Raw genomic sequence first — 113,776 nt, 5'->3', positions numbered from 1 at the left:
CATATACACACACACACACACACACACACACACACACACACACACACACACACACATATATATATATATATATATATATATATATATATATATATATATACACATATATACACATATTCCAATTGTTTTCACAAAGGAGGTCAAACAGTACATTGGTTCAATTCAATTTTCCTCTAATCCAAAGGCTGTAAAAACTATGAATGTCTGTTTTTTGTTTAAAATCTTTTTATGAACTGTAACTCCCCCTAGCTCAGTTTATCTGTTTTTGTTTTTTTACTTTTCTTCTGTAAAACAGAAGATCAATATATGATTTGCTGCATATGATCGTTTAGTGGAGGAGGAAATTGTAACTGGTTTTTATGTCAGTAAAGAAGTAAAAACAAAGTTGTAGTTTTTTTTAACTTATGACAAACAAGAAAAGTGTGCACACACTGATGTATTATGAAGAATCGTTTTCTGTGTCCCCTGATTGACTTTATGTTGTCCTTCATTGTTACTATTGTTTACTTATTGTATTTGAATATTATTTGATTATGATGTAAGATATTATGAGTGTTAAATATTACTATCACTTATAATTTATTTTATTTTATCTTATATTTTATTTACTTGACATATAATTATGTTTTGCGAAACAATACAAGAATGCACATTTCGATTTAAATGCTGAATGTCTGCATGTTCATGATGTTCAATAAAAGATATCTAGGTTGTAGTTTTGAGGATTTTAACTTTATTTACTTGTCAGGGACAAACAATACACACATAATAGATTAAACTGACTGATATAGTTGTGATGTGTTTCCAGACTGAGCCAAATTTTCATCTGCAGTTTGTGGACAGGTTGTTTTTAAGTTCAAAATACAGGCAAAAGGCAAATATTGTATATAATATGTATGAATAGAGAATAGCAATATTAGACATTTACATTTCAGAATCAGGTTTATTGGCCAAGTATGTTTACACATACAATGAATTTTACTCCGGTTTCTAGAGGCTCTCGGTGTTCTTATACACAACAATGTTCAGGACAATAACACAAAGACATACAGCCAAAACAAGAACAAAGTGAAACAAAGATAATTAAACATAAACGTGTCACTATTATGTACAAACAAGTAAGTGAAAAAAATTTTAAAAAAACATACATAGAAACAACAAATTGACAACAACATACAATGTCAATATACAGGTAAAATAAAGGTTTTTGTAGAGCAAAGGTGTTTAAGAATGTGAGGAGTGCTGGAATAAATATTGAATTGGGAAATGTGATAAGTTACTTTATATAAATACTGTGGGTGTATGTACATCATATAAAGTACAGCTATGCTTATAGACAGACAGATTCTTGTTTGTCCATAGTTGTCCAAGTACCATAACTTGCCAGGTGTCTCAGTTTCACTGTAAATGTACTTTGTCCGAGTGATGAATGTTTATTATTGGTATCACACATTAACTTTGATCACATTGACATTTCTATATAATCTAAAATTGGCCTAATTAAACTTTGTTGCATTTACTTTTTGTTTCTTAGGGAATATTTTGAGTCAGTTATGATAATCACATTTGCATTTACTGTATATTTAATTTTGCAAATGTGTTTTCAACTATATATTCATACTAAAGGTAATGCAAAAGCTTAAACCGGTTACTGTAATGGAATTTTCTTTCACTTTGGATTCATTATTTAATGAAATGTTACTGTGTATGTGTCTTAATATTTCTACAAAAAAATCAAGCCTTTTAATAAATGAAGTTATTCTTGGCACTGTACTTTTTATGTCATATTTAAACCGACCTTTTCTAAATAGCTTTAAGCAGACTCTTAAATGAAATTTAATTACCTGACTTGAGAGGATTAACTCTGACTGGGTCATGGAGAAGACGAGCTTAATTATCAGATACAAACCAAACAGTTTTTGAAGTTTTATTTTTCAGACGATGCAGACATTTCATCAACAAATCACATTAGTGGCAAGCAGAACAACAACACTTTACAGTTATTGGATGTAAATATACAGACAATACAATATAATTGTTTTGCATTTTTGCAAGTGCACGGCTCAGTGACTGAGGCAAAGTGATATTCATTGATCAGTGCACTTAAAGTAAGGGAAAGCAACAAGGGAAAGATTAAAGCATCAATAATAAGGTCGTGAGTGCTTAAATCGCTGTTACTTTTTCATCTCCAGGATTCCACTTCCTGGCCCACGCCTCTTTGCACTGCAGATGTTGCAAAACTGCACCCCGGGAATCTGAGACAGGAAGGAGGGAGAAGATGCAGGGATATCAAGAGGTTCATCTTTGGTAGATATGATAATGACAATTTAACATTACACAAAAAGAAATGATTAGATTTGTTGTGTAAAAGCTGACAAGGACTATAGAGAAGGTTCTTACTGTTCCTGCGGATGGTAAACATTCTTTGTGGAACATGTGTCTGCAGTGAAACACTACCACACTGAAGGGTTTGGCCATATCTGAAACACAAGCGTGAAGCATAAATGAGCAACTAATGGCTCTCGAATATAATTCAACTTTTGGATACAACTATACGTATCACCCACCTGATGGTAATATCGTAGCGTGACACGATTCACAAATGTTCTCGTCTGAAAAGAAAACCAGCAGCAACACGTTAATAAGTTCAGTTTAAAATGACTCCACTGCTTCTGACGTGACCGTCAAAAAAAAAAAAAGCGCACCCACCATCGACTCTGACTCCTCTCATCTGCGTTCGGTGCATCTTCTGAAGCAGAGAGAGCGAGTCGGCCACCAGGATCTTCTTACATCCCTCCCTCAACAGAATCTTACAGACGAGGAAACAAAAGCCGGTTAGTAATCAAAACCACATGCTGATTTGTCGGGCTAATAGATGAATTTTTAAAATTAAAAACACCTTGATTATTGCCACAGTGACACATTCATTCAAAATTATTGAGGTTATAATAATCACATGAAAGGTGAATTTTTGTTATTCTGTAATGTCAGAACTTAATTATAACTGTGCATAATGGAGCTTGGACTTGGATCTTCTTTTAAGCCGCCTCTGTAAGGCTTTCTTATAATCTTTATGTATTGATTTACTTACATTTGTATATCTATATATATATATTATGTCTGCCTTATAAAGCACTTTGTAATTTCTGGTTTTGATAAGTGCTATCAATACTAATCAATAAACTTTATTGTTATTATTATTATCATCATTAACACAGTAAGTAATCTCAATTTATTCAGTGAATAACCTGGCGCAAAATATGAAACTAGATCATCTTTTTCTTATGTTGATTTTGAAGTATTAACACCTGTACTGTACTTGCATTGGTGAATTTGAGTGATTATAGATATTTCAAGGTTTAATCAGTCTTTAAACTCTTGTATTTATATATTTATTGCCTGCTTAATGTCTCTTTTTTTTAAATCTTTTTTGTAATAATCTCTTCAGATACTGGCATCATCAAGATTTCAAGTGAGAAAAATGTAAGATAATAATTTCATTGATTTAAACATTTCTAACCTGCAGATTGTAGTCCTGGAGGATTTTCACTAGTGAATCTCTGAGGTTTGGGATCTCCATGCCCTCCTTTATGCGATGGATGAGCAGGATGGGATCCACATGGGTTCCAATGTTATTGAGGAGGCCAGTGATGAAAGCTGGAGATGACAACACAGAGAAAAATAAAGAAATATTATGAAAGAGAGCAAAAGAAAAGACAAGGCAGATGTGTACGATAACAGAGCGAACAGGAGAAGTTGTTTCATACGTGGTTTGTCAATAGAGTAAGAGATGAGATCTTCCCAGAGCTCTGCATCGTCCTGCTCTTTGGCAAACTCTATGGCCTTGTCCACGTCCTCCAGTTCCTCCATGATCATCTGCAGAGCTCGTCTGCAGTTCCCCATCCTGCCTGGGGACAACATGATGGATTAGTTTCCTTTTTAACAATTTCAAACACATTTAAAGTAGGAAAACGGACGTTAATTAAAACTTACTGAGCAGGAAGACGGTTTCCTCTACAAAGTTCCTCTGCTGGCAAATCTCGAGAGCCTGAAAGAGAAAAACAAAAGGCAAAATGATTCATATCTCATGGCTTATTGAAACCTGGGTGGATGGTGGATAAAATGTAAGAACTGTACCTTCTCAAGTGGGCAGTGGGTGCTGTCTCTCAGGAAAGGTAAAAGATTTGGTCGGTCATACTCGGCATACAGACCAATCTGTCTCTCGTGGTACTTTTGCCCTTTGTGGTGGTCCCGCTTGAACAGTTTGTGGAGGTACTGTGGGGGGGGAAATGTGCACAGGGTGTGATCAGATCAGTCTTTTTTTGTCAGCAAATGTGATTAGATGTAAATGTATAGAGATTTAAACTCACCACATGCAGAAGTTCGGGTCTGTCAGCTAGTTCTTCCACAACTCTGTCTGTCTGTTAGCAGAGAGAAAACAATCAGTGGGCAGCACATTTTCATTACATCCTTAATAAATGATCAAGGGAAGCCTGGTACACTTACAGATATCTTGTCCTCATTGTCTAGAAGCATGTCAACAGCTTTCTGGCAACGTAAATTGAGAAGGAATATTACTCAGCTGATATGTGTGCTGATTAAACACAATGCAACTGCCGGCAATGGCTGGCAAATGACGATAAAATGATTTCATCTTTTACCTCTTTATCAAAGTCCATGAGGAGAACGATCTTGTCCTCTATTGAAGAGAAAAGGTTGTGTTTGTGGATCAGCTGGTAGACGTCTTTGTGTCTCAGTCTCAGGTAGATTTCTAAGGCTCGGTCGTACCGCTGATCGTATGTGTACCTGCAGTAGCATCAAAGGCCAACAAGTTCATCTTTAAATGTTGATCATTTTGCGTCAATTTCTTCTGTCAGGAGTAATTTAAAAGCCGTTTCAGTCATGACTCCTTCAACCCTAAAGTCCTGTCAGTGAATACATCATTGCAGACACATTTTGCACATTTAAAACTCTAATCTAGAGCCTAGAGTTTAAAAAAAAATCAAATAAGTCATCATAAAAATGCCATTTTTCAGTGTAATGTAACTGATACCTTTCATTTGAATATTTCATGCAGTGTGTGTCCAAGTGTTAGAGTAATGCACGTGTTAAGATCACTCACAGTTCAGCCAACGTGGTGAGCAAAGTGCTGTTAGTGGGATCCCTCTTCAGGTGGTCGGTGACGGCTTGAACAATGGCCATGTTGTTATAAAGCTCTCCCGGCCATTCACGGATCAGTGTGGCAAAACCCTTTTGTGGAAAGCAAAGAAAAGTGAAGTGAGACAAACTGTCAGCTGACGTTTAAACCAACGGGATTAACACTGGATTTGTCACAGGACGTCAAGAATATTGAAGGACAAAGTACCTCATAATCAGTTTTGAGAAATTCATGCAAGATCATTTCGTAGATGGCCGGTCTAAGACGTAGATCACCTCTGGGCAAATACTGGCTGATGGCCTGGAATTGAAGAGAAATTTAGATAAGAGACTGATTATAGACAAAAACAAGAAAAACTTTCCAAACAGAATGCATCACATATCATATCTAATCCATAACCATCATCTGTTCAATAACTAAACTGAGGTACAGAAGTTGGTCTTGATTGAACTTACCTTTAACTGTCCAATAGTCTTGAACCTGTAGACTTCATTTTCCCATAGTTCCATATTTTTTCCAAGAACCTTTTGGCACTTCCTGCATCGGAAAAAACACTTAAATCATTCAGATGAAAAAAAAAAAAAAGATCCTGCTTTGTGACTTTGTTAGCAGAGGATGTGCTTGTTGCCGTAGACTCACATCAATTAATTAGGAAGATGAATATTATACATCTCTTTGAGCATATGAGTTCATACTTGACTCCGGAAATAGCAGTTTAACCAAAAAAAACGAACTCAAATTCCACTTCCTGCTTAAAGCTCTGGAAAAAGTTAGTGAGCGGACCTTCAGTTTACACTATTTAAATAAATGTTAGTTGTCCATCACCTAAAAATGGAAAATGTTCCCCTCTTGTGTCTGTATTACAGGAAGGCAAAACCTCATCTTGTTTGTTCCATAATCTTTAGTGGAAATAAATCAGATTAATTGTTTAGGAGTTATCCTATTTTCAACATTTATAAAGTGTATAAATCTTGTTACAGAGATGATCTGAATCTGAGTTTGTGTAATATGGACCCTGGACAAACATATGAGACATATACGATACAGTTTTTCAAATATTTTATACACAAACTCACTCACTCAATACAACTTATCGAACAGATCAGCTCATGATACACCTGCAGATCATGTACTATAACACCTACCTTGCAGCGCTGTCATAGTCTCCTTTCTCCACCAGGTGATTGATGTAGGCCATCCCGATTTTCTGAACATCGTGCCTCTTAATGTTTTTGAAACTGATCTCTGCAGCCATCAGCGCCTCCTGTCACAGTTAAACCACAGTTACAGGACACAACATTAAACTCGAGATTAAATTGTGCGCCGTAACCTTTTGCAACATTCATAAAAATTCTCCAACGCAAACCTCGTATTTCTTCTTTTCAAGGAGCCAATCGATATGGTCATCTTGGTCTCGCTCCTTGGCCACGACGATGTCTTTGGGACTGATGATGTAGAAGAGCGACTCTCCCTCCGAATGCTCTGTTAATGAAAATACATTTATGCCTCTGCGTGCTGTGCATTACCGCTGACATTTGATAGTCGATTGCATAATGAAATCAGAGTGCAGTAAAAGGCTGCGTGACATTTATAGTCTCACCGAGGCGGTAGTCTCTGCACTCGTTGTCTTGGAAGTTGCGCACAGTCAGCGCATCTGAAGAGATCTCCTCGCAGCTCTCGGGGAGAGGCTGGATGATGTCGAGACGAGGCCGAGCGCGGAACTCCTCATCCTGCAAAAACACACACGCAATATGAGTAAAAAGTTGTATATAATATTTAAGTCTTTAACACATATGTAAAATAAGTATCATTACCATGTGATCAGAGTTCTCCTTCACAAAGTACAGGGTGACCAGCTGATCTGCCAGCGGTGCCAAGCCACTGATGAAAAACTCCGTCTCAAATGCAGACACTGTTTGAAAGAGATGCAATCAGTTTATGGATTTGGTATCAATAATAAGAATACAGAAAGTGTTGATGCTGAATCTTCACAATAACAACTGGAACTGAGAAAAGCAGCCTTGTTCTGAGCGTGATCACAATGTCTGATGTGTTTGAAAGAGTTGTAGGAGTTAAACACTGTACTGACTTCTGCTAGCATGTTCCTGTAACATCATCACCAAGCTGCAGATTTATTATACTTGAAAGATAAAGTGACTGGCGTCCTGTTGTGTGTTGTATTTTATACCTATTTCCACATAGCGGCTGGGCAGATCTCTCATTTCAGTAGGATTTCGCTCTTTCACGACACAAATCTGAGGAGAAATTAGAAAAAATTAAGTTTGAAAGACTGGAATAACTAGTGCCTGTAATCAAAAAAGAAAGAAAAAAAAAGCGAACCTTAATGGAAGTTCCCCAGCCAACAATGAGAGTGGCGTTGTCTTTCCAACACAGGCTGCAAGGATACATGTCGGGCCTCAGGCTGACGTTGTCTCGCAGCACGTTTGTGATCCGCTGTTTTGTGCTGATGTCATATATTTTAACTCCCTAAGACAAACAAAGGAAGCCAAACTTTAACATTTTAACATTTCAATATTGTACATTATTATTTTTTATTGAGGTTCTGTGGCAAAACACTCACCACATTGTTGGCCCAGGCTATGAGGTTCGCTCTCCACTGGATATTAGTGATGGATCCCTCGCCTTCATGTAGAACAGAGGTCTTCCAGCGATTCAGCCAGTTTCTTTCATACAGAAGAAGCTTTAAGAAAGAAATCAAGAAAATATTTTATACTACATAGTGTGGTTATCAGTCAACACAGGGGTTGCAGTTATGCAGCACCGCCTACAGAGGGCAGTAGATGAACAGCACATTGTAGAGGAACAGACCGTTTGGTAAATGGGTGAAGCCGTCTCACAGATTTAACTTAAACTGTGGGGAACTTTCTTTTCTCACGCTGCAAATAATGAAGTAAAACCTGATTTCAGTCCATATGAGCAGATCTTAATTCCACTCCAAAAAGACAATCAAGACAGATTGTTCATTAGACTTCATCTCAATGAGAAAGCTTCACATTCAGTGGTGGATGAAGTAATTTTAAAGATTCACATGGCCGATGTGATTTGCAAGTAGAAGATGGTATATATAAAAAAAAAAAAACCATAAAGAGAGGGTTGAAAATGTGATGCATGATTTCATACATCATTCTCCCTTTCATCATAATGGTTATGGCTTCTCCAGGCTACACACCATTTATTGCACTCACTGTGGATGGTGTCAATTATAGAAAAAGTATTTCAACACGTATGTATTTACTGTCCTAGTAGTGAATGCTTATCTTGTCACAGACGCGTGGAAGCTCAGTGAGAGTGTTGTGCAAGGTTTGTTTGTTTTTTTTTTTAACCACAATGCAGCGTCCCATCAAGGCGGCTTCATCAATACAATTTAATGTTCAGGCCTTAGAGGACAAAGCCTTTCATTCACATTCCCTGTATTGTTACTGTCCTTACTACAATATATAAACTGATACCAAAAAACACCCCCCAAAAAAATGCATAATATTACCAAGGAGGCAGGGAGAAGGTTGTATAGCCTCTTTAATTCAGCAGTTGGGCTATGTTAATAAACAGTTTGCTCAACAAAGAGATGATATGACAAAAGAACTGTGGAGACAAAATTGAATTTCCTTTGACAGGATGTGACTCCTGTTGAGGCCTATTGATTTTCATCACAGGCACCTTGTGGAGGCCTTCACAATTTGGAACTGAGAGGAATCAGCGCCAATTGAAAGAAAATGGCAAAGTAACACTAACAATGGGGTTTCATAAAAAAAAAAGTTGTTTTTCCTCACCCCTGTTGTATAAATGTCAGTATACTTTATTAATGGATAGCAGTGCAATGACGCTACCGCAGTTTATAGCAGTACTGGCATTTAGTAACACCTAGTTTTACTTGAGAAGAAGAAATTGACAAACTTAATACCTGAAATACTTTTCACCTTCCGTAGTGACATACCTACCAGAGACAACTTTCAAGAAAGAGATCACTGTATGCGCCCGGAAATCCTAAGACTATGTACCCTCTTGATAATGACATCTATTTGCTGTGCTTGTGAAGCATTGCCTTTCAAACACTGTTGAGCGAACAGCACTTTGTGAAAATGGGCAGCTCTCCCGAGAGCACTCCAGCAAAGAGACAGAAAAGTAAGAGCCTTTCACACCAGACAAAGGCCTGTGCATCGCCTTCAGCCGAGCCAAAGCGAGAAGGTTTGCAGGATTCTGTTTCACCCGGACACAATCAGGATGAGTTATTGTAGCAGGAAATGCCTAAGAAATGGTGAAAACTGTAAATAATGACTACATGAGTAAAAAGTACTATTCAAACCTACCTTGTTGCCCCCAGTGACAAACTGTTTGTAGTTAGATCTGGTGAACTGAGGGTGTAGTGCCACCACCTACAAAACCATACAGGAAGGACAGATTATACCATAAAGATGTTAGGAAGGAGGAGTGAAATGTGATTTTCCTTTATGTCATATGCAGGAAATGGCAACAGATGCCTGCTAAGACACTCAAGTTTTCAAAAGTACTTACTTTGATGGGACAGTCGAAGTTCTCATGGAAGCCCTCTCTCGTATAGAGACCAAATACTTGAACCTGAAACAGGCGAGACAGCAGAATGACAAGCAAAGGTGAATAACTCAAAATCTCTCCTTTAATTGCTGCCTCTGCAACTATCCGAGGCCAGCAAGGGGAATTGTGGTCAGAAAAGACTTTGATTGGCTCCCTACTTCTCCGCTGGGTCACCAATTAGTGGACAAGTTGATTCTTTGAACCCTGAAGGGTTTAGAAACAGGAGTCCTAATCTTGGACTTGACCACAGCCTCAGCAAACTCTAATGTACCATTAGAGTACATGACACCCAGTTTTTCTTTATCCGAGGCCCCAAAAAAGAACATGATACTCTGATATGCAATGTTTTTTTTTTTTTTAAACTGCATCAGTGATTTAGGACTAAGTTAGATTTTAAAGGATTAACAGCCAACTGACTTGGTTGAGGGCAAACAATTGCTGTAGCATTGATTTTAATTGTCTGCTCCACTTTATGTGTGTGACAAGATCTTGTTTTTGCCACCAGAGTGCTAGAAGTGTATGTATGTGTATGTGTGTGTGTGTGTGTGTGGGGGGCGATATCAGAGAGCATATCTTGACTGCGAAATCCATGAAGGATGGTGGTAATGATGAGAAGAGACAAGATAACAGCAAGGTGGAGAACATGGAGAGGGTATCCATAGACGGCTGATGGCTGACTGACAGCTCATCGGATCTGAGTGCAATCCTTTCCCCCTATACTCTTCAAAATTGGTAGCTTTTTATAAATTCCTGCATCATGAAAAAAATATGGGTTTGTGTGTGTGTGTGTGTGTATATATGGTGAAGATAAACCTCCAGGTTAATGCTCTGACTGTGAAAGAAGTGGCTTCTAAAAAAAGTTCCACATCATTAGCATAAAGTTTGATAAGACGAGTTTTATATGAATCTGAGGATGAATTATGACAGATGAAAAACACTGATTGGTGATTCTTTGCTGCAGGCCCAAGGATCAGTAACCACCGGTGATGAGCAGAGAGATCTCACCTTCCCATCCTCGGAGCAGATGCCCACATGCTCTCCACTTTCATCCAGACTGATCTGGTTGATCTTCACTGAACTCTGAGGAGACAGAATATCACAGCATCTTTTTTTTTTTTTCTTTTTAGCGGCAGGAAAATATCTTTGTGGCTGACATTTTATCCCACAATGTGAAATGCTGGAAAAAGGCAAAAAAAATTAATGGTCCCGTACTGTACATTGAAAACAATGAGGAGAACTCGCACACACTGTCTCGCTAACTGCTGAAATATTTATTAGATAACAATGTTTCAGTCTGTCCGGCCTTCATCAGGTATATGGGCAGCATCACAACACTGTATAAATACACATAAGAGCTGCCTCAATCACCCAATCATCCAATCAGAGGACTACAAAGATTGGTTTGACTGATCAGTAAGAAAATAGTATTAAAAAGATACAAAATGACACAATATAACAGTGCCAATAAATCTTAAGCAACATCCATGTAACCTCAAAGCTCTTCAAAGGTCAAAAAATAGAAAAGAACAAGTGAATTAAGAGCAAACATACTGATATATCATGAATCTTACAGTGTTATCAAACATAAAAGTCAAAAGGAAGGTAAATTAGGGACAAAAGTCTCAATTTGTCCAATAATGTTTTCAGTGTCATCATACGTTAAACATATGTACCCCCAAATGGCATTACATAGTCACGAGTCAAGGATGTACAATCACATAAATAAATAGCATAATTAAGGGCATGAATGCCAATTCATCAGTGAATCTATACAGTAACATCAGTATAATTTAAATAGTAAAAGAATCATTATAGAGGCTACAGATAAAATGGTGCAGAGGACCAATAAACTTAATCAATGCATATATGTTATTAAAAAAAAACTGCAAGGGACATTAAAAAAACGTGAATCTAGACATATTGATGAAGGCGTTGCAGAACAGGGAAGGCTAATTTATGCTTTTTTTGTTAATACCCAGCTAGGTATTTGTCTTCTAATTATAGCATTGCACGTGACTGACCTTTCAGAAAAATATTCACATCAGAAAAAAGTTATAACATTAGATTAAGTAGAAGTTCAGGGTCTGAATATCCAGAACGCCTCCCTTCTTTTTAATAACAGGTCATGATCTCTACCCTCATGTGGCATTGAAATTTTTTCAATCCCACAAAAGCGGAGAGGTGGAAGCCACGTCATGTTTCATCTCATTGAAAACGGGCCGCTGTTGGATAACTTCTATCCTGTCGATTTGCTTATTCTTTGCTTTAATATTTTTCTGGTAGTTTTACCAATATAAGCAAAGCCACATGGGCAGCGTATCATATATATGACATGAATGGACACGCAGGTGATGACACTCTTGATAGGAAACTTTTTTTTTCCTGTGAGTGGGTGATAAAAATGTGCTGTTTTGACAGTGTTGTTCCCACAATGGTAACTGCCATTTGCAAGAGGACATAAAAGAGTTTGTTGCAACTGGCTGTTCTGAGTTTTCTTTATGGGAAGAATTTGCATCGAGTAAACGATCTCTTAAATTTCGCCCCCGTTTATATACAAACAAAGGTTTGGTGTAAAGATTCGGGATGGCTCAGGGTCAGATTTTAATATGTGCCAGTGTTTCATAAACACTGACCTTACAAAATGACTGAGGAGAGTCGGCGGTTGTACATGTAGCTGAAAATTGTTTCTCTTTTTTCTGGCTCTTGCTTAACAGATTTCTCTAGAGCTGAGTTATATGCTTGCTCTACCCAATCAAGGGGATATCCCCATGAGAGAAATTTTGATTTCATATCCACTGATTTTTTTCTACATAGTCCTGCGTGGTCTGACATAATCTCCTCAGCCTGTAAAACTGGCTCCTGGTCAGACCTTTCTTAAGTGGGATGTATGCTATTAGCCAAAAACAGGGTTATTTCTACCAGTTTCTTTACAGTATAGCGTAGTAGAGAGTCCCCCTATTGTTTATCGTGACCCACATGTCAAGAAAATGTATTTCCTCTTTGCTAAACTCACATGTAAACTGAAGATTGTTCTTAAAGCCATTTAGCAAATTCACAAAACCATTCAACTCCTCTGGATCACTTTGAAAGATGCAGAAATTGTCGTAAATGAATATTTTTGGTAAGATGCCTGTGTATGTGAGGGTTGATACAATTTCTTTCACAAAAAAACAACGTATAGATTGGCATAATTAGGAGTACAGATCAAGCGATCGAACAGATAGAAATCTGTTGAAAAAAAATCATTATCAAAACTGAAATAATTATACTTCATGACAAACATAGTGTACGTGTCAATGCATAGAGCGACTCACTAATACTGTGAAGGTTAGGGGGTCCCTTTACTGTTGATTCTTTTAAATTTTAGTCACTCATGACTCCATAGGGCTCTTTAGATAAAAGGATCAACCAAATGGCATAAATTACAGCAAATGTTACTTAAAAACCATCCCTAAAGGATTGCCGATGCATCTGTTTAGACTAAAGGAGAAAAAGTTGCTTGTTTCTCATATATTTAGAACTTCCTCCGGTGCATCAGAGGGTTGGTGCGTCAATAAATTTATGCTTTTCGACTCATTTTGAAAATACGTCACAAAATCCATTAGCACCGGGTCTCGTCTGCTCGGTGAAATAGCGTCCTTGTTTCTCTCAGGCTACGACTGATAAACTGGCAGTAAGTTGCTTTGGTGAGAAGCACTCGAATCAATGTTCTCAGTAGGAACACTGCAGTTACAAGCGCGAGTGCAGGTACAGTAATGTAAAACTGCCCCTTTGTGCCAAATCAGCCTTGATTACTTAAATTTTTTTTGACTTGCAAATTCAGTTATTGTTCATTATTGTAAAACAGTGGGACTAAATCAGATATGCAAAATCATTTCTGATTAGATATCCCACACATGCATTATTGTGTGAAATCTTCCTTCAAGGTAATACGGTATGTGAAACCCCCAAAATGTCTCCTCTCGCCTCCCTAAACTATATTAATCTGTCAGCAGGGCGTTAGCTTAGCTGCCCATTGAGGACACTGATGTTCTGTCCTTGGCATGTTTTCCGGGAATGTTTCAGGTATTTTATTGGCTGATTCCAGTATTTTTTTAGACACAGTATGTTTAAACTGGACTTCTTTTCTCCTGACCAAATGTTACAGCTCTGACATTTTCTGTTCCAATTTGAGAAAAATTTGACAATACATTGTTTTTGCAGGCATCAAGACTATTAATACTAATGATCACAGCAATCAAAACAGACAGGATCATTGATGAAGACTCTTAAGTCCCACTTAAGTCAAGATTATGTCAGTTTTAAAGGAGATATTTATAATGAAACATTTGCTTGTAGTAAAGCAACTGCTAATTATCAGGGATGTAAGGACTGAATCAATAGTTTTGGTTATTTAAGTCTTGGTTGAACACTGCAGATGAGTCAAAAACCATAATTCAAGAGGAGGGTCGTCATCTTTTCGTTGGATAATACAAAGACAACTAAAAGTACAGATCTGCACTATTTACTGCTCTGAATTGGAAAAAGTTCATCACATGCACCAGCAGGGCCAAAATACTTTCATCATTATAACCTGAAGGATTTTTATGTACTCACAATTTCAAACTTCTGAGTTACATTTCCTTGGATGTCCAGCAGGAACACCTTTCCAAAATGGGTACCTAAGGCAAGAAACTGAGAAAAGAGAATAAATGTGATGTAAATTAAACTAGAAGACACTTGAAAGCAATTCATGATTTTGGTTAAAAAAAAAAAAAAAAAAAAATCTTGTGCTGATGAAGGCTGTGGAAGAGGATAAAAAAAAAAAAATATTTCTTGGAGCTGGAGCGACATGGGCACATTGGGGATTGGGTGGGCTTGGAGGCAAAACTGTGAAATTGCAGGGGGTGGAAAAGCCCTATTTATTAAAGCAGACAGTGTGAAATGGCATATTTTTTTTTCTCAAATTAAAATGCTTAAGCATAATAAATGCACTGTACATCTGACTTATTCCCATGCTCTCCATGCAACCCAATCACCTCCCTGCCCAGCACAGAGCTATTATTTCTACTGAGCAGCAACTGGTTTCTGGTGTTCTGTGCTTCAGCAGAAATGCATGTGCGCATATGTGTGTGTGTGTATGTGTGTGTGTGTGAGTCCACTGGGACAAAAAAATTATAGAAACCGGGGGCTTTTGGCATTAGATTAAGTGTGTGTTCTTCCACCCCAGCCCCCTGCTCCTTTGCCCTCCTCCTAATCCCCCTCCCTTCTCGACCAGCATGTGGATGTGCGGCGAGCCCACCATGCTTCAGTGCAGTCTATAATGAAATGCTTATATTTACAGGCACAGCTGAGCATGTCAGACAGAGCCCCTGCAATCTCCCCAAATAAAATAACCAAAAATAAATAAATAAAGGGTTCAACCTTGTGAGGCGGAGCGACTTTTAAAGGGATTTATCAGAATGGAATTGTTCAAATGAAATTCCGATTCAGACACTTAAAATATGAGGCAACATAAGGCAATATGTGCTGTCGGTGGCTTTAAGGTTGTGGGAGGTTTTTTCGCCGCGGCGGTGGGGGCTGGTGTGACCAGACCGGTAGCTGGAGAAAACCTCAGGAAGAAAGACAGTCAGATCAAATTTAGAATTTCAGCAAAGCAACGTCTCTTCACTGTGGCAAGGTTGCTGTTTTAAAGTAAAAAAAAAAGAAAAAATGAAGGGGGGGGGGGGGGGCTGAATCCTCAAAGTAAAAATAAATAAATGAAAATCAATAGCGGTTAATAAAACATCAGGTGAAGAGACATAACTGGGTATGACTTTTGCTTTGCTCAGGTGTGCATGTGTGCCGCCGGTGCCACGACGATTAACCATCTCGCCGAGAGTGGCCCCCTCTTAAAAAAAATGTCTACATTCGACAAAAAAAAAAACGAGGAGAGGAGTGAAAAATATGTAAGAGAGGGAATAAAAAAGAGGAGGAGACAATGGCGCCTGGTGTCTTTTGATGTACCTCCCTGAGAGGAGAAGCAGAGGGAAGGTGAGAAAAGAATGGCCTGCCTTTACAGATTGAACAGAGGAGATGAAAAACAACTTTGAAGAGGACATCTCTCAAATGTGTACATAAACAATGTGGGATCTGTACTTGAGATGGGGTTGAGACTTGAAGCTGAAATGCCCTTGCGGGGTGGTGGATTATAACCTCTACCTTGTCATGGACGGTCATACAGCTGGCTGCATCCTTCTGGAGGATTTCTGTCACCCCATTGGAGAGTCTCTCGTACTTCAGCTTGGGCTCCTCCTCGCTGTCCTCCTCCTGGTTGAGAAAAGCAGTTTTGGGCTTTAATTATGACATTTTCTTAAAAAGGTTAAACAGCACAGTGTCTCCTCACTAATACAACAGCTTACAATATTATAAAATGTCCAGATGAAGTCATTTAAATCCTCTGTTTTGTCTTGAAATGTGATCTTTTGGAGAGCTGCAACAATTAATCAATTAATTGATCAACAGAAAAATTAATTGCCAACTATTTTATATTCAATTTATGTTTTGAGTCTTTTTTTTAGATGCCAAAATTCTTTGGTTCAAGCATCTTAAATGTGAATATTTTCTGTTTTCTTTAATCCTCTATGATAGTAAACCGAATATCTTTGGCGTGTGGACTGTTGCTTGAGACAAAACAAGACATTTGGGACACAATCATCAACATTTTTCACCATTTTCTGACATTTTATAGACCGAACAACTAATCGGTTAATCAAGAGATTAATTGATAATGAAAATAATCGTTAGTTGCAGCCCTACAATGAGAAGAAGTCTGAGAAGTGGATGAGATGACGTTGCCTGCTTCTAGTGCAACTCAACAGGAGTCGTTCACACTGTCTGTGTAGGAATAATCATATTTGTAGGGCTGGGTGATATGGATGAAATCTGTATCAGAATATTAATTAATTAAAATATTCAGATGTTCAATGCAGTTTATTTTTTTTTACTTTTGTACTTTACATCAAGCAAAACTCTTCACAAATACGAAACAAAAACTATTTTGTTGATTTTTTTGCTTAGATTTATTAATTTGTAAAACAATAATACAGTTTTATCACATTGTCACAGTATGATAACAGTAAAGTCCTATTTGGGGATTTTGTTGCGTACATGAAGTTATTTCTTAAATAGGTGAAATCATGTCAGCTATTATCTTTGCAAATATTTTTTTTTGTAAAATCTCAACAGAATACAGGATGTTGAACTGCATTCATCTTCTCTGAACACAACAAACTTGAAAAAAGATAAAACATCCATTTAGGGTTTAGGGTTGAAGTATTTTCATTATTGATTAATCTGTTGATTATTTTCTCGATTAATCGCTTTGTTTCTGAAAGTGTGAAGAAGTGAAAAACGTCCAGTATAATTTCCACGAGCCTATGTGACTTATTCAGATGTCTCATAATCTAGACCAACACCCCAAAACCCAAATACAATTAGTTTGCTATCTTATATCAAGAAAAGCATCACATCTGAGAACCTTGAACCAATTAATTTTCTGTTGATTGATTTATTATTTCAACATCCATTCGTATGTACACATACAATACTACTGTATAAAAAAAGAACTTTAACATGAGATCCTTCATAGTCTTCACTGCCTCAGTGTCTCTGAGCAAGACAGTAAACCCAGCAGGACGACACTAATGACCAACACCTGCATATATTCTAGTCTCTGGTCACGATACCAGAATTTTAAACTTACAATTACAGTACTAGTATAAAAAACGATACTCAATACCTCTTACAATACCACAGCAAAAAAAAAAAAAAGTTCTGGGCACACAAAATTAGATAATTTCTTTCTTTTTTTAATTAAATTTGCCATGAATAACTCAGTTAGCACCACGTTGGAGAGATTACTGTAACAGCCACAGGTTGAGGACCAGTTGATTTTGTTCTCTGTTGTTTCATCTGTGCAGTCTGGGTTTGATACTATCGAATGTATAATTAATGGAGATCATGTCGTTTTAAATACATGGTATTGAAAATGAATTGAAGTATCAATACTTTTGACAACCTTACTCTTCAAAGAAAATATGTCTGTATGTGTGTACATGAGGTCTGAGCATAAAGACAAATTTCCATTACCTTGCATGAAACGCAGGATAAAGTCTATTTTTCATGAGTGTTCATCCCCAATGAAATACATGAATATGGTCTTTTCATAAATCAAACTTAAGGTATTCTACTGTGTAAGACACTCCAGCGTGAGCCAACATTTGCGGCCAGTCACAGCCTGAATATTACTCATAATTCAGTTTATAACCAATGCTGCACAGTCTGTGGCTGCCCAGAGGGTGCATCAACTCAAAACATTGTCTGCCATTATGTGCTACTGGGTTGGAGGTGGGGGACAATAGCGTGGAAAAAATGTTATTTTCAAAAACAATCCTTTCCCACTCAACAATGCCATATCTAGGCTATTTCCTGTGTATTCTGGTTGTGAGATTTCTGATGCGAGGGCATTTGTCACGGGTTTCAAAGGCGTATCAAACAACAAAGGCAAACTTCATCCCTGGAGAGAAACTACTCATTTTCAAACTTTTGCCATCTCTTGTAAGTTGCCCTTTGTTTTGTCAACTACTGAGCTGGCCTTTGTGTTGTAACCATTTTTCTGCCATATTCTTTGCCTATTGGCAGCAGTTAAGATACAACAGGCTGAATCCTTCCTCGTATTCACATCTAGGATAAAATTCCCCAAACACACGAGGAAGATAACACTAGTTACAAATGTACATTGAAGGATATGGTCACAATTTTTCAAGTCTGATTTAAAACAATAGTCAGGTCCCCATATAAACAAACAGGTTTTGCTGTCTGTAATAATTCCTCCTGTTTATACTGATCATTAGAGGATCCCCTCCAAATGCACTTTCAATGTAAGTGATGGGAGGCAAAATCCACAGTCCTCGTTTTGAGCAAAAAATTCATTTCAAAGTTTATCTGAAGATAATATGAGGCTCCAGCAGTCTGAGCTAGTCAAATAAAGTGGATATTTTCCACAGTTACAGTCTTTTTAATAAAAAATTCCCTCTTTGTGTCTCGACGGACAGTGTTTTCCTGTTCAGCTGCAGTGGAAGGATCGTAACAAAAAGAGGGAATTTGGCACTAAAAAGACAGAAACTTTAAAAGATATTGACTTGATCTGACTCATTTGGACAGCTGAGGCCTCATATTATCTTCAAATAAACGTTTAAATACATTTTTGCACAGAAGAAAGGCTGAAGTCTCCCATCATTTACACTGAAAGTGCATTATGAAGGGATCCTCTAATGGTCAGTATGAACAGGAGGAATGATTATGACAAGAGCTGCGAGCTCAGGACAGTCTTTATTACATATTAAGAAACTAATTAATCCAAACCTCCACCCACCACCACGTTATTCTAACTTAAACACTTAAACTATGCATGTTTTTTGGGGGCACAGCTGTTATACAAAGCATATTTTGCAACTGAATTTGGACACAAGCTCATTCCCCTTAAAAAATGTAACCCTCTTCACTTAAAATAAAGTTGGGATTGAGAAGAAAACTCAGATTAGGGTTCGAATTATTGGTCAGTTACTACCTCACTGACCGAAGACTCTCCCAATTCTGCTTCTAAAGTGAGGAAGAGGATGTGCAATATGTCTGTTACTATAGTGTTATTATGTGTAATCGGCAACTCAGGATTTGATCCACTGTACTCCAAAGTTAAAATGAAAACTATTATTTTTAGGTGAGGCATCAGGCATCAAAAACAACACCAGGCAAAACTTCTCACAACAAGGCTTATTACTGTATCATGTCAGTAAAAAGTTGGACTAGTATGGTCAAATTACAAGGCTGGAGATGAGCAGGCCTCCGAGTTTCAAGATCCACAGTTGTTATCCCACTAATTTATTCTGTGAGTAGCTGAAAGAACACACACACACACACACAAACACACACACATCACCAGCCGACAGCAAGCACGAAACAGTATATTGCAGTATACAGTACATTAAGTACATTTCTAATTTTGAGGTACTTGTACTTTACTTGAGTATTTCCATTTGATGCTACTTTATACTTCCACTCCACTACATTTCAGAGGGAAATATTGTACTTTCTACTCCACTACATTTATTTGACAGCTTTAGTTACTTTCAGATGAAGATTTGACACAATGGATAATATAACAAGCTTTTAAAATACAACACATAGTTAAAGGTGAAACCAGTGGTTTCCAACCTTTTTGGCTTTTGACGTCTTACAAGAAGCAGTGTGTAGTTGGGGTCACATTTCAGATGTCTATGAGTTGTTAACAGCTCCACCAAAAAGTGATTTTTCCCTCTAAACTTCTCACATGGTTTTATTTCAATAAATGTTCAAATGATTCAATATTTCACCAAAAATCAAAGATTAGAGAAAAAGTCCAAACACTGAAAATACATTTGAGTATCCGAACATCTTTTCTTCTTTTTTCTTCTTTCCTCTCCCATTAATCATCTCACGACCCCTCAGATTTATCTGGTGACCCTTTGGAGGGGCCCGACCCCTAGGTTGGGAACCACTGGACTAAACTAGCTAACTGTATATAAAGTAGTTGAAACTAGCTCCACCTCCAGCAGCTACAACAGTAACATGCTGCTCTAACACTGATGCTTCAGTATTAATAATCTAATGATGTCATATATAATAATATATCAGTCAGATGAAACCACTACTTTTACTGTAATAGTTTAACTACATCAAGCTGATAATACTTATGTACTTTTACTTAAGTAGGATTTTTCATGCAGGACTTTTACTTGTAATGGAGTATTTTTACATTGCTGTATTGGTACTTTTACTAAACTAAAGGGTTTGAATACTTCTTCCACCACTGATCAGCTGCTTGCAGCCACTTGCAGGAGACATACAATGCCATAGTCGCAGATGTTTCTTTCCCTGTGAGTGTTCGTGTTCTACAGGACTGAACACACTGCACACAGATAGAAAAATTAAGGATTTTTCCTTTCGCTCACTTTTAACGGTTTTCTTAAGAGAGGTGCAAGCAGCCTTTCCCTTTCATTCTGCTCCCCGATTCCTTAAAAAAGACAAACTCCCTTTCCTGCCAGGCTGATGTGTGTAGAGCTATATTTTATTTAGCCAACTGTGATTCTCAGAAGCACAAGCGTACTGTAACATGCAGAAGCTCAGTCATAATATTGATGGATTTGGAAGGCTATCTGTAATTTATGAGTGTTTGACGCCTCTCAAAACCTGACAAACATCCTGCTGGGATCAAGCTGTGTTGATAAAGGCTGGCTATGTATTATGGTCCTTTCAGTAAGCAGCAAGCTTTATTTGAGTTCAGAAATCATCAACGCTTGACAGAACTAGGCACAACGCTGACATCGACATCATGTTGTTGATGATGGACATGCTGGTGCAACTGCAGGACACTTTCAGGAGCTGATTTTTCCCACCATACACAGTGAACTGCTCTCACCCTAATGCATACTGCTCTCACTTTGTCTTTTTGATGGACATTTTCAGATCAACACAAATTGATGTTAGTGAGTTTTCTTACCTCAGACTCATCCGTGAATTCCTCACTAGGATTTCTGCCCTGATAGAAGATTGAAAGGCTTTAAACAATCTAATAGGAGGTATTATTAATAACTTAAAACACCAATGATAGGAACTGTGAGACAACTGGATGTTGGTTGATGTATTTGAATATAATCTTAACTAAAACATTGTTTATATTGTAGGCAGTATCTACAATATCTATTTAGACATGTACACAAAGATATCACATATAACTATCATTATTCTATATTTCACGCTACATATGTAAAACATGTTAGATAACAGGCTTAATCAAAGCAAAAGTCAACAGACAAAATTCACCGACCACATTTCTCATTTATTTTGATGCAGCTACGTATTAAACATCATTAGTCAGCTAGCGTTAGCATGCTCTGCTTACCTGCTCCTCCACTTCCGCCATCATTATTAGCTGTATCCAAAAATAATTGTTAAACTATCTTACTGCGTGTGTAAGAAACACATGTTAAAGATCCGCAATAGCGCTGTTAGGTTTATTTAATGTCAAAAACATCCGTTAAACAACGATGTGATTGTTTGTTGTCGAAGCCTGCTGCCTGTCATAAGTTCAATCACATGACTGAGACAGAACCGTGAGGAATTATGGGTAGTGAAGTCTTTCGGACAAAGAGACGAAACCAACCGTCGAGACAGAAAAAGGTGAAGTTAATGACCCCTAATTGACGAAAAAAGGACAGGTGAAATCTAAAAATGTCTTTCAACTTTGTATTTATATTTTTCAAAAGCTTTTACGCATGTAAATCTAGTTTTTACCCGTTTTTAACTCCTGTATGGTCTATTTTTTACTAGTCTACGAACGTTAATGAAAAAGTAGCTTTGTGCATTAAGCGTTAGCTTATTTCTTCTCAGTGTTTAAGCTTGCTGTCTTAAATTGACAATGTCTGAAACTGCTTCAATGACAGGATCATATTCTCTAAACTACAAATCATATGTTCAGGAAAGGTTTTATTACAACTCCAATAACTTTGAACAGGTGCCAAATACAATAAATTAACTTCCCCTAAGTGGATAAATCAATTAATGGCTGCAGTGGAGGAAGTATTCAGATCCATTAACTAGGCTACTTAAGTAGAAGCCGCGGTTGAAAGTAACTAAATTTATTTCAGTACGGTTTTGAAGTACTTTTGAGGTACTACTTTACTGGAGTATTTTTATGCTACATTACATTTCTTTTCCACTATTTTTTATTCAATTATTGTACTTTCAACTCTTATTTTTCACCTGACAGCTATACATGCAGAAACATACTACTGTAGGTACTACTAGAGGTAATTTTGCTGCATAATGAGTACTTTTACTTATAATACTTACAAATAGGTACATTTTGCTAACAATTCTGTAATACTTTCACTAATGTAGGATTTTAAATGCAGCCCTTCTGAGTATTTTTACATTGTTGTGTAGCTACACTTACACCACTGAGTAAAAGTAGCAGCACCTAAATATAAAAGTCAATACATGTAAGTCCTGCATTAAAAGTCCAAAATTATTATAATTTTTTTAACAAAATATACCAAAAGTAAAAGTACTAAACTGTAGTGTAGCATTAAATGCAACTACTAAGTATGTTAAGTACTTGGTATTGTACACAAGTACCATAGTTGAGTAAATTACTTTCCACCAATGGCAATAATGTTGGGAAAAAATCCTCTGCATACTGTGATGACCAAAAAAAATGGATTTGTTTTAAACTCAGAGTGAAAGGTTTAAGTCTTAATGTTAAAATTACCCAGAAGGTTGTGTTAGTGCATGTTTTAAATACAGTTAATTATATTTCCAGACATTCCTGGACTCGGTTGCCAGATGAAACCCTCAGATATCAGTCAGCTCTCCTGGTCCTTCTTCACCCTGCTGACAGCTGCTTGCCAGAGTCCAGATGAATGCCAAAGGTATGATTTGCCTCTTCTTTATTGAGATTGTCTCACACCCCCATCTCCCCTCATCCATCCTCAGGAGAATCCTAATGCACTGATACCAAGAGGGAATAATTTTTTTTCCTTTACAATCTACTTAGCAATGATTTATTGATTGTGGCTTCCACCCTCACAGAGAATTACCGATCCTTTTTGGGAAATCAGATTTTCACACCTTTCATGAGTGTGTATGTGGCGCAGGTCTCCAGAGACAGTGTGAGGGGGAAACTGACTTTGAGGAGCAGCGGTGTGTGAATCTCTGCGGTGTCACTCCTCTGCTGCCAATGGTATGCCCAATGGATGGCCCTGTGATTCTCTGTTGCTCTCCCCGTCTCTCTCTATAGTTTTGCATTATTTATTGGTTGATAAATACAGCGTCCGGGCTTCATTTCAATATGTTTTCATCCCCCTTTCAAACCTTTAGAACACTTGGTTTGCCCACTCTCATATCATAAGCATGCAGGAGCCCCTCTGAGGTATAAGCATATCATAGAAAAAAAAAAGGAAAATAATAAAAAACAACCCTTGCCCTCATAGGAGGAGTCAGATTAGTGTGCTGAAAGCTTTGATGCTCCAGAATGTCAGCTTCGTGGATCGATCTGGCAAAAAACACACGCACAGCTGACCAATCAGAGGCGTCTATCTGTTGTGGACCTGCTGGGCACCGTGGTTTACAAGCTTCAAAGAGCTCCTTTTAATACACTGCTTTGATAGCCCTCAGCCTTCACTGACCCACCAACCATCCACTAGGGAGCATTTTAGCTTTAGTGGAATAGAGAGGGATAACTGTTGATCATATTAATGAGTATGGAAAAAAAAAAAAATCAACTCACATCTTGATTACTTATACACTGGCCTGCTATTCTAAGAGAGAGAGCGCAGAGATGCAGTGGAAGTAGATTTGATTTTATGTAATTTTACATATAGTATAATACAAACTGCATTTTTAATGAGTTATTCACATTTAATCATTAGCACTAGGTAGAAATTAGCATGGATAATGGTGCTTTGGTCATTGAACTACATCCATTTACAACGAGAGAGGGGAACACTATGGTTAATAACCCTAAGGGGGAGACAAATCATCATCTACCATACCACATTAGACGTTGAGGGTAGGAGGGTAACAAAGCTGAACAAATATACAAAATATACATTATTACTGTGCACACAAATGTAATAGTCAGTAAGTAGCTCTTGAAATAAAGAACCTTTGAGAAATTAATCCCCCTCCCCTCAAAACAACAGTATATTTGTCTTATTTTAACATATAGATGCTTTCAGCCATGATTTGTGTAAAATATGTGCATTATATACATGTTAGAACTCAATCAGCCTTCATTGTAACTTTTGCTCAAATTATTCCTGCAAAAACTAAATTTAAGACTTAAAAGGAGACATATTTTATTCCTGCTGTAGCACTTAAAACAAATTTCTGATGGCTAATATCAGACAATATTTTGTCTGTGTCCTTGCATTAGGCTACTTAAGTCCTACAAGGAATTCTAACTCATTAGGTTCCAGCAGAAAAACAAATCAGCTAATGACAGTATTCATTTATTTGCTTTTTTCAGCAGTAGGACATTTACAACAGTGATAACGGGTTTTAAATAAAGCTGTCATGGACTGATTGCAGATAACAGATGATCTAAGTAATGCTTAGAATACATTTGTTATCTCATAAAATCATGTAACCTGACAAAGCAAACATTATTTGACAATAATACATTACATTAATGTTTATAAGAGATGACAGGGCAGTCTGACACGTACTGTAATATTGTCAGGTGTCTTTTGTGTAGATGATAAATCTTATTTTTTCATAAATTGTTCAGTCTGGCTTATTGTAGTTCACATGTGTGCTGAGGCCTATCCCAGAAAAACACCCACGACAGGTCACCAATATGACAGAGAGCTGGTAAAAGCCATAGATTCTCAGCTGTACCAACTATCCATGTTGAATTCTGTTATATATTATGACAGTAATGTTGAGTATTGATCATTTTCTTTCTCCGTTCAATAACTAGAGGAGACTGAAACCCCTCACACTGGGACAGCACCTGTAAGACCACTAGCTATTAGCATGGGTATCTGATGACGCTGGGGGACTCTCTGCTAACCACTGATTCTCCAGCTATTGGGGGTGTTTGGTGAGCGGGAGGCAGAGGGGAGGCAAGTGCTTTTTCTTGTATCTGCAACCTGTTCCTGAGCTGTGGCCAGACTGAGTGAACAGAGAAGAAATGAGACAAACCTTCTCCCACATGTCTGCTCTTTCCAACACACACACACACACACACACACACACACACACACACACATAGACACAGGCACAACTCACAGTACTGCTTTAATCAGGGGTCTGAGGGTTACTTTAAAAAATGAAGCTAATCCGTTACACATCCCATGCTTAGACTCACTAATGTAATTTCTTATGGTGATTTAGTAAATATCCCTTTTTATTACGGATTTTTACAATAAGATTACAGTTATCCCATTACGTGTAATTACATTACTCCAGGAGCTTAAATTAATAAACACACCCAATTTGGTGGCATGATTGCAAATAGGCAAAGCTAGCTGTTTTGAAATGAAGTAATTAACGGCCGCGTAAGATGGTGAGAGATGTGTTGGCCCCTTATCCTCCAGCCTCAGAGGCCAGGGGAAGATTAGAGCTCTGATCTCATTCCCAGCACTTGTTTGGAGTCTGTCAGGAAGAGAAATGCCAGCATTAGTGAGGTACCGCCACACTCCTGATATGATGAAATAAGGAGAAAAGAGGAAAGGGAAAAAGATGGAGGGATGGACAGAAAGGACCCTGCCCTTCTCTGAAGTGTCACTAGCTTGTTTATTCTATTTTTATCGTAGCTGCCGGGGCAAAGATTCCCATTTTTCCTTTATTTTTTCCCCCCACCTCCTAACAAAAACCACTGCTCTCATTTTTTATAGGTCTTGCAAACTCTCATGCCCCAGTGAAAATTACATTGTGAAACGGTAGAAATTTCAGGGCTGCCTGTGCTCTCCGCTGTCCCTCTGAGCTTTCAAACAGTCAACAGACTGTGAAGAATAAATAATAAAAAACTATTGATTATTTTGATGACTGCAAGATTCAATTAGGTATTAATTTTGCCCTCCAGTGGACCTATCAAGCAACTCAAAAGAGAGGAGGTGGGAGGTGGGGGTGGACCCAAATGCATGCAGAGTGTGGCCAGGCTCAGACAGAGGGGAAAATGTGTTTACCTCGGCGGGCAGAGAGGTGCATTGATGCGCAGTGTCCCACATTTAAGTGCTCCACAAATGAAGCCCTGATGACTAGTGACATTGTTACCAGGGATATGAGTATTGACCAGCCGGCTCACGTTTTTAACGACAGCTTAAACTATTTCTATTGATTAACATTTTCATAGATTATCATGTGTCATATCAAAGAGGGCTGATTCTAGTGATGAGCACATTAAAAAGGCCCCTCTGGGGAGGAACGAATCGACCACCCTGATAAAAGTGAGGGAGGGGGGGGGGGGGGGGGGGGGTGTTGATGGGTGTAGGGGCAAGATAAGACTTACTACCCTTTTTCCTTTCTGTGGCTATATGCGATGGTAACCTTTCCTTTGCTCAGACATATTTAGGTTGGACCTGATTCATAAATAAGGAAGAGGGCCGTAGTCCTGCTGCTCTGTGTCTTAGAGCCTGAGGTGGGGTGAAAACTGTCTGAGGAGCTCTCCAGTCAGAAGACACAAGGGGGAAGAGACAGAGAGAGTGAAGGTGGGAGGGAGTGTGTGTGCGTGTGTGTGTGTGTGTGTGTATGTATGTATGTGTATGTCAGAGAGAGAGAGAGAGGGAGGAGGTGACATCTCCAGTGCTTGTTTTAGGAAGCAACCTCAGCCATAAACCTGTGGTGGCCATTCACATACACGAAGATTCAGGAGGCTGTTTCTGGTTCAGTAGCAAGCATGTACTAGCTGGTCCCTGTGCTGTGGTGGCATGTTATAGCTGCTGTTTGACTGACTTCAACATTTGGACATTGTGAAAATCTTTTATACTCTTTTTCTCTGGAGCTTCATTTAGGTAAGGACACTTTTTACTGGACGTCTTTTCTTGGAACTTGACTTTTAATATTTGTAAAAGTTAGAATTATATCTGTAAACTGTTCCTAGAGATGTCTAAAGGAAGCATTTTAACCTCTAATCACACTTGATAAAATGCTTTTAAACATGCTTTTTTGTATTTTTAACTCACAACATTTCTTTTTTTTTTTTTTTTTAAAGTTCTTAATTTTTCACTCTGCTGAATATATTCTACTCCAAGATGTTAAGACAGATATTACTCCTGTCATGTCATGTAGATGTTGTTCACTCTTGTTTCTAAGTGCTGACAAAAATGAAAATAATTGGGAGAAATTTGGGGAACATCAGTGGCTTCATCTCTTGTTTAAATCAGGCCTTAAGTTCATGTTGCCTCACTCTGCTGCAAGATGTCACCTTTGATCTCATTTTGTGTCCCCAACTACATGAAAATTGATGTAATCACTGGTGTGTATTTCGCTCATATCTCCCTTTTAAGATGTAGAATTAGATTTATTTCATTTATTTATCAGCACACAGCCCATGGACCTCTTTGTACGCTGCTGTCAGCTTAGTGTTTGCTGAAGATGAGGCACATGTCAGGTAGTAATGAGCCCTTGGAGATGGATGTATCACCGTTTTAGGACTGCAGGGTATAATGGTAAAGCCACGCGATCCGTAACAGTTCTTCACCAGGCAGCAGCCGGCAGTATCAGCGGGGTAGCACCAGCCAGATAAAAGAGAGAGCTGGAGAGGGAGGGAGCAGGAGAGAGAGGGAGAGTGATGAGTGAGCGATAGAAAGGAGAAGCTGGGTAGAGAGATAGTGAGTAGAGACATAGAGAAGGAGCTGGTTAGGGTGAGACGCTGAAGCAAATCTAACCAGGGGTGTTTTCTCTTTTTTTTTTTCTCCTTCCTGTCTCCCACCTGGGCTCCCAGCTCCCTCCAGGATCCGATGATTACAGGGCAGCTGAGCAAGCCGCTGCTCTCCCTGCGCAGCGACATGAGCGCGGCAGAACTCCGGGCGGACGACAAAGCGGCCACCCCAGACAGCGATCTCAACGACGAGCCCCTGCTCCTGCCCTCCGAGGCCACGGACAGGGAGGGCACTCCCAACAAGCTGTACGGTAAGTTGGCTCACGCCTCCCGTTCGTCCTTTCCTCTTCGCTGGCTGAAGTCTGGTTTAGGCAGCGGTGAGGTGAAAACAGAGCTTCCAGTGATGGGACAGGTGTCAGCAGTGTCAGGCAACAAACTTAAGTTTAAGTGCTATGAGCAAGTAAATATTTGGCTGGATATGTGAGTGGGGAAATTGTATTTTATGTCATGTTTGTGCAATTAGATGTTTCATGCACCTTCAGACTTCAAATTTTCTTGGAAAAGCAGTTAATTTGTGTGGGAGACAGTCTGGTCAGTTGAAAGTGTATTGCTATTACAGGTAATTGTATTGCAGAAATGTTTCTCTTGAAGATGCAGTATTTTTTTATTCTACTGTCCTTTAACAAAAGTATTACTGGATTATTTGATGCTTTATTAGTGTTGTATATGTTTGGCAGCAGCTGTGCATGACTCTCTATATAGAATCTATTTAAAAGTTGAACTGACGCATAAAAATCTAAGTTTTACCTGTCAGGATATTTCACTTTGACCCCACCTTCACAGTCCTGGCAGTGCTGAGTAATATTCAGTATTTATTCCTTAAAATGTTTAAGATAAATCCTAACTCAGTGCTAAGTAAAATTAAAACCTCTACTTTATGGCAAATATTGTGTTTATTCAACATTAAAATTATATTTGAAATGTAAATAATTTGATGATGAGTGCAGGATGTAATATTGTGTTTCCATATTACTTAGGCTTCTTTTCTTATGGTTACTTATTCCCTCTGTTATTTTTAACTTTTGTTATCCACAGTTGCAAATGATCTTCAAAATTAGCCAATTTCTATATCAGCATGCCTCATTATTTTTGCAGTTATCTCATTATTTGAGTGTTCACACTCTGCTTTGGTTGTGTGTAAATAAGTGTGTTTTTTTAAATTTTTTATTATGAGCTGTCTCAGTCATGTGGACTAATTCAATCACTGGGCCTCGTTATGAATCAATAAGCATAATGATATTAATTACAATTCAAATTATTTATTGTAATGGGGAATATATTCCTAACGTGTTTTTTTTTATTATTAGAGGATCTTTAATGATTATTATGATTAGAAATTATTACAAACTTAAAATTTGTTTTTGCATCATATCTGTCCAGTAACTGCAGATTTAATAGATTTATCGTTATAGAGAGACAACAAGAATTTATATATTTAAGTTCAAATAAATGATTAGAAGTGTTCTCCCAAGATCCTGTTTTTATCTTCTTAGTTTCAGTAGCACATTTGTTATAGGAGACCAGTTCAGATATTATGTAAAACACATTTAAGACGTCCTACAAAGAGCTGATTGTCTTGACACATCCTCATTGTTGATCCTTTTTGTCAAATTTTACTATTATTATTATAGTATTATCATATTTTTTGATGTGGATACAAGTGACAAAATCATTTTTTTGTGGCTTTAGATTTTGGTTTCTAATTTGAATATTTATACAAACTATCTTGTCTCCTCTGCTTCTGACTGTTTTTCCATTTGTGAGAGTTAAACTGTGTGTTTATTTGTGTTTGTGTGTGTATGTGTGAGACTATGTAATAGATTTTTTTGCCGGATATGAATTTACACTGCAGTAACCAGTGTTTATTTTTTATGTTTTTAAGATTTTAATGAGAGATGTTAATGGAATATCAGTATATGTAGATCTCTATCTGACCCTCTCAGTCTGTGTGTGTGTGTGTGTGTGTGTGTGTGTGTGTGTGTGTGTGTGTGTGTGTGTGTGTTTCCTGGGAAGTGGCAGAGAGTAAAGTGCCTATAGACTGAGGTTGCAAAACATTTGTGAATGAAACAAAATAAGAATTTGGAGGGATAGCCAAATATTACTCTCAAACCTAATCAGTTAGAGTTCAGCTGTCTTTTAAATCCTCATTTCAAGAATAACCCGAGGCTAGAGGCTTCTAAACAAGGACTGTGTGCTGCAGGATTTGTCTCAAAAGTGTTGCAATTTGGTCTAATAAGCATCAAGTCTCTCCTTTTTCTCTTTCTGATCAGTGTCTATCCGGCTCCTCTCCTGCTTCTCACTTTTTTCTTCTTCTTTTGTTCATACTTTGATGCCTGAAATGCATAAAATGTTGCTAAATGCTTTACTGTGTATTTTTATTTCAAGCTAATTTAAATTTTGCACATCAATGAGAAATAAACCCAGGAAAAGCACGTACCACTTTTTTTTTTTTTGGTATGTTGCTAATTCCTAGAACAGTAGGAATAAGGTTACAGCTATTTCTCTACTGTATGTTTACCTTCACGCCTTGGGTCCATTTTGTGCTTGGTGTTCGCTGACAGCCTATTGTCACACTGCATGTGGCTGGTCGGAGCCGCTCCAGTGTAACTTGTGAATTTTGAGGGGGGGGGGAATGGTTTCTCACTGCCCGGTGGCGGAGCCCTTGGCTGTGCCAGCGGCAAGTTTGGTTTGGGAGCCGCTGCCCACATGACCTGTCAGAGAGAAAGGCAGGGACTGATGAGGAGATGTAGCAGTCGTGTCTTCTGCTGGGAGGGGGTGGTGGTGGTGGTGGGGGTGGAGGGCTAGGAAGAGAGACGGTAGGGAGTTGAAGAAGAGAGACTCAGCATCTTTCTTTACATTTCCTTAAATGCCACCAGAATAAAGGGAAAGGTATGGTGATTGTGATAAGAGGCTCAAATGTGTTTACTCAGTCAAGAATGGTGACAGAATCCCATTTCTGGATAGACTGTTTTTCGGGGTATTCTTTCAGCTGAAATATGAGTTAATGTTTTGGTGTTTTTCATGTTTTTCACGGCAACTGATGGATTATATTACCTTGATTTAAGCATAATACGAACATTAAGGTAAAAGCCTGTTTATCTTAGTTCCTGAAAAGTTGACAGTTTGAGGATGTGTGATTTCCACATGATTGGAAGTATTGGCTTGTATTTGTGTTTGCAGTGAAATCTTATGATTGTAAGGAGGTTACATTAAGTTTGCAAATCTCAACGTTTTACTATCAGTATGAACGCTAATTCTGTGAGAACAACCCTGGACAGAGCCTTTAAACTACGCCTGACATTATTCAGTGTTCTCTTTATGTGCTGATGTGCTGTGCAGAAGCCACAATATTAAGATTGTTCCCCTTTACTTGCGTTGTGATGAAGAAGCAAGAGATGAGGATGTACTTTGGATTCCCATGTGAAATGAAAACTTTGCTGTGTTTTATATCTATTATTTTGCATAATCTCTCTGATAGAATGCTCCAATTTTATGATTGACAGCCTGACACAAACACTGTTATCACATGCACAGAAAACCTGCACACGCTAATAGTTTCAAGGAAATGCAAATCGCATCGAGAGTTAATTTGCTCTACTACGGTATCTATCATGCAGACAGAAAAAAAAAAAGATCTTGAGTTAGAATAGTAGTTAGAATAGTTTTACACACATGTACACGTAGTGTATCCGTAACACAGCTAGTTGAAAGTTTACATCTTTTGGTTCATGATTAAAACAGAGAATTTTCTTGAGGTCTTCTGCTGAGGACGACCTACAACTTAAGAGTTATAGACTCCCAGAAAATATCTTGTAGAGTTGTACAGTATCTCTTATCACTAGACCTTTTTAGGACAAAAGATGTGTTAAATGTGCAACTTTTTACTTTACTGTACCTTACTTTTATGGCACTATAGAGCCATAAAAATGTTTTAGACTGGCGATATTGAACAGTTTTGAGTCATTATTGCTGTAGTCTCGCATAGCCGGACCTATCTCCACAGCGCTGTGCCAGCAAATGATTGCTGTCACTCTGTGAAATGTTGATATCTTTGCGTGCCTGTATTGAGATGGATTACGTGGTATATATGTATATGTTTTCATATTTAGAGAGCCCAGCACAACTTTTCTTCCCTATAGAGTTGATGTGTGACTTTAGTTTTAGTGCTTTAATACAATGTATAGGAGTTTGTGCCAGTATGAGAAGAAGAAGAAGTCACTGGGAGACAATGACAGTAGCGGTCATGTTTGTCTACAGTAAATCGTCCATGTTCTACACCCACCACATGCTTACTGCGTTGGTGAAAGGGTCGTTCTCCTCCTAAAAGCTTGCCTGTGCAAATAGTCTTCCACTTCAGCTAACAGGGGCTACGAGGCACCACAAACATCCTGCCGCCTTGTATTTATTCCAAGTAGAAGTGGACATTAGGTGGGAAAGCTGTGGTTAGTAGGGCAAGCAATTTTTTTTTCAAAGGACGAGATGGTGTTGGATGCGTACAGTTTCTGTCTTCTCTTCTCAAGCAAATCTCCCCCTTTCAGACATCAACAGACAAGATAATAAGACACTCAGAGCACAATTCCGTATTATATTCAGCAACCAAAGGCTCATCTCTTGTCAGTTTGCATTTACTCTCCCAAGGATGTGACGCTTCTATCATCATGCTGTCAAAGAGAGCCAGGCTGGAACGACAGGAGCACTCATTTCATACACTTACTGTCTACATGAAATGGTCTGCACTTATACGGATTCTGCCAAAATGGTGGAACATTTTCACAAAGGTCACCTAGAGACCCCCCTCCCCAAAAGAGCAAAATGAATCTTCTACTGATTCCTGGCGTTGGAGGTCATTCAGAACAAAAAGTCCACACCGAATGCCATATTGATTGTAATGCTGCACCTTGCTTTTGTGTCTTTACAATCTTATTAGTCTTCACTTACAATAAGATTGTACACTTGATAGTGAAATTAATTTAATCCAGAGTATTCAACGTGCCACCCACACAGGACAGTCTTTGGTTTGGACAGTACGTGGAGATTTGTCATCAACAACGTTACTATACTTTTCTTTAAATGCGGCTTCGAACTGTTTTAAGTGTTTTTGTGTCCAGTGTTTTGATTGTTTTGTTGATGGACACTTTGTTTTCCCCACATACAAAAAGATGGAGCTGCTGAGAACTTGAAAAATAAAACTATTAGTGGATGTTGGTGAGATATTTCCAAGAACATCTCAAAAAACAACAACTAAAAACAAAGTATTTCACCTTTTGACAAACAGTTTGCTTTAAAGTTTTTACATTAGTTCTTTGATTGACGTCCTCTGGTGTAAGTCTTGTATTATGTCCAGGTGCAAAACAGTTAAGTACTTTAATTTCTTGTATATTAAAAGCTAAAGCAGTATGAAGGTAAGTGCTTAGTGCTTACTTTAAAATATTAGTATATAATATACACCTGGGACAAACCTTCTCTCTTTCGTTCAGAATTTTCTTTTGCCTTTTGCAAATTCATACACACGTAGACACGCAAAGAGACACGCACACACACACACTGCTGGAGGCACGAGTTCTTATTATTTTTGTGTAATCAGCTTAGTGAGCAGGATGCATGGTGGGATAGGCTGCTTGCTGATGCAAAGAGCCTTGTAATGTTGTGTGGTGAGGTTAAGTAATAAAGTGGCACAAACCCAGTGCTGAATGAGCCATGCTGAGTAAATAAGAGTGGATAAAGGAGACCGAAGGGGGAACAAGTCTCTCCCCAGGAGGTGGATCTCATTATGGGGATTTCAGCTGTCTGCGCACACTTGAAAACAAGCTTAATGCATGCCTATAAAGCAGGTGTAATACATTTGCTAATGTGCCCGCAGTGCCCATGGCTACAGCAACACAATCACTGCGTGGCATTGAGGACAGGGAGGGAGGATGAGCACAAGGCGGACTTCTTGTTTTTGATGCAAACAGCAGCAAAGGTCATCAGGTTTCACGGATGCTTGGTTATACAGAAATGACTTTGAGCAACACAGAGAACTTCAAAATAACTGACAATATAATTCTCCCCATTGTTTGTATATTAAGAAGATTATTTTTGTCTTGACTAGAAAGTATTCCAAACAAAAGCGTGTTTCAAGTTCTGTAGACGGACAGCTGTGGAGAAAATAAATTGAATTTCAATATGCGTTTTATTTTAGTCATACACTTCCTTTAAGTTGGGAAATCATTTTTTTTTAAAAAACGTACATGTTGTGTAGCATGCGCTCCATAACCAATATCAATAAGCCTTTCATGTAGAGCTAACAAAGAGGCATCACATCTCCTGGCACGGACACGGTTGGTGTTGTTGAGATGTAATTGAAGCTGCAAGGGTCACATTTTCGGGAATAGAAATTACAGTCTTGTCTTTGACTTGTGTGGCGTGAACCAGAGATGCATCCCACAGCCCTTGTGTCCTTCACAAGCCTTTATTATTTATAACGCTTGCTCTTTGAGCAATGACCAGTACTAATGCATAACCTTCTGTCCTTCTGGCTGATTCGCTTCCTTTGAAACCAAAGATTGAGGCAGGAGAAGTGGGTGTATGGTGGATGAGGCAGGGGTGTGGGCGGGCGAGGGGAGGGGGGGGGGGGGGGGGGGGTAGTATAGGGCAGTGGAGATATAGCTGAGGATGTGGAATAACACTGTGATGCTTCTTTTCTCCAGAATAGAGTTATGGGCTTCAAAGCAATACTATTTCCTGACATCCCTCCCTCCACTATTTGTCTGCTCCACCAGAATAATGTGCTGGGAGGGGAGAGGTGGGGTGGGGTACATGATTATTTGCTTGTTTCCACCTGTACCCACTCAGTTCTGTAAATATCACCGCAAGAGGGGAATACAGTTACAACTAATACAGGACTTTTTCCAGATAAACTCATTTCTAGATAAACTCCATTTAGCTCAGGTTCAGTGGAGGTAAGATATACTCTTGTGCAGCCTGTATCACCTGATGTTATCCTATAGTGATTGAGCCTGTGCTGCAGTGCCGGTGTGATTCATTGTTATTATACCTCTATGACAGAAGGAACGGGTGAGGGGGGGGGGGGGGGGGGGGGGGGGGGAGAGGAGGCTTTGAGGGGCAAGGGGTAGAAAGTGGGACATAGGCAGCATTAGTGCCGGATAGCCTGGGGGGCCCAGGCTGATGTGTCAGGCATGACATGTGGGTGTCTAGCCCACCACACACACACACACACACACACACACACACACACACACACACACACCACGATGGACTGCCCTCACACCCCACTGGCTTCTTCTGAATGTCCTGCACTTGGCCAACGCATGATGGACAAAAAAGGACACACATTTTTATTGTTGTTCCAGTTTGATGAGACTCATTGCTAATGATACAACATTATCATCAATTATATTCTGTCAATTCTGGTTTCTTAATTAATCAGTTAATTGTTCCTCCTATAAAATTGTGAAAAATGCCATTCACAACTTTACAGAGCCCCGGGTAATAACCTTCACATTGCTTGTTTTTATCTGAGTAACAGTCCAAAACTAAAAGATAATGCATTTACAATGACATAAAACAATCAGTAAATCATCCTGTTTGAGAAGCTGAAACCTGCAAATGTTTGGCATTTCTGCTTAATAAATAATTTGCAACCATTAAGCAATTGTCAAAATTGTTGTTGATTACTTTTCTTCTGATTGACTAATCCTTTCAGCACTAGTCATTTTCAGCTTATAACTTTGTGCAATTTGATTTTGTTCTTTTTGTCTTTTGTTAAAGTCTTAAATAGAGCGTAAACTTAAACTTATTTTCATCATCGATTCATCAAAACATTAGAAAATAGTGAAAATTCAATCACTGTTTCCGGGAGCCCAGGGTGACATCTTCAGTTGTCTTGTTTTGTCCGACCGTCCAAAACTCAAAAGATATTCAGTTGACAATGATAAAAAAAAAATCCTCACATCAGAGAAGCTGGTACCAGATAATGTTTGGCAATTTTGCTTGAAAATGAACTTGGTTATTTTTTTTTATCAGCTAATTGATTAATTCAGCTCTTGTCGTAAGAGCCTTGGGTTTATATACAGACAAAGTAGAGATGTATGACAGAGTGAGAGGCGCAGGGTTGTCGGCTGCAGGCAGCAGAATCCTATTTACAGCAAATATCATTTAAGTAATTCAGGAGGAGGAGCAATTGTGAAGCAGCCATCTCCTAAAAGGCTTACAGCTCTCTAAAGCTAGTCTTCATCTCACCGTCCCGCCTTCACTGATGGCCGTAAAAGGATGAAGAATAATTTGGATTGTTATTTGCCTCTTTCAACCCTGAGCTAATCAGGTTGATATTGCTTTGGGAATGAGGAGGGCGCTCCATAACAGATGTGCTCATGTGCAAAGTGTCCCAAGTCCCCCGTGAGGATGCAACACAAAAGCCCTCTTCTCCCCTCCCTCCTCCGTTCCTCTTCCCTTCTCCATCTTCCTCTCTCCATCACACCATCTCTCCTTCTTGACCTTTGAAATGGGCATTGCCTCTTCTCACCAATTTACCTCCCTCTGGTCCCTCTTGTGCGTGTTCTGCTTCCATCTCCACTACAGCATCAAGGGAGAGACAGGTAAGAGCTGGAGCAGAGCACTCTCATGTCAGAGAGCCTTTTGGTGAAGACCTGTGGCCACGAGTGAGAGCATAAGTGTTGGAGCACGGGCCCCTTACTGCTACGAGCATCGTTTACATGCAGATTCTCCGTCCGTTCATCAGAAACGGCTTACTTCTACAACCTGAAGTGTACTATTTTCAGTTGTTTACATTTAAAACCTCCTGTCAGTGAAGACATCTATTACCCCATCATAACCATGTCCTCTCTGCCTGTCCTTCCCCCCCCACCCCCCCACCCCCCCATCCCGTCCTCTGCTTGTGGCTTAACAATCACCTCAGAGGCAGTCACAGAACTGCTGAGGTGTAAAATCCTTTCTGTTCGGCACACTCCGCAGCACCACCTCCTATGTAATTCCTTAACTCCATAATTCCACTTTGTGCCAGAATAATGAATGAGTTAGATTTTTTTCTCCGCTGTAAGGTCTACGCCCTTGCGAGATGAGGAATCAGGCTTTAATGTTGGAGGCCCGGAGAGATTGCTGTGGCCTCTTCTCCCTCTTGCCCTGCACAGGGCTCTTAATTAAGGAAATGACAGCTCTCCTAGCAGTGGCAGTAGCCATAATGTAGCTAATAGTGTTACAGGCAGCCACTCAAAAGTCAGTCTCTGGTGATTTTCTATCCCCAGAAACACTATTGACCTATCCCTAGCAGCTTCCCCACCCCAGCCTCTAAACAGAGTATTACTTCCCGGCAGGTCCAGAGGGAGCCATCTGACTAAGAGCACCTGGAGTTATTGGCTGCAGATTATGCTCTGTGTTATTGTTGAGGGCTTTGGTGCGAGTAATGAAACACTGAGCTAAATCACAGGTGATTTTGGATCTCTTGCATTCTACAAGGAGTTAAGTAAATCGCTGTAAAGCTCACACTGCATATTATAGGCTGTACTCTTCTATACAGCAGTCCACCTCGTGTGTAACACTACTCTTTGGACTTTATTCCAAGCTGCTTTTGAGAGAAAAATGAAAGTGAAATCATCTGTCTCGCTGCGTTTGCTGTCTCTCATCTCTCTCCAGTGCTACATCAACTTTCCAAGTGGTATTACCAAAATCAATGGTCAAACAATTTGGGACAATTGGCTGTGTATTGATGGAATTAAACCTCGTGTATGACGTGTCTAGTTGTTTATCTGGGCCCATCCTTAACGCTTCAGCAGCACACATTTGATGATGAAAATCATATTGTTGTTGTGCGTTTTTTTTGTTTGTTTGTTTGTTTTTTTGCACTGTAATTATTACTACTGCAATAATTCCATTCATTATAACAGTTAAGAATGTGATTAACTTATAATCTTCAGTCTTTTTAAATGACTTCACATGTGAAATCATTTCACATGGATTAGATTTCATTGGGAAAATGATTGACAACATCTTAATAGCAAACACATGCACTCAGACAGACATTTTCAAAAGGACCATTATAAAAATGGGGCTTGGCTGTTCATTCTGAATAGCCTGAATCGTTACCAGGCCTCTCTCGTACATTTGACAACTTACATAATGCATTTCCACTAAAATAGCTTAAGTGTTACAGCTTCTTTTATGGGCAAAAATTGATTCATAAATGCACTGAGGCGAAAGCTAACATGAACACAAAGCTTTCAATAACACCCATTTTATTCAGACTGTCAATGTATGAAGCGGTTGCATTAGACAAGGTGGCATGCTGATTGCTTTATGAAATCCAGGCTAATTGTTTTGTGGTGTAGTCCTTGGGGCACCCTGCATTAAGACAGGCCGAATGAAGTCATATAAATATAGCTCTTTGCCCCCCTCAACCACCCCACACACACACGCACACACACACAGCACAGAGAGGCCTTCTGCCTTGTGTGGCATTGAAAGTCACTCTCCAGTGGCCACTTTGCTGATCAATGAAAAAAGAATTTATATAGCGGTGGATATTGGCAATATTTTCATGACATAAGTCCCGTCCAATTTTGCTCTGTGCTCTGTAATAAATGTAATTATTTCACTTCCATTAAAAACTATTTTCTCTGAAATTCTCACCAACTATGTCAGTATATGAATAATAAAAAAAAAAAGTATTGTTTCATGTAATTAAATTCATCACCTTACTTTCAATCAAGGCCATGAAATACCTTCATGTAGATTTATTGGCTGAAGAGTGTTTTTTGTTAGTCTGAATGTAGATGTGATGTAAGGGCACTTGTATTGTTACAACAGCAATTAAAGTGCTCCGGAAATTCACAAACAGAGATGTGTTCTTGAATGTCCCAGATAAATGTAAAGCCACGTTGAATGTGTGTCGCCTATTCTTTCATCCGTTTGGCCTCTTCTTTCATCTCTCCTCACTTCAATACATCCATTCATTCAATTTTATCCATTGTGTGACCTGCGTATAATCACGGCATCAAAGGACTTTCTTTTTAGTAAAGGTTTGATCAAGGTATTTTCTCTTTTTTTTCCTGTATGCAGTATTAATCTCCATCTGGAAATCTATTTAAGAATCATTCACATTGGATAAGTAGATTTTTTTTTTTTAAAAGAAAATAAACACAAAACATGTACAAAGATTCTAGTAATAAAAAAGAATTGAAGATTGACTCCCTGGGTATCGCTCCTGTCAGCTATTTAATTTAGTTAAAGAAATTACACAAATCCTTCGGGGAAAGATGTGCATGTGTATTTATTTATTATCGATTTTTTACCCTGCGATAAATGTGTTAACGTTACAGATATTTGCAAGGGGATGAAGCTTTATAAGTTATTGTGAAATGATGCATTGAAAGGCATCAAGGAATCGTTATTCAGTGAGTCTCCTACACTGTTTATCAGATAAAATGTATTATTCACAACCAATATCTTAACTGCAATCATGAGACATACTGTCTGAGGCTTATTGATGATGTTATAAAGCCTCACTCCTTCATTATAAGTTGAGTATCTTAATTTAGATAATTGGCTTTTGTTTTGATGATAATTAGATAATTCACTGACATAAAAGTTACCCAGTAGCACTGCTGGGTTTGTTATTGTTATTCCAGTGTGGCAGCTGCATGTGGAGAATTGCCTTTGAGCAGATGGGAAAGTTTGAGTTGTTATAAATGAAAATCAGGCTGTTTCAAGTCTGCAAGAAAGAAATTAATTTAATAACGACCAAAGTGAGAATTAACTGCTCAGAGACAATACTTCTAATGAAATCCAGTAAAAGAATTCATAGCCTCATAATATCTACTCTCCAGCTTCCCAAATGAAATTGAAATTATACAGCAGATTGTGATGATAGTGTACTTTATAAGTAGCTTTATATGGACCCTTATACAGCTACAAAGTCTTTGCTGTATGTTCAGATTGATCTTAATTCCAGATACTGAGCGCACAGGGTGGGGCTGTGCACAACGTGATCCATAATGGGTGAAATAATTGGTGAAAAGAGACTGGCTTGTCAAAATATCCAGTGCGTTGTGAGGTTGATAAGCGAGAGGATGTGGACCTTCATCGAGAAGCAGGCCCAGCCAGCCAGAGGTAGAAACCAGCTAGAAAAGCAGGCTTCCCCTTGGGCTTTCACATCAACCATCAAATGGTTGAGGTTCATTTGTTAGGTCATGCCATTCACCAATTATTTGGATTTTATGTAAAGATGAAATGATTTTAGTTGGCGGAGTGGAGTTTAAAATGTAATGCATAAATATACTTGACAGGCAATGAGATCTTGCTGGCAAGGCTATTCAATAGTGCGTTTTGTATGAAGCTTTTATAAAAGGGCTAGAAACCACTGCATGCCCTGTATGTTCAACAAAAAAACCTATTCATCTGTGAATAAAAAGACACAATGCATGAGGGCTTTATTCTTTATTTAAAAGCTGCAATATTCCATTTAAGATATTCGATCTTACAGTGGAAATGTGATTATATTTTTTTAATTCATTGCCAACATCGTGTGGTTTAACGAGGTTGCATGGCCTTCAAACGCATTTCCACATGGCTGGCTTGACTTTATGTACAAAATCCACTTTATTCAGGGAAAGAGGTGTTGTATGAAGAGGACAGTCCATTTAAAAAAGATATTTTATTCACTTTTTGTGAGTGGTTTTCAAAACAGAGTCATACTTATTAAATCAGAGATAACACATAACGTTTTTGTAAAATGATCCTATTTGTGTTAAATAAATAAGTCAGTTTATTTCTGCCTGTAAACTGACTTAATAACTATGGGTAATAGGAGTTCTAGGCATTCATCTGCACTTTAATTATCAGAGTTAACACATCATTATCAAAAAGTGGAAGTTTACTCATGCTTTTTTGAGTGAGCAGAAGAAAATAGCTTCTTGTAGCACATATGCAGTTTAACAACGCTACAGTACATTTAAAACTCATTTTTGCTTTTGTCTTGTTTAGATAATGAAGACACACATCACCAATCTTTGTTTTGCACTGCAGGAGCATAGCAAGAATCTTGCAAAGATTAAGGATTGAATTGGACCTTTTAAACTAATAATTTATAACATTATCAGAAACAAAACAACATTTTTTCAGCTCTCTGTCACCAAGTAATATAAGAGTATGATGATTCAGTTTTACACTCAGCTGCACACTACAGTGTGTAGAAATGATTTCTGTAAAGAGACCAGTTGTGATCAGCAATGACTGCTGGAATTACTGAACAGACATATAAAAACAGAAACTCTAGGCAAGAAGAACTGCAATTTAAAAAGAACAAACACCAAAAATATAACAGAATAAAGATGTCTCCAAAAACTTAAATACCTTGGATTACCATTTGATGGTTGATCAAAGTCAGCTACTTTCACCCAAGTTAAGGCTTATGTCGTAAAACATGGCAAGTTTGCATCAATAAAAGGCCTGAGGTTGTCATTGGCACACCTGAGTGAGCTGTGAGATGAATCAGTGAGCACATGTTACACGCTGTATTGACAGCCTGTCAGTAGGAGAACAGGGGTCCTTGTCGGTAATGCCACATAGTTTTGCAAGTTTTTGGTTTCTGCAGCACTACGCTCTCACCTTCACCAACTTATTCAAAAGACAATCATCCTCTGAACAACACACCCACTACAACCTCCTTTCAACTTGCTTTTTTGAAGTCTCTTCATGAAAATCAATTCAAGGTTCGCTTTGTGTATTGTGCCTTGTTTAGTTCTTTTCCATTTTGTTTAGAGGAAACAATTATAAAATTCACAAAATTCACATTTTTTTGTTGCAAAGTCATTGTGAAAGTTGCTGTAGTATCTTTTTATTTTTCAAGGTATTTGATTTGGTAGATTCTTGTTTTAGTGAGGTCTAAGTGCTCCCCACGTTAAATTACTTCAACTTGTAGTTTTCTGCTCTCTTAAACAAATACTCAGAAATAATGAAATAAAGAGATTTTTAGTCAGGTGGCTCTGTATTTTTCTTCATGACAGTCATTTTGGTGAAAGGCATCTATGAAACATTTAATTTTTCTGACAGTTCTTCCTGCGAGATTTGCTCGTCTTTGCACTCCGCAAGCCTTTGTGTCAACAGTGAGGCGTCATGCGACCTCAATATCATCGGGGTCAAAGTGTGAGGGTCAAAGCAGCCCTTCAGACCTTTTAGAGCAGTCCACACTCCGCGCGCTGCTGAGAGATTCTGTGAGATAGGGATTGCTATGATATCCAATCGTCGGTGTCCTTTATTTTCCCTGCAGCCATCAGCAAGCTTATTATCATGTCCCTGTCTGCTCTGCTCCACTCTGCCCTCATAGCAAACAGGTCTAATTGTGCCTCGTAGCTGCAGGCTCCGAATGGAGGGAGGGAGTGGGTTTAGATGAGTGATACTCAGTGATGTAAATGGCTGAATAATATGGCCCCAGCGTTTGTGGTTGAGCTCCATCTCTCAGCGGTAATCTAGGCCATCGGGGACCCGCCAGTATACATCATCCCCCATCAATGAGCCTCTCCGCTGGTTGGTAATTTATTCAGTGCTACAGCGGTTATTGATAAAGCACTTAAATACAAATTCCCTCCTTTCCCAACTGCCCTCCTCCGCTCCGTACGACGTTCTGTGTTGTGATATCACAGAGTGGTCTGTGTTGTGTGTTTATCTGCATAGATTGTTTGTGTTCTCACATCTTTTTTCTCTCTCCCTCTCTCTCTCTCTCTCTCTCTTTCTCTACTGTTGTACATGGATCTCTGCCTCTCGCTCTCTCAGGAGCCCGTGACGGTTCGGTCCAGTCTGACGTCAGCAGCAGTCCTGAGCAGAGTCAGCTGGGTCAGTCTCACCCAGGATACCCAATGGGTCCACAGGTGAGTGAAAGGATCTTTAACCCAAACTTAAAACATCTCGATTATGTTAATAGTTAGATGAACTCACCCAATAACCCGAATGTACGTGAGTTGGCATAATGAGCTGCATGAAACCGGCATAAGAAAAACATTACACCAAAAAAATACGAATCCTTGAATTGAGGCTTTTCAAGACGTGGAGTCAGATGCATCGCTCCCATTTCATAGGGAAAAAAATTCCTGCACACTGACAAAAAAGTAGAAGAGGCTCTTCAGATGCAAAAAGAATGTCGTTTTCCTCTTTATTTTCTCTCCGCCACTAGACATGCTGCTCTTTTTTTCAACCACACTGCTTTGCATCCAGTTCCCTCCCTGACCTTTGTGCCACATGTGCAGAATGAAAACACTGAAAGATACAGGACTCAATTGTGTATACCAGAAAGATTGACAAATAAACCAGCGCAGTTAAGGTTTGTGATCACGCATAATGAAAATAAGATCACTGCCTTCTCAGCTTATTATAAAATATCATCAGTATATGTTGTGCAATTCTTTTAGTGCATTTGAAACAAAACACAGAACACCCTCACTGAATGCTACATCGTGAATCATTTTTGAGCTAAAATGTGAAGTCGTAAGGTGTTTTGTCATCACAAATCATCTTCAAATGTAATTAAGCTGTGGCACTAATGAGGTGACAATACAGGCCTTGTCAAAACAAGCAGGGGAGTAAAGAGCTCGAGCCTGCAGCCGTGTTAATAGCTCAATCAGGCATTGTCCTATCTGATTGGATTTATCGGCCTGGTGGCTCGGCGATGTTTAATGAACATCTATCTCATTAGTGTTGCTCAATGTCACCGCTCAACACACACACACATACACACACGGACACAGTATCAGGTTTCGTCCACCCTCTTTAATAAGGCCATTCTCCCCTGCACTCAGTGTTACTCAATGACAGTCAATCCTCATCAGGATAAACAAAAGAGGAAACATGAGAGAAGGAGAGCCATTCAATTTTACTTGGGTAGGTTTGTGAGGTGAGAAATCCCCCAGTGAAAGAGTCAATCTGCTGCAGATGGAAATAAAGGATGATCTTAATTAAAACCACTTTTCTGATAATAGATACCCATGCTGGTCAAAGCCACTGTTCTGGTAATAGATAAGAAATAAACACAAAAAGGAAAGCATCTGAGGCAGGCAGCAGTTAGAGTCTAAGCCTCAGCAGGCGGCTCTCAACAGTCACCATCTAATATATTAATGCTGTCAGTACAGTCTCTGTGAAGCTAACACTTTTCAGAAACAAAGGCGCTCCACATGCCATACCCAATTCTCTTGTTCCAGGATCAATATGTTTTGATAGATTCTCGCTCCAGAGCCGGATATTGTTCGAACAACCATTATCCGATGGTAGTTTACCCAACATGAATCCACCTTCCTTCTGTTTCCCACTCACAGTTAGGATGACAAAAGTCTGCTATCTGGGTGATTATGGGCAATTTCTCAGTGCCAGAGCTGCCAAGCAGATAGAAGGGCCTATTCTCCCCTGATGGGCAGAGAGGCTGGGTACCACATCCAGTCCTGAGTGGGGCTGCTTCCCCATCTAGAGCCCAACACACACCCAGTCTATGCGTCAGTGTGGCCCCTAGGAGACCACTTCTCAACACTCAGCTGTCAGACCTGCCAAGCACTGTACAGCAGCTTTCCAACAGCACCTATGGAGAGGAAAGGCAGAAGGTGAACCGCTGCTGTAAATCTCGACGAGTGATGCCGGGGATCCTTGTAGCAAAACCGTGTTGTGTGGCTGTAGAGTTGAGCTAATTACGTTCACGCTAAATTTATTCTTATCTCAGATTTTGATGCACGCATGTACGGTGTTCTCACCTCAGATGAAGATCATAATCACTCTTTAACTGGCACAACAAACAGCCTAAAGACCAAGAGTTCTTGCATGCTTAAAAAAAAAAAAAAAAATCTCCAAAGTGCTTTCTCTTGTCAGCTGACTGTGTGCTTAACAGCTGCCTGCTTCTCCAAAGCTGCCTGTAATGATAAATAAATCAGGGCTACATCTGATAATTGTAGAATTGTCTTTTAATGTTATTCCCTTCTATGTGAGGCTGTCTTTGCTGTCAAGCCTGGCAATCTCATTTTGTTTGACTCAAAGATGAAATGTTCAAAGAGTGTCTTTGATTATGCGCTGCTTCGATTCGAGATTAAGTTGAGTTTAAAATGCAAGATTAAACATGTCACTAGCAGCTAACAAACGGGTCGCCTTTGTTATTGTCCTTTGAGGATTCTTTGAGCTCCAAAATTATTAATTCATTTTTTAAAGTTAATGGCAAATGTCATTTTGAATGCTCTCAGAAGCGTCAGATATTGTCATTTGTTATGCTCTGCTGTTGTGTATCAAAGCAAATGTTGAGAAAGAGGAATCCTATACAGTGTGTGTGATTACTCCTGCCAGCAGCAATCACCTCTCCATGTTTGTTATTCTTTTAACAGCTTAGAAACGCAAACAGGTATTCGTTTGTCTTTCACTGCAGATATTTCGCCCCTTGAGATCTCCCCGTGCGTTTTGTGGCTTTAAACCCATGTGACCTCGTACTTCTTAAACTGTGATCGCATGTATGTCGGAGCGGGTGCAGGCGTTCTGCACCATGCAGGGTTATCACAGTGACACGCCTGTCACCTAGAAGCACCAGGCTCGGGAGTATGGTGGGCTCTTCGCACCAGTCAGCCCGCTCTGCATCCTGTGCAAGCTGCAGACACACCATGCAAAACAGAAGCAGATAGCTGACAATTGGAGTTAAAGGCTTGTGAACTTAAGTCACAGTGGAGGAGTCAACACAGTGCAGCCAGGCTTACCTAGCAATGTCTAAAGGCTGGTTTACTGTGGACACAACACAAGCTGACAATGTACTTTTGTGATTTTATTTCAAACAATTCAATTTTATGTTTAAACGATAATTTTGTTGGATTTTGCAGCATCTTCAGTATCTCCTGTGTCCTTCCTCCTGTGTAAATTCAGTTTGACATGCTCAAACGCTGACATAATTTCAAAAAGGTTTTATCAGAATGAATGAAATTTAAGATGTCATTCCCTGTGTATTCATGGAGATTTCAGCCATGGTACAAACAGTCCCACTTCTGGCTCAAAGCTCTCAATGACAAATGTGTTGGTGTATTTCCGAACCCACTTCCTCGGAAAAAAACATTTGAAGAGATCTTCTACTGTGCAAAATATCTCAGAGCGATACCTCTGATAACATATCTTTTTCCTCTATGGGTATGACTGCACAGATTCCACTTTAACTAATATGAATGAATGGATACATGAACGAGACAAGAGTGATGTGTTATATCCCTCATCAAAAGAGTAAAGTATTGCTACTTTTTTTTTTTTTTTCCCCCCCAAAGCACTGTGTGTTTCAGGCACATTTCTGTGGTAGCAGGGATTTGTTCAATGGAATGAAACATAAATCACTCTGCATCTCTGTGAAAGAAAAATTCTTTGCTCTTTCACAAAGATTGGATTTGATCTCTGTCAGTACCAACGGCAGTGTGTTTTGACTGAAAGTCTGTGACACAGCAAAGCACAGAATTCAGCTGCAAAACAACTTCATCAAAACACACTGATTAGTGAAACAGTCACTTTGGTGACATCTGCTTTATTGTGTGTGTCTCAATTTAGTGTCCCAGGATATAAAATAATGTACATATTCATCGATTGAATGTGATTCCCTTACTCTGTGAAACAAGTATGCTGCAGCACATACAGGACTTTCTGAGGGATTCTGGTGTCCGAAGTAGTGATTTTGAGAAATCTGTTATTAAAAATTTAAAAAAAAAAAATGTTATTGAAGTTGTTATTTTACACATATCAAGAGTTTGGTCTCATGTAATGCTTAAAAGTGGAGCGCAGTTAATTGCTTTCAACATCAGTTTGATTATTTCATGTGATTTTTCATACTTGTGTCAAATTATGATATATGTACATATGTTGCTACTGGAAAATATCCCACTTAATATCAGTATAATATCAACAGCTCTTCACACAAGTTTGACATATACAGTAACTGGGTATTTGGCATTAATGGTCATGTATTGTAAATAGATAAAGATGTAACTGTAATCCACTACATTATCTATACATAAAAATATATTCAGATTAGTGATTCTTCTTAAACATTAGAGTATTACTTCAGAAATAAATTAAACATATTTTAGACTTTAAAAAGTGGTTTATGTATAAAACATGGGACACTTCAGAATTTGCTTTTATGTAATTTTCTTACATTGCAAATTTGGGTAACGCCTTGTATTACACTCATGATTCCATTTTTGATTATATGAAAACCATTAAAAAACTACCCCTCTGTGATTATATTGAAACTTAGATTCTCATAACTATGTGTGTGTGTGTGTGTGTGTGTGTGTGTGTATCTATGTTTTTGTGTGTGCACATGTGTCTCCCACAGTCTCTCCTGGTAGCCCAGCAGCTGGCCAACGCAGTAGGTGGCGTTATGTCCGGGGCAGCGCCGGGTATGAATCAGCCCATCCTCATCCCTTTTAACGCAGGCGGACATCTGGGTGGGCAGCAGGGCCTCGTCCTCTCCCTGCCCACGGCCAACCTCCAGAGCCTGGTGGCTGCTGCTACTGCAGGGGGCATCATGACACTCCCCCTCCAGAACCTGCAAGGTAAGAAAGAGGGCATTGTAGGAAAATACTATGATGAAACAGGGGCAACATGATGCACCAGTGCAGAATAGTAAAAAGATGCATGAACAAGAAGAAAGTAGAAATTCTAATACTCTTGGAAGCTGATGGATGTTCTAAAAACATCACAATCATTACAGAAAAAACACTACTTCTGCTACTATTAGTCACGAACACAACAAATATTGCTCTCAGCAAGAGTTTGTTATACGTTTATTGTATTACATGGAACCGTTTTTTGTTTTTCTTCAATAAAAATGCTTTACAAAGCTCCTGACCAGGTAAGAATCCTTCAGGGATTTGTATCCCAAAAAGCCGCTATCCTCAACTTGCCCAGAGGAACAACCATATTAATTACAGGTCAACGTTTTGCAGTGCAGCGCAAAAGCACTTTATGCCTCTTTCCTGTGCATAAGAGTGCACTGTACTTCACTTTTTTATCTCTTTTCCACCTCATCTGTCCATCCACATGGCTGTACTTATCTCTGCCTTTAAAACTTTAATGCCCAAGTGTTCTCTTTTGATCATAGTTGTAAATGGTTTTCATTTTAATGTTTAAAACATTGTCTCTTTTATACCATTAGGTTGAGGGATGGATGGGGAAACCGTCAGTCATGAATCTTGGATGAGAGAGCTGCACTAATGTAAAAAGATGCCAGGCTACATGTAAAGCAGTGTGTTTTTAGGGTGGAGATTACAATAATGCCAGTGCAGCACAAAGTGCAGGGAAGCCTCCCTTCATGTGGGGAAATGGATGGACAGATGCCCTGAGTGAGGAAATGTGGAGGTAGAAGCCTAATGGACACAAACATGCATAAATAACAGCAGCCATCGCTGTGGGCAGAGCTTTTAATAAACCTGCATCTATCCAGTGAAGTCCTTCAATGTATCCGTCAGTAGTGGACGATAATGGGCCCAGCAGGCCCGTCTGACTCACACTTCAACAGATCTTCCTCCCGGTGCGTGAGGGACAACCCAGAGGCTTCAGTGATCTGATGAACTGATCGACAAACACATTGTCAGGGTGTCAGAATGCCAAAACAAACACCTCTCAGTCATCCTTATTGTCCGCTGCCAAACAAGCCAACAGACAGTCTGGAATTCAATGTCCTGATAAAATTCCCTATCCATGAGAGATAGAGGGAAAAAAACTGTTGTGGAGAAATGCCTCTGTGGCAGATCTTTTTTTAAGCGTGTGGACTGACAGACTGCCTGTTCGCACGTCCTCTTATCTGAAGGGGATGCATTGAAGGGACCTCCGTGGAGAGAAAGTGACACAAGTCACGAGTGAAGCTAAATGTCTTGACTGTGTCCAGGCCCCTCTGGCCACGTGGCGCTCCTCCACTCTCCCCTGTCTGAGTTCATCACAGCTCCGCTGAATGAGGCCTGCTGGCACAGCACCTCTGTCAGACAACTGCAACTCTGGCCTCTGCCCCTGCGTCCCCCCCGCTTCCCCTCCCAGCCCCTCCGGGTCTCCAGGCCTGATTAATCACACATATAATACAGCACCGTGCTGTCGCCGGGGAGCAGTCAGATCATTTCACAACCTCACAAGCAAGTGTGCTTTACAGCACTCACGCTGCTAGCTAATTAGCGTCAGATCAGACACAAGACAACTGTGAGGCACAGTAATGAGACTCCAGGAGGAGCCCAGCCAATGGCTGTATTTAAATGTAATGAGGCGGCTAATGACCAACTAATAAGGCTGTTTGTCTTGGGGAATAGGCGTTTGAGGGTGAAGGAATAGTATACTTAACATGAGAGCTGGGATGTTTGTGGTCTCATAGTCTTCAGACTTTCACCCTTTGCAAGAATGCAGTATTTGTTATATATTATATATTATATATTATATTAGATCAGAACAAGGCATTTCATTCCAAAAGCATGTGAAAATGTGCAAAATGTGCATTTTGTATGTTTTCTTATTCCGCTTTAATGAATGAAATTAAATGAAAAGACAAAATTAGAACAAACACTGACAACAGCATCTTTGATCCCATGCTAATCAAAGCTCGCTCTCTAAGAATGAATGTTGACAGAAGGGAACTGGCTGGCCTGCTGTGAGCTTTAGGAGGGCAGCTCTCACAGACTGTGATGAATAACTATCACTGTAATGGGGTTGTGCTATGAAGTTGGAGCGGTTGCTTAAATAAAACCGAGCAGCATCTTGTGGCAGACTCAGTAAACACAGGCACCAGTGTAACTGGTTATTTGTCAGAATGATTTATGCCTGCAAACATGCAGTAAAAACAAATTCCCAATGAAACTAAACAAGGGAGAAAGTTATCTTTTGTGACAGAGTGCACACAATTCTAGCTGACTTCACAGAGGCAAAAACTAGGTTGGGTCATGCTAGAGGTCTGTAAATATGACGGCTCATATGAAAAGAAAAATCATGAAAATCATGAAAAAAGATGATTTTCACTATGTTAAATATAAGAATGCACGACTGATGCAGACAAAAATCCATAGTTTTTGTTAGGTATGATGCTAACTTTCTGCTGCATTTTTAATAGGTTTTCATTTCACATGATTTTATAACAAGCAAAGCATGATTACCATACTTGTAAAACTAGTTGTATCAAAGCACTGTACATGTAATGCTCAATGAGAGGAAGCAGAACAAAGTCTCATCTGTCTACTCCTCTTCTCTATGACTCACTCAAAGGTAATGCAAGAAGCTAGTTTACTGGAGCTCTTTCATATTAATAAGTATATCCCATCTTATTTGCTCTCAGCAGAAAGCCAGGCAGCGCATCACATCAGAGAGCCGAGTTCTAATGGTTAGGTGAGAGCATTGTTCCTCTGTACTCATCCACAGGAAACACAAAACAGCACTCAAGCTTCCTGATAAAGGTCGGCATCCCACTCACCTGCAGTAATGAGACCCGATGTCAGTGCCAATCAAAGGCATGTCTGCCGTTTTGATGAAAACGCTCAGCAGTGTCGTTCGCAGGTTGCGGGTGTTGGTATGATACAAATTAGGGAAATCACTCTGCTCATTACACCACCAAAGGGTGGGCTCCTGGGGGAAGAGCCAAATGTTTCCACACTAGTTAGACATGTCAGACTCTATCTCTTCTGCCTCAGCTGACTGCTGCTCCTTTAAGAGGTTAGCTCACCGGGCCGGGCCACTCACTGTCTGCTGTGGGAATGCCTCTGTGTACCTTTACCCATTACATTATACTACTACTGTAGCTACTGTAGAGAATCTCAAGCATCCTTTTCGAGCTTGTTAAAGCCACACTAGTTGCTCATCATGGGATTCTTTTTCTCATGTGTATATTTATCGAATCACTTTGGGATAAGGAAAGAAATAAGCTTTGTTTGTGTGCACATTGAGCCAGTAGAAGAGTACATTAAGTGCAAACAGTCCATATTTCCTCACATCACCATCTGCCATCTTAACACAATAGAGGCCAAACCCATCCCTTCTCCCTTATCGCTGTTTAATTTGAAGTGTTCTCAAGCAGTATGTATTCCACGTCGTCCTTTAATGATTAAACTTTGCTGTGGTTGTAAGATGACTCGCAGGGGAGAGAGCTGCATTAAATAAATAACAGTGATAAAATGTAGACCTCATACATTTCAAAGCTAATGCAACTAGCGGTGCAATAGGAGCAGCTGCACACAGTCCTGGAGCGGTAATTTGATTGATTTGTTGTGACAGCAGCCAAATAATTGAGAGTGAGAGGTGCTGCTGGAGATGAAGTGCAGGCAGAGGCAGGTTCGCCAGGCAGTCCCAGCAGATATGGCACCCAGGTTCTCATCTCTGCCATTGATATCTGCCAGTGGTTTATTGTTTATCTTCAATAAGCAGCTTGGAAACGTGCGGGGTTACTGCCTTTGTGACAGTACGGCGACGGAAAGAAGAAAAAAATCACCAATCAAAATGTACAGAAGAGCGATGAGAGGGTTAGAATCAAACACAGAAATTTACACTCGGGCTCATACGCAGCCTTACTGTACATGCACATATGAACACACAGACACACTCCCTTGAGACTCATGATTTATACTCTGATGTCTTTTTTTGAAGCTGAGACGCAAGTAAATTTTCCCCCCCGGTGTTTCACTTGTTGCAGACATGCTAATGATTTGTTCTGAATTCAAGTTACATATATTTCATAATTGCACAAAAATAACAGTATAAATAGAGCACAGTGCATTTGAATTTACAGCAGGATATTTTTTTTAATGTATGTATCCCCAGATATTTTTATGTTTTCTGTCTAGTAAGATCTAGTAGCGCTGTTTGTCTTTACCTTCTGGCTCTTGACTCGTGTTTTGTTTCTGTAGATGGTGGCAGTGTCACTCTGGCTCAGCCATGCCACAGGACAGCACGCTGCCAGAGCCTGAAATAGAAAGAAAAGAAAAGAAATGAGGGGGGGGTGGATGAGTCTTTATGGCGGTGTGGAGGAGGTCAATAATATTGTTAATCAGATGTGGCTGTGTCTGCTCCTCCACAGCAAACCCTGACATCTGCCCTCACTGGTAAACACTGAGGGAGGCTTTTTGCAAACCTCCTGCCATAAGCACATAGTCTACAAGACAGTCTCTTTACATTACACACTGTGTCTGTCTGCACTCTGTATGCAGGGAGTGTAATGTATTTATTTAAGTGGATTTTACTCAAGGTGGCAATAAAGCACTGTGCAGTAGAATTTCAACATGACGAATTTTCAAATTAGCTGCCAATGATATGAATAATTAGGAACATGTAATATTATTTAATATTAATGCAGCTGTTTTTTTTACTCCCACAGCTCCCGAGCTACATAAGATGAACCGCTCCCTGGTGTAATTAAGTTTTTAAATATAAAACATGCATACTGTTGAGTCCATTCAACCCAAAAATCAGTTTAACATAGCAAAATATTACAAGTTATGCAGGTATTTTGTCATAAAACGTTAACTGAGCTGGTCTCAGTAGAATAAAATCTTCTGCACGCTGATACATTTTATCAAGTATTCAGTATTTAAGATTGTTGCATATATTGATTAAGTATGCAACATAATTATCAATAGAATTCATCTTTTCATTATACTGTAATCCTGTAGATTGACCAGTCCATCACAAGTCTAAGGTTTCAATAAATGAGGGAGTATTGAATCTGATATAAATAACAATGCATAATAGCTTGTGTTACAACTGTATTGTTTTCATGATATTTCCACTCTTGTAAAATGCCTCCAGTAAATGCCTTGACCACTTGGCCCAGAGTTGTTTTGTAGAAATTACATCTCACTTTTTCCTCCTTTTTTCCAGCCAGATTGTTTCCGTAAGATTTGCTAAAGGTCTGCCATATTGCTGAGGCGCAATTCAGAAGCTTTCAGCAACAATCTGTAGTCAAGCATTTTAAATGAAAATTGATTTGTGATTTACATGGTCAGTGAGGGGAAAATGAACTTATGAAATGTTGTAAATGAAATATTAGACAAGGTGCAGTGGGAGAGAGCAGACAGAGATGGTAATCTTGTGGAACTGGAATTCCCGCCTGGCAGAACTGGGTGACATTTTACATTTATCTGTGTTCTGCATGAGTTGTAATGTTAATGGTAATTTTATGGGACTGAACTGGAATGAAAATGGTGTTATCACCGATTGCTTCAAATGTGGAATTGTGTAAAGTAGCACAGCTGCATCCTTTATTTCCCATTCCCCAGTAATGTGAGTTATTGCATGATCTGTCCTCTAAGGTTGAATGTGTGTATTCAGCCTATTTTTATCAGTATGTTCTACTCACAGCACCTTATATCACACACCTTTGCCACAGGATGAAATACACAAACTGCTGTGTTTTGATATTAGTATAAAAGCTACGATTTGTTTCTGAATGTTTATCACATTTGTTCAGCGGGTCTTTGCTTCTGTGCATGTTTTCATGTGAAATCACATATCACGGACATTATCAAAATAAAGATTTGATTGGATGTTAATGACAAAAGCCACAACTGTTTATGTCTAAGGGAATTTCCTGATAATAATAATCAACATACATCACAATAAGCATATTGTGTCTGTGAAAACTTTCACTCACTTTCATTATATCTGTATATAAGATTATAATGTAAACTAGCAGATTATCAATGCGGATCTATCACAGACTTAATAATACAAGCAAATCAATGTAGCATTACGCTCTGATCAATACTACTTACGCTCACGCCCAGATGTTCTAATTTTGATCGATACCTTGTGCAGTGAACGTTTCCTACTCCCACTATGGCCCTGAACAACATGTATGGATTTTCATAGAGCTTGCTCTCCCGTGTTTGAGAGAGAAAAGAACCAAAGAACTGAAAAGAACAAACAAAGTGATCCTGCAGCAGCAGAGAGGCTGTGGGAGTCTGGGAGCCAGCCTGGATCACACAGAGGTCATTTTTAAACACAGCTCTCCAGTTCCCAGTCTGTGAAACCAAAGAGTCCATGGTGACATTTGTCAGCAGATGGTATGGAACCAAACCCCTCACCAGCGGGGATGTCTTAGCCGCTGCTAAAAGCTATCTGTGGTTACTAATTGCTGACCAGGGCATAATTACCTTAATTAATGGCCTAGGTATCTGGGGGCCAGATTTGTGGGGGCTTTTATCAGTATCAGTGCAGCTTAAAAGGTCCCGTAGGAGGTCTGAGGAGTGTGTAAGTCTCCTGGGTGCTATTTCTGGACTAACTGCAGACCCATCACAGATGGATCCTGTGGCATCAGTACAGGACGGCATGTTTGGAAAGAGATATCTGTTACTTACAGATCCTACGAAAACCTCACTAAGTACATCTCAGGCTAGAGAGGAAAACGCGTTTTCTTGCCTTTCCTTCGGAACATATTTTCCACTCTTCTTCTTCTCCCTCATACACAGAAGCACGTTTCCCTGAATTACACTGCCGTAATTCACAATGACAAAGTAGACTTAGCACCTTTTCCACAGACCGTGGGGGGTTTTGTTCAGTGAGCTCTCACTGTGAAATTAGCCCTGGTACTTTCATTTTCCAGCTGCAGTGAAATGGTTAAAAGACACAGATCAGCCAGTATGAAAATAGAACTGATTCAACAAAATCTGCTGCTTCCCATTGCTTGCTCCTCACCCATCCAGCAAAAAACCCTCCCCCCTTTATTCTCCCACTTGCCCACCCCCCCTTTTTCCCCCCCTACTATCCCATCCCCCCCCCCCTCACCCCCCTTCCCCCCAGCCCCGTCAGGCACCTTGTCCGCATCTGAGGAAGGCTTGTAAGTTTCGGGTGCATACATTTCTTTTGATGATATATTGTCCCGGTGCGGAATTTCATTTACTGCCGCTGCCCTTTGCTGAACCTGTTGCTAGTCAGTGAGCACGATAAGCGTATAAGTAGCATGCTACTTCATTCATCATACATCGTTCTGGGCTCTCAAATATCTCATATGCGATTCAGGAAGAAACTACTAAACCGGTACAAAGGATCCCCACCAGGATCAGCTGAGGTTCCATTAAACGCTGTGTACAAAATAGAGCACACTTGGTACTTGTTATCAAATACACATTTTCATTGTTGCATGTACAAAACATTATCCTTCATTTCATGGTGTACACATTGTTTATGTAGCAAGGGGGGAATGTATCTCAAGTGCAGTGCTCATGTAGAACATAATTCCATTCACATTGCATTTTGAATGCATGCATTTTGAAATCTGTTTTTTCCCTCAATCATAGTGGCTCCTCTGTGTTGTATTAAACAGCATTAATAATCACAAGAGGCTCAGTGTCACTCAGAAGTCTCCACATCACTAAGGCAGACAGTGTTGTGCTGCTGGGCATGTTGTGCTGTGTGAAAGTGCTTACACGCTCCCTCAGACAACCAAAGGGAATAATTAAAGACAGAAGATGGAGGCAGAAGAATGGAAAGCAAATCCCATTGTTTGGGGTTATTTCATCCCACTGAATTTCTTTTTCTCACTTTCTTTCGCTCTCTTCTCACATTCCTCCCCAAATGCACTGTGGGTATGTGGCACGCTATCAAAAGCATATGTAAGCGAAGCAGCGCAGAACAAAAGCCCTATGATGTCCTCCTCATACCCACATTGTCTTTTGATTATTCTACAATCATTTTATATCTGTGTAAGTTGGAAAGGAAGGGAAGGCTTAATAACCCCATAATATCCAATACTGTAGCTGTTCAGAAACCACAAGATGTGTTTTAGATGATTTGAAAACAAGCTTGCTTATTCCTCGTTTGCTCCTTTTTTTTTTTTTTTTTCCTAATGGCGTAATTTCTTCAAACCACCAATATCCAAGTTGTTATCAAAATAATCCACAATGAAATTCAAATTTAAGGTGAACTAGACTATTAGGGCAACTCTACTCCACTCCATTTCTAGAGCAGTAAATGTAGCCCCTCAATCTCTCTCGGCTTTTACTGTCAGTCAGAGAGCACTCAGTCATCTCTGTGCATCAGGCCCGTAATATTGATTTTTCCACCCACTGAAACAGCCGCATGAACATAAATTTTGCATGAGGCTTTTACTCGTGGCCTCCGCTTTGGTCTGACGACACATGATGGGGACCATGAACACGCTGTAACAACCCAGTCTGTCCTGCAAGGCAGACAGGCTCTTTTTTTTAAGAGTGTGTGTGTGGGGGGGGTCCAGCACCTTCTGGACTATGAAGGACAAAAGCAAAGGACCCCTTACTGGGTTCCACGGTATTGCATACCTTCAATGTACTCTGAAATGAGAGTGAAACACTTATGTGTCCAAAAGCAGTGGGGAGGATTGTCTCAGTGTGTGCAAGGGTCTAATTGGTTTAGTCATTCATTTGAATTAAGAAAGTAAGTAAGTAAAGTAAAACAAAGCAACATAGTAAAAAAATGCTTTGCATTTTTAAAGGATGTCTTAAAATTTAAGGCATTGCAACTACTAAGAAAGGGATAAAAAAAAAAAACAATATTCACTACCCAAAGACTCCATCTGAGGAGATTTTTAGCTTTAGACCTTGATTAGTGGACAACAGTCATGCGCCATGTAGGATCAAGAGTCTGCAGGTTCTTCTTTAAATCAGACCTCATGCCAGCTTCTTTAACGAACTTCTAAGCAGAGAGAGATCAACTAATTAGTGCATATAACGTGTAGTCTTTAGTTGGAGGGAAACCTGCAGAGTCCCAGCCTCTCAAGCACATGATCTGACACTACAGGCCAATATTGGGTGGCGGAAAAAGCTACAATCAAAACAGAAATCCTCATATCTTTTCTCAAAGGAGGGAAATCATAGTGAAATTAAACTAGCTCCTATTTTGCTGGGGACCCCCTGGATTTCTTTCAAGGGCCCCTGGAGGTCCCTGGACCACACTTTGGAAATCAATAACCGAGCGTAAGCAACACCAAAAGGGCAACATTATCGAGTGCACAGGGATTTTCTTGTATGTGTAACATCTCCATGGAGAGGATTTGATTCTTTGAAATGCTTCCCCCAGAGTGAGAATTCTACAACACAGCTTGATATTGCCTTGCATCACAAAGTGAAAGCATTATCTCTGGATCCCTACAAGCGATGTGGTTTACTCTCTAAAATCCTGTGGCTCTGCGACTCCACTCAAATCTTAACTGCCTATATATATATATATATATATATATATATATAAATATATATATATATATTTTTTTTTTTTTAGTAGTCGCTGAGATCCTCCATCCTGCAGTAGGACTGAAACACTGATATTGCCTGCTGTGGCTCTGAGAAATGTTTTTATTCAGTAGTTCACTACTTCCTTTAACGTTTCATTTTCCCCTAAGTTTATTCCAACCATTGCCGAAGCAGGAATCTGTTTTCCATTCCTTTAACGTGATTATCAACTGTATGGACTCGCTGGTAAAAGAATGTAACACAAATTTGTGTTCCAGTTTGTGTTAAGAAAACGAAACAGAACTTTTTTTTGTTTGTTTGTTTGCTTTATGTTTGGACAATACAATTCCAACTTCATGTGTGTCTTCTAATATCAAGATATGTTCAACAATAAACAAATATATTAACAATTCATTAGCTCAGGTAATTATTGTTTAATTGATTAGTCGCAAATAATGGTCCTTGTCACTGGAAATACAGATACCTGAGGTTACGCCTCAAATTCCAAACATATTTCTTGCTTTTCTATGATTTACTTTATTATAAGATGAAGACCTTGATGCCTTTCTGTAGCTGCTAGTATTGTAATCAGTTTGAAGAACTCACTTTGGAGTCTAGTGACTTGTGAAGGGCAGCTGTTACTGTGTGTTTAATGAACAGTTTATAGACTAAAAGTCAATCAAAAACATAAGCGACAGATTGATCATTAATGAAAATATTTTATGTTGATGTAAACTGGTCTTATCAATGTGACACAAAGTGACCAACAATGATAAAAGTTAACAGGGAACTTGAGAAACCAGCACAGAAACAGTGATGTTATCCACTTCATCAGTGTGCAATAGCTCCGATCTAATCCGCAGAGTAAAAATGACCTTCCTTTGACCACCTTCATAATTACCAGATCTCATAGAGTCTAAATCTCCTTACGTCCAGTGCAGTAATTATCAGTGTGACTCACTGAAAAGGCAATTGAGACAGTGGTTTATGGACTCCCATAGTGGAACGTGAGGCAGAGCAGTAATAGGGAGCTTGTTTGTCCCCTCTCACCTCTCTTGTTAGAGAATGACAGCTGTGTTTAGACTAGAGCAGTTCCTAAAAATACAGGGTGGGTCACATTGGACAATTTCATTAACTGCTGACAGGCTCCTCTACAGTCGCTGATTAGCTCTTAATTTACAGCCCTCCTAAATGATGCCAAAGACATTCAGACAGCGCAACAGCAGTTAGGGATGATTTGAACGCCGCTCTGCAGAACGATTGTGGAGACATTTTTCTGTTCCCAGTTTAATTATGTATCAGAGCTGAATCGATGAGGTGGTGTAGATGTACTCCAGCTTAACACTTTCAAACTGTATCTTCAAGAAAACAGCACACACATACATATAATTTACTGATCTTACATAAAACATGCTATAGATTTTATTCATCCCGCTGAATTCAATACATTCTTGTCAAGGTTTGTGAGCTATGTTTTCCCTTTTGATGCTCCGAAAACTTGAATTCTTTCGACATGAGATGATCATCTCCATCCTCTTTGCACTGTACTTCACGCTGTGTGAAGCACATACAGTTTGACGAGAGTCAAAGATCATCAAAGTCCTTTTATGTAGACTTGATTACTGTTACGCTGCAATTGCTCTTCATGTTGGCCTTGGCAAGCCTTTTCTAAGGGCTACAATATGATAAGCACCTATTTGTTTATGCTGTCTAGAACGCTTAAAATTCATTAATACATGTTTTTATATTTATTTTAACACGCTAAATTTACAGTGGCAGACAGTATGACTGGTATGACACCTGTAATTATGCCAAAATGTAGCCAAAACACTCAGAGATGGCAGAGATGTAAAAAAGTTTACTACTCCTGTACACAAACATGCACACACACAAAGATATATAAGATAACTCATAGGGAATAGTTGTAAAAGTAGGTGTAGTGCAATGAGAGGAAAACAATGAGTTGAGCTAGAATCAGCCCCAGAGAGAAAAGTGCTGTAATAGGGGGGTTGGCAGGGACTACTGAGATAGCGCTGGTAATGAGAGAGCAGACTGCTTCTCCCCCCCCCACCTCTCTACTCCTCAACCACACAGGAAACAAAAATAGCATTTTGTCTGACGAATGAGCCAGCTTTGACCTAGCCTTTCGACCTCTGACAATCAGTCTCGCTTCGTCCTCCAGTACTTCAGAAGACAGGGCCGGGACAGTCAAAGATAACAGTTGATTTCTACTATGGCAATACAGCAAAAAAAAAGCTCTGAACAAGAGATGGCAGACAGTTTCTCAAAGCACTGAGGTTGGAGGCCTTAGACTTCTCAGTACTGGTGTTTCATAGTCCCAAATGATTGTTGTTATATGTTTAAATGGAGCACAAAATGCCACATTTCAGCTAGTATCTGATCATTTAGCTGCACGACTTTTTCTCTATGATCTGGCTCATTCCTCATTATAAACATTAACATAGTCGAGTTGTGACAACAGTGAAAGTGGGACCCTTGCTCTTGCACCCCTCGGGCGTGATGACTAAGTGGGAGCGCTGCTTGCATCGCAGTCGGAGAACTAGTGAATATGAAGCACAACAAAGAGACAGTAGGAGATATAATGAGCACTATAGAATCCTGGCACCCTTTTGGCCTCACTCCATCATCAGTGAAGCTCCTACTGTCATCCTCGGCCCTGTGTCTGCTGGAGGAAGGAGCACAAACAATTAGCTGAGACAAGCCGTTTGGATTATGTGCTCAACCAAAGCAATCAGACAGCTGCGGTTAAAAGAATGAGCTTCAAAATGCCAGTTGCCCAGTTAGAGGGGAAGGGAGGGTCAGTGGTCCTGACAGTCTTAACAAGATGACAGAATTTATAAAGCACTGCTGTTAAAGAATATAGTTACCTGCGGTGTAGCCCTTATAATAAGGCCACATGGGGCTTCTTCCATATTCCCTCTGTATTTGTTTTCTTTTGCCTCATATTCTTTTGTTGTGCCTCTTGTTCCTCAGCGTAATGGTTGGTGCTGGAGGAAATTCTCCAATCGTCTTTGATCTCCGCCTGGTTTCGATAATTTTTTGACAGAAATCTTATTAAACCCCCCTTTTGTTTTCTCCGTCTTTGTTCCATTTTATTCCGTCTTTAAATAGGGCTCAACATTTTGTCGTTGTGAAGATGCAACGGAAAAGAGCCGGTCCTGTCAGGGGCTCAGCGCTTGGTAGACAACTTGCCCCAACGTTTCAAGTGAGAATTGGACTCTTGCCGTTTGCACAAATGATATATAATTCATGGTGGGGGTGTGAGAGAGGTGTCAATGTGTCAGGAGGTAGAAGACATGTAAAAGTGTACTGTTTACTGGCCAAGAGACGCAGGCTTTCTTTTGCTGCGCTTCTGCAGAGTGAGGAAAGAGGAGGATGATCTTCATTAAATGTTCATCTGTGCTTGTCCTGAAGTCGTAGTGACCACACTAATCAAAGACTTGTCTGCCCTGATGTTTTATTCATCTTTTATGAGACAACCATACTTAAATTATTTAAGTGCATTGATTCTGTATGTATACAAGCTTGTCTACGCCTGTGTTCACAATTGCTTGGCTGCATCATCAATAGATGTTCACAAACACTCTTTTGAACCAGCATTTGTTATTCAGTCCTTTGTGTTTTAAGTCATTTTAATAGTGAATTGCGTATGTGAGACCCTGTTTAAAACTTCTCTCACAATGCTGTAGGTTTAGGTTGTAGAGGGATGTCTTTGCTATGTACATATCTGCAAAAATGAACTTAAAAGTTCAAGAATTTTATGATTATAGCATGCAATAGTGTAGACTATTGATCCAACTGTCGGAATCAAACATGCTATTAGGGCTTTTATATGCAAGTAGAGACGTTTTTTCCTTTTATTCATATTAGTGATGAATTCTTGGGGTGGGAATTAGTAGTTCCCTCTGTATAATTCAATCTGTTAACATTTTAGTTGATTTTTTTTTATCTCATTGTTTGTTGTAGAAACTATCTCATCTGTTTTAGATAAATTTGTGAAATTTCACAAGTCCAGTCAAATATTAACATGCAGATAAGGTCTGACCCCTTCAAACCTGTATTATCTTTTAACCCACAGACATCATGTAGGATCCCGTTGCGGTCATCTCCTCTATTTATCCTTTTGTTTTCTTTACAAAACTATGTAACATCACAGAATCAAAGAAAGTAGAAACTCTTTTATTAACTGTCTGCGTGGATGGGAGACCATCATGACTTTGAACTAATACTGCCCTGTGTAGGAACAATATATTCTATTTTAAAGTCACTGGTATTTGTTTATTTTGTGCCTTTCGCATCCACTGTAGTACACTATGACCCCTGAATAACCTTTTTGTGTTACTGTATACATATGACTCTTTTCCTACAAGTACAGTTTCTTTTAAGGATTTTCTGGTGTGTTTGACTGAAAAAAAGACTGAAAAGCTTTCTGACTGTGTGCAGGTATAAAAAAAAAACAAGCTAAACTTTTCTATCCATCATATCTGTATGGAAACTCATTTTGTCTTTCTGTTTAAGGAGCTGTGAAGGTCAGCTTAGATGCTGTTTTTTAGCCTGGTTCTCCAGATATAGTATTATAGTTGATACCCTCAGTAGAAATTATTTGCTGTCCATGTTGTGTTATGATTTTCTTATGACATTTAAACACAATGTTTGTGTGAGCTGACAGAAGATCCACCAAATTTTGAACTGCCATAAAAATGACTAATGCACCTGCACAGCATTCACACTGAGATATTTTTATGTTTATTATATTATTGTATATTTATTTTTGTATTTATTATATCATAGATAGCCGTTCTGGGTTCTTGGGAGAATTTGCATGCCAGTGCGGCTCTATCTTATTCTGGCTCAGCTTGAGCATTAACAGTTTTTTTAAACAGCATAAAAATTTATAAGCATTTAATTGTAGAAATAAGGTTCTAATGGTGTGCCATTATTGGATCCAATTAGTTAATGGGTTTATTTCTGAAGTCTTCGAGTGAAGATGGATGTCTCTTTCCTGTGAGATTTTAAGCCATTAAACCAAAGATTCTGACATTCTCCAAGTGACAATGAAGACTTTTGGCTCCAAAGAGAGCAATTATATCAGTCGGGCTTGATAGCTTTGTCCTCCAACTAGCTAAATTAAATTCACTGACTCTATCATGCAGACTGAAACCCTGGAGGACCTTGTTGTGGCTCCATGCAATTTACATCTGTCTCTCACTCTTCACCCTATGCATCCCACACCTCCATGTGTACATGTATTTCTATCCGAGGTGTGGGCATATTCTTCAAATAATGAGTACTTCCTGTTTATGTGCTAAAACACAATTTGTCATGTTGTCAGCTCATTTGTGTTCAGAGGGTTCAGGTTTCAAGCGAAAAGAAGACTCAAACTGTTCTTTCACCAACAGCTACCTCATCACTGAACTCCCAGCTCCAGCACCTGCAGCAGCTCCAACAGATGCAGCAGCACCACCAGCAGCAACAGCAGCAGCAGCAGCAGCAGCAGCAGCAGCAGCAACAACACCAACATCAGCAGCAACAGCAGCATCACCATCACCAACAGACCCACTCCCACACCCAGAACCAGCTGTCATCCCAGCATCACATGACCCCGCCCAGCCAGCAGCAGTCATCCGTCCCGTCCCCGGGCTCCGCATGCTCCTCCACCTCTGGACAGCCGCAGCAGTCCCCGCCACACCGGCCTAACCAGTCACCGGCCCGCAGCCTTCCTTCACCCGTCACCCCGCCCATGCCTTTGTCGGTGAGTCAACAAACTTATGCACCAGTTTTTTTCTTTCTGATACCGATTTTAATACCTTAAGTGCTGGAATTAGCAGCGTGCTAATCTGACACCAATGATCTTTTTTAATTTAAAATTTGTATACTTACCTTTATCAAGTGATTGGTATCATTCTTCTATGTTCAAGGTAGCACAAGACTATAACTATACATCAGCTCCTAGTGATTTGATGATACACCAATTTTTTTTAGGCTTGTGCAAATTTTGATTATATTTTTCTAGTAAATTCATAAAGTTGTGATTACAGAATTTAAAACTACTGTGGTTACTTACGTTTTACACCTATTTTTGTTTATTCCAATCTGTCCACCGGTATCAAAGGTGATAGTATGTTTTTTTTTGCACAGTCACACGTTAATGATGTCAATGTCTTCCATTATACACAGGTACAAAACTTCCATTCACGTAATTTTTCACGGACACATTGGATAAAGTACCTCACAAGAACCATAAAAAATTTCCTAGTTAATTGATTTTAACCTAAAAGTACACAGAAATCTAGAGTACACATTGGATATTTAATTCCTATTTAAAAATGTAATGCTCCCCTTAAAAAGCTGAAATGTGCATTTGAAAAGTGTGATGATGGTGTTATTTCGTGCAGGCCAACCTTGAGAAAACGCAGTGCTTAAGCGGTATGCACAGTGCTTGATTCTCTGTCAGCACTTGATCTTTATCAAGTGGGAGTATTTGAATGGAGGCTGGTAGCTCTTCTGTCTATGTGGAGCTATTAGAATATGCATCTTGTCGCTTAAGCCTTGACATCAAACCTCACAACCAAGTAGGAGCCACGATTCACATCCTCCTGTGGCAGACCCAGGAGGGATTCAGAGGTTATCTATCCTTGAGCTTTCCGAACGTAATCAGTCCCTTAATCTTTGCTGCTCTTCCTACTCAACCTCCTTTTTAGTCACTTTGTCTGTCCATCCATCTCTGCCCTTCTGTCCGTCTGGCTGTCACTGTGTGACGATAATAACCTATATCCCTGTGGTTTCATTTCTGGTGGAGACTGGCCAGGGTCGCCTTTCTGTCCCTGGTCACATTCATCAGCGTCAGACCCTTATTGGGTTGTGGTGCAACCTTCTTTATGGCCAGGATGAGTTGGGCTATTTGTTTCCCTCGTTGCAGCACTCTCCGGCCCTGTCACGGCCTAGTGAGACTCAGCAGGAAAAACAGCCTCTGGATTTAATGGGCTCCAAAGGCTGGCCGCTACATCGCACCAAACACACTGTCCAGTCTGACCGTGGATACAAGGGCTACTGACCAACATACAGATTCAGACATTAAGCTTGCATCAGGCATCGTACAAAGACCTAAGATAACTGATTTGATCAAATACACTTCAATCAGACTCTCCTACTCATAAGGCTTTGATTTGCTAGGAAACTGCTGCTTTGTTAAATTTCTAGTAATCTGTGAATATCTTCCTATGACACAAAAGATTGTTTTGGGACTTGCTCACTGGATTGATAAGACTGAGACCCTTAGCTTTTTATAGATTGTCTTCCTCTAAAAGAAGCGGTGAGGCTGATTATGATGACTGAGGACAGACCTCCCTTGAGGGGGGCCAAAGGGGCCACATCAGGTATCATTAAGATATTGCCTCATCAAATAGGATTATGGAACGTGTGTTTGTGTGTGTGTGCGGAAGACGCAGACTGGCCGTAAAAGGTTTAGTTTCTCTGGGTCAGTGCTGGGGTTGTCAAAGAGTGTGTCACCCAGCGAGGGGCTCGCCCAAGGACAGGCCACGGCCTCAGCACCCACTCAAGTCAGCAATAGGATTTAAACAGCAGCTCCGCCTCCCTCCAGCTCCGGCACCCCACACTGTTGGGTCAATGATTGGATTTTCAGTCCTAGAATCACTTGAGCACCTCATTGGTTAATTCACAGAAGTTTTTTAATTCAGGAAGACTCCCAGAGCAGAGACTTTCTCACAAACACACGTGAATTGTCACCGAGATCTGCCTTTTGTATGTTTTAATTGAAGACACAGAAGGGCATTTCTGGTGTTTCCATGCTTTACCCACAGTCGAGTCATAATTACCATAATACAATCAGCATTACACAGATAACACCCCTATTTCCTACTGTCATTATTCAGACGCACAGAATCACCCAGCCATTCAACTATTTGCTGAAAATATAGCACAGAGCCACAGAGAGACAAACACTCATTATGTTCCAATTAATGTCCCATTGTAATTCTCTTCTCATGGGAGGTGTGTGATATTCTTTGTAAACTCGTAGTGAGGAAATCCTGAGCATTCATTACATCCCTAGTGTTTTTAGTGTTTGGTGTTTTTAATTTGTGAGACAAAATTCATTAATTGGCTCATTAATATCCCTATTAGAATACAAATCACACCACAACAGACTGTGTCCCCTTGAGTCAATGGTCTAAACTCAGATTACTGCAGCTAATTTGGTTAAATGGAGTAAGAATTTACCTTTCTACCCCGCCCACACCCACTCCGCTCCCCAACACGCAGAGTACAGTGAGATGCGGCCTGTGGCTGCCTGAAATAGCCACCACAGTGATGACAAATAGACGGGGGGGAGATTATGAAATTTGCTTAAGTGTGTTAATGGGCTGATTGCGGGAGCCTGCTGGATTTTGCTGGAAGTTGATTGATTAGAGCTGCGGGTTTTCTCCACGCCCGGAGAGCTCAGGGATTTGACGGGGTAAAGGCGCTCGCCAAGTCTGTTACACCGGAATTGATCTTAATTAGATCTGAAAGACCTGCCACAGCAGAATGGTCGCGGCGATTAAAATGAAAAACAGGAGAAATTACTGATCAAATTAATCATAATGTCGGGCTACAGCTGTAGGTCTGGTGTAATTTGCCACTCCAGTGAGTTACATCAGCCCAGGCAGGGAGAGGAGAGGCAGTACATACTGATCCGTGGCAGCGGGAAGCTTAGGCCAGCCTATCAACTCTCTTATTCCAGTTCGTATGCCCGGACCCTCCTGACCCTGCTGCGCCATCCAGTGGAGCCCTCACATGTCTCTCTCTCTCTCTCTCGGCTCTGATCTAATTAGTCACTCTGTAGCATTTTTATTGCCTTTTTTCTTTGCCAAATCCTTCCACGTTATGTCTCTCTTCTTACCGGAGCTGCATCTTCTACAACGCTGCGCCGTCTCTCTGCTGTTCTTGTCATGGCTGTCTTGTCACCGGCATGTTGTGTGTTCACTAATAGCCTCTGACCTTGGTCCACTGTCTGGCTGGCTGGTTTTCGGGGGGCCTGGCGGAGATGGAGGCGTCCTGTCTTCCTCCTCCGTCAGACTCCTGCCGTCTGTCTGTGTGTCTGTCTCTACTCCCCTTCGCAGTCGTCTCCTTGATCGCTGTCAGAGCCCCACACTGGGCCTGTCCACTCTCCATCTGCACACTCATAGGGGTAATTACAGCCTAGGGGCCTGCCTCCTATCCCTGTGCTCCACAATTTACCACCAAAGCGTCCACAGACATCTCTCTTCTTCCCCAGTGCACCCCGACATCACAGGACCGCAGGGCCTCAGACCCACAAGTGCTGCAATTACCTGAGCCTCTCCTCTATCCTTTTCTCTCTCTCTCTCCCTTCTCTCCTCTCATTCTCTCTTGCTCTCTCTCCTCTCTCCCCCTCTGCTCTCCTCTCTACCCTTTGGCTCCCTCACTATTCCCTGGCAATCAGCCTTCATTAGAAGCCTCTGGTGAAAACCCATCGTCACCAAGGTCAGCGGCTGCCAACCACAACGGCCTTTCAGAGGCCTGGCTGTCTGCACTCTCCATCTTTCCTCACCTCCTTGCCATCGTCCCCCCCCCCTCCTCCTCCTCCTCCTCCTCCTCCCCCTCCCGTTTGTTCCACCATCCTCCTCAAGTCTCAGGCCCATCTCTACAGCTTTTGTCTCCAGCTGAGGCCCCTTCAGACACTCATGTCACTGTTTTCCACTGCAGTGCACTTTTACTTATGTCAACCGCTGTTAAAATCACCACTGTCCAATTTGCTCCAAATGTCTCTCTTTTATGGGCGGCGGGTGTTTCTCCCATTATATTAACATGTGTATTAAATGAGCCTTGCACATCGATTAATTGATTTTCCAGATCAGCTCCACATCTATTCAATTTAGCGAGACGGGCCACCGTCATTCCACTGGGTATTAAATCAAAATTAAAATGACATGCTCAAATGTAGACCCAATGGCTCATACTGTGGCTTGTCAATGAAGCTGGCAACGCTTAAGTTGAGTAAAGAGTCCATTATCTGTCATATGTCTCATAACTCTACAGCAGTGTCTGTGTGGTTTGGAAAAAGGGGGTTTATTAATTAATTTTACATATCTTTTTGCAATGTTTTCTGGCCTTCTTTTGTTTTATTTTTGCCTTTATACTAGCTTAAGGTTGATAGAAACAGGAAAGAGAGGAGTGTGACAGCATCAAGGATCCGTGGCTGGAATTGAACCGCATATGTTGTGGTTATGTGGTATGCAGTGTAACCAGTAGGCTACTGGGTCACACCTTTTTTCAGTAAACTACCATGTTGCAATAAACTACTATGTATATGCACATTTTGAATGTGCATGAAAGTCAAACAAATTTCTGTTAATCAGAAGTATATTGTTGCAAAATGCTGTGCTGTAGCTACCATTTAGGATACCTCAATGTCCTCAACTAAACTAAAAAAAATCCAATGAAAAACATTAATTTAATGTTTCTGCACCAGAACTGTATTCCTTGCAATGTGGTGAATCATTCAGAGCATTATGTTGGGAGATAAAAATATATAGAAAAATAAAATTAATCAGTTAAATTAATAAATATACAGATATTGTAATTGAAAAATGTTTTAAGAGATGGGGTTGCTTTGGGGGAATTAAACTCATGATCTTGGTGTTTTTGGCTACAACCCTGGTAAAGTGGCATTTTTTATATTTTACTTCAGGCAAAGTTTCAAAATATCTGAATATACTCATATAATAAGCTTTGAAGCATCCCATCTGCCTATTATTCAGGATAACACCTGTTTTAAAATCACTATTTTCTAATAAAACTTTTAAATATGTATAATTGGGAATGTGGTAGCGGACTGTGCTGGTGGTTGTGTGGTTTAGAGCATGAACAGGCCCTCAGCTCTCCAGCAGCTCAGCCTAGCCTCTTATTAATGCACAGGAGATCCGGCTCTTAAGAAGGCAGAAAATTGCCTTACATAACAAGCGCTCCACAATTTAGAAATACAAATGTGCACTGTTGACTGAAGCAGAAAATAAGACTGTTGCCCATCAACAGCACCACATTTCATATGAATAATTATAAAGCATGGGAGCTAGATGAGGAAAACAACCTGACCATGACAGCTCTACTACTTTTATTTACTTCAAATGAGGGATTAGGCAGGACCAACGATGAGCCCTGAATTTCTAAATAAGGAGTAACTTAAATTTATCATATTTCAGAGGGATCATTTGGAAAACTGTAAAGGTACTTTCACTTTTAGAATTACACCTACATAAAGTACACCCTGCACTTACTTTTTGGCTTTTCTGGTTTTGTTGGGTTTTCAGACCTCACCAAGTTGATATTTCCTTCACTTTTTGAGGTCTGTGATTCTTCTAAACTTCGCCCTGTTACTCTCATGGTGGGCAGAGGGTTGCCAGCTCAGACACCCAGCAGAAAGGCAGCTCCCTGATCAGCCCACATGCACACTGGGGGCAACACGCATTAGACGCCCACAGGGGAGCCCTCAGATGGAGCACCAAACTAGGGCTCACCTAACAGTGGATAAGGAATAGGGTTTCTTTAATTATGAGGCAGGGTTGTGACATTGAGTTCCCCCCTTCCTCTTCCAGCAGCCTCCCAGACACTGTCTAAGTGCTCCGCTCCGCTGAGGAGGCCAGTCCCCCCGCGGGGCGCGATTCCACTGCCTGTAATTTCTGATGCCCATTAGTGACCGCAAACAGAGCACCGGGCTCACACAAGGAATACAGCCGTGCAGCGCTGCCACGCTGTAAAAAGACCCTTTTAATGCAATGTTATTGCATTATGCCCTCCTCATAGACCAAGTCAAAAGTCCCATTTGTGGTCCCTGCAGAATATTATCAGAAATACTTCTCCACAGTCTTTCCAGTCATGGTTAGCAGAGGCTAGATTTGGTGTGCTTTGCAATGTATAGTGGACTAAATTCAAATTCCTCTAAACTGTACTCTCCTACTCTTTGAGGAACATTTTGCATTTTCCCGGTGGGTGATTTTATGCCCTTTATGATTAGGGGAGGGAATGTGCAATTGATGGTTTTGTAAATGGACTCAACTAGAATGCAAGAGCAGTGCATTTTCTTAAGTCAACTCCTGAAGGAGGGGAGGCTCGGAAGTCAAAACTCATGGAATCAATACAAATACGGCTGTAAATGTCATCAATTCATCTCTCCACTTATGCTGATTTAGCTTGCGCCAACGACTGTGTATATTTTGGAGAAAAAGAGAGAGAGACATAGAGGGAGGGGAAGGAGGCGGATTTATCGATCAAGGGTGACCACATCTTAGCCACAGAGCCCCTCTCTCGTGATTAATCTTAGGGCTTAGAGTTGGCCAATGACAGATGACAGGCCTCCCCCTCAAACTCCTCCATTTCTCTTCATTACTGGCCGTATTTTTGGACACCACAGTGGAGAGTAATCATTTACCTTTATTGTGTTTATAAAGCTGCGGCACGGATGACCCTTCCTATATTGAATTGAGGACATCAAAAGATCACTGGACATTGATTAGGAGGATATTAAAGTCATTCAAATGCTATATTTATATGTCAAACAACAGCAGAGTGAAAAGAGATGCCATTTCCCCCTAAACAAAAACAAATGGTGTGTAGTTGGTCCAGTTGCAATACAACTCCTGAAATCAAGAAATATGTTTTATTACCTATTGAACATTTGAGGTAATTGTCTAGTAAAGGTTGGGAAGAGTCTTTGATAATACACCAAAATAATAGTGTTCATAATTTCTTTATAGCCTGATCTTATGACTCTAATGATTTTATTTTTCATTTTCTCACAGCAACCAGAAAAACGTGCCCAGGTATCCACTTTAAAGTCATAGCCAGAGCAGCAATAGATTTACTGCAACACCGGTTTAACGCTGCTATGATTTCCAACCCAACACTAGCACGGAACAGAAATAACGGCACCAAATATGTCACATCATGAGCTGAAATGGTCAGCACTTTCCTGTAGATACTTAATCACCAAGTAGTTTCAAATTTAATACATCTGGAAACAGCTAAATATTATAGATCATTTCTCAGGAAGAGAAATCGTGTAAGAGGAATGTAGTATAACTTATATTTTTACTCGCAGAGTGTCCCCTAACCAGAGGAAATATACTGCTGCCGTGATTGATGACAAAGAACCCACTCTGAACCTCTGCGACTCACAATTATCAACAAATGGGCTGGAGCAGATTTTATGTAATGATTAAAGCTGCTGTTAATTTCACATGAAGGTAATGAGTGGGGAGATTGACGGCCACTGTCTGACACTCCATCATCCCTTTATAGTTAGTTTAAACGTTTTCACGACTCTTTTCCTACTTCATTTGCATTTTGCCTCATTAGATATGGCCATTTCTGAGGCTGCCTGTGATATCCATTTCCTGGAGTTAATGCATTTTATTTGATCAGGCAAACCTCCCCAGTTAACTAGCTGTCATTCTGGCGTTTCTTATGACATCACTCCATTAGCACCCGCCATGCCACCTCCACGTCCACACCCACTGCCACCAACATCCCTACGCTGCCTTAAGCAATTACAACGTCCGACCATCACCGGATGCAGCGTTATTGTATTTCGCCGGGTGTTATCTGCCCCAGTTGTTCTATCCGTCTTTCACTTACCAATATTTTTCCTCAAGAATGGCTCTTTTTAGGGTTTATTTTTCACAACGGCTGAAGCAGAGGCCCAGTGGTGAGCAATAGTCGGCGCTCAGAGGGCTCAGAGTGCATGACCGCAGTGCGAGGCCCTGCCAACCAAGGGACCAGAGGTGTTTTGGAGGGCCTAATGGCATTTTGATGTTCATAAGCACAGTGGATGTGCGGGAGGGGAGACAGGGAGGTAGGGGAGAGGCCGTTTTGGGGGAGGAGGAGGAGGAGAGTCAGCAGAGGACTGTCAGCGGAAGACTAGCAGAGTCCTGACAGACAGAAAACGTGTTTTCTCATGTCACAGCTGATTACATTCACTCTGGAGTGGGAAAAGAGCAGAGAGGAGACAGAGATGTGAGGTCGGGATGAACGAGGGAAACTTCCATGTTGTTCCAGAGATAAAGGACATTCTTCTCATCCAGAAACAATAGTGAGATGGACTGTTAATTTGTACTTTTTGATCCACTTTGGGCTAAATGAGGACTTTGAAAGCATGGACATTTTGACTTATGTCTTACATTTGAGTGCATAATTTCCACCTGTAAGCAATCTAAAGACTTTCTAGACAGGATGATATTCCAATTTCACCAGAATATCTTTTTTCAAACAACAGTTTTAGCTGCTTTTATGGACAATTAAAAACATTACTGGCTGCTAATTAGCCAAATCATTCTCTGTGGTGTTGTATTCTCTTTTGATTTTCTCTGATATATTAGATAAATGTTTGATTCTGTTGTTGAATCATAGATGAGTAGAAAATAAATTTTACACGCCACTGAAGCCTGAGAGCAGACAAATCTACCCGCCTCTGGTGTGTGCACCACTTTGACCATTTATCTTTGCTCTTTTTTTGTCCTGTGCAGGCCAGAAAAAAAAGCAATTAAGTTTAAAATGGCCACATGAAAAGAGCAAAACCAAGAATAAACTCCAGTTAGTTTGTGTCAGACAATTTTAGTTTCCAGGGGTCTCTCCACGGTTTGCAGGGACGCTATTTTTCCCTCTATTCCTGAGATTACACGGGTTGCTGCACCAGGTGACCCTCATGGTCAAACAGGCGACGGAGAGCCTGGCGGAGTTTAGATTCCCTACCCTTCATACCGTACGGAGAAAAGATGCATTTTTAACAATTTGCAAGGTTTTTTTTCCTGCTAGAGACATTTATTTAGTGTCGGTTGATCCCTGTGTCGTTCTGTGTATTTGGCTTTATAAACTGTGAAAGCGCAGAGAGTGATAGGAGTTGTGGTGTCTTAAAGGTGACAAGATGATGTCACATGATCTAATGGAGGTTCGGACAGTGCCAGGGTTTGCTGCTGTACAACATGAGAATGTAATAACAAAAGAACTGGTTCATTTCTGATGCTGAATTTAACTTCGACATCTAAAATATTTCTTTAACAAACGCATTGACTTCTGTTTGTTTTTGCATTTGCTATATCCCAGCAGTTGCGTGGTCGACCCGAATGGTCTCTGCTGCCGAAAAATCCTCTTGACGCCCTTTTCATGGCGAATGAAAAGAATGAAACACAATGGTTAACTTGCAGGCTGTGCAAACTGGAAGATCACTGTTTATCTCCTCCAACACATGCAATCAGTACAAATGCTAGGCCAGGTCTGTCATTTTGTGCCTCCCGCCGAGGTGTTGAGAGGAGTCACCGTGGCGGAAAATCACCTGTTTAGGTGTTGAACACAGCCTCGCCTCTCCTTATTCCTGGCTCTTCTTCCAACTGCTATCCATATTACCCAGTGCCAGCAGATGCAGCAATAAAGTCTGCTCTCTTTTCACCTAGATTTACCAGAATAACATAGCATCTGAAAGGGCTATCATCGAATGAAACACAATGATAATGTTTCAAATAAATCTGAAAGCTTCTGCAACAGCCTATCACTCACACAATGACACCAAGCACAGCAGATTTTCTGGGAGACTCTGGGTGTGCTTGCCTGAGCAGATCACATTATCTATGTGTTGATCTGTAGCCTCTGTTTAACTCTGTTTAACTGGCCGTGTTGGCTTTTCTCCACGCTCCCATTCACTATAGCAACACCTATAATACTGTGTGTTCACCAAAATGCCTTAAAAGACCCCTCTTGACAACACTTAAGTATCTTATATTCACAAAACTTCTCTAACCTAAACTACAGCAGCACCTGGTTCATGTTTTATTACTCCCTCTCAAATACTATGACTTCTTCTCCAGTCAGAAGTGGAAGTGAAATCAGCTTCAGACTGATATCAACATGCAGCTCTCACCTACTTTTCAAGAAAACTCTTCTTTATCCATCACCCCAAATTGGCCATATGTTAATTAAGTATTTTGAAAACAGTGGTGTTCATAATGGTGACATATATTATTACTGTAAAGAATTAGCAATTTAGTGTTTTTTTTGTGTGTGTGTGCTCAGAAATGTGGCCAAATCCATCTTGGTACATGATCTTGATGACTTTAAATAACATTAAACCTTCCATTTTAAAAGTTATCACTGCACATTACATCGTGGTAGTGGTCGACATACTGTATTACAGCTTTAGTTTCTGCTCTTTTAAAACATCTTAAGCAAATTAAATAGTTTTGACTATGAAGAGAGACTATTGTGTGGACATCCCTACAGCTTACTTGGAATCATTAATTTGGAAAACAGAAATTTGTAGATAGATAACATGATAAAATCATATCATCATACCACCATATAAATTAATCCTGCTGAGAGTTGATACACAATGATATTGAATTATGATCCAACTATGATAGGTCAAAGATAGGTCAGACCTTTACATGAATTTAAGAAGAAAAAAACCTCCCTATGTAGCAAAGTGTTTTGGGCAAAGGGCAGTTTGGTAAAGCAGACATGTCTTTGGCAGAAGACATACTGTATGTGCAGCTGATTCTTTTAAAAAATACAATAGTAAAAGCTTATCTTGTCAGTTAGCGTCATCTGCAGTGCAGTGTTTGTTTTTCGAAGATCAGACATAAGTAAATATCACTAGAAAAGACAAGATTTCGTAGTGTTTTAACAAATATTGTGTGCAAAATGGTAAATACATGCATCTTTCATGGTTTGTTTTCTCTGGTTTAATGAACTTGGACAGTAAATAAGCACATACGATCAAATCCCAAAATTAATATAAGTTGTGGAACTTCTTATCAATATAGACTGTTGATTAATATCAAAATCTTTCATTTCTGGTTGACTGATATTCTGTTATCTTTTAAGCTTTTAATGTCAGGCTGTAAAGAACGTAATTAACGTAAAGAATCAGGCTTCTGCTTTTCTAACATTTGAGATGTTAAGATTTCTGAAGGACAACCGCTGGACGCATAAAAGACAATCTTGCGATTATCAAGGAAAAACTGGATGACTTTCAGACGAGGGGAAGCAATATCAATCACGGCCAATTTGAGGCCACCAACATGAAATATGATTTCATAAGACAAATGCAGTGTCATTCTTAATGTGCTTAACCTTTACTGTCAATGAAAAAGTATTGATCGCTCAGTGGCATTTTTTCATCATTTGATTTCAGAAAGTGTAATAATATATGGTGGTGGGGTAAGATAAAAGATGAATTGCAACTGAATGATCTCAGATGAACAAAGCTGAATTCCCAGCAGAGTGCAAGAAGTGTGGAGAAGTTGATGCTTTCAGTCAAAGACGAAACACACGCTAGATACTTTATGATATTTCAAGCCTTTTATATAAACTCTACTTTTAATTCTAGCAATCCTGTTTGAATATTGCCAACAATATTAGCAGCAGGGAGCAGGCAGCCTGCTTCTAAGCAGTGTTTCTATTCTCTATTCTGGTGAGTAATTGGGAGGTCTCCTATCTCTTCTTGGTCTTTGATCTACTTACTCAACCTAATAAGACTTTGCTCTGCTGCACTACAACCAAATCAGCAGTGCATTTTCAGCCCCCTAATAAGTGGTTAGCTTGATTTATATGGGTAATCTTGGCGATGTGGCGGGGCTCTACAACCTCTCCCCGACGCAAGGAGCCTCTTTTCACAACCACAGGCCAGACCAGATGAGTCCATTACAGCAGGGGTAAAGATGGTCATTTTAACCCCCCTTTTCCTTCAAAAGTATCAGCGTGCTGGTGTAGTATGACGCAGGAGGAATTCGAAGCGTATTGAAGCGCTTGACGATACAGTGATGCATGGCCACACTGCCGCACTCTATTGTGAGAGCGGGATGCTGTTGGGCTATTGCCACGGGTAGAAAGACTCGGCTCGGCCCGTGGGGAGCCCCAGGGGCCGGAGGAAGCACTTAGAGTGGTAAAATGGCCATTTATTCACAGCCGCCCTCCCGTTCTCACTGCTCCTCCCTACCCTTGAGCCTCCCACTGGGTTCAGGAGCACAGACCTCTGGGAACTGTATGATGGACTGCATAGCCCTCACTACTGGACTATACAGACCTCACTGCAGTCGGCCTATTCTGGCCTTGGCAACAAAGAAGTGTGAAGCCCCCCCATGCCGAGCCTTTCTGAACCTGTGTTTTTTTGTCTTTTTTTTTAAGAATTTGCATTACACTGGTAAACATCTGCACCGGTTTCTTTGCTCTCACCAGCTGAATCCTCTGGCCAGCCAGGCGGCGGTAGCGGCGGCAGCAGCCATGGGATCCATCGCCGGTTCTCAGGTGTTTGGCAACACCCTCTCAAACCTGCAAGGAGCCACCGGACAGCTGGTCACCAACGCACAAGGACAGGTGAGGGGTGCACACCGGTTGTTAACATGCTAAGAAACTTTCTGAGTGACCGGTTTTACATACAGCTAATTAAATACTACAAAGATAAAACAATTTCCTCGGTAACTGGTCTGTGAAAGCTGTTTCTGGTCCTTACAGTCGCACACTTTATCATGTGGCTATGTGAAATTCAGATAAAACATTTGGATAGTATTTCTGATCTTTCCTCATAGATTTCCAGTGGTGGGTCTGTTTGTTGTCTTGAAGCTGTTTGTCTACAGTCTAGTAGCCGCTGCACCACATATTAAGCTTTTTGGGAATAAACAAAGCCCTTCTTTCTCTTATCCACATGCGCCTGTCGCAGTAAAACGCTGACCTTGTCATATTTACAGGGTGGCTGCAGAATTGTTCCATCAGTAGCCAGAGGCTTGAACGATGATGCTTGTCATTGTGGGGCCCTATCTAATGAATCATCTTATCACAGGTGCACACAGCACATATTAAAGGAAAATTGTATGGACAATGTGCCCTTTCATGCCACTCTGTGTTATTTAGCTTAACCCCTGTTTCATCTTTTAACATTTGCACTATCCTCATAGCAATATGTTAAGAAAAACATCAGATACTTCAAGTTGTTGTTGGTGATGCTTCTTAGAAATGAAACACATGAAAAAAAGACTTAATTTTTAATGATACACATGATATTTAACCTACTGGAGTTAAGTTTCAGTGCCACCAGTGTGACCGTGCTTCTTTGTTTATAGTTAAGTGTTGTCTGTGCACGAGTGCTTGATGCTAAACGTTGCTAATGAGACAGTATGGACTTCCCTGGCTCACAAGGTGCCTGGAGCACTGGGGACAGATCACTGTGGATATGGACTTGATGGGATGCTCTGTGCTTTTGTAGTGTCTTGGCGGCTGACACTCCCTGACATAATCAGGTCACAGAGACGGTCAAAGCCCTGGGCTACAGCCTTTGCTCCCCGCCTCATTATTCCACAGCATTATTCAGACGGAGGGCTCTGAAACATGCACTACCCTATCAGAAGGTCCCCCCCCCCACCCTCTTGCCCCAAACACTGAGGAGATTATACAGCCTAATACATACCTCAAACAAGGCTGGAGGTCCAACAAACATGCTCTCAGAGGCTCATACTGTGAAAAGAAAAACTTATGTCAGCATGAAAAATCTAAAAAGAAAAAAAAAAACAGGAGTCAGAGGAGTAGCTTTTATCAAGGTTTGCACTCACTCAAAAACTGCTTTTATCCATTCAATGTAGTGTTTAATTGGAATTTTAGCTAACAATCTCTATCATAACTGTACTCTATGAGTAAAAAGTCACCTTTCCTTGAATTTAAAACATGGTATACTGTCTTTGACCGCATAATTTCCTCTACAACTCTGTCAAAAGACCTTTTCATAAGAAAGAGCTCTGGGGACCTTGAAAAGTGCCAAGTTTGATGGACATTTTGAGTTCAATGTGTTTTTAAACCTTAATTATATTGAGCCTAGCCTTTTTATTCTCCAAGGAGAATCAGTGAAGTTATTTTATCCTCATTGCCTCTACAACAGTAGTTTAGGCTGAGGATAAAAGCCAGAATGTTGTTAAATCACACTTACTCCTGATATTTTTCCCCTTTATGAATCTCTGGCATTTTTGTGAACACCTTCTTTTCAGTACAAATTCCTACTTTCCCTGCAGTGTTATCCTGGGTTTCAAACCGAGGCAGGAAATAGGGATATTTAATTTAGACCACCATACATCCTGAAAGGTGTACACACCCCTGAAATGGTTTGTGTGTGTGTGTAGTAAATCCCAGCTCGATTAACCCCTCCTCCAATTGGGCCATCCATCCCTTTCACTCTCAACATTCCCAGTCTTTGGTGAGGGCTCAGGCCCCCTGGGTGGACAGTGCTGCCACTAATGCAGAGAACAACAGGTAAGGAACACACGCACAATTAACCTGCAGAGCATGTTAACCTGCAAAGCCGACCCTCAACACAAGCGCTTCCTGTGTATTGATGGAAGCTTCCAGCCCATAGATCAAGTGTAACCACAGTGTAAACTGCTATTGATCTTGCAATTGTAAATCCAATTGAGAGAGGGCTGTAACTATTGATTATTTTCGTTATCAATTAATCTGTCAATGTTCTACAAGTTACTGGTTTACTTGTTTTGCCTGACTGACAACCCAAAAATATGTAGAAGTTGCAAATTCTTGTTGTTCAGAAGGTGCTACTATTCAGCTAATATTCAACATTGAAACATTTAAATTGTTTAAGTAATTAATCAACTTTGAAAATCATTTTGTCTGTCAATTGAGTAATTTCTATTAATCTACTGGTCATAGCATCTCTAAACTACTGTATCTGTTTCCTGCTGTATAGCTCTATATTGAACATTTTTGATATCAGTGTCAATGTTTTACGTACTGATACCAAAAGAATACTTTTTTGGAAACCTTAGTTTGGGTAATATGAACCTGTTTTAAGATGTTTCCTGCTGTATAGTTGGGAAAATAAAACAAAAGGCTGATAACTTTGAAGAAAATACCTGCCGGTTCTGTATTAGGCGTGAAAATGGATACCCAGGAAGAGTCTTCTTTCCAGTGGATCATTATGAATCTGCTGTTTTAGTCTTTGATTTGCTCCAAATGTTTGTTTTTTTTGGACTTGTGTGTTGACACAAGTCCAAACTTCCCAAACATTTTGTCTCTCGGGTCTCAGTTCACCCCATGAACAGTGGAGGAGAGTAAATGGGCAGAGATATTGCCTGGCGACCATGGCTAAAGACACAGATTGCTCTGGCTGGAGAGATGAGATGACATTTCTGTGGAAACAAGAGCAGCATAATCTTAATGAGTTCTGCTGGGTGGAGAGAGGCTGTGTTACTCACATGCCATATAAAGTAGAGTGGGAAGCAAACACAGGAAGCCAAATAAAGGAGAAGAAACAGCAGGATAGCCAACAGTGAGTTAGAGAAGGTCTTGAGGGCTGCTTATTTATGAAATGGATGATATTGCACCTTAAGTACCGACTCAATCAGGAACACACAAACAGGTATTTTGAAACTGAAATGGTCGCATATCTCCAACAAATTCAGACTCGCTGTACAGTGAGCGAATATCCTGCTGGATATATTGAACTATTCTCACTGTGCAGCCTCCTTATGAGCAACTTCAGCACACTTCTTAAAACATGCTGTCATTAATCATTTTTATCATTTGAACATTTTTGATATCAGTGCCAGTGTTGTACCTGAGTTTCAGTTCTGATACCAAAAGAATACTTTTTTGAGAACCTTAGTTTGTGTAATATGAACCTGTTTCCTGTTTAACAAAATATGACAAACTGCTCAATACATTAGCATTAAATGATAACGTTTGCCTCAATAAAATATAGACTAAAGTTTAAAATGTTTTGTGATTTAGATTAGGAAACATATGATCAAATAATGTCTGATTAATCACTGTTAGCAGTTTTCAATACTTGATGTTATAGACACATTTTGGTTGATACTCAAATTATTGAGGTGCAGTTAAGTTCAAGTACAAACTCAACAGCACTTTCATAAATGAGGCCCGTGCTCTTTAAACCACAACATTACTGCATTCATTACTTTCCATTAGACTATTATATAACAAAACCTGCCCTTCTGTCTATAAGTTACCACTCAGATAGTCGTCTACTCTGAGAACTTTACACTTAGAGTATGAGAAGAGCTTTGTGACACTGCCATGAAACATCTGCCATGAAACATCTGCCTGACACGGTCAGATGGAGAAGCATTGCATCGTGGGACAGGGACGAGAGCTAAGCTGTCAGTTGCCTGCTCTTTTATTATGCTTATAGAACAACCACTTAGTCCAATGACGATGAATAATTGAGCGGAACAAGTTCCCTGCCACAGTGGCATGCAAAGCGGGATCAGTGGGACTCGGGAGACACGAGTGTCAGGCAGGGCAATAAAATATGCTAAGTGGCAGGAGAGCATTACAGGGAATTTGTAAAGCCGGCGCGGAGAGAGAGATAAATTATCTCTCCCCTAATGCGAAGCAACGTAAGCAAATGAGCCGTGGCAAGGATGAATTACAGATTGTCGGCCCACCTTTCTCTCACTGATCCCTCCCTATTATGTCAAAGAGACAGGGGGAGAGAGGAGGGGGAGGCAGACCGCGCATTAAAACACATCAGCAGTGGTGGCGAGAGAGACTAGAGAGCCAGAAAAGGCTCAGTTAATGCTATGTGGAAGCTGCTTGTAATTCTGTGTTGCTTTGCGTAGAGGTGTAGAAGCTCGGGCTGAAATATAAACTTAAAGAACGAGTCGAAGACAGTGCAATTTTAGCAAAAGTAGCTTTTTGCCCAGTTGCCAAATAACAGAATTTAGAATGATGGGCGTCTTATCCATGTTGAGCCGCTCTCTGCTGTAATGAGGCTTGGTGGAGGAGGGCTGTCAGCGGGGGGAGGGCAGGCGGGGGGCCAGTGCGACGGCTGCTCAGGAGCTGCCCAGAACCAGTCCCCAGATGACATTAACCTTCATCATGGTGAAGAGGCGCTAAGTCCCCCCTAAAGCGCCACTCTTGGCCACACTCTGGCAGCTCTGAGAGCTAAAACGCTGCAGTGACACTCTGCCGCCCCCTTTGATCTGCCCTTCCTGATTACAGCCACAGCGGAGAGGAGAGCAGGGGATGGAGGGGGGGGGGGGGGGGGGGGTGGAGGAGGGGTGAAGTACCCCTGGGACCCTGAGAGTTGAATTAGAAACACAGGGTCCTGTCTCACTCTCTGATGCTCTCTTTCTCCCCCTCTTATTGTTTCTTTTTCTTGCTCTTTCTTCCCACTTCTTGCTCTCTGCCCGTGTGTGTGTGTGAGAGAGAGAGAGGGTGAAATGGGAGTCTCTGTCTCTCAGCAGCCACACTCCTTCTCACCAGAGACAGACAAAGACACTTAAGCACAAACACACTTAGACACACACAGTCACACATACACACACACTCATCCCGGTCTTGGCCTGGTGATGGATAATACAGTCAGTGGTGTGCACCATCACACACACAGGTATTCAGCGTTGACCTTTGCAGTGTGCTCCCAGCAGTCTGCTTTGGCTTCACTTGCTCTAGCCTGTAAAACCACGTCAGTGACAGATGATCAGTGGACGCTTGTACATGTTTCTCTCTCAAAATCACTCGCAGATCAACTCGAAAGCAGAAGGCTCTGATTAGCCTCATAACACGGCGAAATGACTGCTCACGCTTTGTTTCCGCTCACATCCAAAAAGCCCCCCCCCCCTCAAAAAAAAAAAAAAAGACTCACAGCGGCAGAGATCATTAAGACTGATACCTCCAGTAGCGTTTACACTCTCTGCTCCTTCTTCTTTTTAAAACCGCCCAGCTGATTTCGTCTCCTCTCTACCCCCTTTGTAGATAATTGGAACAATCCCACTGATGCCCAACTCTGCAGGGCCCTCCAGCCAATCAGGGGGTGGCAACCCAGCACTGCAGGTACAGCCAATTACACCTCAGCTTCTGACCAACGCTCAAGGCCAGATCATCGCCACGGTGATCGGCAATCAGATCCTGCCTGTCATCAACACCCAGGGAATCACGCTGTCACCAATCAAGCCTGGACAGCAGGTAACATGCACAAACGCACACACACATATATAAAAGGAAGATAGTTCATAATATACCGATGCATCCGATGACCAACAATGATCAAGAACTGGCTTTAAAACTGTTGAATGAGCAACACCTAGTGGAGTCAGACTAAAGCTCTGTTTACTCATGAAAGCAATATTCCAGCACGGCTAGTCAGGTCTCAAACACCTCATATTTTTCCTGCTTCAACACTCATTTGCATCATTCCACTCGGAAAATTGTAGCTTTTTGGTACAATTGTTCACAATGTGTGTGTGTGTGTGTGAGTGTGTGTTTGCATGTTGCAGTTGTGTGTATGTGCATGTTTGGAAAGCACTTGTCAGCCAACCTTTCAGACTCAGGGAGACTGCTGCACCCCTGCAGAGCTAACCCACCCCCATCTCCCACCCCCCCCCCCCCCCCCCCCCCCCAAAAAACAACACTTTTCATCACCCCACAAACTCAAACACTCCTGCCTCTGTTCTCCCCCTCTTTCCATTTCACTCACCCTCCCTGCTTCTCCTTCCTCAATCACACTCTCCAGCCTTATAATTTGTCCTCTCTGACCTGAACAAGAAGTATTTTGTTTTGATTCAAAGGAACAATGCTGCTCCTGCAAATCACAAAACACACGAGTTTCTTTCTTTTAGTCACGCTAGATTTGCATTCGCACTGTAACATTTTCTCCTCCCAATTTAAAGATCTATACGGCGCACAAGTGAGGAGTCACATGCACGCATACGACAATGAAAAACGTTATTGACTTGATAATGACGATGTCAGCGCAGAATTACAGAGTAAAAGTTCACATCGAATGCCCGTACAGTGCAGAATGAATAAACTCGCAGCAGATGGACACCTAATTGTGGCTCCCCAAAACACCAGATCATACTCTTGAATGAATTATTGCATTTGTAATAATGTTTATGCTTTTGTCTCCACTTCAAAGCCTGCATGTACACATTGTTCCACGGGCATAATTTACGGTTGTCAGAGTCTGCAGTCTAGAATATTTCCAGTGAAGCTAGATAATTCTCCGAGCCTGTCAACAGTCCTGACAGTGTGTGCATCGCTGTTGACACCCCCCACCATCCAAACAAACACATGCCACAGAGAAAATAATTAATAGCAAAGAAGGAGAGGAGAAGCCGGGCCTAGCTTATGGCAGAGACAGCTTTCCGCTTTAAAAGTGAAGACGTACCATCTTGATCTTGTAAAAGCAATTCAAATGTGCATAAAACATGAAAATACATCGTTTTTCTCGCCATCAGAGCACATAGCTTGTGGATCATGAATTATGTTTGATATGGGGACTGCTGTGTCCACATGTTTTTATTTCCAATTCAGACTGCCATTATTAGCAGACTCACCGCTCTGATGACGAGAGAGAAGACTCTAATTGTCATGAGCTGTTTTCTTTTTTTTTTTTTTTTTTTTTTACTGAGTTGATATCTGCAGGGAGGCGATTATGAAGCTCATAGAGACAGTGGAGTACCTGAGCTGAACCAGCATCTACTTCCTTTGAGATTCACTCTCTCCTGCAGTAGTAAACTGCTGCTGAGCGTAGCATCTCTTAGTCTATTGAACAGACTATTGACACTACATTCTGCTCTGTCAGTCTACACAGTAATTAACATTTAATCATCAGGTTCAAGCTAAATCTCATTATATCCACCTGTTAAGTGGCTAATTTAATAGCTGTTGATTGGTTGATTAGATTTAACACTATAACCCAATCACCGTAATGACGTGATTACTGTACATGATGATTATTCTGATGATGTGCAGAGGGAATAATAGGTATTTTTATCTACTGCATGCTGTCGATATATTGTATCAACTCTGTGTGTGTTCGTGTGTGTGTGTGTGTCCAGCTGCCTCAGGCTCAGCAGGGTCAGACAGGCCCTGCATCGTCTCAGCCCAACCTGCTCCACATGCCCCACAGACAGAGTCCTCTCCACCAGGCCTCCTCCTCCTCCTCCACCTCCTCCTCTTCCTCGGCTCTCAGCGTGGGGCAGCTGGTCAGCAGTAAGTGTCCGACACAGCTCACAAAAACACACCATGCCTACAAATACCCTACTCTGTGCATACAAGACCCTCTGTAGCGTTAATATGACAGTGAATGGGCACTAAAGGATGAGTCTACCCAACATACAAAAAATATATATCTATTCTCACCTACCACAGGTATCTAGCCACGTAGATTTTAGGTTTTATTTGTCCAGATTTCTGCCTCAAATACCAGTAAGTGAATAGAATTTAATTGATGGTGATGATCACAGTATTGAAAGAGCAACGTCTCTCACATTGTCCTGGTTACTCTAAATAATCCACGCTGCAAATATCTCCTTCTGATCAAGATTTCTGTCTGTCATTGGACCCCCTACAGTCGTCTTTTATTGTTTTCTTAAAAACAATCTTCCAGTGCAGTGACAATATTCGAGTTTGTTCTGACGGCTTCTGATGACAATCAATTTGTTTGAAGTTATTTTCTAAAATCATATTTAATTTTTCTTGATTCTAGAGCAGCAACTGGCCTTATTCTTTCCTTTCTTAAGATACTGACACACATTTCTAGCAAATTCTTGGTTGAAATATTCTTACTCCACTGGCAGATTGTTATACAAAAATAAGATTATAAGGAATGAGATGACTTGATAAGAGAGTAACCAGGACAATCAAATATACACAGAAATGAGAAATATTCACAGGAATTATACAATAGGATGGAGGTCTTGTAATGCACAAACTTTGCTGTGAAAAGTTTTTATTGGAACAGTTTTTTCCATGTAATAAATCATCCCAATGTAAACTGTTGACATGTTCTGTGGAACATGTCAACAGTTTTTATTCAGACTCACAGGAACATTGTTTCTAGAGAGAGATTAAGGCTGCAACTAACAATTATTTACATTATCGATTAATCCGCCGATTATTTTCTCGATGAATCGTTTAGGCTATAAAATGTTGAAAAAAAATGCTGAAAGATGCCTGTCATAATTTCTTAGAGCTCATGATGACCTTGATCTTCAAATGTCTTATTTCTTCTGATCAACAGTCCAAAACCCAAAAATATTCAATTTACTATCATGTGTGACACAGAAAAGCTTCAAATCCTCACATTCAAGAAGCTGCAACCAGCAAATATTTTGCATTTTTGCTTAAAAAAAAAAGACTAAAACGATTATTCAATTATCAAAATAGTTGTTGATTGATTAATTGATTAATCAACTAATCATTGCAGCTCTAAAGGAGATGATTTAAATGTAATTTTTCAATGTTTTGAATCCATTCACCTCCATTATATTTGGGTGGCAGCAGAAATTTCAGAGACATATACCTCAAAGCCTGGACAAATAAAAACAAACTATCTACATTGATAGATACTACTAGTAATGAATAGAACAATGTCTTTTTGTAATTTGGGTGAACGACCCCTTTAACATGACAGATGACAGATTCAACATGGCAGACACACAGTACCTACATTACTCTCAGTGTAGACAGCTTTTGACTGATCCCCGCTTCATGAGATTGTTTTATTTTTTTCCTGACTGTCATTTTTTTATGGTTTATTAGACAATCCAAAGTGGCGTGGGTTTCATATAATGAACATAAGTTTCATTCTCCAAATGCATGGCCCTTTGGCAGAGTCTTATAAATCACTGGGCCACAGCCTGTCAGCATGCCGCTATTGCCTTTAAAAACTGTTTTATTCAGATAAATTTCATTTGTCAGTCGATTCCCCTAAACTCCATGTAAACTCATTTCAAAGGCAGCTACAATGCCACTGAATTTAATAAAAAACAAGTCGCCATTGATCAACTTGTTGTAGACATTGTGTTTAGTTCATGTTTACTTGTAGCTTGGAAAATATCTTGTAAACCATTTTTGAGTCTGCACAAAATCATTGTGGCTCAGCTCTGCGGTAAATAGAATTAAAGCTTTATGCTGAGTATGAGCCATATCACTTCCTCTCAGTATCACTTACAGCATACATACACAAAGCAAAGTCCCATGACAGAATCAGAGAGGGAGAGAAGATGAAATGTCATTGTATTCGCCGGCCACAAACACTGTGCAGGAAACAGATTAAAAAAAGCAGAGAATGTCTCTAAACTGTTATTTCAAATAATCAGATGGGAAAATGTCAATCAGAAAGCAGAATGTCAGCAATATTTTGAATTTAGCTTTTATTTTAACTTATTTTTATGCAGGGAAAGTCCACTGAGCATGCATGCTGTTTTCCAGCAACGACCCTTCTTAGCAATAATTTTCGTCTGTTGGTCACCAGTTAGCAGCTGCACCTGACTCCGCCTCTTCCTGCGTGCTTAAGCAAGCATGGTGAAAAACTACAAGTACTGTAGGAGCAGTTTCTAGAGAGTCTTTACATGCAAAACATGATTTATGAATGAACGACTCTGCCATTGTTTTCCTCGACTGTGCCACTAGTTACGAATTACCAGCCGCGCGTAACTAACAAGCATATTGAGAACCGATCACAATGTGGGCACAATAGAGAGTCACTGCCCAGATAATGTATCCAGATACAGATCACATGTCTTCTTTCTAACATTTTAGACTCCTTGTTCTCAACCAGTGGGTCACAATTACAAACTTTCATCATCATTCAGTCATTTAGTCTAGTTCAAGTGAATTATTATTAGCACTTTACCAAAAAGCAAAACAAATCGTTTTTTGTTTGTTTGTTTTTTTCCCCTTAAGTTAATGACAGACTGAGACAAAAACAGCACCGTGAAGCAGGAGCCTAGCCTGTAATTTATGAAAGTGATGTTTGTTTCTCGTCGTCCTTTCCAGCAAAGATATTGAGTGTTTAACCTGTTATTGTCCTGTTGTAATTATTAAGCTTATTAGTGTAATATTGCTGTGCAGAAAAGTAGTTTTTGGAAGCCCAGAAATCGATTACCGCTATTGTTTCACTGTTTTTCAACTTTTACTTCTAGTAGAAAATATATTATTCACTTTTGTTTTGTTTTATTTCACTTTTTGTTTATGTTTTGTGAAACACTCAACTGTTCATTACTGCAAAACAAATTAGAAAGATTTAAATCTTAAATCACGTTCGGGTTGTGGCTTAATGTCTGAAGAAAAATATGGATTCACAGGCTACACCAGTGGAGAACCTCTGCCATTAGTCTTTCAAACCGCTAAGTAAATAGACTCCACAGGGAATGATGAAGAGATGCTCATCAATGTGGAGATGATGGGACCCGAAGCTGTGAGTGCTCATCCCTCCCATTTAGTCGGTTCAGAGTTTCTAGTCCCTCATCTTCCAAGTGTTCACACGTCTGGAGCACGCCGCATACGCTACACGTCACTTATGAGGCACAACGAGATGGCAGCCCCATAGATTTTTGCTTAAATACGCTTGGAGGATTCCTTTAATAATTCATTGATAATGACCAAGATGAATAATTCAGAGGCACAAACTTTGCTTTAGTAAGCAGGATGCCAGGGCACCTGACATTGATGTACAACGTGAAATCACTTTTTATTAGCAGGGAAATTCTTCAAAATGCTTCGGTGATTTTTTTTTATTTATTTTTTTTTTAGATCTGCTCAAACGCGGAGATTCACAAACAGCATTTTCTTTGTATAGAGTGTGGTCTGTTTATCGTTTGTAACAACATGATAGCGTGTATGAGGCTCGCTGCTGGTTGGAAGGCCTGAACTGTCTTCACTAAGGGTCAAATGGATGGAATAATGTCTTTATGTATTCTTTAATGTTTACTTAAGACTTGTAGCTTCACTATATATGTGTGTATATCTGCTCAACATCCATCCATCTATTGAATTAACAAGCTCTGTGTCATGTGCTTTGTCCGAATGCTTTTGTGTTTGAGATTGAAGATTTACACTTGCAAGTCAGAGCCATGACATGCCTGTATTCACACCTCAGATGAATTTATTCTTCAAAACATCTCTCAGATACATGTAGTTTAAAGCGGAAGGGCAAAGAGAAATAATATGATCTGACCCAGAGCGAGACTATTTTTTTTAAAGTTGCTTAGAGACGATGATGATGGCTTATGGCTGGATGTTTGCCTTCATTCAGTCTTGGAAAATGGGGTAAGCGACAGAGGAGCAGAGGGCTAATAAAATGAGATGTGTGTGTTGTATTGTAGACCCGCAGACCGCCCCCAGCGAGGTGGACGGGGTCAACCTGGAGGAGATTCGTGAATTCGCCAAAGCATTCAAGATCCGCCGCCTGTCCCTGGGCCTGACACAGACTCAGGTGGGCCAGGCGCTCAGCGCAGCCGAGGGGCCGGCTTACAGCCAGTCTGCCATCTGCAGGTAAGGACGAACAAAGAGGAGAAACATCTAGCAATAAATGCCTCATTATTTCTAATCGATATGTCCCGATTCTGTCAAAGAAGCAGATGTAGCGTCAGTGAGCTGTCCGGTGCTCATAACAGCCATCTATTTTTCATCTCATGTTTTAACAGACATTATTAAGATATTAAAATACATAATTGACTATCACCACCCCGACAAACGAAGCTCTCATGTCTGTGCTTCTTCCTCTCCCTTTTTCCTCTCCTCCCATCTGCTGACATGACAGCAGCGCGTTTACTTATGCAAAATACACACACAAGTATTACACCAAGCACTTAAAGCATTTAATAATTACTAAGGCCCGTTGCCGTTCGTTCCGCATGAACATGAGAGAGCTTGACGGCGATGATCTGTTAATAAGATTGCCATGTTTTACTGCTGCCACGAGGACAGTTTAGTCATAAATGGTGCATTATATATTCATGAGACAATCAGACAATCAGTGTTTCATCCCTCCTGTTGTTCCACTTGACTAACATTTTGCATGAAGGCGCCAAATGAGCCGAATTTCCCTTTTATGTCAGAACATTTGGCCTACATCGTGTCCAAATCTTACTTTTTCCAAGAGAAATAGAGTCAAATGTTTTGTATGTAAAAAAAAAAAAAAAAAAACTTTTTGAAGAACACAATTAAATACAAATTTCACAAACTTAAAATATCTTTTGTGAAATCTAATTAGAGGATAAATGTTGATAACCTTTGCGGCCTGTTTTCACTGTTATTCCTCTTTGTTGTTTAAGTCAAATTCCTGCTCTTATTCCTGTTTTAATTTTAATGTCCCTCTGAAATGCCTGTGCTGCGCTGATGACCTGTACTGTTTATGTGACACAGCGCTGCCACGCACTTTTAAAAATTTCATCACATCAACATCAAACGGCCGATAAAATGTGAAACAGTTCAGGGGGCCGGGTTCTTATGAGGCCCGGCCGTCTCTGACTAATGTTTAAAGTCTTAAAATCACACATGAAATATTTACAGCCCGGCATAATTCAAATATTTATAACATACATTAAAAGCCATTAGCTTCAAAACTAAACACTCTGTGGGTTGTTATTCATGCCGTTAAGACAATTTTTTTTTGTTTGTATGACATTGGACATGACATCCTGATGGCAAACTTCACATGCTTTAGTTTAGTTAACATCAACACAGACGAGAAGAAGTTTGAGGAGGGCAGGACGTCACAGTAGCTCTGGGGCTCCGACTCTGAACCCAGACACTGAACAGACACTGACAGATGCTTCCATCTTGTCTCCTTTCATTGCTCAGTATGTTTCCAGGCACTTTATTAGTTTATCTAAACAGGCACAGGCATTACATGAGGCCATCAGCAAACCAATGATGTGCCCGTGTGTGTCCTCTCGTGGATTCAAATTGGCTTGATTTAGCAAATGTGGATAAAAGAATATAAACGAGGAAAGAAGGTGATTAAAATTAAAGAATGTCCATCACATTCCTCATTTTAATTACACGATTTGAGATGAAAACTGTTTGATAATTCACTAATTAATGTTTCACACGACTGAGAATGTATATTTCTGCTAACAGTGCATATGCTTATATGTTCTCAGGTTGCTGCGCTGTTTTATTTAAATCATTAAAACAAAGTAAATAAACACGACAAGAATTTTGACTGTAATAAACATAAATGTAGAAGTTGAGTGGACAACAAACTTAATTCATCAAATTACCAACATTATGAATCTCTTTCAGACCTAAAACTACTTATATATCATTTTAAAATGTTCTATAGTTGTTGCTACATAATACCTGAATTTAACTGCTACAGCCACCCAGTGATACTTTACATTGATGAATATATAAAAAACATTTGTCTATAAAATCCTACAAAAATCCACCCAGTAAATGTGCCCAGTTTTATCTTAACACAAAGCAGCCATACAAAAACTTTGTCTATATAAAATAAAGTCTGAAATTAGCACAATTATTGTTTTAATCAGGAAATATCTAATCAAAGAATAAGTAAACAAGACTTTGATAAAGCATTAAGACACACGTTTTGGTACTGGACAGTCAGAGTGAGACAAAAATCCTCCATAACGGTATATTTAATTTTACATCCAGTACTGATATATAATGATATAATGGTATAAAACATTTTCTGGACAATCAATTGGGAAACTGTTAATAGATGAATAACCAGATGGAAATGTTAGTCTTTGACCACTGAAGTGAGTTCAGCACCTGACAAATCAAAGTTCTTCAAATTTCAAAATCATATTTTAAAAATGTCGCCATAAAACAGTTAAAATAGCTCAATGATTCTCAATGATCTAATACAAGATAGATATTAAAGGTATCGATACCATATTATAAACAGTATCCCTGCCCGGCACATGTTCATACTTTTTGCTAGAGACACTTTTTTATGTCTGCAACCAAAAAAGTATTAAAGTTTGATATTCAGCATAAATCGTAAAATCAACTCATGTCTACAAACGGTCTAAAAACTAACAGTAGCTTCAACAACCAGTGACATCTAACCAGCAAAATAACCAACAGCTTCATCTTTAACTCTTCATACATGAATCAAACAGGAAAAAACATGAGACGGTAAATAAATGTCATCAAGATAAACCTGATAATTCACCTTGATATACTGTAGATTTTAGGTCATAACCTCCAACCATAATCTTAACCGTATAACCTCTGATAGCTCTCAGTGAAGTGCTTGAAACTCCCTCGGGCGAACTGTAACTCAGGCCTAAACATGCAGCATGTCTAAACAGGCTGCTGAGGTACTTTTAAGAACAGTGAGAGAGGCTGGAGGTGCATTCAGGGCCACTTCTCCCTCGTGCTGATGCACTAGAGGAGGGAGTGCATACCGCAGCGGAGCAGCTCTCAACTCATTTTAGTATCTGCGGTTCCTGTTGATCCATGAAATGTCCTGTCTCTGGTGACTCTTCATATTTACTAATGTATTCCCCGCAGTATGGAGCCCTCCTCTCTCCACTGTTTAGGAGGAGGACGGGGTTATAAATAATACCGCCTGTCGACAAGAAGGAATGCACCGACGAGGTGTAGAAACAGAGGAAGTTCATGCATGCATGGGCATCTCGCCCTCGCTGTTGTTGTCTGCAGCAACTCACCTCGCCATTAAAAAATGTCTTGTGTGCATTGTTTGTTCCACAGAGAGCGGAGATGCCTCGTAGCTCTCTGCTGTCTCTCAGACCTGTCAGTCCATTCTTAGACTGGATATTACTCCGCTAAAAGCATCCGCACACATCACACTCATGTTTGTCTCAAAGTGTCATCAGAGGTTATTGATTCAAGGTTTTAAAGAGCTTCTATAAGTATTAATATGTCCTTCTATTGATAGACGAATGATGTTTCATTAAGGCTGATAAATTGTGATTTTCTGTGGTTTAATAAGTGAGGTAGTTTATTCAAAAAGTCTGCAAGAGAGACCTAAAAATAAATCTCAAATATACAAGATGAGTCAATTACACAAAAAGATCATCTGACATAGAAACGACACTTAAAACAATCACAAAATCTCATTTAAATTATCAGCAAATAAAGCTATAAGGCCTTTCAGAGAGTGTTGCAGGTCATTCCTGTAGTAAAGCCTGATTTTTGATTGGAATAAATATTATAACAGGACTAATTAAACTAATTGCAATGTTTACTGGTTTTAAGATGTTTTCCAGTTTAAGCGGTGACCTTTGTCACATGTCATCCACACATCTCTCTCCCCACGTATCCTGTCATTCTGTCAACTATCAAATAAAGACAAAAAAAAGTCCAAAAAAAATCATAATAAACCCAAAAATAATGCTGAAATCCATCCAATCAAAACAATATTTAACATTTCAAATGGAAAGTATTAAGGAATCAGGATGGGATGGTGTCCAGTTCTTTATATTTAGACCATCGATTAGTCATTTAACTTATAAATCACCATAAATAATACTTATATACTTATCTAATATATTTGTTCACATTATGTGTTTATCTTAAAAAACTAAATTGACTGATGTATTATCAGCTTTAAAAAAAATCAAATATCAGTATCAGTTTTGGCCTTTAAAAAACAAAAAAAACTATAGTAATAGTGGACTATTATAATGCAGATTTTATGTTAAATTAAACCAAATATTAATTTATTTGTAAAGAGAAAATAAATATTTTTATCTGGAGCCATATAAGCATTTAAAGTAAAGCGTATGTGGCTGTTAAAACCAGGCAGGTGTCTCTTCACTAGATAATATAAACACATTCAAAGCATGAGAGGAATCCCTTTAGAGTATAAGACTGTCATCTTCATCATATCTAATTCAAACGCCACATATACTATCCGCTCATATCGCAGACAAGAGCACCTGACAGTCATTGAGCTGCCAACTAGAAAAAGCTTCATTCTCCATTCTTACAGTGACTCGCTAAGATGCCGAGTACACGTGAAGTCAGAATTATGTGTCACGCAGCCTCAAAGTTGTGAGAACTTTCAGGATTAGAGTGTGTAAATGTATTCTTATTAAATATAAAATGAGAGGTTGTTAGAAGATGAAAGAAAGTTTGAAAAATGTATTAAATGTACATTTTGATTAATAATTCAAGCTCTTTTTGTAAATAAATGATGGTGCCACATTTAACTGCATGCATTAGTGGATTTTTTGTTTTATATCACCTGAGGGACAGAAATGGGATATTTGGAGTAATTCCTGAAATGTTTTTCTGTTGATTGATGAAAATTTAGAGTAAATTATTGAAAACATTTTTAGTTAGATGTTTGAATGTTTCTGGTTCAATTGGACTTGATTTCTAGCCATTGGCAATATCTCCTTGCTCCACTATTGCCAATTTGGGACAGAGAACCAATTTTCTTCCAGAAAATTAACACACTGGTGGAAAGCATCGCCTTCAGCTGCTGCAGCTGTGGTGTATCCAGGTGCAGAACGCAGAGGAGTTTGGCTTGGATGTGTACCTGGATGTTAGTCTCAGTCCCTGTGGCATTCTGGTTGAGGAGACTAAAAGGCAGGCAGCTTATTGTTCTGGCAGGGCACCTAAGTAAGATTCTTTTTTCTCAATTCTCCCCAGACACACCATCCTGAGAAGCCACTTTTTCCTACCACAGGAAGCCCAAGAGAACACTATAGGTAGCAGTCTGACAGGCAAACTGAACCCTGGCCTTTTATATCCTGCCAGGTTTGAGAAGTTGGACATCACCCCTAAAAGCGCCCAGAAGATTAAGCCCGTTCTGGAGCGCTGGATGGCCGAGGCTGAAGCCCGCCACCGATCCGGCATGCAGAACCTGACTGAGTTTATCGGCAGCGAGCCTTCGAAAAAACGCAAGCGGAGGACCTCTTTCACCCCGCAGGCGCTCGAGATCCTCAACAGCCACTTTGAGAAGAACACGCACCCCTCCGGACAGGAAATGACGGAAATAGCCGAGAAACTGAACTATGACAGGGAGGTGGTGCGTGTCTGGTTCTGCAACAAGAGGCAAGCCTTGAAAAACACAATAAAGCGTTTGAAACAGCCCGACATCGGCCCCGCTGCACCGATGGACCCTCTCACTGATTCTCTAGAGGAGCTCCCGAAATGAACGAGCTCTCCGGGATAAAAAAAAAAAAATTAAAAAAAAAAAAAAGTGGAGTGGAAAAGTGGCAGCCATTAAAAAAACAAGGTGGATGAACTCATCTTGATATGAGAACTGAAAAATGTTCCCGAGTCACCTGGATGGACAGTCATGAGTTTGCAAACAAAAACTATGTGTTGTCAGTGTGATTACCACAGTTATGTAAATGACCTTGGCGAAAACCAAAAACATGAAAAAAGAGATTAATATCTGAGAATTATGTAAAAACATACGGTGTGCTGTTTCAAAGAGTTTTAGATTCTGGCCTTACAGACCAGACTATTGCCCAAAATTTTGGTTCCCACGACGAAGGAGGGATTTAGTAAAGAGATCATACCAAATCAAAACACTATTTACCAAAGTCTGTTGCATCTGAGTACTAAGAATAATTTTGTAATGTAAATGTGCTCTAAATTTTTACATTTGTACTGGCAAATCTAAGCTATATGTGTGAGGTTGAGTATACATTTTATCTTTGTCTCGCTTACTTTTTTCTTCATTGTTTGTATGTAAATATCTTTAAAAAAAAACAAAAAAAAAAAAGAAAGAAAAATTCTGTCTTCAAAATTTAAATCACACTGATAAAAGTTTCTCTTTTTGGACAAAAAAAAAAAAAAAATTTACCTTTGCTGTTAAACAATTGCATAATAATGTTGTTTGCCTCTGATTTGTGTTTCATCTGCAAATATTTTCAGTCACGGTGTAACTTTGTACAACTTTTACAGGTATTTATTAATGATTTCATGAGATTGTTGCAGAGGATGGACGGAGAGTAAACTAAGGACTGTCACATGATGATGATGATGATGATGATGATGATGATGATGAGGAGGGGTTTCAGTGTCTGTCAAGTCTACTGCAGCTTCGTTTTGAGCTACTGTGTCATTCTGTTGCCAAAGCCTGATAGCCAAAGAACACAAACATCAGCTCAAGGACTGGGGAAAGATTTTACCTTTTTATTTGTTCACATGGCTTTCTCTCTCCCCCCCTCCCCTCCCCTCCCTCCCCTCCCCCTTTTTTCTAAAGTGTTTTACTCTGTGGGTCACGTTTAACAAAAAACACAAAAAAAAAAACCAAACACTGTCATGTCAAACAGCTGCAACAGTGTCTGTTGTAACTCCTTGTTGTGGCGATATAGGGGGGAAAAAAAGCTGAATTTTCTTTGCATGTTTCAAATAAAAACCACATGAAGATTAACAATTTACAGACTTAGCCCAAAAGTTAACTTATTATTGAAAGGATTTTGATAATATCACTGAAAATAACATTATTTTACACACTAAACCCTTTAATTATGCCCAAGAATTAAGTAAACGTGTGTGGTTGAAGCCTGTTTGATGCCACTGACCAAAATACTGAGCTCATTCCAGTTCAGCTGCTTTTATAAATTTCAAATATTATTTTCTGCAAAGATATGAAACTGTTTTGTTTTTTTCTGCATTCCTGAGTGAAGTGAAGGTTTACAGATGTTACAATCAATGTGTTGTTTTTTTTCCTCATGTAAAAACTGATTTCTAATACAGCGAACTGCTTAAAAAGGTTCATTTCAACAGTTTTTCTTCAAGATTTTATGTATTTGTGGTTATTTTTTTTTATCACAATTTGCATGGATGGAAATTAATTTCAGTCCACTAGTGTGTTAATGAATTAACTCTCCTTCACTGTGTACTAAACTGTTCATTTCACGTGTGAGAAATGACAATAATCCAGACGAGAACCTCCCAGATCGTCCGTCCGTCACTACAAATGTTCGGCTCTTACAAAAAAAAACCCTCACAGGAAAGACAAGAGAAAAAGAGGTGAATGTTGAGAATAAGTGTCACATGTCAGAACGACTGAACTTAATTTGAAGTGAGGTGAAATTTGATGCAATTTATTCAGAATCATGTGTCTTCTCGATATCTGTCCCTCCATGTCACATTGGTTTCCTCAGCCTTTCAGTCCGCCCTGTGCACGGCTGTGTTCTTCTTCACTGCCTGGAAAACACGCACACGCTCGGTAAATGTTAGAAAAATACACAGAAAAACGTGTAAAAGAAAGGAAACTGTTTCTTTAGGAGATATAATTTTGATTATACTGTAAATTCAAGTGTTTTAACTAAATTGTCATCTGCACGTCTACAGCGACACCTACTTGTTTTCACAGATTTTAATCATTTTGCTACTAAAGAGGAAAATGCTTTATTTCATTCAGGCAAATCTTTGGCCAAGTCTGCACCATCAGTCATAGATGAATATATGAGAAAGCAGCAGGCTCCTGCAGGTAGATCACGGTTCAGTTCTGAGGCTTAACAGTGAATCTGTAACCAAAACCAAAAAGATTTGTACTAATAATTTAAAAAAAAAAAAAAGACAGAAAGGAGTTATGCCTTTGCTCAACTTTTCAATGCTGGACCAAAGCTCTATAGTTATGCACATTGTACAGAGAAATAGATTCATGATGTTGACAATCTTTAAAAATCTGAGAAGAAAATAATTGAAGAGTAGAAATGTACAGTAGTTCATTCAAGGTTTACCTCAGTACTATTCTTGTGAGAATCATACAAACGCCATACAAGCAGCAGCAGCAGGTCCGTAGAAAAGACAGATGATTACTCTGCACTGTGTGTGTGTGTGTCTGTGCGTGTATGTGTATGTGTGTGTGTGTGTGTGTGTGTGTGTGTGTGTGTGTGTGTGTGTGTGTGTGTGTGTGTGTGTCGATGTTCACCTTCAGTGTGGAGGGAGAAGGGTTTTTTTATTGTTATTATTGTGTGACACATGATTGTTTTATTTCTGTGAAGTGGTTTCCTGAGCCACATGTGAATCTCTGGTCATCTGTTTTGTTTTGTTTTTTATTATTATTATTATTATTATTATTATTGTTATATTATTTTTCATTCGTTGTGACGTTCACCTCTCAGTTTTCACAGACCTGTAGACCCGCATATAGGAAAAAGAGAGATTAATGTTGCTCTTAACCCAATTAGGATGATTTGTTAATCATCTTTAAATGCTTTTGTGGACTTTTACTAACACAGACAAACTGGTTTGACGTTTTAATAGTCGAAGAACTCGAAACCAAAGCTGAAGAGCCTGCAGAGGTTGGTTTTCCTTTTTTTATAGACTGAAAACTGTACTTAATCTATAGAGCAATATCTGTTTGGTCAGTTAAGCAGCACTTTGTGTATTTCTAAAAAAAAAAAAAAAAAAGCTTCAAGTCTGTCACATTGATTTGTACCATAATTAGTAATAAACAATTGTTTGACATGAATTGCACGTCTTGTCTTCAGTGTAATGTGCTTTTGTTTCTTTGTTGTCAAAGCCAAAACACAGTTAAAAGCATTAATGTTGCATATTTGTTCAATATTAAGACATGAATCTGACTTTTTGGAATCTATTTTACCATATAAACAATATTAACACATAGAGACAATATGACAAGACAGCTAACACGAGGCTAGCTGGGGAAATAGCCACAGCTAGCATTAACTAAAGCAAAAACAAAATGTACTCACAGATTTTCATCAAGCTCTAAACTGATTAAAAATGATCCACTTTAATGAAGCATCATCTTGATGATTTAGTTTGTTACTCTAGATTTAATCATGGCGGAGGAAAAAGTAAACTGTTAACAGTAACTAGCTTAGCAGCGTAGCAGTAAATGAAATTTGACATCATTAGTTTCCTTTAAATTACATATTTAAATGTGTTAAATTGTAAAATAATTTGTAACAGATTTCAATCTTGGTAATTCAGTTTATTTCATAATAATAATATCTTGAATCATAGATTTGCCAACTTTTATATATTATAGTAACAGTAAATATTAAAGGACAGGTTCACATTTTTTCAACTCTCTTTTAAAACAATAGTCAGGAGGTTTTTCTTACTGTTATCATTCCTCCTGTTCATACTGACTATTAGAAGATCCCTTCATAAAGCAATTACAATGTAAGAGATGGGGGACAAAAATGTATTTAAAAGTTTATCTGAAGCTAATATGAAGCTTCAATCTTCCAAATGAGTCAAATCAAATAGATATCTTTCAACATTACAGTCTTTCTAGTGCCAGAGTCCCTCTTTATTTACTGTACTTCCACCACAGCTCAACAGGGAAACACAAAGAGGGAATTTGTAGCTAAAGACTGTAAATGTGGCAGATATCCACTTGATATGACAGACTCAGACTGCTGAAGCCTCATATAAGCTTTAGATAAACCTTTAAATGCAATTTTGCACAAAATGCCTATGTGAACACACTGTGGATTTTGGCCCCTATCAATTACATTGAAAGCACATCGAAGGGGATCTTTTCATGGCCGGTATGAACAAGAGGAATGATTACAGCGAGGAAAACCTCTTTCAGTGTTCATATGGGCACCTGACTGTTGTTTTAAGACACTTGAAAAATTGTGAACTCGTTCAAGACAGTGATTTGTGAAAACAGAAGGTTGAAATCCCGTTAGATTGTCCCTAAAAGGGCTTAAAAACTAGAGCCTTACAACCTAGATAGATAGATAGATAGATAGATAGATAGATAGATAGATAGATAGATAGATAGATAGACTCTTTAAAAGTTTGATTTACATTCAAGGAAAATTGTCGAGTTCATATTTTGTGTTTTGTTCAGTCTGCTGCAGAGTTTCAAAGGTTTCAGTAACATACAAATATTCTAAAAACACCACTGACTTCTCTTTTCATCTCTCTCAACTACACACATAAACACAGTTATTGTGTACGTCAAATAAAAATCAAACTTGTCCCGACTTTCTCTTTCTGCGAGGTCATGGTCAAGAGCGTCTTAAAGCATCCCGTACGAACCGTCGTATTGAAGGTGGTGTGCAGTGTTTTGACGTCTGAGCTATTGGTGGAGAGATGAATGGACTTAACTGACTATTTGGTGTGTTTAATGAGAGAAGAGGCTACAGAAAAGGTTCTTACATACAATATTAAGCAATTTATTTAGATTTCCTTGGGGTCAGTAGCAAAGAATACATGTCAGGTTTGCTTCTCATCAAAGCTTCATGCGTTTGCCTCGCCAAATAACAACAAGACAAGTGTAAAGAAGAAGAAATATATAAATAAACGTGGTAGAAAGCCTTTTGAAACTAAACTCAAAAGTTTGATACGGCTTCCCTGTCCATGATGCCTTTGAAAAACAGACTGGCTGCTGAAAAGAAAGTAGTAAATAAATAAATAATAATAATAAAAAGCACAGGCAACATAAATTATTAACATTAGACTGAAAACTGATGTTCAAGATACTTTTTCGTCTTCCTTTCAGCGTTCTGTTCCCCCTTCATTTCAAAACACTGGATGTATTTTTGAGTGGTGATGGCTGAGGTGTACGCAGCTCCAGCGAGTTCGTTTGATGTTCTTTTGTTTTCTATCCGCATCATTTTCATCGTCTTTGGCATTAACAATGTAATTGCGCAGATGCAGCTCCTGACCCATATCTGTTTTCTAAAACTGTTTGTATTCTGCCGCTGATAAAAGTTTACTTTCTATTCTCCCTCTGCAGCAGTACGGCGGTGCTTTTGAATGAGGAGTAACAGCACAGTAAAAAGGGAATCCTATAACGCAGAATCATGGAATACATGTCATTGTTTGGAGCTTTTTTATCAATCAGTCCTGGTTGTGAATCTGATAAGAATGCCCAAAAGTTTCATTCCTGTTTGTGCACTTTTTTTTTTTTTTTTTAAGTTTTATAATACTTCAACATCTCAAATCCAAAGAGGATTGTGATTCACGTAAGTCGAATAAATCAAACTTTTTCCTGGAGCTTCCTTCATACTCAGTCACTATAATAACCAGGCGGAAAGGAGAGTTTTACATACATGTGACCCATATTATCCACATCTGTCACAGGGTGGATTCTTTAGTGGCTCCCACAGGGGCCGAAAACACAAACTGAAACACTGTCACGAACGTTTGCTGCTCCGATAACCCACAACTAACCCTGAACAGTGGAGGAAAGTAACTAACTACTCAAGTGCTGTACTTAAGTATTTCCATTTGATGCTACTTTATACTTCCACTACATTTCAGAGGGAAATATTGTACTTTCTACTCCACTACATTTATTTGACAGCTTTAGTTACTCTTCAGATGAAGATTTGACACAATGGATAATATAACAAGCTTTTAAAATACAACACATTGTTAAAGATGAAACCAGTGGTTTCCAACCTTTTTAGCTTTTGACGTCTTATAAAAAGCAGTGTGTAGTCGGGGTCACATTTCAGATGTCTATGAGTTGTTAACAGCTCCACCAAATAGTGATTTTTCCCTCTAAACTTCTCACATGGTTTCATTTCAATAAATGTTCAAATTATTCAATATTTCACCAAAAATCAAAGATCATTTCATTCACTGCTATTATTAAACGTTGGCTCCTCAGGTCTTCAGTGACCTGTGAAACCTCTTGAGGTTTCTGGTTGTATGTTGAATTGTATAACAGTGGTTTCCAACCTTTTGTTGTTTGTGACCCTTAAATACACATCCCACCCATGTTTACTTGATTTAATGTCTTTGAGTTGTGAGCAGTTCCGTTTTGTTGCATCAGACATCATTGAATCATTTTTAGAAGCCTGAAGAGGTAAAATTATACAATATTTCACAACAAAAATGTACAAAAATTAGAGAAAACTGATGTAATGTTGTGTAAAATAAGGTTGTTTGTTCTTATTTTACCCTGGCAATCACCTCACAACCCATCATGGTGGTCCAGACTATTGTGATGAGCACTTTCATTTAAAAAAAAATCTTTGGTCAGACAACTTTCTCCATTCAAGGGATCAACATATGGAACTGACCACCAGACCACCAGAACTATGAGGATCATTTTAAAGTCAAATTGAAACAGTTTTTTTAAAGGGATCAGTTGCGTAGTCATGAATAATCAGGTCTTTTTCATTGTGAGTTTTTTTGGGATTTTATAGTATAACTGTTAGTGTTTCGTGCTATTTTTGTGTGTGTTTTCCGGTTGAGTTGTGTGTATTAAAGCCCATTTAGTCATAGGAATTGCAAAGTAAATACAGCGTATGTGGCATTCATCCATGCCATGTACTTGTCTCTATAAAAATAAACATTGAATAAATAAAAATACAACTCTCTCCATCCTTAGACCCTCAATTTGGGGGGAAAATTGTATGTTACAATATTTAGAAAACATGTAAATTACATTAAATACATTATTGAGTAAATAAAAAGTGCTTTTCGGTGGTTTACAAACTAAGCCAGGAACTCAATATTGTATATTTGGTAAAAAAAAAAAAAGGAAGATTCATGTATGACTTTGAGTTAAAAAGCAGAATTAAATACATATTTTAAAGAAAATTCTCTGCTACATTTTCTTCTTCTTTTCTTTACTTTGCAGAACTCTAAGAGCTCTTTATACTGTAGTTTGAAGATTTACACCCAATCCTTCATGGTCAATGACATTTCTGGTAAAGGCAGTCACACAGAAAAGTTCTGAAGTCTGAATCTGAGGTTTTTGTGGTTTATTGTTTTTATCTGAACCCAACGGGGGCAGCTGAGGTCTCCTTAAGAGTTTTAAAGTAAACTATAAGACAGTAAAGTCTCATAGTCCTGCTTTTCTTTCCGTCCCTCGATTTTTTTTTCTAAACAGAATCAAAGTGAAGACTCCAGTTTCAGCCGACTGTCTGACTTGTTGAAATAAAACATTCCCGTTCATCGTGCAACCACCTGAAATTGTCCCGAATGGGGGGGAAAGGGAGGCCGGATAGAAATATTATGACATGTCGGCGGCCCAAATGGATTATGTTTCAATATCAGTCAGGATGCAGAAACAGAGAGGTGGAGGGAGAGAGTGCATGTGTTGGATGCAGATGGTTTTAAATTGCTGCCTTTGTTTTCCATCAGGCATGAAGCATTCACTTTCCTTATCTTTCAGACAATGCACGGTGGGCTGATGTTCTGGGTAAATGAACTGTCTGTATATCCCTCACCCTCCACTCCTCCGCCTTCTTGTTTTCACTTCCTCCTCAAGGTTGAGATGTTGGTACACTGACTGTGAAGCCCGAGCCGCTCAGGCGTCTCCCACTTTGCTGCTCTGCACACCCAGATGCCTCTGGGGGTGCAATTACCAATCCTCACATGCAATCGAGGTTGGCCATGCATATGATCCCCTTTGCTTTCACTGCTGTTTCACTTTTTTTCTGCCCCCTTTTTTCAGCGTTATTAGCAATGACACACTGTGAGGTATTTGCAGGTAGAGGAGTTAATACCCCGGGTCTTTACGAAGACACCTGTCTGACTTGAGCGGCTGATTGCATCGAGCCCAAAGTCCATTTAACTTTGTAGCAGCTCAGGTTTTGAATGCATGTCTTTAGGCTGTGATGTCTCTGTTTTCTAGCAGCCTCTGTGTTTCTGTGCAGGACCAAAAGTCTCACAAGCACACCGATGTGGTTATAATTTTTACAAGACAGCAAATAAAATTGTCACAGGGAGACAACAAGACAGGTAATGCAGGAGAGATTTGATTCTAGCATTAGCCAAAGTAAAACCTCAACTGTTGAAACTCCTGCTAATGGTAACTAGTGTAGCTGTGTAGCAGCCGTCTCAGCTTCTCTAGTGGAAATCATGCAATTTGTTGTGGATATCTTAATTCCTATTAACACGCCATATTTAAATTTATTAAAACAATGTGCAGGAATCCTCCCAAAAGTCTCAAAAGCACACAGGATGTGGTTATAATTTCCATGAGACAGCAAATAAACTTATCACAAGGAGACAAAAAGAGAGATTTAATGCTAGCTTCGGCCAAAGCAAAAACTCAACTGTTGAAAGTCCTGCTAACGGTAACTAGCTTATCTGTGTAGCAGCAACTGCCGTGTCTGCTTCTCTAGTGGAAATCATGCAATTTGTTGTGGATAGCTTTGTTCCCATTGACACAACATATTTAAATGTATTAAAAATAATGTGCAGGAATCCTCCCAAAAGTCTCATAACCACACAGGTGTGAGACTTTTGTGTAAGAGCTGCTGCTGCACACCTGTAAACTCTTTTCCATCTTAGATTTCTATATTGTTCAAGATAAAGGGAGAAACATATAAACATTAAAGATGAGGAACACAAGCACACAATGAAAATTGCAGCCTTCAAAATATCCTACTAATCTATGTCAGTGAAGAGTTTATTTTTAAATAGTTAAAAGTGTTTCTAATGTCGCTCCTGGTTGCTTGTAAAACTTTTTTGTCTTGACCTTGACCATCAGAAACAACTATTTAAATCGTGTTGTGACTCATTATGTCTCTTTTCAATCTGTCTGTCTGTGTCTAAAAACATTTGCCACCTGAAACTGATCAGGTTGGAAAATATGAATAAGTCAAAGAGGAACTTCTTTTCAAATAAATCTTTAAAAATTGCTGCTGAAAAGCATTTTGAGCTAAACTTTCATGTCAGCAGTCAGTGTAAAAGAGTGTTATGTGTTAAAATGATGAATATATTATTTAGGAAAAAAACAGATTTCCTTTTATTTCCTTTTATGAGGTAGATAGTCTGACTTTTTTAGGTGCACAGGGGAGATTTTCTTTTTTCTTTTTCTTTTTTCTTTTTGAACTTATTCTCATCCCAGATTTATATTTTATTTCATTATTCCCTTGTTAGATCTATTGAGGGGGAAAAGATCAAATAGTTACATCAAAAAGATGTCTTGAAAAAGCTGCAAAATGCAGACAATTATGTATCAAGGCTTCATTTTCCTCAACACAACAGCTTAAAGACTCACTGTGTCCGTTTGGAGAAACAGAACAGACATGAATCTTTGGTCGTTAGTGACTGAACATTATTTCTCTAGATAATGTGTCATTTCCCAGTTTTTCCCACAACAGCTCCCACCTTCATTATATCAGTAGCAGAAGTTCAAGAGAGTTAAATGTGTCATATAAAGTTAAACTATAATGCAGATTCAGTATCACTGGTTCCAAGCTTGTAGCAGTTTGGAGTCTTTATCGGTTCATTAATGAACCAGTTTACATCATTGTCTGTTCTTCCACAAAGCATTTAGAGATTTGTTTATACAAATCATCTTGTGCATACAATTAAATCAAAGTGTCACATCACTTGTTTTATCTAACCAGTCATCAAAAACCCCAAATTATTATTATATATATGACAAAGAAAAACCATAAATCCTCACTTTTGAGAAGCTGCAACCAGTAAATTAATCAAATCAATTGTCAAAATAGTTGACTAATCAATTAATTGACTAATTGTTTCAGTTCTACGCCAAATATAAACAGCTTTAGCCAGGATTTTAGAAATCATGAGGGAGGGATGGTGCCCCAGCACCGTTAATGGACCACACAACCCTGGTTTCAACTGTTAACAGTTAACTAGCAAAAAAAAAAGATAAGAAATGACCACAAATGATGCAGGAGTGGGTGATGGGGGTTGTAGGGTGCTCTGGTAGTTAGGAAGGGACTTTTTAAGTGCCCAAGGGTCCATTGTCTCATAATATGTCCATATTACCCTCCCAATGTATAGTAATAATTACAGCAATTACCATAATATGTGTCGTGAAAATGTGGCACCTAAAGCATGAATTATTCAAGATGGCCACCAGTCCAGTCCTTTGTTTGTGTGCCTGTGTGTGAGCTCTGAATTGTATTTTGTTTTATCTCTGTTTTACACTGATAATCCAGCCAAGGAAAGTGACTTTACATCTACTCAGCAGCTGCACACCTGACTCTCTTCTGGCTTCTTACAACAACGCAAAAGGGAGATAATCTTACTGCTGCTGGGCTGCTGAAACCAAGCGACTCCAGCTTGCATTGGACTGAATAGACCCAATCTTATGATAAAATAACTTTCTCTGCCTACTGAGAAACTGACTTTTTACTTCCACTCAAGAGGTGCGTATTACTGCTGCTGGGATGTAGACCAGTGTGAGCTGGTTTGGGGCCTGATTCAATCACCTAGCCTGCCTGCTGGAATGCTTTTGGTTCATCAGTGCCCACACACTGTTGTGTATGTTACTGGAGCAGCTTCTCTTGGTATTCTGCTGTGCTGTGCGCCCCCCGACTAGGCTTGTGTGGCTGGTATGGTGGATACTACTTGATACTGTGCGCTTTCTCAACAACACGCTCCTGAAGCCAGCAGCTCACTACAACCGAGCCATCCGAGCACCTGTTATTTCATGCACTGTGGTCTCCTACATAGGCATCATGTGTCTGTTGGTTTATTTATTAATTAATATGTGTCTTCTTGGACTTTCTGGACTGAATCGGGTGAGTGAACATTCATTGTCTCACTCCAAGTCTTACAAACTCTCCGACCAGAGACTTACGTAATCCTCATCAAGAAATTCTCCCCACGCAACAGCAAAAGCTTTATACTGTAACTCCCAAACACAAGTGAGCATTCTGCTGTACCTACAATCTCTGAGAGCTCTGAATGATGTTCTCGCTGCACGAAAGGACTCCTCACACTTTATAGCCAGAGACGCTGACTATGACACCGGCGCAGGTCCTGGGAAACTGAAGTGTGTTATTTTGTTACTGCTGTTGTTATTTGGGAATGTGCAACCAAACCCTGGTCCTACACAAAATATACCCACTCCAGCAGACTCCAAAGATAGATCAGGTCTTGGCCTTGTGCATTTTAATGTTAGATGTCAGGAATTCTGGGAGGGATAATCCTTAGTTCATGGGGGAACTATCTAACCTGATCAGGGAAAGGAACGCCTCCTGGGCCAAGGCTAGATCCACTAACCCCCCAGGTTACTGGACAGCCTTTAGAGCTGTGAGAAATAAATGCACAATCTAGACTAAGATATCCAAACCAGAATACTACTTAAAATCAATTTTGGAAAATCTCAACAATCCCACTAAATTCTGGAAACAGATAAAATCGTCACTTCAGGCCACACTGAACGCATTTTAGTTGACTCAACTGAAATTAAGAGCAAAGATGATATTGTTGGTCATTTTAATGAGCATTTTATATCAGTTGGGTCTGTTTTCTAATACAACTGCAGCAGAGTCTCGGAGCTCTGAGTCCAGTTTTGTGACACCTCTATCCTGTACCAACTCACCTAGGGACCTTTTTAGATCTATTTCTAGTGTGGAGATCTGTAAAGCTTTGAAAGCTATTGATCTATAAAAGTCGTCAACAACCTGGATCCTTATCTTTTAAGGGTAGCAGTTAATTGTATTGCTAAGCCTATTGCTTATATTTTTTGATCAGCTCCTCCAGAGTTATTCTATCCCCAAAATCTGGAAAGCAGCATATGTTCTATTAAAGGGTGGGGACCCTTCAGACTTTAACAACTAGTTTAAGTCCAAAGGGCATAGCACCATAACAACAGCTATGTTGGTAACAAATGATATTATCAATGCCTTGGACTGTTTGTTGATCTGTTCAAGGCATTTGATTGTCGACCATGAGCTGTTGTTGGGCAGACTCAGTGATGTCGGTACAGTTGACAAGGCTATAGAGTGGTTCAGGAACTACTTTGCAGGAACAGTAGTACCCAGTGTGTATATGCAGATGGTCACAAGTCAAGCTTCATGGAGATCTCTAAGAGAGTCCCTCCTTGTCTTATTTTCTATTTTTATATATAACATTGGGAAGGACATGCTTACAACTAAAGTGTATCTATATGCAGATGATATAATAGTCTACTCAGTTGCCTCTTCTCTGAGTCAGGCTGCTGATGAGCTCCAGACTGTCTTTAAATAGCTGCAGGCCTCATTGTATGATCTAATGTTGGTTCTTAATGCTAAGAAAACCAAATGTATGATCTTTTCCAGAGCTCACTCCCTGATCTCAGACAATGTTAGCATTCATACCTTAGGAGGGGACTCAGTTGAAAGAGTGTCATCACTATCTACAGGTATTTGGGTGGATGACAGGCTCTCTTTTAGAGTGAAGAACCTAGTGAAGAAACTGAAGGTTAGGCTGTGTTTTTATTATAGAAATAGGGCCGGCCTTAATTTAGCAGTTGTTCAGGCTTAAAGAATCAGTCTGTAAGATTAAGGGGGACCTATTGGCAGAAATATCGGCAAAAATGGAATATAATATTCATAAGTATGTTTTAATTATTGTATAATCACCTGAAAATAAGAATTGTGTTTTTGTTACCTTAGAATGAGCCCTTTATATCCTCTTCCACGGAAGCCTCCATGTTGCACTGCCATGTTTCTACAGTAGCCCAGAATGGACAAACCAAACACTGGCTCTAGAGAGGGCCTCTTGTGTTTTTTGTGAGTTTTGCGGCCACCTTAGGTCATCCTATATGCTTGGAAAGGGAGGGGAGGGGATAAATCCTACACACCGGTCCTTTAAGTGTTCTAGACTTTGGGGGCATTATTTACATGCATGCTGCCTCCTCTACACTTTGCTGCCTGGACTCTGTGTATCACAGTTCTCTGCATTTTATATCCAACTCATTGTCCCGTACACATCACTGTGTACTTTATGATCTGGTCTTCATTAACCGTAAGGAGACAGCAGCATTGGTATATTTTTATTTACAAAGCCATACTGGGCAAACTCCCTTCATATCTGTGTAATCTCCTATCACTCTCCAACAGTTGTTATGATTTTCGCTCCAGTAGATGGCTGCTCTACCAGGTACCCAGGATTTGCTCTGAACTTGGTAGAGCAGCTTTCTCCTATTTTGTGCCCTGGTCATGGAATAACCTCCAGAACACACTACAGCTTAATAATCTTGTCTCCCTGGGAGAGTTCAAAGCTCTGATAAAAAAAAAAACCTGTGTAACTGAAGAGTCCAATTGCTCTTCCTAAGCTGGATTTTGTATTATTTTGTTGTCACTTGTCCGTTTTTAATATGCTCTATTTTCCTTAATTGATCCTTGTCTGTTTTTGACGTGCTCTATTCTATAATTTTTGTAACCTTGTAATGGTGTGCTATCTTGTCCAGGTGTCCCTCGAAAAACAGATTTTAATCTCAACGGGCTTCCTGGTTAAATAAAGGTTAATTAAGTAAAAATGAAAAAAATCTAAAGTTTGACCAAATGGAAACATCTCATCACATTTTGCCTGAAATGGATAATTATGAGTAAAAAGCAGCAGACGAAAAACTGAAATAGTTTTCCTCCTGTCAGATAGTTTGTAAGCAGTGCATGGAAAACCCTTTGGCAAAGTGCAACTCTCTTGCACATGGGTCATCGCAGCTTTAAGAGCTAGAGGAAAATAACCGGCCCTGCCCTCCATCATCCTCTCATCCCGCTGACCTCTACGTATGGTATAGTATACTTACAGCACATACAGACAGAGAGGCAGAGAAAGACGGGAGGGGAGAAAAGCGAATGATTGCATATCTGAAGGCATCGAGAGAGCAGATATGGATGGGAGAGGAGTGACATGGTCGGACACATCTTTGCTTTCTTATTAGTGAGGACCTGTACGGACACTTTGGGCCTTTTTTATGGGGCCATGATGAAACCCCTCTTCGTGCATCTGCGGAAAATGGCCAGGGGAAATCACAGATGAGAATCACTCAAAGACAGGGAGATGTCAACAGGCCCATAATGATAGCTGATGGCCCTAGAACACTCTCCCCTTTTCCCTCTCAGCCTTACCTGCCCAAGTTGCACTATAGGCTACTAGAAAACATAATTAGAGGTAAAACAGAGAGACAGAAGCTTTATCTCTGTGTTTTCTGTAAGCAATGCTCTTTGTTTTATACATCTGGGAGTCCTTTTCTTTCCTCCCAATCTCTCTCTCTCACTTCATGGAGAGAAGGAGGAGGAGGAGAGCTCCCCCTGAGAGATGCCAAGGTGCTCCCAGTCCATTGTGCTCCTAGCTGTCAGGTTAAATTAGGGAGTACAGGCTCCGTGAGTGTAAAAAAATCAATACTTGATGGAAGATTGCTCCCCGGAAAATCTGTTTTGATTCCAGGATTAATTCTTGACCAAAGGCTCCAGCAAAATGACATGCCATTAGCCTGAAAATGAACACATTCTGCAGTGGAAATTGGATGGAAATGTGTCAGGTGATTGCCCCGGCTGGTTGTTTTGACTCTTTGAGAGAGGGGACTGAAGGTGTGGCTGCCGTGAATGAGGCCTCCAGCCGTCTCCATTTCCAGAACGGAGACATCTCCACCGTGGCCTCAGAGTATTCTCAAGGCCATTGTTGTCCAGCGGCTGCAAATGCATTTGCCTGCCCGTCCTGTCTCTCCTGTGTTTTCCATAAAGCATGGCATGAAGAGTGAGAAAATCTGAAAATAAAACAATCCCCCCCTCCTCTTTCTCCCTCTCTTTCTTTCTCTCTACTCAACAGCAAAAGGAGGTGAGATGCATTATTGATGAGTGAATAATGTGTTTGTCATGACGGATGACATTTTCTTGTTTGAAAACTTAAACAGGAAGCTGTAAAGATGCACTGGACAGTGATTTGAACAGCCGGAGCGTTCAAGCTGCACTAAACATTTGTATGGATGTTCAAGTGGTTCATAGAGGGAAAAAAAACAATAACACAAGACATGATTTCTGACATCCTAACAACATGTTTCTGCCCATAACATACATATACGATTCATTTATTTGTCTGTAATGTTAAATTACTTGATTTTTTTCTTCTATGGTTTGCTTATCTGCTGTAAACGTTTTCAGAAGGAGATGCATCAGTCTGAATCAGTTTTTCTCCTGAAAAGGTTTCTACTTACTTCAGTCATAAAGAAAACATCCTAAAATTATTTCTAAAATGTATTTCCGATTAGATTTGATGTGGCTAAATGCAAATCAGTATGTTGCATTAATCACATCTGTGTATACTGTACATATTCATTTATTTTACACTGTTTTTAAGGGCAATAAGAATCTTTACTGAATATTAATATTGTCACTGCCCAATGAAAACTACAGTATGTCCAAAACTCTCCAAAAATCTCCAAATTGTTGACTTTTGATGAAACATCTGTAACGGACTTCTGTTGAGATTCATTCAAAAATATTTTATGCATTTTATTTAGATTATTTAATCAGTTTTAAGAGGCTTTGTTCCGGTTTGTTTTAGATTAAGATGAAGGAATATTGTCTGCACCCACATTTAATCCTTCAATTTATATGAAAACCTGAAAATTCACCAAATACGCAGATACATGATGATAAACTGTATTTTCCATGTCTGATCTAAAACTCAGCATCTTGACTTCAGAGTTTTTTGCCGTAGAGACGTTTGCTTTAAAACTTACATTTATGGCCGATCTGATGAAGCCAAATGATGCTAAATAACGTGTGTTTTATGTGTTTAATTGCATGATATTTGTGTGTGTCTCCATTTAATCAAAATCAAAACAAGCAGTTGTCTTATATGGAACAGTCACAGTGTTATCAGGATGCTGAAAACAGACTAAAGACATGAGGAGACAAAAACTAAATCAGATAAACTACAGAAAGGAATAGGAAGAAGAATAGGATGATGATGATGATGATGAGTGGTAAAGCTAAAACAGTAAAGATAAAATGATTAGGCTATATATTTAGGTTGAGTAGATTTTGATCATCCAACATCTGTGAACACAGTGGAGCTCTGGACCACAAGCAGTTTTACAGCGGTGCTTCGGCGCCTCCTGCAGGTTTAAAGTATCTGATAGTTTTATGTCGATAGATGGCAACATGCACCACAGATTCACAGTTTATCCATCAACACCACAGCAGAAGAAGAAAATGCACCCTAAAATAAAATAAGAACACATGGAAATAAGTTATTTTAACTTTTATTGTTTTTCTCCTGCGTAATGCTTCAAAATTGCTTTTATGTGCTGTTTATAGTTAGTTTGTTTTCTTTTGTATTTTTGTCTTCATTGTGTTATTGTGTCCATATTTCATGGTTTGAAGCTTTTGTTTGTTTATCTGTTAGTACATATGTGGAAAAGTACGTTGTGTGGAGGTTGTTTTATTACAGAATGAAACCAAACCAAACCGCTGTGAGCTTCAAATAGTACAAAAGAGTAACGGATGAGGCTAAAATGCATAACATAATAAATATAAAAGACATCTTGTTTACATATTTAAAAAGCAGGGGTGTGTTTTATTTTTCTTGGGTATTTTAAACTTTTGGACAAATTTGTAAATTCATAAAAGACGGTGAGACTTTGACAGATGCACCCTTCTGTTTGCAACAGTGGAAGTAATATTATTATCCACAATTAAAATGATATGAATTAAATTGGATGTTTGCTTCTAGTTGAGTCACATAATATTTAAATGAATGTCATTAAGATTCAAATAAATATAGTTGTGGATGTCAGTTCAGGACTTTAAGTTGTTGGAGCAAGAAAAAAAAAAGATGTTCTGCTGTTTTCACTTTGTATAAACAAAACTAATGAACAGTGACTTTGTACAAGTTTGAAACTTCATGTAAGAAAAGAGAGACTGAAGCATATGCACTCTTCTGTTTCTGTGCAATATATCCTAAAGCTGCAACGATTAGTTGATTAATTGATTAGTTGATAACTGATTAATCGTTTGGAGTCATGTTTTAAGAAAAAAAAGTCCAAATTTTGTGATTCCAGCTTCTCAAATGTGAATATTTTCTGGTTTCTTTAGTTTTCTGTGACAGTAAACTGAATATCTTTGAATTGTGGACAAAATGAGACATTTGAGGACGTCAACTTGGGCTTTTGGAAACAGTGATCGAGATTTTTCACCATTTTCTGGCATTTTATGGAGCAAACAACTAATTAATTAATCAAGAAAATAATCAGTAATAGCAGGCCTAATTTATCCACAAATAAAATCAGTTTGTCTGTAGACATTTAAATTAATGTCATCAAGATTCAAATAAATCCAGTTGTTGATGTCAATAAATGTTTGTTATTGGGGCTTGAAAAAAAAATTATAATGTTTTCAATGCAAATAAACTAAAATAATTAACAGCGACTGGTCCAACTTAACTGGGAAAAGTAAAGTCTGGTTTCCATCTCATAAAGGCAGCAATATCCAAAGATTAGTCAGTTATTTTATTTTTGTTTGTTTTGTTTTTTATTGATTCATTTAATATTTAATTTATTTATTAAAAACTAATTTCATTAAATATTCAAGGCATAGAAACCATGACAATAACACACACCTAATACAAAGTATATTAGATAAGAAAGATAACTTTAAATGATATAAACTAATAATATAATAATATAAATAATCATAGAAAAGACATAAAATGTAAAAACAAAATAATAATAACAACAACAATAATCATCATCATCATCATCATAGTGATAATAATCATAATGATAATAGACTGCACTCCTCCATAGTTGCTCTAGAGGTCATCAAATATTTTCAGTTCTTCAAAGACGAGATCATTTGTCCACAAGGTTTTAAAAACAGAAACGAGTTTTCATTTTCGTCCATTTAGATGTTGGGATGAAAAATAATAATCACTCTTAACGTCCTTCATGTTAATAAAGTATTTTCTCTTGTGAGAGAAGCAAAAAGTTGGATTTTTTTGACATCGAATTAAATTAGAATCAGTTTTGGACCATCGGAGAGGGAAAATAATCTGGTTTGGAGACGTTCTTGAACCAAGAAGATTCAAATGGAGAAATGATAGAAGAGATAATAGATGAAAAGGACTCGATGTGTTTAAATGATGGTTCAGGGACGAGGGTGAATTTGATGAGGAGAACAGAATCAGCAACTGATCTCACATTAGTATCACAATCTTTGGTTGGAAAAAGTAGTTGGTAGGTTTTGAAAGGAAACTCTATAGATAGTGATCAATATCCAATATCTGTTCATATAGCAATAGAAAGTGATGTAGAACAGGATGAAAGAGAAGGGAGATGAGAATGTGAGGAAGCAGATTGGAGCAAGTTTAAAAATGTTAAGTGAGTCAGTTAATGACTTGAATTGTGAAGTCAGTAGAATTACAGTAGAATCATATTAGGAGTAACAAAAGAGTCGATCCTGAAAAGAAGCAGTAATAAAAGGGAAAAAGTTAGTTCCATGGTGGGCGCAAGGATGAACTAAAGCTATACAGAGTTTTCAAATTTGAATTATAAGAGAAAGCAGACAGTAGTGAGGAATATAATAAAGAGGACTAAAAGAGTATCGGAGGGAATATTATGATTCATTAGGTAGAAATACACCATTGGACAGAGTATGAAGTAATAATGGAGGAAGAATGAAAGATGATGGAAATATGATAATAGATAATAAGAACAAAGCAGAATTATTCGCATGGACTTTTGTTAAAGTACGTAATATAGAAAATTTGAGTAATGAGGAAAAAAGAGGGCGAGAAGGAACAATAGTGAGAAACACAGAATCACTGCAGGATGAAAAATGAAAAGAAACATGGAAATACAATTAATATCATGTTTTTAATGACAGAACTGAATAATGTGTTGAAGAAATCTGGAAGGACAACTCCAGGGAAAAGATCAAATTATCTATTTTATGTCAAATAATCGTATGTATAGGAGTAAAGAAGTATTATTAAAGTTGTATAATAAGATATTGGAGGTGGAATCTTTGTCCACTCAATGGAAATAATTAACTGGGCAAACTTAAGGGGACATAACGAGAATCATCCGGCTCAGAGTTTATTAAAACCACATCAAGAGAAGGAAAAGGGACAGACAAAGAGTTTTAGTTGGACAATAGAGAATAAAGTCATTCTCTGTTGTCCCACCATGAACTCTAGAAGAAATAAGAGTCGATTTAAAACTGGTAAAGAAAGAAAAAGCAAAAATGAAGTCAAAGAAGGAAATTATTCAGGATATGTTAAAGTATATACAGATGTATCTAAGACATCAGACAATAGAGCAGGGACAGTGTTTATCATCCCAGAATTGTAATGTAATGTCAAATAAAAGGGTTAATGATAACTTAGCAGTATATACAGGAGAACTGTTAGCTACTCTACTCGCTCCAAGATGGATAGAAGAAGACAAACCACTAGTGCACTAACGAGTATTACATACATGCAGTCAGATACAAGGCAAGACAGATCAAACAGTAGTCAGAATTAAGAGAGCAGGAATAGAAATTAAATTCATGTGGATTCCTGCACATATTGGTGTGGATGGAAATGATCTGGCAGATAAATATGCCAAAGGAGCAACAGGAAAAGGAGAAATAAGCAGGGTTGTAAAATATAGCAAAGCTGAGGTTAAAAGTGTAATCGAATCAGAAATGAAAAAGAAACAGCAGGAAGGGTGAAATACAGGAAATGAGGGCCAAGCATTCAAAGGTAAGCAGGAGAAATGAGAGGAAGCAAAAGAAATAGAAAGGAAGAGGACATTATATCAACAATGAGGTTTGAACATTAAACATAATGAAAAAGCTTTATTAAAACAATGTGGACTACAGGAAACGGTGCAGGGTGTATTTCTTTACTGTCCCACATATCAACAAGAGAGGCAGACTCTTAAAATTACACTTAAAAGGACTCACATGACACTTTTGTATTAGGTAAATGTTGCAGAGGAGTTCAGGTGATGTAAGGCAGTGGTTGTCAAACTTTATCATGTCAAGGACCCTTAAACTGACA

At 39.3% G+C, this 113,776-nt stretch overlaps 2 protein-coding genes across 8 annotated transcripts; one reads left to right on the top strand and one right to left on the bottom strand.

Annotated features, from left to right (window-relative positions):
• Positions 1–1,913: 1,913 nt before the first annotated feature.
• Positions 1,914–21,882, bottom strand: vps41 (VPS41 subunit of HOPS complex). Its single transcript, XM_042398801.1, has 28 exons — positions 21,690–21,882; positions 21,288–21,326; positions 15,911–16,018; positions 14,327–14,404; positions 10,736–10,810; positions 9,692–9,754; positions 9,487–9,552; positions 7,740–7,859; positions 7,499–7,645; positions 7,347–7,413; positions 6,973–7,070; positions 6,759–6,888; positions 6,525–6,640; positions 6,304–6,422; positions 5,614–5,695; positions 5,366–5,458; positions 5,123–5,250; positions 4,662–4,806; positions 4,507–4,548; positions 4,371–4,421; positions 4,138–4,275; positions 3,994–4,048; positions 3,768–3,908; positions 3,521–3,657; positions 2,710–2,809; positions 2,568–2,612; positions 2,401–2,480; positions 1,914–2,255 (listed from the first exon to the last, which is right to left on the bottom strand). The coding sequence occupies exons 1-28, from the start codon at positions 21,711–21,713 to the stop codon at positions 2,175–2,177; spliced, it is 2,568 nt and encodes an 855-aa protein (XP_042254735.1). The 5' UTR covers positions 21,714–21,882; the 3' UTR covers positions 1,914–2,174.
• A 17-nt stretch (positions 21,883–21,899) lies between these two features.
• On the top strand, positions 21,900–96,557 carry pou6f2 (POU class 6 homeobox 2). 7 transcript variants are annotated; one of them, XM_042398804.1, is made up of 12 exons: positions 23,126–23,217; positions 23,443–23,528; positions 26,855–27,000; positions 28,236–28,423; positions 42,957–43,051; positions 47,509–47,728; positions 62,758–63,110; positions 75,599–75,736; positions 81,137–81,346; positions 83,224–83,377; positions 87,496–87,664; positions 92,768–96,557. In XM_042398804.1, the coding sequence occupies exons 4-12, from the start codon at positions 28,252–28,254 to the stop codon at positions 93,273–93,275; spliced, it is 2,019 nt and encodes a 672-aa protein (XP_042254738.1). In that variant the 5' UTR covers positions 23,126–23,217; positions 23,443–23,528; positions 26,855–27,000; positions 28,236–28,251; the 3' UTR covers positions 93,276–96,557. The 7 variants fall into 7 exon arrangements, with proteins under 7 accessions (XP_042254737.1, XP_042254743.1, XP_042254736.1 ...); XM_042398806.1 differs by having other exon boundaries at positions 23,127–23,217; positions 23,378–23,528; XM_042398803.1 differs by lacking the exons at positions 23,443–23,528; positions 26,855–27,000 and adding an exon at positions 21,900–21,967 and having other exon boundaries at positions 23,109–23,217.
• The last annotated feature ends 17,219 nt before the right edge of the window (positions 96,558–113,776 follow it).

Source organism: Thunnus maccoyii, chromosome 21 (genome assembly GCF_910596095.1).
Source record: "Thunnus maccoyii chromosome 21, fThuMac1.1, whole genome shotgun sequence".
Lineage (NCBI taxonomy): Eukaryota > Metazoa > Chordata > Actinopteri > Scombriformes > Scombridae > Thunnus > Thunnus maccoyii.
Note: the sequence above shows the minus strand (reverse complement) of the source record. Positions and strands in the feature narration are given on the sequence as shown.

Bases quoted from the DNA above. Each gene is read 5' to 3' on its own strand.
- vps41 (XM_042398801.1), bottom strand. From the start codon at position 21,713: ATGATGGCGGAAGTGGAGGAGCAG. The intron at 14,405-15,910 runs GTAGAGGTTATA...CTCTTTTCTCAG, and splicing joins GTATGACCGTCCATGACAAG to TTTCTTGCCTTAGGTACCCA. The intron at 4,276-4,370 runs GTGAGTTTAAAT...CCCCCCCCACAG, and splicing joins GACCCGAACTTCTGCATGTG to TACCTCCACAAACTGTTCAA.
- pou6f2 (XM_042398803.1), top strand. From the start codon at position 23,132: ATGAAACCCTCAGATATCAGTCAGCTCTCCTGGTCCTTCTTCACCCTG. The intron at 28,424-42,956 runs GTAAGTTGGCTC...TCGCTCTCTCAG, and splicing joins CACTCCCAACAAGCTGTACG to GAGCCCGTGACGGTTCGGTC. The intron at 83,378-87,495 runs GTAAGTGTCCGA...GTTGTATTGTAG, and splicing joins CGTGGGGCAGCTGGTCAGCA to ACCCGCAGACCGCCCCCAGC.